Source organism: Mangifera indica, chromosome 8 (genome assembly GCF_011075055.1).
Source record: "Mangifera indica cultivar Alphonso chromosome 8, CATAS_Mindica_2.1, whole genome shotgun sequence".
Classification (NCBI taxonomy): domain Eukaryota; kingdom Viridiplantae; phylum Streptophyta; class Magnoliopsida; order Sapindales; family Anacardiaceae; genus Mangifera; species Mangifera indica.
Genome location: NC_058144.1, coordinates 7,296,310 through 7,418,319, shown reverse-complemented (window position 1 = coordinate 7,418,319; position 122,010 = coordinate 7,296,310). Strand labels below are relative to the sequence as shown.

Sequence of the window (122,010 nt, the reverse complement as noted above, 5' to 3'; positions counted from 1 at the left end):
ATTTATGTTTATAGTTTTATGTAAAATATAATTTTATTGTGATTTTATGTTGTTTATATTGTTTAATGTTGTGATTTCATGTTGTAATATTGTTTAATTTTGTTATAATGTAATTAGAGTAAAACTAGAAATAAGTTGACGAAGATTTAGGTTTTGATAAAAAACAGAGAAAGAATAGGTTGACGTCAACGCCAACCTCTTTGATTTCACATAAAAGCTACATCTTGACTTTAACGCCTAGAGTTTCATGTTTCAACACAAGTGTTTTTTATGTTTTAGGTTTATTTTAAGTTAAGATTTCACACCAAGGCCTTCAGGTTGTACGCTCTTCATGGGTGGCAGAGGCTTCAATTATTAGATTATTTTTCCACATGTTGTTTCAATGTTGGATTAAAGCTAACCAAAATTTAGGAAGATAAGAACAAATGAGTTTAAAAAATTATTTAGATTTAAATTTAAACTATTTAAACTTTGAAAGTTTAAATTCAAATGTAATTTAATCTAAAAAATTTAAACTCAAAATTTTTTAAGTTCATTTGATCTTATCAACACATATATATAAATTTTATTTCAAATATTGATACCATCAATCTACACATCTTTTCTCTCTGTAATGCATAAAGAGAATAGTATTATCTTGTCTAGTTTTTCAATATTAAAAATAAAGGTAGTTTAGGTATTCTAACATATAAAGTGGTAGAAATATTTAGAGTGAGAAAAATGTGGTATAAATATATAAGTTGGCCCAAATTAGGGCAAAAAATTTAATATCCCTATTATTAATTTCTTTCAAAAGATGACTCATAAATTGAAGGGGAAAATGGGGCCAAAGGACTTATTCTCACCCAAGGATTGCTCATTTCTCAAGTTCTTACCTTTTAACTTTAAAAAACCTTTTTGTCCACTCATAAATAGTTGAATTTAACCAAATTCATTAGTTTTAAAATTTTATCTCATTTCCCCCTTAAACCCTAACAAGTAATTATTTCCCCTAGGCTAAAATTTAAAAAACAACATTTTCTCCCATAGAGTTTACTCTTCAATCTCTGATCGCTCTTCTGGCACCATCTTGGCGGTCTCTCCCTCCCAACACATTCTTCATTGCAGTGGTCTCTCCCTCCTCCGATTGACGATTCAAGTTGGAAAGATGAAAAAATTCATTTTTTTGACAAAACACTTCATCTTCCTAACTTCAATCGTCAACCGAAGGAGGGATAGACTATCGGAGGGAGAGAACGCATCCAAAGAGAAAGATCGTCAGAGATTGAAGAGTAAACCTTTTAGGGGAAAATATCATTTTTTAAACTTTCACCTATAGGGAAATTTTTATTTTTTAGGGTTTAAGAGAAAAATGAGATAAAATTTTAGTTTATTTTTAATATTATAGATAAAATAATGATTTTATTCTTAAAACTAATATACTTAATAATGCATGGGTGGGTAAAATGGTTTTTTAATGTTAAACAATAAAAACTTAAAAAATGAATAATCTTTTGGTGGTAATAAGTGATTTGACCCCAAAAAATAGAATATTGCCAATTTGTCAAAGGTGATGGGTTTCGGTTATTAATTGCTGTTTCCCACCTAAAGATTTGACAAAATCGTAAGTTTTCATACATCATCTTCCTTAATTACAAATACTAAAGAATTTTACAAAAGTTAAATAGTCTGGTTTCTTTCTAACACTTCATCAAGAATTCCCTTTTATTAACAAATTTAGATTTTGGGTAAAAATATGATTTAGAAATTAAAGGGTAGAAACTAGTTTTTCCAAGAAATAACCATTTACTCTTCTTCTCCGAATCTTTTCAAGAAAAATCGCTCTCACTAAAAAATGACATAAGATAATGTCTTGTGGTCTATAAGCTATCGTACAATTCTGCGGGCGATGCTTCGGTAATGTTTACAAGGATAGTTGAGTTTTCAATAAGGGATAAGACCCAAGATAAATCATAATATGTGGGCTCCTACTTCTTTTTCCTTTTTCTTCATAGCTCTGCGAAATCGAGAGTAGAGAAGAGAAAACCCCAGTTGCTAACTTAAAAGGCCATACTACAAAGAAAACCCCAGTTATTAATTCTCCATTTGCCGTTTTAATTGACACTGCAGAATCACCATCACCATCTAAATGGAACCTAGGGCTGTTTCTAATAAGAGCAACGGAAATGGAATTGGAAATCATCAACATGGCGAGTTTGACATAATCACTTGGTTCGACGACGTATCAGGGAACGCCGGATTTGTTCAGAGGGAGACACTTCGCCAGATTCTTCTTCAGAACTGTGATGTGGAATATTTGAAGAAATGGTTTGGAGACATCAAAGTTCAAGAGATGGATGCATGTGCATTGGAATCTCTTTTTACCTCTTTGGTACCTCTTGTCTCCCATGCAGATTTAGATCCTTATATCCAGAGAATTGCAGATGGGGACACAACTCCTGTACTCACCAAAGAACCTATAACAACTCTCTCCTTAAGGTGGGTAACGTACCCTTGTTTTTTAATTTCATATTTTATTATTTTGGTTGCTTTAAAATTTATAATAAAAAGTCATCTTTTAGAATTATCATGTGAGTTAAAGAATCAGAGTGGAGAATATCGGCTATGGACTTCATAGTTATGGATGGCTGTTTCTCATCTTCCAGATTTCCTCTTTCAGATCTCAAGGGCTAAGTCAGAGTTCTTCTGGCTACCTAGCTTGAAGACTAAAGTGATATAAAAGCTTATTAAAGCACTGTACTTGTAGCAGCTTTTTAGGTTAATTTCAACGAAATCCACTGGCTTTTGTTTCCCAGTGTAAAGAACGTTTTTCAGATTTATTTCCCCTTTTTCTTGATGATTTTATGTTGTTACAGCTCCGGAACCACAGAAGGAAGACAGAAATACGTTCCTTTTACTCGCCATAGCTCGCAGACCACTCTTGAGATTTTCAGGTTGGCAGCAGCTTACAGATCAAGGTTTAATCTCTTCTCTCTTCTCAATTAACTTAGACTGACTTGGAGTATTTGGTAATATTCTTCTATATATGATATCTTTATCTTTTACTATAGACCTTTATCATATTGGTCTAACAAAGTTCCTTGTCTTTATACCTTTTTTGGAAGTCGTTTTAGTAGTTATTTGATGGGTTTCTTTTTGTTTCGTTTGCATGGTGGCTTATAGGGTTTTTCCAATAAGGGAAGGTGGGAGGATCCTAGAGTTAATTTACAGTAGCAAACAGTTTAAAACTAAAGGAGGGTTAACAGCAGGAACCGCCACAACGCACTACTATGCAAGTGAAGAGTTCAAAATCAAACAAGAGAAGACAAAGTCCTTCACGTGCAGCCCAGACGAAGTCATTTCTGGTGGAGACTACAAGCAATCCAATTATTGTCATCTCCTCCTTGGTCTCTTCTTCAGTGATGAAGTTGAGTTCATAACCTCCACTTTTGCCTATAGCTTAGTTCAGGCTCTTATAGTATTTGAAGACCTCTGGAAAGACATTTGCGATGACATTAGAGAAGGAAAACTTAGCTCAAGAATCAATCTACCAAAAATGCGAAAAGCTGTTTTGGAAATTATTTCTCCAAAACCTTGCTTGGCTTCACAAATTGAAGGGAACTGCAACAAGTTGCAAAGCGTAGACTGGTTTGGTCTAATTCCTAAGCTGTGGCCAAATGCTAAGTATGTCTACTCTATAATGACCGGTTCAATGCAACCCTACTTGAGAAAGTTAAGGCACTACGCTGCGGATTTGCCCCTAGTGAGTGCTGATTATGGATCTACTGAGAGCTGGATAGGGGTGAATATGGATCCTTTTTTGCCTCCTGAGAATGTTACTTTTGCAGTAATACCCACTTTTTCTTACTTCGAGTTTATACCAATTTATCGACAGAAAGATTTTTCTTCAGCAATCGATGACTTCATAGAAGATGAACCCGTGCCACTCTCTCAAGTCAAGGTTGGACAAGAGTATGAGATTGTCCTCACTACATTTACAGGTATGTTTTGTTTTCATTCAAAGTAAAATTCACACTTCTAAATCTTTTCTCCATTGATTGAATTTCAACTAGAAAGGAAATTCAAGATAGAGCTAGATCCTCTCAATCTTACTGAATAGTTATTCTAGGCATGACTGATTATATTTTTGCTGACATAAATAAAACTATCTTCTTTGTGAAAACAGTGGCCTATATATATTCATGCATGGCATGTGCCTCATTCGAGCATCGATTTGACATATATGTTGATTTCAAGGATTGGTTTTTCTTATTTTCTTAGTGGTATATGAATTTTCTTGAATAAATACACTTACTTCTAGGGTGTTATTTTTTCAGGGCTTTATAGGTACAGGCTCGGAGATGTGGTGGAAGTTGCTGATTTTCATAAAGGGACACCAAAACTGAACTTCGTATGCAGGAGAAAGCTTATATTGTCTATAAATATTGACAAGAACACTGAAAAGGATCTTCAATTAGTGGTAGAAAAAGGGTCACAGCTTCTGAGCAAGAGGGGAGCTGAGCTAGTGGATTTTACGAGCCATGCCAACATGGGAAGCCAACCAGGACACTACATAATATACTGGGAGATTAATGGAGAAGTGGAGGAGACGGTTCTTCAAGAATGTTGCAGCCAGATGGATGCTTCGTTCGTTGATCATGGTTATGTTGTCTCCAGAAGAACTAATTCAATTGGAGCTTTAGAGCTTTGTATTGTGAAGAGTGGAACTTTCAGAAAGATTTTGGATCAATTCATAGGAAACGGGGCTGCACTCAGCCAATTCAAGACCCCAAGGTGCACCCAAAACCAAGTCCTTCTCAGAATTCTCAATGATTGGACAATTAAGAGGTTCCATAGCACAGCATATTGTTGAAAATGAATACAACACTCGGTAGATATGCTTGTTATACATGCATGGCGAAGGTGTTATATTCATATACACATTTCTCGGGAGAGAAGCCATCCTTTGAAGGCAGGCACGGGCACGGGGGCAAGTGGCAGCATCTCTTTATTACTCTAAATTATAATAATATTTGTATCCTTCAGACTCCATGATTCATGATCGTGAGATGTATAAAAAATTCTCCCTCTTTTCTAAGTTCACTCCGTATTCTGGGGCCAGCGCCTTGGATTGAAAATTTATCAGTGTTCTAATGAAGAGAATAAATCTTTTTTTTTTATTTAAATTTATATATTGTAATATTTTAAGGGACATGAAATTTTTTGCCACAAAATTATCACATGTATAAGCACTTAAACATTTTTATCACAAATTGAAAAAATATCCAAAACATCCTCATTTGATCAACTGTTGGTAGTGGTTATATATGAACTTCAACCTCGTTACTATTTAATTACACAAAAACTTTTTTATTTTTATCATATCTCTTAAGCATCTTTTCTTCGTTCATGCAAAAATATCAAAAATAAATTTAAATAATTGATTATTGATTATTGATGGTTGAATTTTTTAATTAAATCTAAGGTTTAGTGAGTGATAATAAAAAGTCTTTAGTTGAAAACTTAAATTCTAGATTATATATCTATAAAAGAATAAATTAGTAATCCCACCGACCTATTTTTATCTAAAATTAAAAATAAATATAATTTAAATATTATACTATTTTTATAATAAAATATTTAATATCTAAAAAATATAATAAATTTATATAAATAAACTCATTTAAAGATAAAAATTTGAATATCCCAATATTTAATCTGTAAAAATTTTACAAAAAATCTAATTTTATTAAAAAATAAAGGATTGAAGAGCGTGAATATTATTTTTTATTGAAATATTAAAAAATAACAATCATCAAAGTTGTCATATTGCAAAAATAATAATAATAATAATAATAATAATAGTAATTTGGCCGAATTCGTACAAAACAGATGTCATCCAGTAAATACACCTAACTAAACAAAAGTACAGTGTCGGTGCCGTGAAAAAGATAGGTTGCTAACCGTTGGACTAACTGGGGATGGTAATTAATTTTTTTTTAACTTTTACCCCGGGGAATCTGATATTAGGTTAGGATGGGGTGCCTTTCGTTGAAATATGAGGCTGCTTTAATCTTTTCATGCTGGTCCTCTGTTCCCAATTAATGATAATGGTTCCATTTTTAATCATTCACTTAATAAATCAACAGGATGGGCTGTGTATTATTCTACTCTATTATTATTATAGGCCATCGTTATCAAAGTAGTTAATCAATATTATAATAATTAAATCAAATAAATTAAAATTTTAATTTTAATATATTATAATATCAAAATTAAATTTATATTTTTTATATATAAAATATTTTTTATCATTTAAACTATTATTTTAAAGATGCCTTCCTCGTATTAGCTTGTCGCCAAAATATGGGCAAGAATTGGATATTGTTAATTATTCAACACTCACCAGTTAGAGGGCAGGTCTATCAGAATTTGTAGGTGTACGGTCACAAACTTGAACGAAAATTATGACCCTTCCTCTTCCTCCCAATTTATCAGTCAGCCTCACCCCTGTCCACAGGCTGAACAAAAAAAAAAAAGCTGCTTCTGAGCCTACTCTACAGTAGCCTTATGGTGGTGGCCAGTTCCACCATGTCTCTGAAAGAACCGAGAAACTGATCAACATTATTAGATATGACAATAAATTTATCACGTTCTGTATAATCATCAGGTACGAAGACTGCCAACGTTCATTGGCCTTTCAGCTTAATTAATTTCACCAAAACTAAGCCCTGAGAGTGGTTTGTCTGATAATGAGGAAGTTTCTTGTACGATAATTAGGGTTTAATCTGCTTTGCTGATATCTTATTTAATTTATTTGATATAATAATTAAAAAATTAATTATTTTATTTGAAATTTTAATTATCTAAAATTTTAGATATTTAATATATGTTATGTTATCTTTATCAGAAAATTAATGACTTTCTAATACACCTAGCCACGGTTCGTGAACCACCAGTTTCAATTCGAAACCATCGATTTACGGTTTGAAAACATAAGGACCATAAACCAAAACCGTAATAGGACGGTTCGTCCACGGTTCGGAACCGACGGTTCCAGTTTATGGCCCCGGTTCGGAACCGACGGTTTCGGTTCGAAACTGATATTGAACCGTTAATTTTAATACATGATCTTGATTTAATTTTTAAATTATTAATTATAATAATTAAAAATTAAAAGAAAGGCTTAGACTTAATTTTTCAATTAAATTTCCTACGTATCTTCTTAGGGTCTATAAGTTGATTTTCATTCACATTTGATATATGTAAATATTGACCAAATCTCTTATTACCGGAAGAATTTTCATTACTTGCCATTTTTTGATAATAAATAAAATTAATTATATAAATAAATTATTTGATTAATTATAAAAGATAATCAAAAAGTAAATAAAATTAATTATATAAATAAATTATATAATTAATTAGGAAAGATAATACAAAAATAATAAATAAAATTAATTATAGAAATAAATTCTATAATTAATTATGAATTGTATAATAAAAATAGAAATTAGAATTAATAAAAAATTAAGAAAGAATTTAATTAAATTTAAGAGAATTTGATTGAATTGAAATATTGAGAGAGTATTAAGAGTTGAAAGAATGAGAATGAGAGTTTGAAGGATTGAGAGTGAGAGTAGTAGAGCGATTGAAATTTGAGAGAATGAAATTTGAATTGGTATATGTATAGAAAAAAAAATTTTTGGAAAAATTAAAAAATAGGGGGGTAAAATAATTTAAGAAATTGCAGGGGACTCTATGAAAAATTTGCAGGGGACTTGGTTCCCTGCAATTTCGCTGAAAATTGTCCCCTGCAGTTTTTCTTCAAACTTCAGCAAGCCACCGATTCAAGGGAACCATTGGCTGTTTAAGTAAAATTAAAAAAAATTCAAAAAAAAATTCAAATTTTTTTCGGTTTAGCACAGTAAACTGCCGGTTCATAAACCGGTGTGAACCGGCGGTTTCACGGTTCCAATTTATGTAAACCAGAACCAGCCCGGTTTCGGTTCCGATTCATTCCGGTTCCTGGTTTGTCGGTTCCGGTTCCGGTTTTATCCGGGCCGGTTTCGGTCCAGTTCACGGGCCAAACCAGCCCGTGGCCAGGTCTACTTTCTAACGTGTGTTTTGGTCATGAGAGATTATAATTACGGTGATATAAGACGGTTAAAAGATTTATTTTTATTTAAAGTTTAATATATTTTTAAATTTTTATTTATAAAATTTTAAATATTTATTATTATATTAAAATTATTTATTAGGATTAAAAATAAAAATATTATTTAATTAAAAATATTTAAAAAATTAAAATTTTATTATATTTTAACATTTTAGTTTAAAATTTTAATAATTTTTTTAATCTAAAATTTGAAAATACATAATTTCTTTTTTAGAATTTTTTTCCTTTTCTCCAATAACCACTTGGTATTGCTTGATATCTACCTTTATTGTATCTCTCTCTTCAAATGTCGATTTTTATATTTTTTAAATAAAAATGAATCTTTTTTGTTCAATGAAGAGACAAAATTGTTATCATCTTTTTTGGCCGTTTAAACATTGGGTGGGAATAAGTCTTTTGGCCAGATAATAACATTAGGCAAACGGAGTCAAGCCATGACATGGCTGTAATCTTGGTCTATTCAAACGCATACAATTAGTCTGCAACGTAGTCAAGAAATTTGGAACAGATAGAAGCCATGCATATATATAGAGAGAGAGAGAGAGAGTACAAACATATTTTAAAGAAATCTGTACTGTAGAATAGCCCCCCCTTTCATTGATTTTCTCAGCATAAATGTTTTACTAATATAATTAGCATGAGAAATTTCAATTTATTTAACTATTAAGTACTTGTAATTAACAGTGTTTCAATCACGGGGAGGAAAATGGCATGTCAACATTATTGAAGAAAACAAACAAGTTCAGTGATTTTGAGTGAAAATGATAATAGCATGATGGGTGCAATGTTCGTGTAGTAAAATTTGACGTACAATTAAAGTTGGTTGTAATATCAACGAAAAGGACCGATAGAACCAACAAAATCTATCATGTTTCTGGGCAGTTTATCTCGCTGTCCGTGACTTTTGGGAAATACATGAAAAGGCATTTGTGGAACAGCTAGCTGCGCCTCATATTCTTCTTTCAATTCTTGTATTATCTGAAAGTTCACCTAATCTATTATAATCTGCCTTCTCTTACACAACTAATTAATTGAACCGAGTGTTCAAACAAAATCAGTCATACTGTTGTGTGGCGAACACTCCTTGATCAATACCTTCGTTCATGACATAATCACTTCTGCAGCCACAAACCAGAAAATAAGAACCAAATATATGTCATGAATTTTGTAATCTACTGACCATTCAATGAATGCTTCCAATTGTCAAAAAGTCACTTCTCTTAGTTAGGACAAACATAATTAAAATATAATTACTCTTCTACCATTTTAGGATTACGATGAGTACCCATTAAACTATCAGTTTTTACATTATATAAGACAATTATACGTGTAATATTAACCTTAATTAACTACTATAAATTTTTTAAGTAGGAAATTGATATAAGACCGATATGAAGACACATATATGCATATCTTAGAATCTCACGTTATTTCAACATTACTTAAGTAATAACACTACGTGGATGTAGACATTGTTGTGTTTTTTATATTTTTTCTATCTAAATCCACTCAGATTTAATGTAGATTTCATTGATATAAACGGTCACACCAATAATGATAAAAGATTTGAAATATTTTTTTTTGTCTTCTTTCAAAAGGGTTAAATTAATCTCTGATAATTTTTTTTTATCTTTGATGAAAATAAAACTGAATCAAAAACCAATAATGGGAGCCCTTTTGTTCTATAGCGTTTGGCGAAGTGAGATACTTGCAACAACCATGGATATTAATATACAACTACATATGAGTGAGCTTTCTTTTGTTCTATAGCAAAGGTTGAAGTTGATAAGATACTTTCTTTATATTGTAATGTTGAATATGTGTGAGCTTTTTAGCACAACTGCCCAGCTGATTCATTTCTGTCTAAAGCTTCTTTTCGAAAAATCTGCATACCCTCAGTCTGTCAGTCATGCATCTCACGTCTAAACTTAAATATTTTTCACGATTTTGTGTAAAGTTACATTTATATTGCAGAAATTTTTAAATTAGATTTGAAGTCAGACCTATTAAAAATTTGCACGGCCTGTACACATCACTAATGATATTCTCTGGTATGACTGACTTTATTGTATTGCATTTGCTACTATCAATTCCCTCTTCCCGTTTCTCAAAGTGAGCATTTACAGCACCAATAATTGCTTCTGGTGCAATAATATTTGATGGAGAAAGTAAGTGTTCATGAGAGAGAGTGCATTCTCTTCCTTGAAAAACCCAACGGGCTGCAGTTTTCAGCAAGCTAGCTACGCCCTGCTTCATTCAATGAAATACGCGTGGCATTCTAATTACCTTCCCTATGCATACATTATAATAACTTTGAATTTGAAGTTCCAAGTTTGGCTCTTCTGATATTGAAAAGCCCACAGTATTCCCCAAACCTGACCAAAAATAGGACAATGCAAGCATCGATCATATAAACCAAAACAATTCAACAAGAAAATCTTAGATATATCAGCTCCCTCTTCTCAACCACCTCGTCCATGACAAATTAGATTTCTCTAGTGATCTCCAACCACTTCTATATCTTCATCTGCCCTTCACACTAAACAATTCCCTCACCTTCACACACAAACAACACCCACCTCCATGGGATCCCTTTCCTCCCAGCTCCCTTCTCCTTCCCCCGCTCATCCTTCTTCCACAACTACTCATAAAATTTACGCCTCCTTTTGCACAGCCATAATCTCCAACTGGATTGAATGTTACAATCCATCAGTTAATGTATGGCACCGAGTCACCACCATCCCTGGCCTTATCGAAAACCAGGTTTTAAAGGGTTTTTCCATGGTCTCCATTGGTCACTTTATTTACATTATCGGTGGCAGACTCTGTCAGAAATTGTCAGGCCATGAACCTGACGAAATCTTTGAGGTTGATCTTGAAGTGCTTCCACGGGTTCTACGTTACGATGCGGTTAATGATGTTTGGTCAAAATGTGCTCCCTTACGTGTCCCCAGGTTTGACTTTGCTTGCACTGTGTGTGATGACAAAATCTACGTGGCTGGAGGACAATCAAAGTTGTCAGGGGCATGTGGAACTTCTTCTGCTGAGGTGTACGACCCGGGCCTTGACGAATGGAAACTTTTGCCTAACATGAACATGTTGAGATACAAATGTGTGGCGGTGACGTGGCAAGGAAAGATCCACGTGGTAGGTGGGTTTGCAGAGAAGAGAGATGTGGATAGAAAAATTCCATCGTGGGGAATGATGGAGAGGAGCTCAGCTGAAGTGTACGACTGGGAAAATGCCAAGTGGGATGTGATTAGAGGGATGTGGCAATTAGATATCCCGCCAAATCAGATCGTCGCCGTTGATGACAAACTTTTTAGCTCCGGTGATTGCTTAAATGCATGGAAAGGACACATAGAAGCATTTGATGGGAAACTGAACATATGGAACGAGGTAGATGGGTCACATTTAGAAACACTATCATCTCCAGTATCAACATCAGTAGCAAATTGGCCACCAATCAAAAGACTATACCTTACGATGGCTCCAATAGGGACACAGTTATACTTCTTGGCAGGTTACAGGATGCCGGGGGAGATATCGAGATCCATGTGTAATGTGCACGTGTTTGACACATCAGCAAATGGTGATGGGTGGACTAGCTTGGAGCCAATAGACGAGGAAGGAGAGAAAGAGCTTTGCAGCCACTGCTGTGTCCTCAGGCAACCGCAGATGTAGACACAGCATCAAGGAAAAACCATTATCATTCACCATATTATTTATGACACTTTATTAATGGTAATAGTAATAGAATCGTTGTAACATATCGACAAGTATTGCAATAATAGGGGAGTTGGGATCATTACCAATCACAAGTTTTCCATTAAATAAGATCCATCTTCAACCTATGGTCCTAACTTTCATATGTGATTTCCTTTATCACAGAATTTTCCTTGTAATATCCTTCTAATCTGAATCAAGAAGAGCATTACTGCTTTTCATTCTCGAATAGGCACTGTTAATCAAACAATATTAAGCATATCTTAATTTTAACGTATTTTTTATCTTCATTGTGTTCATCCAAGTAAATATATGGGCACATAAGAAACTCTTGCTATCATTTTTAACCCATAATAATAAATAACCCATCAACAAAATCTTTTTTTGTTTGTTTGAAATTTTCAGTTTTCTTTACTCTAAAATAAAAATATAGTGAAAATAAATATCTAAATAATTGATCAATCAGTTGATCTTTTGGCGGTATTTCTTTTAAATTACTATTTAATAGAAAATTGAATTATACAAACAACCCGACCCATGAACTGGGCCCCGCTTAAGAAATTTTCCTAAAATTAAAAAAAAAAAAAAAAAAGGGGGTCCATTTTGGCAGAGCCCAGGCTACAACTCGTGTCAACTTAGCATCAAAAGGAGAGAAAGATGTGGATGCGCATGTGCATATGCATGCGCATCTGCATCGGTGCAGCGCATAAGATGATGTCAAAAGGAGTCCAAAACTAGCACGAGCCCTCTGTGATCTAATTCAATACCAGACTTGTTTCTGTGTTCATTACTGCCGCGTCTCGAATGGACGGTACTGATTGGTCCCCCAGCCATGATCTCAAGCTCCAATTTGGCCACGTAGCTGTTACTTGACATCATAAAATCAGAAAATAAACTGCGATTAATTATTTAATTAAATTAATTTAGATTGTTTATGGAATAATTTCATAAAATATGTAAAGGTAAATCTGCTTTTGAGGTTTAACCACTTGACTAACCTTTATACAATCTCGTCTCTAAGTACATAAAACAACTCGTCATGCTGGAAGCTCTCTTTTCAACCACCCATCTCTCGCTCCCTGTCTCTCTCTCAAACACACACATTCATCTTTCTCTTCCTCGGCAACGAAAAACAGGCACCACCTTTCCTAACATCATAAACATAAACCCTTTCTGAGAAGCCTCTCTTTCAACTAATTTAGTTTGTACGGTTTGGGAAACTTCACGCTGCACAATGCATGCGTTGCTCTGTAATTTTTCTACTGCTTCGTATTAGTTTGTACGGTTGGTAATGAGAAAATTAAGAAGTTTGGTTGCTTTGTTTTAAGTAAGGGGTTTAATGGGTGGTGAAGATCATAGCAGCTGGGTGATGGTACCGCCACCAACGTTAGCTCCATTGAATATGGAGAGGGAAGAGCACTGGAGGCATTTTGATAACTCGGTGAATGCTGTGTCGTTTGGCTTCGTAGCCACTGCTATTCTCATATCAATGTTCCTCGTTATGGCTATTTTCGAGCGATTTCTTCGGCCGAGATCATTGCCATCTGGTTCCGACTCTCATACTGATCTCGAGGCTCAGATGGTGTTCAACGGCAAGCTTAATTACCCTTCTCCCAAAGTATGCTCTCTCAATTATCTCATAATTCTCTTCTTTAATTAACCTTTTGTGGTTCTCAATTATAAATTCTAATTATAACTTAGACTAAAGGCACCGATTTTCTTTCCTTCTCACTCTCTCTCTTTCTACTGAATTTTCTATTTGAAATTGCTAATTCCTGCAGTTTGACTATGCAAACTGCATTACTACTGCCCATGAATGTTATATTAAATGACTTGCAGCTGATAATATAAAAGCTTTTTTGTATTATTTAGCCTGAAAACAACAACACTTCAATCAACCCTCTAATTATTCATTCCAATCAAATTAATGCCAAGTAGTTATGTGTTCCATAATTGATGCCTCAATTCTCTCTTTCTAATTTTTGTTTTTTCTAGCAACAGATTTGTGTACTTTTTCTTCTCTTTTAGTATTTCTTTCTCCGTTTCTTTTCTGTTTTTCAAAAAGATTAGAAAAAGAAAAAAGAGAAAAGATACCATTGGACTGCAAGACTGATAGTAGGGACCCATTTATTCTAAATGTATTCACAACATTGAATTGATAGGCTCTGATGGACTGCCCATGTTGGCATGTCTCCAGGGTTTTTCATATCAGACATTTACTGCCATTCATGTATCAGTTTCATCTTTCCTCTAAAAGAAAACCAATTAAAGAAAACAGTCATTAATTAGATATTTTCATCAAATATAAGTTCAACATAATTAATCAAACTGGAATGTTCTGTCTTTAATTATTTTTTTCTCCATATCCATTTATTTATTTTTGTCTCCCTAGCATGTTCGAATTCATATCTCTGCTAGAGGTTTAAATTTCTGAGGCATGATTACTAGGGGCCAGTATAATCCGTGGGTTGTGATTGTACATTAATCATGGGAGGATAACAGGGATTAAATTGCTAATGGTTTTGTATTTCTACAGTGGAATGCCTTATGTATTTTGCATCTGTTTAAACATGTTTCTGTACACAAGCAACACTTCTGTAGATATTGATATTGTGTATTAAAGTAGTTTCCCCATGCCGGTTTTTTAATGGTTATCTTAATAACATTAACAAGTCAGGGGAGACATTAGAAAGATGAAGTGCCTACTGTAACCATAGTTTCGGGGCTAATGGGACCTGCATATATCACCAGCATATGGGCTTTGTCTCTTGAAATGTCACAACAAGCCAAACTACAAGTTTTGTCAAACTTTCTTTGCAAATGAAAAGTCAATCCTTCAGGAATGGTTGTAGTTCAAGGTGTTGTAATTTTTTTTTAATTCAAAATCATCTTCTATTAATAAGTGTCGTTGACAATCTCCTTTTTGTGCCATTCCAAACTATGACCCACGCCATTAAACTCATGCAGACATGCCTTGACAGAGTGGCTTTCATGCCTGAATTGTTGGCCAACAGCATTAACTAATGTGGCCAAATATCATCACCTCAGTCAGGATTGAGCTGTTGCTAAATGCTACAATAAGGTCTAATAAATTTTTCAAACTGATTGATATTTACGTTTGAGTGGTGTAAAGTTTGAATATGTGTAGTATATTAACATAAATTATCTGGGTTCATTCATCATTGAATTTTACCAATTCTCCATAATATAAGCTTCGAGATTTACACCCCTGATTTATGGAAAGAGTTACCAGATCTACAGACAGTTTTATTATTGTACTGCTATATTCTAATGCTTGATAAGGTTAACTCCAGTCCATGCCTCATGCTTTCAACTCAAGAATGATCATAAGATTTCATTTTTGTCTTCTTTGTGTGGAAGCTAGCTCTTTTCAACTTCACTGTCAGTTAAAATAATGAAATCACATGCACAAACTATGTTTGTTTAGAGTCTCTCACTTCTAAAGTTCAAAAATTTGTCCTCTTCACAACATATAACTTTTGGGATACTCCGTTAGTTTGACAAATATGAAAAAGCATGTGTGATTGCAGAATTATGTCAGTGTTAGCTATCAATCTTTGACTAATGTTGTTTAGCTAGGTGATGAGAGCTACTGACTTCTGTTGTGATAAATGTATTCTTTGAATTGCATTTTTTGTATTAATTTATGCTTAATTTTTCAGATGACAGTGTATACTAAAGGGATATCAGTGTTGATGCCTGGTGAGCAAATTCCTACCTTCATTGCACATCCAGCTCCACCACCTTGCCATCAAGAGCGCTTCTTACTGCCTCTCAATCACCATAACCATTGCTTCAATTCTATCTCAACCTCAATCACTACTTTAAATTCAACTTCAGTTGAAAACAATTGAAAAAACTAATGGGTTGCTTTGGTTCCAATCCAAAAAGATTTTTCAATATTATGTCACAGTTTGAAGATTTGGGATACAATATTTAGAAAAGAAAACATCTTACTTCTATGGTTTTCCAGATTTTTAAACTCACTCTTGATTTTTTTAGATTGGATTAAAACAAATGTTTCAGAAAACACTGCTGATTAATATGTTTTCTTCAGACTGTATTGTATCCCTGCTTTAAAAAACAGAAGGTTGTATCTAGATAGAGAACCAACCTTCCAAGTTTTTTATAAGGTATTTTCTGATTCAGTTAATTTAGTACAGTGAATGTCATATGTTAAAAAGGTTAGAAGGCCATTGAGTAAAAGAGAAACCGAGGCTGAATTTAAGTGCAATTTGTCACAAACAGCCTCAGGCTTGCTCTATATTCTCATCTCTCCTCGTTTTAGTTGAAAATACTGTCATATGTAATGCAGGCTGGAAACCATTTTGTATTTTTAATAAAAAATAGTGAAATTTTGTTTCTTTCCATAAAAAAATATGAAAATTAGATTCTTTCGAACAAAAAAATGTAATAATTAGTAAATACGAGAACATGAAGGATAATAATTAGTTTTGCTTCTTTGATGCATAATAAGAGTGCTCCATTCAATTCCTAGAACCATTTAGTTTCCAAATCCCATTGCCAAGTATTTATTCTTTTACAACAAAACAAAAAGATAAAATATTTATTTAAAAAAAAAAAAAACCTCGACCACTCCTTGTGCTTGCAAATATCACAGCCACCGAATTATGCAAGCCCGCCCACTCTTGCTTTTTCTAAGCAAAGCAACAGCCCAAGACAACACAGAATCAAGAAAACTGCTTTTAAGGCGTTTTTGTTTCCCAAAACAAATTAAAATTCACAGAAAAATAAAGCATTCCAACGAAACATGAGGATTGTCAACAGACTCCATGTTATTATTATTCTCCAAAGCGTCGTCGTTTACCTCTTTCTGAACTTCCTTCTCTTCTTTTGACTTGTCAGTACGAACGCCTGCTCTTGCACCCACCTTTCCCGAACTCCTTCCCACTCCCGTCACCGTTCTAGTCGTCGGTGAACTCGACCTCACATTACATGGCATGGTCCTCCCTTGAGCTGACCTTGACACCTCCGCTCTTGTCGCCGTAGATTTCACCCCACGCGAGTTTTCTCCGGTGTAAGGACGCTTTTTGGATACCTTAGCTGGAGATCTGCGAGTGGAGGACTTGCTGATTGCTTCATCTTCTCTTGTCTCTGTTACAGTTGTTGTTGTTGTTGCATTTGAGAAGCTCTCGGTGATGCTGCATATTTCAGACGCTTGAGAAATTTCTATTTCTTGTTCGTTTTTGTTGGTCGAAATCAAATCTCTGGCTTCCGTGTTGGGTTCGTGAATTACGGGTATGTGGATGTGGTGGAGGGTGTGAGTTTCAGGTTCAGTCTCATTTGGAGAGGGCGATTCTGGTTTAGGCAAGCGAGTTTCAGAAAGAACAACTTCTTTTACAGTTTCTTCTTCAGGACAAAGAGGAGGAGCTCTGTTGTCGAGATGGGTTTTGTCGGAGTGAGCAGGGTTTGATGGAAAATGGTGGTGATTTGGTGAATCATTTGTGTTGTTGGAGCTAATGCAGCAACCCATTTTGTAGGAATAATGTTAGCGATGGCGGTGAGAGCGTCGCATGATTTGAGTTTGAACCTTTTTTTTTTTTTTTTTTTTTTTTTTGGTCTAGGATGAAGAAGTATTATATTTATAGCGAAAAATGGAATGGTAGGCTTTGTGAGATGGTGTTCAGAGAATGAGAATGCGGCATTGCTGTCAGTTGTAGAGACTTTTTTCGGGAAATAATTAGAGATGGAGGGGCAGCAATGAGGACAGATTGGATGCAATTATATTGAGGGGAATGCATGAGAAGGGGCTCTTAAAGACAACAAGGTGGATTGATGGATAATTCGGAGATGAACAGTACGGAAGATATTGGAAGCTGTGATGAACATAGTGAGGTTTCCACTTTACAGGGTGGGATTGGAGCCTCATGTTCTTAACTTATACCTAACTTAAAAATAATAGAAGGGTGTAGGGCTTTAACCTTGGACCCAACATCTTGAGGCTTATATTTCAGCATTGGACAGAAATTTTGTCCATCCCAAACAAAAAATCGACAAACTAGATGGTCAAGTGCAAGTGCATGTTGGTGTCCTCTTCTTCTGAGGCATTCCATGGGTCCAATAATCAAGTTTTTGCTAGTAATAGCATTGCACATTTCAACCATAAATTGTCTGCTGAACTTTTAAAACTTTTGACTCTTAACTTGCGGGAACCCAAGTATAAATTGGCAATTTCTCACTTTTCAGATAGCGGCAGCTAATTGCACCTCACAGACTGAAATTTGAGAAGCAAACATCGGAAAGTGTCTGAGATCTTGAACATGATCTCACAATTATCTAAAAGCGAAGGAGTAAAACACAAAGGAAAAGGGAACAAAAATTCTAATAACACAACAAATCGGATTTAAAAGAATCAGAATCTGAACATTCTTAAAATTAAACAACATGACAGGTGGGCAGTCACGCTCATGCAACCTATGTACAAGCCAAACAGGATCTTTTCTGGTCATGACCTTTTCATTTTCATGCATAATCAATCTGCTAAAGACTTGTCCTAAAGCTCATTGGTCTTATACCAGAGAAATTACCATTCGAACAATAAACAGTTTAATGGTTTCATGTTTTGTATAGATGAAAAAAAACGAAGGATCACAAAGGCAGCTGTGGCAAAGATGAAGCCCGATCAGATTCTATCATAGATTTGATGTAGAATTCACCCGCCTTGTATGATGACCTCACCATGGGACCAGATGCCACATAACGAAATCCCTGTTCCACAAAAGTACAAATTTATAACAAATTTTGCAACCAATACTGCTGAAATAATGTATGAACACTTAAAAAACATAAATAAGAAAAAGCAAGTGGCATTGATTGCCACATGTCACATGATTAGAAAAAGTAATAATTAGTACAACCTTTTACAGCAGACAGTATAAACAAGTACCCTGAAGTATTTACAGGACCAAGTTCAAACAATTGGTAAAATTCAGATAGACATATTAGATGGAGGACCAAGTCAACCAAAACATGGAGAGAAGCCAAGGCAAGTGCATAGAAAGCAACCAATGCAAGAGAGGAAGAAAGCATAAAAAAGAGGAATTCAAAGGAACAGAGCAAGAAAAAGTCAGCTGAAAGTTCGGGGACAAAATCTGCTCACCACGGCACAGCCGCAAAAGGCACAACTTGGACACTCATTGCCACACGATTCCAACCAAGTATTTCAGGTTTCGTAAGGATTCATGAGTCCTAATGTATTTCAAGGTTCTAATGTGGTTGGAAAGATGTTTCAGGAGTTCTAATTAGTTTCAGAAGTTGCGTTATAGAACCCGGGTCTTATATAAAGCTAGTTCCTAAAAGATGGGTTTCCTAGAGTCTTAGTTTTAGTCAAATTGCAGTTTTCTATTTCTAGTAGAGTTAGTTTTCTTTAATAGTTATCAATGTCCATTTTAGGAATCAATTTTCTATTTTAACTAAGAGAATTAAATGCATATATAAAGAGACTATCATATCTAATGAATCATTCAATAATTCAATTTCAAAATTTAATTTAGTTATCATGAAAGTGTCAAAACCAAACCAGCTTGGTTCGAATTGGCGTACGGTTCGATTTGAGTCGAATTTAAGCTTAAGTTTTAGTTCGATAGTTCAACTTGAAATATTATTTGTCCTATTGGTGACATTATTCATCCCATCAGTGAGCTCGAACTTGAGCTCAAACTGACCATATAAGATTCAAGTCAAACTTAAGCTAGACCATGTTTAGGCTCGGCTTGGCTTAGTAAATACAACCAGAGGCATAATGTTCTCAACAAGTTTTAAATTGGCATTTGTTTATGGAATATAATAAAGACAGACAAGATCAATGCAAAGTGATGATGTTCCATGGATTTGTTTAAAAAATATCACATGCAACAGAGTAAAAGCATACAGCAGGAAGCATAAAGCACCCCATTCCAGAGTATTTTCAGCATAGGAAAGAAACTGAAAAAACTAGTGCTTCAGGTATGGTGTGGTAGTACCCTAAGCGGATTGCGTGAGGCCATGAATACAATAGTAAAAAATGGTAAATTTCGTTGATTGTTGACATTGGAATTGTATGTAAGAGAAGGATCACTGCAAAAATGACTAAAGGTTGAATGGAGAGTTTTATGAGAAAAAAACTCAAAGAAGGTATTGCTAGAGGGGTTGAGCTGTGCCACGTTACATCCTCTAGTATAAGTTTTAGACTTTAGAAGACATTAACTCAAATAAGGAAGAGTTTGTGAGAATAAAAGTTGACTGAAGTAACATTTCACTTTTCTTATGCAAGGTTTACATATTGTTCAATCCTTTTGTTTCTTCTTTTCACCTTTATTGTACTGTAGTCTTAATTTCATCTTCTATATAAAGCTTTACTAACTTTCTTTCTTGTTGAAACCTTTCATAAAACCTTAACATTTTCAAATCTATTAGGACTAGGTCTCTAGGCATCATTACAGCTTAGAGTATCAATCACTATCATATAAGCAAATGTAACAAACCATTCAAACTTGCAGAACAACATATCATGCTATGTGAGCCAAATAGCCATTATAAGGATACAAAACATACCAATGACTCAATTTGCAAACACCAAATCAAGTACAAATGAAAAAAGCAACCACCAAAATAAAACTATTTATTATAGAAAGAAAATAGCATACCATATCCATGCCAAGTACTCGATACTTCTCAAAGGCCTCAGGAGTAATATATTCAGATACTGGCATATGGCGCTTTGATGGCCTCATATATTGACCAAATGTCATCACATCAACACCTGCTGCTCTCACCTTTTCCATCGTAGTTACAATTTGATCAGGTGTTTCCCCACAGCCTAACATTATTGAGGTCTTGGTGAGTGTTCCAGCAGGAGCACATTCCTTGGCCATCATTAGAACATCCAAAGATTGCTTAAAATTGGCACGGTGATCCCTCACAACACTTTGAAGCTCTTCAACAGTCTCAATATTGTGTGCAAAGACATCCAACCCTGACTTTGCAACTTTCTCCACACATCCATGGTGTCCACGAAAATCAGGAACTGCACCATCAATACAACACATGCAACATTAGTCACAAACAAATGAACAAAGACATGCTCAGAAACTTAAACATCCAAATTACCATAAAGAGTCCTTATTTTAAATCAACTAATGCCTTCTTTAAACCCACTAGATATACGTGTGAACTTAACCTTTTAAAGCATAAGCAAAGGTAAAGAAACTCATGTGCTACAAGAAACAGGAGTTCATACCCAAGGCTTCTACAAGCATATTTGGTTTCAATTCCTTCAATTTCAAAACCGTCTGAGCAAAATGACCACTTCCTTGATCGGGCAAATCATCACGATCAACACTAGTTATCACAACATAATCCAAACCCCATGATGCAATTGCCTCAGCGACATTGGTAGGTTCATTCGGGTCAGGAGGAGGAGGTGTCCGAGATGTCTTGACATTGCAGAACCTGAAATTTCAAACAATCAAATTAGTCAACATAAACACAAAAGCACCAGTACACTGAAACACAAACACCAAAGTATATATTCCTACAAAAAACCAAACACACCACCATATAAATTCCTCAATCAAACTAACACAATGTCCAATATAAACAAATAAAAAAAAAATCAAACCAAGCTCTAAATTTCTAAATTCTAGTCCGTTTCATTTCTCATTGTTTAAAACAGATATGAAAATCACCTGCAACCGCGAGTGCAGGTATCGCCCAAGATCATAATCGTGGCCGTTGCTGTCCCAGTTTCACCGCCAGACCAACATTCACCCAAATTAGGACACTTAGCCTCTTCACAAACGGTATGAAGCTTCAAGTCCCTCAGCTTTTTCTTGATCTGAACATACTTATCCCCTCCAGGAATGGATTCTTTCATCCATTTGGGCTTGGGCAATGGCTTCTTCTTCGTTCCAACTTCGACGGAGTAAGTATTGCTAGATTGAAGATCGAAAAAATCGGAGAGGGACGGTGACTCAGAGGCCAGACGAGCCCGGAGGCCCGCTAGGCTATGAGGGAATTGAGAAGAAGATGGGTTTGGAGTTTGGGTGGAAGAGGAAAACGCCCTTGTAGTGTTGAGGGCGCGAAACACAGTTGTGGTGAAGCGAGATTTCATGATTGCTCTCTAACGTTATCTGAGGGGAGGATAAAACAGAGAGAAACCAAAATCTCAATTCTCTCAACAATATGTTTGGCGGAAAAACAGAAAGCTGAAGATGAAAATTGGGTTGTTTTGGTTGGTTGGTGGGTGATGGTGAGCTTGTCAGATTGTGCGATTCAGGTTGGCGTTTCGTCATTGGAATTGAAGATAAAGGGGCTTTCGGGCCTGGCTGAAGAGTGAGGCTTTTCGTGATTCGACCTTTTTGGGCCTGCTGGGTTTGTGCTTTTTAATTTGCCTTGCTATATGAATCTAAAGGCCTTGATTTTCATGGCATTTTTACATTTTTATTTAGGCCAAGGGATTATTCCCACACGGAGTTTGTTACACTCTCAAATTAATACCAGTTAAGTATTAAAATCTAAACACCTAGTCATAGATAGTTAAAATTAATGAAATCAATTAAGTCTCAGAAGTAAAATCATCATTTAACTAATAATATATTAAAAATAAAAAAATATTATTTATTTATCTCTTAATTTTATAAAACTAACAAATTTCTCCTATATTAAATTTTAAAATATTACATTTTTTCCTCCTAAAGTTTTTTCTCTTTTCTCTCTCCCCTTTTTAGTTGTGACCGGCCGACTTCCCTCTCTCTCCCTTTTTCTTCCCGAAATCCGACATCTTCTCTTAACGAAGACAACATCTTTATCATTGAATAAAAACAAAATGTTTTTATCCAAACACAAAGACGTCGTCTTTGTTATTAGACGAAGGTGATTCGTCTTTTTCACTGGACAAAGACATCATCTTTGTCTTTAGACAACGCCAAAAAATGGAGGAAAATGGGAGGGAGAGAGAAGCCGACCGGTGATAGCATAATAGAAAATGGGGAAGAAGAAAAGGAAATGACTTTAAAGGAAAAATATAACATTTCAAAATTTAATCATAGATAAAATTATTGGGTTTCTAAATCTATAAAAGAAATAGATAACATTAATTGGTTTCATTAATTTTAACAATCCATTGGTAAGTGTTTGAGTTTTTAATAATTAATAGGTATTAACTTGGGAATGCAATAACCTTTGAGTGGGAATAAGTCCTTTGGCCTTCTATTTATTCATAATTTAAACACAATAGTAATAAAAAAAATAAAATTACGTGAAACTCATCTATACAAATTTAGATGACAGATTATAATTATCTGATATTCTTATTTATATTTTTTCTCACTTTAAAATTATTAAATTAGAGACTATCATATTAAATTATATGAATAAATTTGTTTAATCTATCTGTACATATAGTATTACTCGAAAGGTAATCATTTCCTTTTTTATAGTGTGATGAAAATCACCGCCACAATAGTTGGATGTCTTGTTTCATCAACTCATTTAGACAATAATTATGACCCAAGATCATTAATCATTCTTTTTCCTTCAATTCCCCCCTCATCAATGCCATAATCATATAAATTTTAGGCAAATTGCAACCATATATAAAAATTGTACCAAGGATCAATTTTATTTTAGAATAATTATGGACCACTTTTACTCGACACGACAACAACAATCAATTGGACCTTTTGAAAAATTCACATCGAATAAAGTTAAATTTTAAAGGAATGAAGTGTTGGCATCTACCAACCCACATTTGCTTTTATAAGGGATAGAGGATAGAGCAGTAGAGTAAAATACAAAGCTGTATATTTGGTTATTATTGGACCTTTTCAACTATATTAAATTTAAAAACACGTGTCATTATCTGATTGGAATTTCATTTGTCTTTTTCTCGAGCAACAAACATTTACAATTTTTTTCTTTCCATGAAGACCGACTTAACTATGTCAATCTGAAATTAGATTTCGTTATCATAGAATAATCAAATGTCTTTGATAGTTAGCCATGTACAAATGGAACAAGGCCAAAATAATATAATACATAAATACAAACATGCTTTAATTATTATTTTTCAAATTAATCACATTTTCAACGTGCGTTATCTCTTTATCACACTTGAGTTGTAATTCTCATCTCAGTTATAACCTCCTAATTTTTTTTATTTTTTTTTCAAATAAACACGTAGTTAGTGTGGATCTCTAGGCTGCATTTTCAAATATTGAATATGATGCAATTTTTATTTTTGCTTTTGCGCTGTATCTCACGTATTATATCTTATATGATATGAATTATAAAATAGCGATATTATATATATTTATTTTAAATAAATCAATAAATATATATTTATATATTATTATATGATTAAATATTATTTTATTTTTAATTCAAAATTATTCTATCATATGATGATATATATAAATATATATATATTTATGTGCTTAAAATATGTATATATAATTTTATTGATTATATAATTCACTAAGATTGTTTTGTTTTCTTTCATAAGACAATACCATATGGGGCGATTGGTTATAGACAAAAAAAATTACTTTGATACTCTATTTTTTATTATTGAGATTATTTTGCTTGTTTTGTAAGTAATAAAATATTACGGTTATCTTCTATTACTAGTGGTGATATAACAAATAATATAAGAGTTAATTTTATTATCAACTTTATTTTAGGTATTAAAAAATTATCAAGGTAATATTGAATTTGTTATAATTCTATGTTTATTTATTAATTTTTATAAAACAAAAATACTCTCATTTTCAATTAATATAACAATAATATGAATAATATTTTAGAATAATTATATTAAAAAACATTTAAGTAAAATAATATATTAATATTATTTTATTACATTTAATTAAACACAATAATTATTTATATATATCCATATTTATCAAATATAATAATAATTTATATTTAATAATATATTAAATAATTTATCTTTCCAATAATTTTTTTATTTTTAATAATAAAATATTACTCAAATCAAATATCTAATAAGTTATCTCCAACTTTCTATCCATATAAATTATTATTATACTTAAGAATTATTTCAAAGTGATCTATCAATTATCATAGTATTTACATATAAATTTTGGATAACTTAAATTAAATGTGGAATGTTTATAGGTTCCGCCTTGATTTGTTTCTAATTTTATTTAGTTTATACAAATCCTAAGGTGTTAACTATAATCTAAATTAAGATTAAAAAGAAAAAAGAAAATAAAATTATAATAAGTGTTGTGCCCTAGAGTCTCACATCGTTCTCGTTCTGTCTATTGAGCTTGTATATAAGCAGGGGCTAGAAACCCTTAACTCAATAGACGCGTAAGAAACCCTTGAGGCCCTGAAGTGCCAAAGAGGACAATATCTATCAAGTGGCCCATGCAGGTCCTGAACCTGCGGGGGTTGAGCCTGAAGCCTCCCCCATCTTGTATAGACGCGTAACAAAACTGTGCGGGCTTGAAGCCCAAAGTAGACAATATCTGTTAGGCTGTTTATAACACGTTATCAGCACGATAGCGATGGGGGGGGGGGTGTGTTGTGACCTGAAGTCTCACATCGCTCTCGTTCTGTCTACTGAGCTTGTATATAAGCAGGGGCCAGAAACCCTTAACTCAATAGACGCGTAAGAAAACCTTGAGGCCTTGAAGTGCCAAAGAGGACAATATGTATCAAGTGGCCCATGCAGGTCCTGAACCTGCGGGGGTTGAGCCTGAAGCCTCCCCCGCTTGTATAGACGCGTAACAAAACCGTGCGAGCCTGAAGCCTAAAACGGACAATATTTATTAGGTTGTTTATAACACGTTATCAGCATGATAGCGATGGGGGGGTGTGTTGTGACCTGAAGTCCCACATCGCTCTCGTTCTGTCTACTTAGCTTGTATATAAGCATGAGCCAGAAACCCTTAACTCAATAGACGTGTAAGAAAACCTTAAGACCCTGAAGTGCCAAAGAGGACAATATCTATCAAGTGGCCCATGCAGGTCCTGAACCTGCGGGGGTTGCGCTTGAAGCCTCCCCCCCCCCCCCCCCCCCCTCCTTGTATAGACGCATGACAAAACCGTGCGGGCCTGAAGCCCAAAACGGACAATATTTGTTGAGTTGTTTATAACAATAAGCATTTTTTTCAAAAAATAAAATAAAATTATAAATGACAAATTAATATGTTGCCGATTTGTAATAGACCAAAAAAATTACCTTGGTATTTTTATTTTTATTATTGAGATTATTTTGTTTGCTTTGTAACTAAATAAACTAAATACATAATTTTAAATTATAAATAACAAATTAAGTGTAAATAATACCATTTAAAAATGAACTGTGCTAAAAAATAAAAATAACAAAGTTTATGGAATTTATCTTCAAAGGATAATTTGAATAGTAAAATATGAGACTTCACTCTCTTATAATATATTAAAATTAAATTTTTGACTTATTTAATTCAATGATTATGAAATTGTTTATTAGATCAAAGATTTATTTTATTCAATATGATTGATTTAATTTTAAAAATAATAATTCAATTTGAATAAAAATTGTCATTATCAAAAAAAGAAAAAGAAAAAAAAGTTTATGGGACTTTTTAAAAATGAAAATGGATGGCGGAGCATAAGATGGGATAAATCGATGAGATGAGAGTAACATTCTCACTTGCTTCTAATAATATCTCTCATCAAGATATTGCCTTGGTTGTCATCACGTGCAATCAACCTATGCTTTATCATTTCAATTCAATGATGGATGGCTGAAAACAAATTATCATTTCAATTCAATGATGGATGGCTGACAACAAAGTCACGGGCTTTATGTATAATTTTTACTCGTCCTACAAATCACAAATCACAATTTAGGCATGCAAACCTAACTGGGAATGTGAATTGGTTTGTTATTGTTTATCAAATTATTAGTAGGGATGTGGTTGTTCATGTTCTTGAGATTATGTTGTCAAGCTCGTCTGTTCACCAGAATTCTTCTTATTGGACTTTAAATTTTGGAGACATTACATTATTTGTCACCTTTATACCGTCCGTCAACCGAATGTCGCATCTTTCCTAGGCAAGTAGGACATTCCCTTCATCCATCTCACTTCTCAAGTATCACAATTGCACAAATTATTAGTTGCATATAAAATTTAAAAAGGATGTATGTTTATTGAAAGTCCATTTTCTTTAACTCTCTATTGACAATTTGATGAGCGATCGAGACGTTTCAATCTCATGAAGAAAAAAATAAGAGTAAATTACGAAAAAAAATAAATAAAAATATCAACGAAAAGAGTTAAAGACAAAAGAGAAAATAAGTAGATGACATGATAATATATTTGACGTGTCAAGACAAAGTGATGTAGTGTGTTTATATGATACAAAGAGATATGTTTATGTGACAATTTATGCAGAGACAAGTTTTCATAATCTAGTTTAGTTAATTAAATATTCCATTAATATTATTTTTCTTAATAATTTTAAAGATTTTATTTTGAATGTCAGAATATTTGAGTTTTAAGAATTGCTATATAAATATTGTATTAAATTCTTCTTTATACCTTCACTTGTTGAAAATTTTTAACTTTTTAATCGACTTTTTAAATAATATCGTAACCTTGTCAATATTTTATTATAATTAATATCTCAAATTAAATGATAAAATTAAAAATAAAATAAGTCATACATTCACAGGTTTAACCAAAAGTTGGTTATCATCATAAATGCTTTTTAACTGAGAATTTGGCTATTATAGTCGAAATCATCGATTTTGTTCCACCCGTTGCATGCAAAAATACCTAGAAAAGCCACAAGAACCGACGCACTCATGCCTCTCCAATATTGGAAGTTTCATTTGTCTTTTCCTTGAGCAACATTACCAATTTACCATCGCTTCCTACACAACCCATTAAAATTAAAGGTATCAATGAAGACAAACCCTAACTTAACCTTTCTATAGGTCAAATGAGAAATTTGAAAAATCGATTTCTCATTTATCACTAATTTATGTTAATTTATTATATATTATTTTATCATAAATTTTTGTTTTATTATTTATTAATATAATGACCAAAAAAATTTTTAATGTTTGATACAAATTCTAATTATGAATATATTTTTCATTTTATTAGAATTACAAAAATTCTTGCGTAAATAGAGGGATTTTATTTGACCAATTTATCCTATAGTAATATTTAATTTACCCATTTAACCTTAAATAATTATAATTTATTATTTTATATCAAAAAATAATTTTTTAATTTCTCTTTTCCCACCGTCTTCAATAATTCACTATTAATTGTCAATAAACCTTTTCTTCTAATCATCTTCACAACCAGTGATCATTCTCCTCCCGTCTTCCTTATCATCATTGGTCTATTTTTCAATTCTCTAGTAAAATCTCCCAATAATTTTAAATTTATATTTATTTACACTGAAAAATAAATTATTAAATAAAAAAGAAATAAATTGGCATTTATCAAAAAAAGGGTCAAAAAAAGAAGACTGCAGAATGATAACAAAGAACATGAGCGGGATAGAAAAGATGAGAGAGATTGAAAATAGTCATGTGGCCCTGCCATATTTACACATCTTTACCAAAGCGAGAGGAGGAAAGGAACATTTTATTGTGCCCCAGCTTGAGAAAATGTATAAATGTATGGAACTATAAGTAGTGACTATATACTAAGAAATTAATATAAAATATATATACAAGAGGGTGACTTGACTTCACATCTTATTTATTAATAGCTTTCTTTATCACAAAGCGCCCTTTTCAATGTCAATGTAAAAACTTGATTTGTGTTGCATTCAAGAAGCCATGGTATTTGAAATTCAGACTAGCCATTATGAGAATTTTCCCCGTGTCTACGTCTCTTGATTTCACTATTCTCTATGTTTATCCACCGCAACTTTGTTTGATTTAAGTATGAAGTGACCAAATCAGACAGAAAGACAATAATAAAAATAGCACAGTTTCATAAATTCTGGCTGTCCCAGTCAGAATCCTAGATGCCTTATACTATGCTAATAATATTAGTAGTATCAAGATTATATTAATATTTGAATACTAACAAAATGGGGGGTTGATTGGTTGGCAACCAGGAATAGGAAGAGTAATTTGGTGGGTGGGGCAAAGGCATTGATACAGAAGAATGACAGGACAGGTAGAGAGGGATTAATTTAAATAATGGATAAAAGATTAAACACCAATTACCTTGTTTCTGTCCGTTGAAAGGGATTAAAGAAATTTGCTTTTGCAAAAGTGGCTTTTCTTGCTTGCAATTTTTATCTTCCGTCTACCTACGTGATGACAATACCCTGCAACGGTCATTTCGCCCAATGGGCTCTTCTCTCTTTTTTGTCATTTAAAAATACTAAATATTGAAATTAATTTTAATATAAACATAGCCGAATAATTATGCATATCAAGAACGATTTTAAAATAAAATGAAGCTATATTATTTAATAAAAATTAAAAAACCAGCAAATTTGATAGAATTGCTTACTATAAAACCAATCATTCGACAAAGCACGTGGACTGTCTGTCTGTACGCAGAAACTGGCGGTGTCCTATTACCAATTTACCCTTGTTAATTTACAAGTTTTAAACTAATTTCTATCCTGCTTTTCAACACCACCCCACGCGCACGACACTCCCGACTCACTGTTTTTTGTTTTAATTTTCTCCCATTTATCACGTATTAAATTTCAACCTCATTTTGAAATTGAATCGCATGACCATGTTCATAAGATGTTACTCCTAGATCGTATATTTACTAATATTCACTAATATAATTTAATAATATTATTATAATAATATTATATATATTTATTTTAAATATATAAATATACATATATTTATAAATATAATCATATGATAAAGTATTATTTTATTTTTAATTTAAAATCGTTTAATTATATGATGATATATATTAATATGTACATATTTATGTATTTAAAATAAGTATACATAATTTTATTAATACCATTATTATATATGTGTATTATTTATATGATATTTTTCTATGTAGAATTAAAAAAAACTAAACTAAATGATAGAAAAACATAAAAATCTTTTTAACTTCCCAATAATTTGTAAAAATAAAAATTAAAAATACTGTTTGCATCAGATTACACCAAATGAGGTTTGATCAATAAAATCACACTTTGTTTGGTGTGATTTAGGCCGGTTTTGACTAGAATGACACCTAATTTTATGTAATCTAATATTGATTAATTATATATTTTTTAAAAATTTGAAAAATTTAATTAACTTTAATTATTTTTCACTGTTATTTTTTAATAAATTGTAATTTGATTAAGAATTTATAATTTAAGAAGGAAAAGAGTAAAAACTAACTATTTCCTCAAATGATGGGAACTCATAATTTGTTCAAACCTTCTTGAAAATTGACTGTAAGAAATAATTTATGTGTAAATTCTTTTCACCATGCCCATTTTTGTGGTGGTCATGTGAAAAGGATGATCTACACGCAAGGTAAGAGCGCGTGGAGACAATAAATAAAACTCTGTATGGCGTGCACGCAGTCTTTTACTGTAACTTCACCGAAAGAGAAACAAAACTAAATTAGGAACTAAAACCGAAACAAAAAATAATTAAAAGAGAGAGAAACAGTGGAAAGAAAGATAGAACGCAAAAAATAAAGAAAAGAGTTCCATTAGCTCAGGCGACTTAGCTCTCGCCTTCTTTCTCTCTCTCTCTCTCTGTACCTTTTTGCTCTACATTTTCTTAGCCTTTTTCTCTTCTTTATGTTTTTTAATTTTGTTCCAGTTCTTTCCACAGCAGGTTCAGTTTCTCCTCTTTTAATTCTTAATATTATGATCATTTTTATGCATTATGATGCATTAATACTTGGCTTACGTCAGTATCTCTTCTTTGGCGTAATTCATTGAATCTTAGCGTTTAAGTTTTTCTTATTTTGTTTTTAAATCTTCACTTTCGAAAAGTCTTTTACTTTTTCTCCTTACTGGGTTTGTTTACTTCAAATTTGCTTAGCATTTCCTCTATTTACAGCTCTTCTACTTCTTCTTTGTAAGTCCATTTTTATTTTTTTGTTATTTGAATATCTTTGTGTTCTACAAAAATATTTTTATTTTGTCTTTGTTTTGTTTTGTTTTGGTTTCTTGGAAGGGGCTTAGCTTCAACTCTTGTGAATTTATAAGATCACTTCCAAGTATAGATCACTGATATGAACTTCTGTTGGGTTTAGTTTTCAGATTGGAGAGTGTAGATTCAGCTAATGTTCTAGAACACGAAATTTTGTAATCAATGGGGATGGAGAGATCTAACGTAGAGTGTATAAATTGGAAGATCTATGTAGAGGCCTTTGTTGGGTTTATGCTGATCTGGGCAGCTGGAATTTCGGTTGCTCTCACTAATCCTGGTGATGGTAAGCTTAGTTTTTGGCTTTTTAGCCTTTTCTTTTCTCTGTTTTTGTGCTAAGAAGATGAAAATGACATTGTAGTCTTGATGATATTTTCTCATAAAGTTTTATGGTGTTTTGAAATCAAAACCTCAGCTCAATTGTGCACTGGTTTTTTTTATATTTCGATGTTTCCTTTCTCATTTGACTTGTGCTGAAATCTTCAGCCTTAAATGCATAATTGAATGATATGTGCTTGGTTATTTACAGTTGTTTAGAGAGTTATAGTATGCTAAATGGAGTTTGGAATCTGATTTGTTTGCATTTTTTGATTGAATCAGTTGCGGCGATCAATAATTTATATGTTGCACTCGGTTCCCCTCAACTTCCTGGGTGGTCTGCAACTGGGGGAGACCCATGTGGTGAAAAGTGGCAAGGTGTTACTTGTAATGTTTCAGATATTACGAAGATGTATGGCAAATCTCTTCTGTACTCATTGCATTTGAAAAATCTCTTGGCAATGGAAATACTAATCTCTTACATTTTTTTTTTTTCTTTCTAATCTTGTAGAGTACTTAATGGTGCTAATTTAGGGGGAGGACTGGGTGATAACTTGGATGCCTTTGCTTCTATCAAAGCAATGTAAGTGGGAGTCTTTCTGTGTATGTTTCTGTTCCCACCACCACTGCTAAAAAGGGAAAAGGGTCCGGTCAATGTTTCAGTGGCATTTTTCAGTCCTTTGAATGTTTAATTTTTAGGAGAATTTTTTAAGACAAATGGATAATTTTGGAATGCATTCTGGCAGTTGTCCGTGGCAAGAGGCAAGCAAAATGATACATTTGTATTGGTTTAGATATATAGGACCTCTTAGGGAAGACAGGCATTCTTTTGACTTTAGACTTTGAAGTTAGTTAATTGATTTCCTTGATAAATAGTTAAAATTCTGGTGCACTAGTTGGCTGGGTGATGTATACCTTTCATTTAATTTTCCAAACATTTTGATGGTATGATTTGGATTTTTCACAACTGACCAACTCAATGTGAAGTGCAGTGAGGGTGGGTGTTTTTGTTCATGGTTTATATTAAATAATAATATACTGCACATAAAATGTATGATAAGTGACAACATTTCTGGTGATATATATGAAGATGTTGTCCCTAATTCTTGTTTCATTTGTCTTATCAGAGATCTAAGCAACAACCGTATTGGGGGCAGTATCCCATCCAATTTGCCTGTTTCCATGCAAAACTTGTATGTTTTTCCCATCTTTGGAATAACATGTTTTACCATATCTATTCAACCCACTTTATTCACCTTCTTATGCAAAAGTTATAATAATTGTTGCCTTTTGTCAGTTTTCTTTCAGCTAATCAATTCTCTGGTAGCATACCGAGTTCTCTTGCATCTTTGACGCTACTGACAGCCATGTAGTTTTTCCTACTCTTTTATTATTCAGATGCGTAGTGGGAAATGCTTTCAGCTTCAAGTTCATTCCTAATCCTTATCTCTTTATTCCTTTCAGGTCTCTAAACAACAATCTTTTAAGTGGAGAAATACCAGATTCGTTTGAAGCCCTTACAGGATTGATCAATCTGTAGGTTCATTGAAATCGACAAACTTTATGTTTCCAGATTTAAATTTTCTTGCTATATATGATTGATGGAGCCACTTATCTTTATGCAGAGATTTATCTAGTAACAATTTGAGTGGGCAACTGCCTCCATCTATGGGAAATTTGTCACAGCTGACAACTCTGTGAGTCTCTTTGACAAGTTTATTTATATTCCATCTATTATATCTTTATGGTCATAGCTAATTTCTCAATTGGCAGACATTTGCAGACCAATCGGCTGTCTGGAACCCTTGATGTTTTACAAGATCTTCCATTAAGAGATTTGTACCCTTCTCAACCCTGTATTATCTGATTGTTAGAATAAATTGCTAATTTGTTTAGTTGTTTACAATCTCAAGAACCATATTCTAGGGTATTGAGAATTGTTTGGATGTTTTCCAGCTTATATCTGTCTCCCTTTCCACAGGAATGTTGAGAATAACCTGTTCAATGGGCCCATACCTGATAAGTTGCTTCTGATCCCCAATTTCAGGTGAGAGTCACAAGTGTTTTGGTTTTTGTATGCGACTTGTGCTGTTAAATATGATGTCCAATGGAGAAAAATGTAATTTTAATCATGTCTCTGGCTGTGCCAACTCATGAATTATGTATATTGCTGCTTTATTCAACTATCATTAAGAGCTCCCCTAAAGGTCATCGAATTAGTAATTATAGTTGGAACAACTAAATGCAATCTCGTGTTTCTCAATCTGGCCTCATATGTGGAACAACTAAGCAGAAATGAATCCAGAGAATGAATGTTCCTGTACCCCATTTTACTTTTCTTTCTCCATGTAATCTGAAAAACAATTAATTTTAATTGCAAAGGTGGTTTATTGGATCCTTAGTTCTATTAAAATATGTGTACGTCATGATCTCATAGAAATGAAGATGATTAGATATATAAACCTTGAACTAATGTACTCTTGGTAGACCAGAATTCATTCTAGTAAATAGTGATGCTGATATCAAAAGTCAATTCAAGAAAACTTGCTGGCTGGGATAATTTCGAGTTTCTACTGCTGCACTATAGACATGTCACCTAATCTGGTTTCTGAAGCAGCCATTATAGTGCTTAATGCTATTGTCTGTGCTCTTGTTAGTTTAAGCTTTGGGTCTTGTGATTTCTTAAAATAGCATATCGTAGATAATTGTCTCATTCTATGTATTGATTACATTTGAAGTGCTTTTGGCAGAGCTTATCATGACTGTTTGAGTTTATGAACTACATAGTTAACAATATACACCATTAATGTTCAGACAGTGCAAAATTTGTAAGGATATGTAGTATGTTATGTATTCCTCATACTGTTTTTTTTTTTTTCAAGTTTTATTATATATTAATATTATTAATGGAATGAATGGCAAAATTTTTTGTAGTTTGAAAATTTTTGATATTACTATATGGTTTATGCTTTCGTTCCTAACTTTGAGATACACTGTGCAGAAAAGATGGGAATCCATTTAATTCTACTGTTGCTCCGCTACCTCCACCAACATCCTCAGTAACTCCACCACCAGTTTCTGGGGCACCACCGGTCTCTGGGGCACCACCTTCTCAACACACACCTGGAAAACAGTCTGAGGGGCCATCTTCTTCAGAAGAATCAAAATCTGGACAGAAAAAATTTTTAACAACTAAAAGGGTTGTTTGGATATCAATTGCAGGAGTTATGCTGTTTATAATTTTGGCATTAGCATTTTTGCTTTTAATGCCAAAGTGTAGCAGAAGAAGGGAGGAAATTTTCAAGTGGCATCAAGCACAAGTAGGTAACAGAGAAGAACCTAGAGATAATCACCCATTGCCACAACCCACCAATCAAATGGAGAAAGGCAAATAACCTTGCTTTTAGTCTGACATTCCATTTACTATGAATTATTTGTTGCAATTGTCAGGTTTTAATATATTTTCTAAGTAAACTTGTGGAAAATTTTGTGAACAGCTCCCAAGGAAGTAGTTGTGAAGCCAAAGGATGATCATCAATTAGAGATGGGACGAAGGGGAGCAATTGCAAAATCACAGAATGAACAGGAAAGTAATGGCCGAAGGCTCGGAGCAATACCAAAACAGGATGATTATGAGATAGATGTGAGGCTTATGCCTCCTCCTCCTCCACCTCCCTCTCCACCTCCTCCTCCTCCTCCTCCTCCTCCACCACCTGTTGTTGAGAAGGTCATTGCTAAACCAATTGTTACTGCTGAAGTAACTACAACCAAGACTCCCACTAAAATGGCAAATCTTTCCACTATTGCTAGATCATATACCATCGCATCCCTTCAACAATATACTAACAGTTTTTCTCAAGAAAACCTTATAGGTTCTGGTATGCTGGGGAGTGTTTATAGGGCACAACTTCCTAATGGAAAGGTATGATTTCAATTTAATATTGGTTAATTTGTTCCATCTTCTTTGTGAGCATTATTTGTTTAACCTATCTGGGCTCTCATACCTTGGAAACTCAGCAACTGTTTCCTACATCAGTTTTGTTCTATTCTCTCTCTGGATTGCTCTCACTAGTCTTTTTGCAGATCTTTTTATTTTTACACAAAAACGGTGGAAATTTCCATTCAATTTTCACTAGTTACTCACTCCCAACAAATCCTCGACCGAAAGTTGTGATTTGTGTTTGTAGGTAGCAGCTTGTTTTTTTTTTTTTGGAATCTTATAAACCTGCTTCTCTTTCATATGGCTTCTCTTTTATTATTATGAGCATTTCATTCCATGTTATATGCAAATAGACGGGCTTTTGTTCAGATGTGTGATCTTTTTGAATGCCATTTTTAGTTACTTGCTGTCAAAAAACTGGACAAGAGGACCTCAAGCCAGCAGAAGGATGACGAATTCCTTGAACTGGTAAACGATATTGACCGAATCCGACATGCTAATGTTGTTGAGCTCAAGGGTTTCTGTGCAGAGCATGGACAAAGGCTTCTGATCTATGAGTATTGCAGCAATGGGACACTGCAGGATTTGCTACACTCTGATTATGAAGTGAAAAGAAACCTTTCTTGGAACTCCCGTATTGGGATGGCACTAGGAGCTGCTAGAGCATTAGAGTAAGTCTAAAAACTGTAAGCTGGCAGTTTCTGCACCTACCTGTTAACTTATCTGCTTGATTGGGTTAATTTCCTGGATTTTCAACTCCTTGGGAATTTCACTTAAATTTCAGTTTGAAACTATAACAAATATATATTAAAGATAGAATGAAAATTGAGATTCTGTAAACCAAAAGTCGTATTCTTTCAATATTTTAGTAATCTAATTAGGGAAGTATTATTACTATTATTTGAAAATATAGTGTTACTTAGTTTTAGTTCTTTACTTTTGGTAAGATTTATCTTATTTATTTGACAAGACTTGTATATATTCTAGGTTTGGTTTCTCTATAAATAAAGTTAATGTTTTTAGGCAGATAATAGATGAAATATTAAAATGGTTGTTTTTCTCTCTGCTGTATCTACCTTTCTATCTTCTTCTATTTCTCCCCGTAAATATATTCTATGACGTAGATAACATCAGTTTACTGTAAGCTTAAAAAAATAATAAAAATTCAAAATGAACCTTTTCTATGAGTTATTCTAGACTGAATAAATATGATCTGGGGTTGTGAAGAATTTAAATTATATATGTAGTTGTGAGATCTGTACATTGGTCGTTAAAAGTAAGTCTCCCAAACCTTCTAATTGTGAAAACATTTTGGGAACCTTACCTTTAACCTCTTAATGTAGGCAAGATCCCATGGAGAGGGATTTGTGGGTTTTATTCTTATCTTTATCTTTGCGCTTTTATTGAAGTATGCACCCTTTCAATTGGTGATTGTGTTTAGTTGTTTTATTCGTCCAGATATTTGCATGAGGTTTGTCAACCACCTATTGTACACCGAAATTTCAAGTCACTCAACATTCTACTCAATGATGATCTTTCTGTGCGCCTCTCTGATTGTGGTTTGGCTCCTCTTATCTCATCTGGTGCTGTGAGTCAGGTGAGACAGTACAATGGAGAATTTGTAATTAAGCTTTAGTAGTGTTTTAGGAATTATTTTGTTGAAGGAATTCAAATATATATTTTTTAAACTTTTAACTGATAGTAGAGGAAGGGTTGCTTAAAAAATGAGCCTCGGATCTCATTAGATCGCAATTTGATTTAAATCTCCCTAAAGCAAACATGCATAAGTTTGAATGTTGTAGCTGTCAAGTTCTTCTTGTGAGATGATTTTTCTTCTGTTCTTTCAGTTTGCTCTTTCAACTATTAGTCCTATTTTTTTCACTCCTCAAGGACAAAAGATATGTGAAGTTTCAAGTGTCAATCGATTTAAAGTTTTAAGCACCTCTAGTGTGGCACTCATTTTGAGGACATATTCTTGTTCTCTACACCTTTGTGCATGATTTCTTGTGTTTTTACTACCTTTGGATGGAAGCAATCTTCTAATAAAAAGTCTTATTCTTGATGGAGAGCCATGCCCAAATTATTACTTCCTAAAAGAATGAATTGATTTAGAGAAACTTTTGGTTTTTTTATCTATCACCATTGATGGTTCATATTGTTGATCTAACACTTTGCTTCTTCCACACTTTGGGAAGTGGCTACTGGCTTCTTTTGTGAAGATTCCAAAGAATTATCAGGATATATCCTTACAAGCATTAGTTGTGTATATTGCTTTGATATTTTGTTAGTTGTCAATTTTTTGCTGTGATGGAAACCGCAGAAGTCAATTGCTATCAACAAAATGAATTTCTTTTACTTCATTAAATGAAGCTGAGTTTGTTTCTAGCGATTAAGCTTTATCATGTCTGAAACTATTTCACTTCAGTTGTCAGGACATCTGCTGACAGCTTATGGTTATGGAGCTCCAGAATTCGATATGGGAATTTATACTTGTCAGAGTGATGTTTATAGCTTTGGGGTTGTTATGTTAGAACTCTTAACTGGCCGGCAATCATATGACAGGTAAGAGGTTGAACCTTATTCTGTTTATGATTGTATGTCATTATTTCTGACATATTAGTTTACCGTCTTACATTGAATTTCGGTTTCTTAACAGTTAATTGAATTTTCTTCTTATGTTTTGTAGGACACGAAATCGGGGGGAGCAATTTCTTGTTCGATGGGCAATTCCCCAGCTTCATGACATTGATGCATTATCTAATATGGTTGATCCTTCTCTTAATGGAAAATACCCAGCAAAATCATTATCAAACTTTGCCGACATTATTTCTAGATGTGTTCAGGTGAGTATTTCATTCTTAATATGGGTTTCCGATTGGTACTTTTATTATCTTGGTTGGAACATGTATTGCCTGTAACTTCGTTCCAGGGTTATACTTGTTGGTTAGGCTCCGATAAGAGTCAGCACACAGTTGTGTGAACACAAGAAGCCTGAAATTTCTGGTCTTCTGCTTTATTATTGTTCTTTTGGCTTTAAATTTAAAAGCATAATATTACTTGTATAACACAAAAGTAGAAACACATAAACTGTGAAGGAAATAGCATGTAAATTAGAGTTGTTTTTTTTTTTCTCTCTGCCTAACGTCAAAATGCATTTTTCAGTCTGAACCAGAATTCAGGCCTCCGATGTCAGAAGTTGTCCAGGATCTAGTAGAAATGATTCGGAGAGAGCGCCGCAGCAATGAATCAGTCGGAGACTGACCTAAATTTGGAAAGAAAACTTGTGGTTTCAGCTTGTGAATCATGGTGAAGTTGAATAGATTTTGATCTGCCAGATTCACAATCCAGACCAAACACCCCCCCCCCCCCCCCCCCCCCCCCCCCCCTTTCAAAAAAAAAAATCATCTACTGCAAAGAGGCTACAACCGATGCCCTGACTAACACATCCACAGTTCACATCACACCTTTTTTACCATCACTTGTATTCGGAGTTTACAGATTAAATTATCTACGGAAAACTTGTCTCTGGGACCCCAACAGTGAGACTGTTGAGGTCAGTTTGTGATGATTCAGTTGCTGATTGAAGTATGCATATAGTGTCTTTATTATCTCAGGGATGTACTGATCCTTTTGTTTCATACTGTCATTTACTACCAATTCTTGATGTTCAAATTTGTTTGTGGTGTATCGTAAACCATTGTAATGCTTATGTTTTGGTGTATCATAATTTACATATCTCTTTCTTTGGTTATTCCAATCTTTATTATTTATACATTTGGCAAAAATGCTGTGTGATACAGTCCTTTCCAACTGCTTCTTTTCATACCAAAGGTGCGTGAGATGGAGACGTTTATATTTAATTAGAATAATCATGTTTCAAATTTCTTGCTGCGGTGTCGTTGATATTTTTGAAATCACGAGGACTACTCTGTGTAGGACAGTTTTCTAAAATGTTTGCCTCATTAGTCACATATCAGAGCATAGTTAGTAGTATTTTATGATGTATGATTTGTATTTTATGATATGATATGATGTAAATAAAAAATAGTGTGTATTATACAGTTTGATACATATTTTATTATATGAGATATATTATTAATACGGAATAATGTACTTTTTTTTAAAATAATGATATAATAGAAGTATATATGAAAAATTTTAAATTTTTAAAAATATTTATGAAATTTTTTAAATGATGTTATATTAATTAATTTTTTTATTATTATTATTTTTTTTAAGATTATATTATATAATATAATACGATATTTAATATATGATATAAAAAATTAAAATTTTAATATATAATATGAAATGTGATTTAACTATTATAAACTAAAGGAGATTTTGGTTGGAGTTAATATTTGATTCTTTTGATAATTTATAATAAATAATTCTAATAACCTAATGTTAGAATGTGATATGATGCGAAATATAGGGGTCATTATCAACATTTTTAAAGATTATAAAAATAATTTTAATTTTATTACAAATTTATTTTTATTTACCAAAATTTTATAATAAAAATATTTATGTTTTCAATTATAATGGTAAATCATATATTGAATATTAAAAAAAAAATATTGATAATAAACCGACTTGAGAAATTAATTTAATTAATTATTTTATAATTTTACTGTATAAAAGAATATATTATAGATAAAAAAAATATCTTAAAACATAAATAAAGTCATGTTTTAAGTAAAAATATTGTATTATTCTTTTATTATAATATATCAAATAGAATAATAATTTTTCAATAAAATTGTGTATATAATACACAAAATAGGCATAAAGATATTGTATTATTATGTGATTAAATGATTTTAAATTAAAAATAAAATAATATACAATCATATCATAATATATTATTTATATACTTTTTCTTGTGTACTTAAAATATGTGTATAAAAAAAATATTACCCATAATTTATACTGATAGGTTTTCGTTTTTATTAATAAAAGACGATTCAAGCACATGTGATTAAAAAATAATAGTAATTAAGTTTTACTGACTAATAGTAGTACATTTATATAATCTCATCTAGAAATTTAATGCTTATATTTCGTAACAAAAAAATAAAATAAAAAAGTTTTGTTTAAAAATAGTCAGTCATAATACAATAACATCCAATCCATGCATCACGCGCCAACACTATTCCCTTTTCCTTTCTATTTTCGTTTGAATGAAACAAACTTCTTCTCTGTTACAATTTACCTGCATTCTGTCATTTACAATTCTTCTTTAGATCTTCTATCACTTTCCTCTACTTTTGAGTTTTCTGATCTCCTCTCATGAGTTCCCACGACAGCTCTTACGACGATGGAATCAATCCTTTTGCGGTAACTTTTATACTTTTTGTTTTCTAAATACAATTTGTAATGTGAATTATTTCTTCTTATTTTTCTTATTCTGGATACTGTTTTCTTTTGGATTTCAATGTTTTTTTTTTTCTCAATTGTTAGATCTGTTCCGTTCCGTGTATTTGACGCTTCATTGTTTTAGAGTTGTGTTCGTTTGTTTTGGATGTGTCAATGTCGTGATCAGTTTGGTTGCTGAGAACAGGGCGGAAAATGAAAAAAAAATATTTAAGTTTCATTTTGCGATTTAGATAACGTAACGTGAAAGTCGAGAATCTACAGTTCTTTCTAAGTCTTACCGTAATAAACTTGACGCAACGTTTCACTACAAATACAATAAAATTATATGTAGCAATGCTGTGTGCTTATTATTAATATTAGGTTATTTTTAATTTAAAATTAATCAATTATATAATAATATATTAATGTTTTTGTATAAAATTATATACATTATTTTTACACATATTATTACTTAAATACAATAAAAATCATTGTATAAATAATATATACACATTTATATATAAACAATAGTGTGCCTTAAAACATAGCATTACACTTACAAATATATGATTACTTATTTTATTGTGACCGTATTAAAACTTCCATCGTACCAGACTCGACCAAAACTTAATCAGTTGAGTTCTCCCCGATAAGTTTTAATTGATGAAATATAGCTATGCATTATATATTTGAAACACGCAATTAACAAAACCAATTAGCAATATATTATATAAAATATAGTTATTGGACATAGTTTAGATGTTTGGTTGATACGTTGAACGGTGGGGAGGCTTATTATTTTTCATGACAATCTACTTAAACTCTGTTCATTCACCCCATTGCAATGATATGAAGGATTTGTTTATAGTGCTGAAAGAATTTGTATGCCAGGACCCAGCGCCTGGGAAAGGATCAGGCAGTCAAATTATGGTGGTGTCGCTTTTAATATAACTTTAACTCCTAGATTCATAAGGTTGTTTCTACTTTTTGTTGTAGGATTACATTTGAGAAATGCCAAACAATTGATAGGCAGTGAGTCCAGACACCTTGTTGCTTTTCATTATGGACATCTGTTGGTTGCTCTAGTTGCGTGTGGATTTTTGAAACTTATGCAAATGCTGGTTGTGTGATGGTATTGATAGTTACAATTTTTGGCTTGTTGATGGCAATGGGATTCTGTTTATTGGGGCTCTCAATGGTGGTAATGGTAGGATGAGGAAGTAAATTGTCGTGCGGAAACGTGGTATTTGAGGCAGTGTAAGTGTTGGTTGTCAAGGATTTTGTATTGACGAGTTGGCAGTGGTGGTGGTGCTAGTGTTAACAACAAGCTATTGATAATGACTGCAGTAACCAAACTATCTGGGGATGGATTGGTAATTCTTCCTCTAATCACCATATTCCTTTTCTTCGCTTTGAGGTAGAATTTCCATGAAGTTATAATTTTTATTTTATTTGTACAAAACTATCAATGGGTTATAGTGGCTGCACCTCAATCGTAGATTTGGAATTTGGTTCTCTATTTCTTTACAATATGAATAAACAAGGACCTGTAGACTATGAATGCAAAACACGAAAGCAAACTTATACCAGCTTAATTGGAGGTACAATATTAGGACAAGCTGAGATCTTTCTTGAGAGTGGATTTTTGGCCCTCGTTTCGCATATTTCTCTACCTGTACGGTTGTCTGTACTTTATGTGAAGGTAGGCTGCTTAATTATAGTTTGGCATCGAATTATTTAACAGTTCTCTGAGCCAAATTCATATTAAAGTCTCTTTTCATTTGTTTGTTTAGCTTGTTTGCTTTATTGGACTGCTCTGTGGAAGCAGGCTCATTAAAGGTTGTAAAAGTGTCTACTGTTTAAGTTTAGTTTGCCTGGTATTTTATGCATCTTTAGTTGTGTGCTGGTGTTTGTTCGATTTACCAATGTTAGATACGTGCTTATACAGTATCTTTCCCTGCTTATATTTTTGTTGAATTTCCAGAACGGAGTCACCCCTGCAGACTCAACGCTTACACCCCTGCCTCCTGAACCCTATGATCGTGGTGCAACAGTTGATATTCCTCTTGACACTGGAAAGGTATTAATCACATTAAAGATGTTGATATGCTTTTTACAATTTTCCATCAGAATGTGATATTAGAGGTTTTTTTTTTTTTTTTTAATCTTCTATTTAACTCCAGGATCTAGAAGCAAAGGAGAAGGAACTTCAAGCTAAAGAGGCAGAACTGAATAAGAGGGAACAGGTGATTTTTTTTGCACCTTTTCATTTGGCAAGAGATAAACATCAGTTGTACGGAACTGTATTGTTTGCTGGCTTTCAGGATCATATGAAGCATATGCTTTCTTGAGGAATTGTAGAAGAGTGTTTCTAATCATAATTGTCTGAAACTGAGGAATAATGTTTAGCCACTCATTGACTTTATTTCTGCTTGCCTCACAGATTTTCAGAATCAAAATTGACTTTTCAAAATGTTTTTCTATGATGTTGTTTTAACCTTATTTCACTTTCTTTAGTAGTATTCGGATATTGAAGGTTGTCTTTGCAGTCTTTATATTGTTTTGGCACATTACCCGAACTCACATAAATCTTTCCAATGTTATTCAGGAACTAAAACGGCGAGAAGAAGCAATAGCACGTGGTATACCATATATATTGTTTTTGCTTATGCGCTGGTCCACACACACATCTCTCTCTATACATATATATATGGAGATGAGGTTATGCATTGCCTTGTTGGTAACCATAATTGTTCTTCCTTTTTGTTTTGGCAGCCGGAGTTGTAATAGAAGAGAAAAATTGGCCACCATTTTTTCCTCTTATCCATCATGATATTGGGAATGAAATACCAATCCATCTACAAAAGACACTGTATGTTGCATTCACGACATTTTTGGGTATGTTCCTTTTAATTCCTAATATTTTAGAAGTTTCAATAAATTTGGTGGGTTGCTTGTAGTTCTTCCTCTTTTACGTGTTATACCTTTTTATTTTTCATTTTGTTTGAGGTTTTGTTTTGATAAGATAGATCTTGTAGCTGCAATGGTTTGTAAGACAAGTTCTTCTCGAATTGGGCTGTGCTTCTATCTCTTGCTTATGTGGAGAAATCTTTCAATGTGCTGTATCCTGACATCAGTTCTTAAATTTAATCTGATGTAGGTTTGGCTGGATGTCTCCTGTGGAATTTTATTGCTATTACAATAGCCTGGATTAAAGGGGGAGGTTGTTTCCATACTTTGTATTTTATTATTTGCTATCCAATGTAGTTACCGTAACATCATCTACTAATTTTCTCTTTAACTTTCTTCTATGTAGATCCAATAATTTGGTTTCTTGCTGTCATCTACTGCCTAACGGGAATTCCTGGATCATACTTGCTGTGGTATCGCCCTCTTTATCGTGCTATGAGGTATTACCTTCGGTTCATTTCCAAGTTTATCTCATTTTCTTTCTCAGCTGCTAGATATTGGATATCATTTGAAGCTTACACTATAAAACAACCGCTGCCGAAAGTTCAAGTGGTTCCATGGTTTAAATTCTTATTGCTTTCAGTAACTTTAAGGCTGGTTTTAGGAATTGTACAACTGTCTGAATCTCAATTTATCGATTTCCTTTAGCTTGGGCATTGTTGATTGAACTTATATAGAAGATTATGAATGCTTTGTCACGATCGCAGACATCATCACCAAAGAATGCCATGTAATCATGATATTGGTAACTACTGAGTGTTGATGTTCTGTGTCTGAGCCCAGTGAAAAGCTTCATTTTCTGATATGCAATGTGTGACTGGATTTATATTACTTTGATTCTTTTTTATGTTGAAATCATATGTTCTTTAAACCCGGTTTACCTATAAGAATTCGTTACGTAAAATATGATTTTGCTATGCCGTTTATGATAAACATTAGTATTCGGATCAACTTCTTGGCTATTAGTTATCCTAGAATCACGGAGGTAGATATATTTCTGCTGTGAGTTAGACTCCTGTTTTTTTTAATTTAAGCATAGGGTCAATTATATAACTGCATAGGAACTGCTTTTACAGGACCGATAGTGCTCTGAAGTTCGGGTGGTTTTTCATCTTCTACAGTGTAAGCTTATAAACAATAAATCATTTTCAGCGCAAATAGAATATGTCATGAAAAATGGCTTAAGCATATTTCCTCCTTTATCCATGCAGGTGCACGTTGCATTTTGTGTCTTTGCTTCAGTAGCTCCTCCAATTATTTTCAGGGGAAATTCTCTTACGTAAGTCATCTTTTATTCTTTGCATATAAGAGAATATTGGTTTGGTAAAAGATATGACACCTTTAGCGTGAAGTTCAGGTAATCAGTTTAAGTGAATTATTCTTCCCCTAGTATGAGGCAGACTTTATTTTTGTCCTCTTGTTTAACGTGAAAAGAAATTCGACAATATGCTTTTCTGCCTTTACTAAAACTGACATTATTTTACCACCTCTTCTTTAACATAAAGAATTTTTTTTTTTTTTCATATTTCCTTCTGAGCATTCGTATGCGAGGGACATTTCTACAAGGATGGGTATTTCCTTTTAGTTCTGCAACTAATTTTTGTATTATTTCATCCTGTGGACAGAGGTATTTTGCCTGCAATAGAGGTTTTGGCAGAAAAGGGGTTTGTTGGGGTAAGTCAGTTGGCAATGATATGCAATAAACCCGAAAATTATTAACAAATGAATTTAAACAAACATGCACATGGATTTACGTGAAAAAACCCAAATCGGGAAAAAATCACATACAAAGAAATAGAAAATTTCATTAGATCTGAAAACAAATGGATCGGTTTGTAAAGAAAGATCAATACCCCTACCTCTCCCCTACTGCAGCAAATCTTCTTGAAAGTTTGGTTTACAAAATTATGCACAAATGAATACATATCACTCATATAACATAAATAGTGTAACTTGGCAAATAGTCAGGTCCAAGAACAGCTAGAAATGATGTGTTAGATCTTTATGTTGATGGCCACCTCTAGAAGGCTTACACTATTGACTCAAAACTGCAGGTTTTCTACTTTATTGGCTTTGCATTCTTCGCCATTGAATCACTGATCAGTATCTGGGTTATTCAGGTTTGATAATCCGACTTGCTTTGGTTATTGAACTTATTGATTAGTCTTCTGAGCCCGTCTCTCTGTCTCCTCTTTTGTATTTTGGGGTGGGAATGTGCAGCAAGTCTACATGTACTTCCGAGGCACCGGCAAAGCTGCAGAGATCAAGCGTGAGGCTACAGCAAGGACAATGATGTCAGCTCTATGAGAAACACTGCCTCTCTCGTCTAACAGAACTAAACTTGACTGGTTAAAAATATTTTATTACTTAAGAATCAATTTATATACAACTTTTTCTTATGTTTACTGTGCGGAGACTCAAGGTCAAGGATCTCCAGCCCTTACTTCTCCACTGGCTTTATTTAGAATCTAATGTTTGAATAATTGGATAGGCTACTAGATTATTTTTGGTATTATATAATATTTACAAGTGTTCAGATAAAATATAATATTTCTGTTTTTCATTAACCTCCAAATCTTCAAGGCATTGCTCCATCGGCCCACTGCTCTATTCACATTTGCTAGAAGAACATAAGTGATTGTCAGGTTCCAGTTCCATCAAAGTCTCAGCTCCTTCTAATAACCCAACACGGTCAAGGAGATAAACCATGCAATTGTAATGCTCAACTCCAGGTTTAATTCCATATTCCTCAGTCATTAAGAAAATATATTTCCGCCCTTCATTTACCAAACCCGTATGACTACAAGCAGAAAGAGCACCATTAAAACTTATATAATCAGGCTCAATCCCCTCCTTAAACATCTCATCAAATATTCCCAGAGCTTCTCCACCTCTTCCATTCAGAGCAAACCCACAAATCATTGAGTTCCAAGTGATCAAATTTCTAACTGAAATGTGCACACATTTTGCATATACATCAACTAAAGCTGATTCTACAATTACATCTATCCAACCATCCCTTTTCTCTTTCTGACAGTGTACCTCCTTTCCTAATTTACAGCTGCATCGTCCAGTTTCTTTGCGTTAGAGTTGCGTAAGCGTACACCGTCTTTGCTGTGCCAAATTTATTAAGCTTTTAAGTGCTCTCCTTCAATTTACTATGGGGTGTACTACATGCCATCTTCAATGTGACAACAACTATTTTTAATTTAAAAAATGAACTAAAAATTGTTATTTGACTAAAGTGAAATTACTTTCTTAAGAAACTTTCACTCATGAAGTTATTGTCCAAAATAAATGAAGTGCAGCAAATTAGACTTTTCCAGCAAAGTTAGACATCTCTCATTTTCTTTCATTGAGACTTTTTTGGTACGCGTTCCTTGCCATCATTATTTTTCCAACCTCTAATTAAAACGAAGGCTAAAGGACTATCTCTCACCCAAGTTTTAATGTGAAAATAAATATATATTTATAAAATTTTAAAAAATTAAAAACTTATCCATAAATTAATATTGATTAAAAATTTTTATTAAAGATAAGAGTATTACTTCTTATATTAAAAAATATATAACTAATCTTATTTTTCTCTCTAGTTTTAAAAAATAACATTTTATAACTCTAGACTTTAGAAAAGTGATATTTCATCTACACAAACCCTTGGTTTTCTTCTCTTTGACAATGGTAATTGCACGATGATGGAGACAACACCATTCTCCTCTCTTCTCTCTTTGCCACAACTGACATGTCCAATGACAGACAAAGATCAGTTAACAACGAAAATCCAAGATGAAACCTCAATTCTCTAACAACAGAAATATTGGTGCCACTAAGCCTCAATACTCCAACATCAACTTCGTTTTTCATCGATTCAGCTTTAGACAAAGATGAATTACATGATAAAAGCTTCGTTTGAAGCTAATTCGACTGAAAATACGATAGATCTGAGAATTGGCTGAGGTTTCTTCGTCTTCGATTTTTGTCATCGACTAGTATGTCTATTGTGGGACGTCATTGATTGTGGTAGAGAGAGAATAGATGAGAATGGTGATTGTCTCTATCGTTGTTGCTAGAGATAAGAAAACCAAAGGTTTGTGTGGGTGAAATCTCACTTTTTCAAAGTTTAAAATTAGGATGAAATGTTATTTTTTAAAATTTCATAAGCAAAATGAAATTAATTATATATTTTTAATATAAAAAATAAAATAATAATTTTATTCTTATTACTAATAAAATTTTTTTTAATAAATATTAACCTATGGATGAATGATTATACATTTGTTTTTTAATTAAAAGTTAGGTGGGAAATAACTCTTCGGCGTTAAAACGAACTGTTTGCTTAATATCCACCTGACCCAAATTCAACACCTACACCAAACAGCTGCCACCCACATTCCCCACTTCGCAAAAAATTAAAAAAAAATAAATTAGGTCCGTATTTGGTGGACCATGGCCACGTGTACACCCCAGATTCGACCTTCATACTTACCATCACTCGCTTCTATACTTGTAAATCCAACTATACCCTACACGTGGCACAAAACCTCCGACAACTTCCCTTACTAATTTGTCAATCAACGGTGTAGCTCAAATTACTTCAACAGAAGATATTCGACCTTTACCTCCCTTAGGCATATACATAAACAACGCTGCTGCTCCTTCTCTTCAAAATTAGAAATTTTCAAGGAGAGAAGTAATCCGAAACATTCAAAATAGAAGCCGAGTCGATATGGTGTGCTTTTGCTTTCTGGTTGATCAAACACGTAAAGTGAGTAGAAGCAAGCCAGCAGCAGGGTTTTGCTCGAGGTGTGGCGGTGGAGCTAGCGTAGCGGACATGAAAACAGCCACAAGATTCTGCCACATTCCATTTTATTGGAAATCTTGGAGAGCTATCATCTGTACTTTCTGTGGAGCCATTCTACGATCTTACCGATAATTTTGGGCTCGCATTTCAAATTTATATCTTATTAAACCCCCAGAGTCTCGGCCGAGACTCTCTATCTTGGCGGGGGTTTCTGAATCCGGCCGCTAGAGTTTTTATCACGACCTGTAAGTGCTAATATATAACTCCAATTTATGATGTAAAGTTTGAAGTTATTTCTAGCTATAATACTAATTTTCCTTAGAGGATGGAATTTCTTGGTTTTATTTACATGTATGCAAAGTTTGGTTTGCTATGTTGCTTCTTGTTTTTGAAAGAGCTAAGAATATGGAAATGTAATTTTTAAGAAAGAATCACTCGGCTTTTTCATTTGAATTGAAGTTGGAGTTAAAACCATTAATTGATAAGGTGAATAAGGGTAACCAGAACCAGATCACTTTCAGAACAATAAATATGTTGTCTTTAGACAAAGTTTTAGCAGTGCTGTATTATGACTGCTGTAGATATTGAATATGATCCATGTGAAACGCAACAGGAAATAGAGGCAATGTTTCCTATTTCTTGTTTTGAAAGAATTGTCAGCAACAGCTTGCAACGTCAAGGACGAGTTTGTATTATACATGTTCTTGCTTTCTTTGATGTGGAAAGGAAGACAACCACAATCGTCCAACTTAAATGACAGTACGGCCTTCAGCTTTCAACATTTAGAATTAATTGCAGGGGGCAGGTGTGACGGTAATGAGACTTTTTTTGTTCAAAGGGTTGCCTTGCCCCTGCTTAAGGTTATTAAAGTTAGGTTTCCATTTTAAATTCACGCATTTAACTGGGATTAGTGGCAGCAGAACATTTAGTTCATGGTGGGGCTTAGGGTTAAGATGAAAGGAAATAAATTAATGATTTAATATGACTCCAATATTTTATCTTTTCACTACCAAGCCTGAAGAACAAGCTTTCTCGTGTCTAAATTCGATGAAGTTGATTATTTTAATTTGGCCAAGAGGGTACCACGAAGGTATAGTGGTATTCTAAAGTGATTTTTTTCTAATATTTTAAAATTTAAACATCTATATAGGAGTAAAATTTTATTAAAAAATTTAATTAAAATTAAAAGTAAAATTGTTGTTTAATAAAAAAATTTTAAAAACATAATCTTCCTATTCACTTCGGCCATCATTTTTTATGCTTTCAACCTTAATTTATAAAGAAAAGTCTTGTTATCTCTCCTTAGACGATGTCTTTGTTGTCTAGATGAAACATCAATGAGTGACTATTCGTCTAGACAACGATGAGTCCAAATAAAAATCATCTAGATTTTTAGACAATTTTCGTTGATCCATGGCCAAAAGGAGAGGGAGAGAGGTCGAGAGGGAAAAATAAAACGGGAGGGAGGACAACCTATGGGTGTAGATAATGAATTGTCACTAGAGAAAAAAGAAAAAAAATTTAGAAAAAAATTATCATTTTTTCAAATTTAAAAGAAAAATTTGAGAGGAAAATTGTGAGATTTTCAATTTGAGGAAAAAAATATGATAAAAGTTTAAGTTTTTTATTTTTTTGTTGAATGATAATTTTACCTTTAATATTAACTAAAACTTTTAATAAAAATTATCGTATATACAGATGTTTAAATTTTTAATTTTTAAAAGACTAGATTTTGGGATTTTACATATCCTCGTATGGGAATAAGTCTTTCGGCCTTTTAATTTTGTATTGCTTTATTTTATAAGACAAGTTGAGCAGCAATGCATTTATTGTTTGAAGAAAAGTCGACTGGACCAATTGGTATTCATTCAATGGCTCGGTGCAATTTAAGAATGTTCTTTCAGATTTTTCACGATGTTTTTATTATTCATGTGCGAGGGCTGCCTTCAAAATTCATGCATCCGAGACGAGTTTGTGTCATGTATTTAAGATTCATTCATGTCCATTAATATGAGTTGACCTTTCAACTTGTGGAATAAACATGTTGCATGTAACAATACGCAGAGTTCATTGCATTAGGCAATTGACATCACAACGTTATATATAATTTATAAATTTATAACAAGTATATTTGTCATCCCAACTTGAGAGGCATTATCTTGCATGACATGACAACATGTGACTTGGTTCTCGACTATGGTTTAGTGTAAGGATAATCTTTTTGTGTTGATAGCAACTTCTTTGGTAACTTGATGAACACCATGTTCTTGACCTTTTAAAGGGTATCTCAAGTTTTCCTAAGCACATTCTTTAATACACCGGATTGCCACTTCTTTGTTATTGTCAAAATATCAGGTTCGCTTGTTATATACCCTTAGGCAATGTCATGAATAAATCTGACTTGGATTGAAGCGATACTTTAAGAGTTAGCAACATTATACTTATGTTTTCCTATTTTAGAATGATTATTGTGTTGATAAATGAGATCGATACCGTCTTTACTTTGTCCATAAACTCCATTCCAAACACTATCATAGAGTTGTCCAATGCCATGACTAAAAGATTTAATTTGCCCGATCATTAACCTAGGTAAACTCACACTCCTTGTACAATGCCAAAACTTGCCTTTGGATCTCCCCATTCACTTCCTTTACTAAACCATCGCAATGTCATCTATGTACAAGTTAGCATGATCAATTTTGTTGGCATCACCCTCGATGCCAACAACTTGAAAATATAACTCCACACTCCACAAGAAGTTATCAATCTCCTTGGCATTCTTTCCCTTTTTGTATAGTTTTGGTTTTATAAAACATTGACAGAGTGTGACGTTGAGGCTGCCTTTTATAAATCGATGACCTTATGTCTAAGGGCATTAAAATCAATATACAAATAATCATTTAGCTCCTTACCTTACTTTAGGCATGATTTGGTCATAATATTCAATGCGTCTTACATCTCCTTGTGTAGCTTCTCCTAGTTGCTCTCAAGTTTCTCAATACAATTGACCAACTCTCTTAACTTACCAACTTTGTTAGCCATTTCAAGCTCTAACCCCACAAGTCTTGTGTTCATGTATGCCATCAAGTCTATCAACTTCTCTTTTTGCTATCTTTTGCTCTCTAAAGCCTTTCACTTTCGTTCCCTTCCTTTGTGCACGATAATTTCACCAAAACTTGCCATCTTGTTGCTAGCAATGTTTAAAACCCAAACTTAATCTTTGTTGCAAAATTAATTTCTACTAGAACATCCTAACCCCCTTTCATGAACTCTGATATCAATTATTATAAGTTGATTGTTTCTACAACTTTCCCACACAACACTTAACTAAAAGTCAAAACTAAGTCTTGTAAACCCACATGTGCAACAAAAATGAAAATGATAACAAGTTGGATCAAAAGATGTAAGGGAAAAACATCCAACAAAGAACACATTAAGTGTTGAAAGTTGTGAAAAAGAGTGCTAAGGTTGCCGGGAAATGTTGTGTTTGATGTTTTTGAGTTGTACAATTGATGAATATTTATAAGCACAAGTGTTGGAAATATTCAGCTGAAAATATCTTGAGAAAAACCTTCTAAATATTCTAAAATTATCTAGACATGACATTGTACAGGATATTACCAATCCAAAAAAAATATACATATATGTGAGAAAAATCTTTCTACAGTGTCCTACAAAAATATCTTACCCAGCCAGCCTTGATTTCCCTAGAATCTTCCCTGGAAATGTCTGGTTTGTCTTCCAAAATTTGGGCTAGCTTGCTGCAACCATTATGTGGGTTGGACACCGCTAAAATTGAGATTGAACATTAGATTGTTGTGTGTGTGGGCTGTGCTGGGAGAACCCATTGCCCTGCTCAAAATTGTTGGGTCGTGATAATAAACATGCAACACCTAATAATGGAATAGTAAGTAGAAGGGATTTATATGTGTGACATGGTAATCAATTAAAGGCCAAATGGACAATTTCCCACCCAAGGTTTAATGAAAGGACAAATTCCCACCGATTAATTTTTAAAAACCAAATACCCACCAATTTACTGTTATGAATAGGGTAAAATTGTCATTTAACTAACAATATTAAAAAATAAATACTATCATGTTTTCCCCCACTCAAGTTTGAAAAATTGCCATTTGCCCCCTAGGTTTCATTCCTTCTCTGACGACATTCTCTAGCTGACCTTCCATTTATCAGTGCTCCCTCTAACTTCCATGACAAAGACACAGTCATGAAAAGGCCACTAAGATTACAATTGGAAGCGACGTCGTCAAAGATCCGTCGCGCAATGGATATTTTGGAAGCAACGTCTAACGCCAACGATCTTCGACCAAGATTTAGGGTTTTAAACTAGGAGAAAGAGAGAAGTTGGAAGGGAGAGAAAACACGACCGGAGACGGGGAACTTCGTCATCTCTGATGATAGTTTCAAAACCTTAGGGAAAAAAGGTGATTTTTCAAACCTTCATAGAAGGAAATTAGATTTATAAACTTAGGGGGAAATAAATTATTTTTCATGAAATGACAATTTTACCCATATTCATAATAGTAAACGAGTAGATATTTAAGTTTTTAAAAGTTAACGGATGAGAATTTATCCTTTCATTAAACCTTGAATGGGAAATTGTCCTTTGACTCAATTAAAATAAAATTATATGTACAAATTATTTATATAAACTTAAGTAATAGATTATAATTGGGTAATATAATTATTTACCCTTTTTTAACTTTAAAATCAACCAATTAAATGATGTTATGTTAATTTATATATAAAAGCTTGTACAAATCATTATGATTATTAGAGAACACAAAATATCAAATACAGAAATAATGTCTTATATATATGTGTGACCTGTTAGCAGGCTTCTGTTGAAACATTGTTTTAACCTTTCGTGAGGGCCCATCCCACTCCGGCCCATTATCAGTAAATCGCTGTCGTTTCATTCTTAAGCCGATCCATGTGTTGTTTCTATGTTTTAATTTCCAAACGGTACTCAAGTCTCCAATGCTAGGGTTTAAGAACCAAACTTACCAAAGAAAAGCATCCCCAAACGAAACCCTCTTTACCGTTAATAGTTTAAATCCCTTAAAGCTGCCTCCTCCTTTCTCGCAACTATGAAACTTCAATCCACTCTTTACTACCAACCGTATTTCAACGTTAATCAAAATCCAATTCTCTGCCTTTTAAGCGATGGAAGGGTTTATCTCTGAGCCTACCATTGAAGACAAAAACATTAGTCCAGCTTCAGAGCTCAAAAATTTGAAGGACCCATTTGACATTTATAACTCCAAAATCAGCGACTTGTCTTTCGTCGACTCATTTCTCGATTTTGATTCCATAAAGGAGTTTTTTGAAGATAGCCATCCAGCGAGGATAACCTTAGAGAATATTGGATTTGAGGATTTTGAGAAGAGTGTAAAGATGAGTGAAGAAGGAAAAACCAATTTTGGGGACCGGATTGTCCACGGGCCTGACCCAATTTTGGGTGGGTCTGGTAGTGTGGTGAAGGTTGAGGCATTGGAAGATGAGAAAGAGAAGGATTTGAGTTGTTGTATAGAGGAAGTGATGAGTAAAGTTAGTTTGGTCGGTGAGAAGAGTGAAACTGTGAGCGATGTGGATGGAAGTGGGAAAGTTCGTTTGGCTGTTGGGTCAGATTCGAATGCTGTTGATGGGAGTGGTGTGAAGACTGGAATAACAAGCGATGAGAAAGAGATTGAAAGTGCTTCTGAGTCTGAGGATGAAAGTTCAGCTTCATCATCATCTTCTTCTAGTAGTAGTAGTAGTGATGATGAGGATGAGGAAGAAGATGAAGATGAGGAAGAGAAAGAGGAAATGAGGTTTCCATTAAAAAGAGATATGGTTGTGGCTAGTGATCTTGAAGAAGGCGAGATAGAGGTTGTTAATGGGGAGGAGATGGTTGGTCAGACTGACGATGACAGTGATGAGGAGGAAATTGAAAAGGATGTAATTGGTGGGAGTGATATTGAATCTGATGATGTTGGTGTGGATGAAATTAGTGGAGGTACTATAGGAGGATCTATTAAGTCGAAGAATGAGCTGCAGGTAGGTAATTGTGCTTTTGATGGAATTCTGTATCAAAATTACTTTACCTTGTCTGTTACTCATTGTTTAAGATGCGAGGATGAGGAATGTTTAGTTGGTAATTTTTGCATTGTATAACTTACTAGCAATCTTATGCATATCTTACTGATAAAGGCAAAGTAAAAAGGGTTTCTGAAGTGCTTAATATCATGTGGATATCCTTTTCCATCTCTAACATATGAAACGTGTAATTTGGCCTTGGTGAAAATGGTATTATTCTGAGTCAGATTTTTGGCATGCTAAACTGATAAAGGCAAAGTAAAAACGGTTTCTGGAGTACTTTACCTAGGCAGACTCACATTAGTTGTGGAAAATATATCAATGAAGAATTAGAACCTATAATTTATGAGAAATTTAAAGTGGAAAGGTTGTAAGTTGTACTCTTTAACATTGAACATTGCTAGGTGTCAATGATTGATATAGATTACTTCTGAAGGCTCAGTACAACTGTTATAGAATTCTTCTTCTTTACAGTCTTGAAGGTTAATGCTCTTTTTCTATTTATTGTGCCATTGAGCTTTATGCCAAAAAATAAATAAATAAATAAAATTAAGCATTGGTGAAGTAGTCCAAGAAACTAGGAGGATTTAGTATTCAGGAAAATTGTGTTGCAATGCACAACAGTTAAGCTCATATAATGTCAAAAACTATTAGCAATCTGCTGCATATATAACATGTCTATCAAAATTCAAATCATCTCTACCTTTTCTGTCTGTCCCAAAGAAAAGACTTTTGTATGCACAAAATGACTGGAATCATGGCCCCATGAAATGTGATGAGCATTGATTGATGTGTGGAAAATAATTAGTATGTCCTGAGCTGGATTTCTTCATAAGAGAAGCTATAATTAATCCCGGTGACTCTAGGGATAACCCTTATAGACATGTTTGCTGTTCTCATTTTATTGATATAGTTAATCTATTGAGGCGCTTATTAGTTTGTGAAGTTTGTGAATAATGTTTATGGAATGTTGTAGGTTCTCCCTCCTGTTCCTCAAGTGAATGTTACCTTGCAACCACATCATCAGATGCAGCCTGTTGGAGTTGTTCTTTCGGTAAGCTTAGAAAGAACACAAGATACAGCCTTAATTATCTTTGAGTTAGTTGTTCATAGTCCTGTTCCATTTTAACAACATATATATATATATATTTTGCTAAACCTTTGTGTCACAAGGTTTTTTTTTAACCAATACAAATAGTTGTATGATTTTTCTTGCAATATTACAGGTTATAGGTGTCCAAGTCATTGTAGAAGGGGCAGAGAAGCATAGCCCTCTAAATGAGGGTTCTATCCTCTGGATAACTGAAAGCAGATCCCTTTTGGGGTTGATTGATGAGATCTTTGGACCTGTAAAAAACCCTTACTATGTGATACGATACAATTCAGAAAGTGAAATTCCTGCTGGTGTCTGTGTAGGCTCTTTAGTCTCTTTCGTTCAAGAGTTTGCCAATCATGTGCTTGATTACAAGAATCTTTATAAGAAAGGGTATGATGCATCTGGTGACAATGATGAAGAGTTATCAGATGAAGCAGAGTTTTCAGATGATGAGAAAGAAGCTGAGTATAAGAGAAAGCTAAAGATGGAAAAGAGGGGCATGAGTGACCAGAAACCTGGTAACAGGAAAAACAATCGGAAAAAGGGCAAAAATACATGGAAAAACGATCGGCATTCAATTCCGCAAATGGCTGAAGTTTGCCAGCCAATATTTAATCAAAACCAACATCAGATTCCTGTTCCAGCATCCTACGGTCCTGGTAATTTCCCTCCTTCTTCCGCCATTGTACAGGGCTGTTTTGGTGGAATTGGTTCAGTCCCACAATTTCCACCGATTGCACAGACTGCTGGTTTCACATCTTCAAATGGAGTTTGGACCAATGAGATGCAATCCCAGCAACCACAGAATGCTTTTTTCCCTGGTACATTTTCAACTAATAGCATGTCATGGCCTTACCCGAATTATCAGCAGCATCCATTTCAGCCTATGATGAACAATGCTGCCCTTCTGCAGCAGTATAATCCTAGTCAGACATTATCAGCTGCACAGCCTAATGCCTTTGCAGGGCCGGGCTACACACCTTGGCCTGGGTTTATGGGGCAAAATGTCATAAGCCAAATGGTTGGGGTGGGTTTACCTTGCCAACCTGCTCCCCCATCTATAAATGCCAGGGAGGTGATTCCTCCCAATGGACCAGACAGACAACAGGACAATATCCAAGCAAGTGATGGTCCTTTGGCTGGCAATGAAGCTTCCAAACAGTTTAACATAGGTGCAGGTGCATCTTCAAATCGTGGAAGGAAACCGTATCGTAGAGGGGGTAGACGTTTTGCTGGAGCGAGAGGTCGCCAGTAGTCCAGATAAAATCATGTATTGTGTTCGTTTTGAACTCTAGAAAAATGAATGAGCTTATGCTAGATTGTGTCCCTTTGTTTTAGAGTTGCAGGAGCCATGTGGGGGCTTCCATTTACTTCAGTGGTGGTGGTTACATGCCCCGCATTTGCTTTCTCCAACTCAATGCAGAAGATGTTTTCATTTCTTTTCTTATTATTATTTTTTTCACCATAGATTTCATAAACAGTTGGGCTGAGGAGAGAGATTATATTTTGTAGTTGTAGATGTCTCATTTGAGTAAAAGTGTTTTGACTGTATTGCATAATGGACAAGTTGATAATTGTAGTTGGCTATCCTTGCAGCGCCGGTGATGCAATCAATTACTAATAATGATTTTGCATCGATTGATCATTGAAATATATTAAAAGGCCTCTTATATCATTTGACTATTTGATTTTGAACGTTCACGAAATATAGTAGATTGATAATTGTAAAACCGATCTCTTCTCTTCCAGATCAACACTCAATCTAGAATTTAATAAGAATCCTAATATTCATTGCAATTTTATGAGTCACATGCAAGCAATTTCTACAGTTCCCCAGGTCAATTTATTTTTCATGAACCTTAAAATTCATTGCAATTTTTCATCAACAATCTTGCACAACCCCAGGTCAATTTAGCTTTCTTAACCTCTAAACATAACAGATTACACAAACAAACAAAAAGGCACCATGTGAACACATGCAAAACATAAATGAAGATAATAAATTACTCGATAAAAGTTGTTGAACCAGTCAGTGAGAGCGCTGAATACCCAGAGACTGGAAAATGCAAGTCAAACATAAGCAAGGAAACAACCCAAGGCTTCTACTAAATGTGGGGATGGGCTTTAATGAATCAATAACGGTCAAAAATCACCCACTGGAAAAGAAAAAAAAAGAGGAATACCAGCCCCAACAAGGGGATAGCACCAGATTTTCAAGTTTTAGCATTCCTTGTAAAGTCGATGCAAATCTGGCAGCTGCATTCAGAGAAACGACATATATCGCAACCAAAGCAAACACAGGAAGTGCAACCCTTGCACGTTGGAGAACGAATACATCCCCTGTACACTCTGCGACTTGCTCGTTCTTCTTCATCTTCACAAGTTATCCTGTAGAAATCAAACATCCAAAATTTTCATTTCTTAAAGTTCAGCAAGTCAAAAACCACAATATATTATTTTCAGGCAACCACAAGTGTATCTGCACATATACTGACTCTGCATGCAGAATCACACATTTCCACATGCATTCCATCTCCAAGATGTGCCAACAAAGTCAAACTTTGTAGATCAATTAAGAGAACAAGACAAGATAATTTAAACTACCAAGAAATTTTCATTGTTTAGAGATGCTCCTTAAAACATCATTTCAAGGCTAAAAATAAAATAAAATCAAATAACTTACACAGGTTACTCCTTCAAGTAATAGGTACACTTGATTCCTAGGACTAAAGCAAATAATTGCAGCAGCCATAATGAATCATTCTAACATCCTAACTTAAAAGAATGTAAAAATTTTACAATTCCGCAAAACCTACAATGATCAAACTTCAGACAATCTAATTTCTAGTCAACTAGTTACCATGAAAATATTCATAGAGAAAGAAGCGCCTAATGGAAACAATATTAATAAAAACACAAGTCCCAAAGAAAACTGGCAAGTCAATATAAATAAGATTAATTTTTTCCTTACAGATCAGTTGTTTTCGACAGCAACTGAAAACAAGCATCTATTTCTTCCCTAAAAGTAAACAAGATACCAGGTGAAGCTATCTTATGGATTGCATCCAAAATCACTTTCAGTACTCTAGTGAATCCAATTACCACAGTGCAATCATTTCCTGAAGCAAGGTCCATTCAGTGTAGGCAAAAAATAACAGCATCCAAATTCTATTCAAAAGTTCCATGACGATGAATTCTATTACCAAGGAATAAATTATGGAATATTGATGAGGAAAACACTAAGCTTAGAACCTGTACATCCATCAACCATATCTAAAAACATTGAAACACTTAAATAACAATGTATGCCATCCCTCTCACAGCTACCAAAATTTGCTCAAAACCCTGAATCTATTTCTGGACACAGCTTCTTTCTGTCTTACTAATCAATTATAGTCTATCACACATCTTCATCGAAGGTCAATTTGAATGCTAAATAATATAATGAAAAAGCATAATCTATCCACATGTTTCTTTCTCACAATTTGCCTCATTTACTTGGCTGCTTGTATTCACCAAACATATATCTTAACTTCACATCTGCTCGTGCAGGTATATTATATTGACTTTATATTTTTATGATATCTCCCATAAGTTCCTCTGTTATTAATTAAACTTTTCTTGACTAAAATAAGCTTAAGCGACCTGCTGCAGCAATTAGTGTGATAACACAATACTCCAATAAGCATAGCTATTTTACATATCCTCCAAAGAACATACATCCTACTATTTTCTTGCAAAACAATATAAATAAGTCAAAGAAGCACAAGCTGCACATTCTAACAAAAACCTCAAATAATTACTGAGTGGCATCAACATGTAGCAACCCTTACACATCCATGAATATTGCTACTGCTGGCATGCCTTTTAAAAGGATGATCAAGCCATTCTCGTTTGTTTCCAGCAGCTTTTGCCAAAGATGCACAAACACCACATATAAAGGAAAAGATCTGATGTTAAAGCATGTGTGTGAATGTGATGACTAATTATTCAGCGGTTTTAGTAAACTGAATAAAAAAATAACAATTTGAAGGTTCATAATTGGAATTTTTAACCTCATGTCTAACTATTAAGATTAGACAACTAAATGGTAGAAAAACTCTGTTTTCCAATTACAGAAAACCCTAAAAGGATGAAATCTCAGAGATATTGGATCACTCTAATACATCACTCAATTATTTACTTGGTATCCTTCTATTCAAACATGTTCTTCAGTATTCACAAATTTGGCATGTAAAAGATATTAAGCAAATGGGTACAACCATCTACTCAGTGCAAGTCAGAATTCAAAATTTTGCCACAGTATGCAAGTTTGGTTGCATTTCATCTTGAAAGACATAACAATAAAAAGAAGGTAGCATGCTTCTTTAGTCTTCACTCAGCAAATAAAAATAGCATTCCATGACAATATGAGTTAATAAATCTTATTTGTACATTTAGAAGCCAGGGTTTCCACAGATGATACATGTTGGAGAATCTTGAAGTAATGATGAGTTCCCTTCAAGTTCCGATGATATAACTAAATCCAAAAAACTAGCCTGCATGCATTTTCCAGCTTAATTAAAGAATGCAAATGCCCAAGTTCCCATTGCACAATGTTGCTTCAACTCAATTGAGCAAACATTACCTTTGAAATCAGTTAGGAAAAAATCATGACCACTAAACGAAGTCAGGCTACAAGAAACGTTAGTTATCATGAAGTATGAAATGTATAGTTCATTGAACACTGCCCCTATTACCCTAAATCCACACACAGCAAAAATATGAAAAAGGCCACCATCATCCAATATTTTCTTCAATGAGCATTTAATCTAAGTGAAACATACTTGTCATAGGGCAGATCAGCACACTTCCAGTTCTTATCAGCTAAAGCATTATGATGAACCAGACATTCCTCTTTGGTCCGCAATCGAAACCTACGCTCCTTGTTACACACAGTACAACGAACAAATTCATCACGATGACAAGCTCGTCCATTGTGGGATCTATGGGATCCATTTCCATTTTTTGATGCTTGGCTGTAGTATTTGAGCAAGACTGTCTTTGACAATGAAACCTTCTCCCCATTAACTATGACCCAAACATTGTTTTTCCATTTCCTAGCTGTCTCTCTTCCAGAATGCTTCTCAAATGCAGCTGGAGTCAACTTGTCTGGTCAAGGAAATCACCACCAGAACAGTTAATAATGCTTAACATCAACTAGGAAAGTAAAAAAAAAAAAAAAAAAAAGGGAAAAGAAAAAGAAAGATATGATATCAGTGCAACAAATAGCATGGTCTGGATAAAGAAGACGAAACAAACCCCGAAAAGGATGTTACTAAACGCTAATATGCTTTAATCACATGCAATAAATAATTGAAAGATCCCAGCAAGGAGTTAAGGCAGTAAAAGAAGAAGATAGAGGTCCATCATATCAGTGCAACACATAACATGATTAGAAAGAAACAAAAATCGTTTGTCGAGGCTGTTGAAAAAGCTCATACTGAAGGGAACGAGGGCCTTAACTGGTTTACATAGACATTATACTTACTGCATATTATGAGCATCCACAAGATCATGACCGATAGTACAAAGAATTCTATTAATAATAGAACCAAGCGAATCAAAGCTCCAAAGTGGGTCCGGAAGATGGTGGTTTCACTGTTAAAGTTTGGAGAAGTGGATCACCTGCCCGCTCTCTCACTCTGACACAACTAGTCCCCCTATAACATTCTCCCCTATCATATGGCCAAGTTTCCTACGAAAATAATCTAATCGGAAAAACACTTTGCCCTAGATGTCAAATATTAAGATCAACACTCGACTTGAAAATATGAGCTCATCAAACTGCACTCCCCAACTGACGTTGAAAAATTATATTATCCAAAGATGCTCATCAAACTGCACTCCCCAACAGACGTTTAAAAGTTCTACAATCTCAAGATGCTCATCAAACTGCACACCCCAACAAATGTTGAAAACTTCTATTATCTCAAAATATTCACTGATGTCTGCGTATTAATTTTGAAAAAATTCTTTGAAGATGGCAACTTGTTTCAATAGCAGAACGGAAGCATATGATCGAAGTAAAGGATCATTGATTCTAGTAGTCAGAAGAGGGTACACAAATACATACAATGTACTTCGGTATTAACAAACGGAAAGACAAGCATGAGAAAAATCACATAAAACACATCCATCGAAGAGACAACTTTGCACGTTTGATCGTAGTGGCCAGAAGTTGTTCATGGCATGAAGACATTAGTTCACCTATAACTTAAAATTGTAACCGAGTTAACCTACCATATTTTTGCCGACATATCGCCAAATAACAACATAGTCAAAACCAATCTACTAAAACAAAGCAAACAACGCTGCATGCTATGCTTGAATATAAAACTTTACTCTGTCTACACGGAAGAAAAGAACTCTTCTGGTCTCAGAAAGGTCAAAATAGAAACTTCAAATTCCAATAACAATGACAATGGCAATGTAGGTTTCGTTATGAAACTACACCGTTAAAACGAAGTTCTTGAATCAACAAAGAACCAGTGGTTTATTGACAAAAAATACATTCATCGCGTGGTACGAAACGAAGGAGAGATGAGTCACTGAGACAATACAGCATACACATAAACTGTATAACAATATGAAACCACCGAACAACTTACAAAACACTTCTCCATCGGATAAACAACAAAAAGGCGACCACCCATCAACGTCAATACATACGCATTAAACATGCAAAAAGAAAAATCGAAACCCATTTTACTAAAGACACAAGAAAGAGAGACTGGAGAGAGAGAGGGAGTGGAGAGAGCGACACCTTCATTGCAACCTGGGGTGCATTCACAGGTGATCTCTAGGTCACCATTAGAGAAAACCCTAAGTTTCCCAACAGCGTCTCCATATCTATGGCTGGTACACCCACAAATAACTTCGATATAATCTCCACCTCTCTTAACCCCGCTTATCTCTCTCAACTCCTCATCGCTAAACATCATCAACCCACTTTCCTTCTCCACCCCATTAGCCATTTTCACGCACAAAGTCAATATCTCTCCTCTCTGTTAATGGTGAACTTGTTTATTGTATATAAAAAAACGCAACACAGAAAAACCCACTCGACAAATCAAATGAAAGAATCAAGATATGGGCAATGTTGAATAAAGATTGCTTTTTTGGGTATAAAAGGAAAAACCCAAAATAAAAATAAAAACAAAAAACCAAAATCAGTGGTAAATAGGAAGACTTAAAAAAACACGCATCTTATTAAGTTACTCCGAGAGATCTGGTGGAGAAAACGTTGAAAGAGTAATAGACAGATGGAAAGAGAAAGTGAAATAAGTTTGCCGGGGGTGTTGTCGTAGAGTTGCAATTGTGTCTGCGTGTTGCAGTTTGATTGGAGAGGAAGAGAGACAGAGGGGTTTGGTTTTGGTGCGACTGAAGAGAAATGAGCTGGCCAAAGAGAGAAAAGAAGAAACAAAATATGTCGTGGGGTGAATGGAGTTAAAGCTTTAAGTGTGCTAGTTGCATGATATGACATGAGCAACATGAATAAATAAAATTAAAATTCATTCATTAATAACACAGGGAGGAAGAGAGGTTCTGGGGTCAGGAGACCTTTTGGTTTGTGGGAAAATCCCTCCTCTCATGGGAATTAGACGAGGTTTATTGAGAACTGTTCTGTCTCATCTTTTTTTCTTCTTTATACAGGTGGTTCACTGTTTCCATGGTGGCCTTTACAAGTTAATTCTACGTTGTGTTAAACTATTTTACGGTGGGTAAAAGCCACATGAAACAGAGACAATTGTGATAAGGCTGCGTCACTCAATTTTATAAATCAATAAATAAACACCATCTTGCTCCACTTTTTTATGATGAATGCACTGCTCCTTGTCAAAATTATTATTCTACAATTACAACATTTATTGGTTGAGGAAGAATTAGAGAATGCGTAATTGAAAAGCTGTTGCTAGCTTTATACAGAAATAGGCTGATGAGATGATAGTTTTTACCAAGACAAACAACAATAATTTTGGTTTGGTCTGACAGAAGACAGTAATCAAATGATTATGACTGGACTGTACTTAAACATGTTAATTAGATTTAATTACTTTGCTTCTGCTTTCTTGGGTATCATGGGTTGACACTGTCATGGTGACTATGGAAAAGATCTCATGACACCTTCAAACTCATCATAATATTGTTTAATTACTACATATATAATTAATAAAGTCAATAGATTATATTCTTCGATGCTTTGAGTGCTGATATTGATATAAATATGCACTGTTTGTGTGTGCTGGAAAAGATGCTATACATATTATATGCTTCTTTTCTTCAAAATATGCACAGAGATAACAAATGGGCTCTCTTTTTTGTGTATATGTTTGTGAATCCGCTATTCCTTTTGATTATTTCTTTCCCCAATGATTCAGAGTAATATTAAAATATAAATGCATGGCAATGTTGAGGCATTATGAACAGAATGATTACGCATGAAAATAAATCCCACGCGATCTTCATATATATTTTTGAGCTAGCCACCACCGCCAAGTATTTGCTTTTAAAGGGACCTTTTCCAGGTTTACAGTCATCAAACTATTTGCGTCGGCACAGAATGTTGCCAGGAATATTTGAAACGTGATGTTGAATATAGATGGATCATGCCCTGTACATGTACAAAAGTATATGGTAATGAATAAAAGATAGTTTAAATTCATCAACTATGCTGCGTTCTCATCAATTTCAACCAGCCCACAATGTTTTATACCCTGAAAATCGATTTGAAGGAGTCATCATTTTTACAGTAAAATCCCTCTGCGGCGGTGGAATTTTGATTCTTGAACCCAGCCATAAAGCCGCGAACTAAACAGGAAGCAACTTAAACTAGTGTTGAAGTCAGAATATTATCCCACTTGAACTGCTTACGAAAACCATTACTATTTTAACTAGTAAAATTTTCATTCAATATTATGAAATAGTCTCACTTTTTCCATCTTAGTTACGGCTCCATGCTATCAGACCTCAAAGATGCTTGGTACACAGAAGTGATTGATTCAATTAACTGGCCAAAACATCTCTTATTAATTCAGTCGGAAAAGTCAATCAAGGAGTTGATGAAGTTTGAAATCTAATGAAAAAATTTGCGTCGTTGGAAGCTAGAGTTGTTGGACTCTGCAGTACTGGTGGCTGCTGTTACATAATGTGTATGAAACCGAATGTTAATTCTCCGGTACATTACTGATTAGGAGTAATCTTTCTCTTTATCTTTTCATGTGCTGGTAATGTATCCAACGGGTAGTACTATTTAATAGAATAAGCTGAAAAGGAAGCATGCTTATGCAATGTTTCTGTTTGTACTAGTAGAGGGAGTGTAGGCTATAGCTGCAGCTGGATTGGGTTGTACTAAAATACCTGATTGTTTACCTTTCTTTTTTTTAACAGAAGAGTGTCATTCGTCAATGGAATAGCATGGGAGCCTCATGATTTTGTATAGTGCACCATTTTTATTTTCAACAAATAAAAAGTAGGAAATGATCAAGTTCAGATGCTTCAGTTTCTACAATACATTGACAAAGCAGGCCAAGATTCTCTCAATCATTTGTTATATATAACTTGACCTAACTTCTTCCCATTTATGTTTAAAAGAGAGTAATTTGTAATTAACTAATCAAGCCTTTTAATTATAGCCTTCCATCGTCAATGGCTTTTGGCGCATGAAAAGATGTCATTGTGTAGTCTTTCGGCTTGAGCTAGGAAGTAGCCAAGCCGTGAGTTTGCATTGGATTCTTAAGAAAATCTCATGGATAATTCTAGCTTGTTGTATGGTTGGTGGCTTGGTTACTTTTCCAAGTATAATTTTGCTTAGTGGCCACCAACTCAACCTTGTCTTAACTGTAATATTTTCCTTTTCATAGAATCCCATGATTAGCTCCAATGTTAAAGCACTCTAAAACTGCAATTTTAACCGATAAATTAGAAACAAAAACAGGAATCAGAAATAGTCAGTTGTGCCTCAAAATTAATGAAAAGCTAGCAACGACCCACCACCTCGCCTCCCCTTTGAAAGAGACCCCTAATAATCCAAGAATTAATAGCTGCAATCTTACTACAACTGTGTTAGGTCAATTAGAAAACACGTTAGGCAAGTTTAAATATCAAGATACTTTGCACCGGCTGCAAATTTTGGTGGTGTTGTGCCTAAATTTAGAATTTTCGGTCACAGTTGAAACCGCATTACATCTTGCCTTCACACACTAGCGCAAACACGCAACAACTACAGGGGTATGTGTTGTGTGTTGATGATGGGATATAAATCATTCCCCGTAAAAAACCACACACACACACACTTTATATTCTGGGTGCGCACATTGTGTTTGTCATCTTGTCGGTGTAAACTGAGCTAATGCCACCCACCAATTCAATGCGATCAATCATATTATTTCACCCACAATCCGGTTTGTCGTTTACAGTATCAAAATTGAACAAATGGGTTTGTAACCCAATGGCCCAAAATGACAAAATAGGTTGGGGGGATTAAAATATTGGAATAAATAGTGTGTATTCTGTTCTGTCACATTTGAGGTTACTGTCACCTGGTTACTCTTTACTTACCCTCCTATCAGTTTGTAAGATATATTGTTATTTTCTAGTTTTCATCCGTAAGTGTTTGGTTAGGTTAATTGCATCTTGATATTATGTTAAATCTGGCTGAGTGCTTACATAAGATGTCGACTACCTAGCATTGATTTGAAGGCCGCCCTGTAAATACCTCATATTAAGGCCCAAAACCAAAATTAGGCTTGCTAATGAAAAGCAAAAAGGTCGCTTAAAAGAAGTAAATATATACAAGCATTTCTTGAAGAGTAACGCTATCAGAATTTACTTTTGAATGCAGAAATGAGTGTGTGTGTGTATAAAATATGATATTTTATGATTAGGTGTTATTTTATTTTTAATTTAAAATTATTCAATTACTTAATGACACATATTAAAGATGTATCTATTTGCATATTCAAAATAGTTACGCATAATTTTATTATTTTGTGAATACTACATAAGTAGAATATCTTTATGAAATCCATGAAGGTAAATTGGACCAACAAAGTCTCTTCTACTGATATATCAAAATTAAACTCTTAATTTATTTGATTAAGTAATTATGAGATCAATCATTATATTGGAAATTTATCTTATTTATTGTGATTGATTCGATTTTAATATAAGATCCAGTTCGAATGGGTTTATATATATATATTGGATGGACATTCACTCTCTAACCATTTATGTCACAAATATCTTTACAAAATCCATAAAGGTAAATTAGACTGATTAAATCTTTTCTGTCAATATATTAAGATCAAACTCTTGACTTACCTAATTCAGTGATTATGAAATTAGTCAAAATTTAAAATTTATCTTACTCAATCTAATTTATTCGAATCTAATATAGTCATCTAATTTGAATAGGGTTTTATATATCAACAAAACTATATGTATCTATTTTTGGTACATAATTTATGTACACAGATAAGGTGTTATCATATGATTAAATGTTTCTTTATTATATAATGATACATATTTTAAAATTATCTAATTACATAATAACACATCACTACATATATAAATTATGTATAAAAAATAGATACACATAATATTACTCTTTATATATATATATATATATATATATATAAAATGTGTGGATTTATTGGACGGACATTCACTGTCAAACCATTTATGTCACGAATATTGGGCCCAAGAATTAAAAGTCCTGAATTGGTCCACAACATCTACAAACATCCCAACTTCAGATTTTGTTGGACATCGCCACGTGTGCAAAATCAATTAGTTGGTAGCTAGGCCCCATCTGACAAACACGGCCGAGAAAGACGCCGTAAATAGACACAACAATATTCAAATACTAAAATTGAAGCTTTAACTTACGTTAAATTATTTGTTTTCTCTGATTTAGCTGTAACCCACGCGCCATAGGGAACCCTATTTCTTTCTTATCTATCTTTCTTAAGAGTCTCTTATCCTATTTCTAGAATAAAATGAAATTTAAGTGGTTAAAGGGAGGCAGACTTTCTCTGTCGCTTCTTAATAATAGCTAATATCTACATCAAATATTTGTTTTGTATGCATTTATTTTCACTTTCTTCGACATTTTTTCGGTCATATTTTTGTTTAGAAACTCGGTAAGTTCCGCTTACAAATCTCTTGTATCTGAAGCTTCCACTTTAACTGTTATTATTTTACTTTCTGCTTCTACTTCGAACAACTTTCTGTGAGTTAACCGCAAGTAGATCTGGTTCAGTGTTGAGTAAAAGCCGCTTTCTAGATATTGCATGCGAATCTATTTCTGTTTATACGGTACGGACTTAAAATTTTGTCCTTTAATCATATGTAAATACATATGCCATTCTTCGTTTTTTCATAATGCCATTTTTTTGTTCTTCTCTAGCTTGTGTTCCTGCTCGTCATTATTTGAAAGTCAAAAACTTTTTGCCTGAAATTCTTGTTTTATTTTCACAAAACAAAGCGGGTCTCTGCTTAAATGTTGTTGGTATATTTGTAAAGGGCTTCGGTATGTTGCAGAATTCCTTTTAGTCGATTTTTTTTTTCTTTTTCTAATTTTTCAGGGTTTTCAGCTAATTTTTAAGTCATTGTAAGTTTCTGCTTTGCACAGATGAGAAAATTATATAGGAAATTGGTATTGATTAAGAACCCTTTAATGGGTATGAGAAAAAATGGCCATTCTCACTCAGGGAGGATGTTCAGTGATAGAAAATGGATTTTTCCATTTTTTGCAAGCTTACTTATTTCCATTACTCTCTTTTTGTCTGCTACTTTTGGGTTTTTAAGCTCTTCTTATAGCGGAGATCAGTTGCCATTTGATATCATTTCAGTTGCAAAATCAGACGATTCAAGTGGGTATTTTGTAGAATCAGATTTGAAGAAATCATTTGATCCAAATGGTGAAATGAAAATAGAAGCACCTAGATTAGCTTATCTTATTTCGGGAACAAAGGGAGATAGTCATAGAATGATGAGGACTTTGCAAGCAGTTTATCATCCGACAAATCAGTATATTTTGCATCTGGATCTTGAGGCTCCACCCCGCGAAAGATTAGACTTGACACTTTCTGTGAAGAGCGACCCAATTTTTTTTGAAGTGGATAATGTGCGTGTCATGGCACAATCCAATTTGGTGACATATAAGGGTCCTACAATGATTGCTTGCACACTCCAAGCAATTGCAATTTTGTTAAAGGAGAGCTTGGAATGGGACTGGTTTATAAACCTCAGTGCGTCAGACTATCCTCTTGTGACACAAGATGGTAAGTATCACAGTTTGCTTTGTCATATGTTTTTGAAAGAATGGTCGTTGCTTTCATTTCAGTCCTGAATGCATAAATTACTGCCATTGTTGTAATAAAGATTCTTCGGTTTGACCTCATTAAGGAACCCAAATATAATTGTTGCTTGACTTTACGCTGTTTTCACTCATGTATGATCCTAAAAGTTCTTAAGTTTTTTGTCCAACTTATCTTAATCTTTTGTGAACTGCATCGTGATAGATAAATTTCTCTGGGTGTTTACTCTGCTGGAATTAAGCAAACTCTTTCTGTTGTTCCTGGACATTTATATGACTATTGTAATTCACTTTTCACTTCTTGAAAATCTTAAAGAGAACCATTTTATTACTGGAAAGTGTTCATATTATGTGGACTTCTTCTTTGCAACGCTAAGTCAGACCTTTTAGTTGCACTGAGGGTCTTAAGAAGGCTAGTACATGTTTAATTTTGTGGTCTTGAACTGAGGAATAGTTCTATCTCATTTGAGCTAGCGATATGCTTATATGCCTTAAGTTTGGTAAAGTTCAACACTCTGCCTTCATTACTTTGGGAATGTGTCTATCTAGGCCATAAATTGATGGAATTTTGAAGACCAAAGCCATTTCTTGGATTGGATTGAAATGGGCAGTTTCCTCTTGGGTGTCAAAAATGTTCCTTAGCCTTTGTCATAAATTCACATACAGGTGACATTTATGAATATCTTCCTGGTGAACTTTTGGTAGTTCAAGGTCTTGACTATATCCTTATGAGATCCTTGATACCAGCCATGATGGGAATCTTATTATTACATTAGTCTAAGCTGTTTGTGGTACTCTTTTAAAGTTCTCATAGTTTTGCATTGTTTATATATGTATCCTTTGACTTTGTTTGTGAAAGTAACTCTGATATGATTTCTGTGCAGATATGCTATATGTTTTCTCAAACATGTCTAAAAATCTAAATTTTATTGAACATACTCAGATTGCTGGTTGGAAACTGTAAGTATTAAGTAAATAGTATTTCACTACTTTATTCCACTTCCTTCGACTGCACCAACATGACATACTGATGGCATACTTTATGTACTTTTTAATTGTGTTTGTAGAAACCAGAGAGCAAAACCAATCATTGTTGATCCAGGCCTTTACCTGTCAAAGAAATCTGATATTGCATGGACCACTCAACGGCGATCGCTTCCTACGGCTTTCAAGTTGTTCACAGGTGAGTTATAATTTTTTTTCATTTATTTATCAAGTGAGCTATTGTTAACTATTGGCCTAGTGAAGTTACGAAATTCCTTTATGAACCTTGACCTTGAAGTTTTAAAAAGGTAGTGGGCTTTTAGTTCAACTAATGATATCACAAACAATGTTGACAAACTGCTGGGTGATAAGCCATGAGGGAGTTCTCATCGATGATATGCCCAAGTTTTCTTCGCTACTCCATGCTTTTGTTCAACCTTGGGCTATTGGAGAACCTGTTTTCCATTGCAAATTAATTTTGTGCAGTAAGAAAAATTGATTTTCACTATAGTATAATAATTGTCAGATTGCATTAGAGTTATAATCCTGAAAAATATATATAGGGTACTAACTTAGGATACCTCTTTGTTTCTTTGGCCGAAATAATGTTTGTTACCTAGCAGACTTTAGAAGTTTCATCTAAGGTGGAAAGACTGATTTACAGGATCTTGTTGATGGATTTGGCTATCTTGCTGGTTAAGGATCCAAGGTGGAGAAAATTGTCACTTAATGCCTTTCTTGGGGTTGAAAGATTATAGCTATGAAAAATCTGAATCTGGTTGTTTCAGGAAGTTTTAATTTAAACAAGAATCAGATTTCCTAATTTTTTGTTCTTATTTAGTAGTTTTTAAATTGCTTATTCAAGCAGATTTATGTTTCCTACAAATGGCCACTGAATACACAAGTTTGTTGTTTTCAGTTTTATGCAAAACTCTCACATTATAAAAGTAAAAAATCAGGTTTCTTCCTCTGATTCTTCTATTTCATCTCATTTGTTTTCTCCTTCTGTTCTCACTTATTTTCTATCTTACCAGTTCTACGGCTCTGGTATACTTAGTTCTGTAGCTTTAAGTTGCCTTAGGCCAGAAAGTATTTATCTGAAAAGGAGGTCTTCATCAACTGTTATTAAAACCTCTGTTTTGTTCCATTTTCTTATGTAGATGAAAATTTGAATCAGGTTATCCCTGTGCATAACCAATTTCAAACACATTTTTCGTCGTCATGTATATAGGTTCAGCATGGGTAATGCTCACTCGGACATTTCTTGAGTACTGCATACAGGGATGGGATAACCTTCCTCGAACTCTTCTAATGTACTATACGAATTTTATCTCATCTCCAGAAGGGTATTTTCAGACGGTTATCTGCAACACGGAAGAATTCCATAACACAGCAATAGGCCATGATCTTCACTATATTGCCTGGGACAGTCCTCCCAAGCAGCACCCTATCTCTCTGTCAATGAAAGACTTTGATAAAATGGTTAAAAGCAATGCTCCATTTGCTCGCAAATTTGCCAAAGATGATCCTGTCTTGGACAAAATTGATAAAGAACTTCTAGGCCGCACAAGCCGTTTTGCACGTGGTGCTTGGTGTATTGGGAGCTCAGATGGTGGAGCTGACCCATGCTCTGTGCGCGGTAATTATTCTGTATTTAGACCCGGCCCTGGTGCTGAGAGACTGCAAGAGCTGCTTCAGACATTGTTGTCTAAAGAGTTTCGAAAAAAGCAATGTTCATGATCAAAGGTGAGTTTTTCAGATTTTGATAACCGGAAGTGTACATTAGTCATAGATCATAGAGTTTATGTAAAACAAGCTAATTTTACCTTAATATAGGAATTGAGCATTCAAGATATAAGCAGTGTTAATGTCTGTTTTACCGAGGGTTCAAAGATTGTTTCAGTCTCTGTAAATTGTTAAGGTAATTATTGAATAATTATGACCTGGGTTATGAATTGAATGAATATACGAAATGTTGAATAATTTATAGTATTATAACACTATCTAAAAAAGAATCTTAATCCTAAAAAATAGAAAAAATAATATACATTAAATTGGAATGATGTCGAATAAGATAATTGAGGAACAGAGTGGGTTGAACTGATAGTATCAGTAAGTGGTCCATCCTCAGAATCCCCACCAGGGAACTAAGCCCACCTTTTGCAGCTTCGGCGGTCCACCCCCCTGAGCACTCACCATTCGGGCTGTCAGACGAGAAGAGGTAACATCTGTGGACATGATGTTGTACAATTAAATGCAACCCATTGAAGAGCTCCAATCATTGGTACACCTCTGGCCCGAGACACTTATTTGGGGCCTTCATTGGGCCCTGCGGGGAGACTTCTAGGCCTTGTCTAAACTGCCCATTGGTTACCCATAAAGTTGGCCGCATAGTAAGCAATCTCTCGCCTGATGCTGTCAAGGGCCCTTGCCTGTTGGGTGTGTGCCGGTATTAAAAATGGCGCAGGCACGGTGATAATTATATAATCAATAAAATTAGGCGAATTCACTTTTCAGTGTATTGATTGATATAATATTTAACATGTATTATTATATTTAAATTAAAAATAAAATAACATACATAAAATAAAAATTTGTTATAAATAGTCATAAATCAATGTTGCGAGAAACAGAGTAACACGAAATCTTTGCTAATATCTGCTCAACTGCTTTGGCAAACAGCTTCATCCAAAGATATCCCCGAGCGAGTGAATGGAAAACAATGTCATCAAAAACGCCAATTCAAGGGTTGACAGCAGAGTGCAACTCAAGCAGCCTCAAACGTGGCCAACACAGTTGCAGCAACCAAGCAACAGCTTCAACATTTTTCTCCTCATTGCTGCTCGCCACGAGCTGCATGAAAAGTGATATTGAGCTAATCAAACAGCATTATCAGGAACATTTGCGGCCAAGAGTTTTAAGGAGACCACAGTATGGCATATGTTATGAGACAAGTCTCAAGCAACCTCCTATAAGTAAAAGGTAGCACTCAAGATCTGCACAGTTTAGCACATAAAACAGAAATCTAGGTGTAGATTGAGCAGTCAACTGCAGTCAAATCTATATCATGCTAGAAGTAAATCACACACCGATATAAGCCATAGAAAATCTAACAAAAGCAGCCAACTAAGAAACTTTTAGGCTGTTAAACTCTCCTCAAAATGGTGTGAAGCTGACCCTATATGCATTTGGTTACAAAGATATTCCAAATCTAAATCTCTTCCAGCTTTAAAAAGAACTTGAATTTCAACATTTAAACTTGAGGAGGCCAGATCTGTTTGAAACTTGAATCAAAATTAATTAGTTTTAGACCTTAGAACTGAATCACATATCCCATTCTCATTGACAACTACATTAAAGGTTGTTCTTCTGAAAGACGTTACGATATCGTCTTTAAATTCATCTAGTGTAACTTTTGTATCTGCATATGCAAGAATTTCACGCCAATTCACTAACTCTTTCATTTCATCATGCTAACACACCACAATAGCAACAAACAGGGAGCTAGGAGTTGAAGATGTCTTCAATGGAATTGTCAGATTGTTCGAGAGTACATTGAAAAAAAAAATTCAGTACGAAAAGTAATAACAACAAAGAAACTAATCTTACTTTGAAATTATTCCGTTTTGTAACTGAATAAGGAGAGATTGTGATTGCATGCAACAACCCGGTTGTGAGAAAGCCTCTCAGAAACTGGGTAGTGGGTGACTTAAGTTTATATCCTGGTGATGTTGTGTATCTCTCACTCGTGCTTTCATTTCCTGAAATTTAGCTATGCAATGTTAATTGAATAATTGGCTGGGATTGAGGAAAGTAATCGGTTGAGATTGAGAGAATTTATTAACATACCCATCAAAATATTTGTATCTTGAAAATGTGTCTAAATCTCAGTAAACTTGGGTTGCTTGCAAGCCTTGCTGTATCTTTCATGTGAGAGATTTGCAAGTGCGTTTTTCATAATTTGAGGATTATATTAAACGGCAGGCATCATTGACAAATTCCCATCCCTATCTAAGCGGTTTAATTCTTCTAGATTTGTCTTCGACACATGGGTTCCCTTGTAGGTGAATCAAACTCAGAAGTTTTCATTTTTTTTCAATTAATGCAGTATTAGCTTCGAAACCATGAATGTATGAGGAGGGTTTCAACAAAAGGTTAAGGTTTGTCTAGTAATTTACTACATTCTCTCTCAAGTTTCAACAACAGCAGGGGCATTAAAGTAAATGAGTATAAAATACTTGGAACTTGTGAAAAATGTCAACTAGTGGCCAGAATCAGCGGCGGGAAACATTTGCTACATACTTCTTCACCTTTTAAACTCCGCCCATTGAAGTAGTTGCATGGTTCTTTTTACATGACAAGCAACCCTCACACACTCTGCCTTAATATATACACTATTTCTTTTCTCTTTGTTTGGCCTCAGAAGAAAGATGGGTGTGGGTGGATCTCACAAAGCAATGAGCAGCAGTAGCAACAGAGGAAGACCGTATGGGTTGATGTTGCTTTTGGCATTTGGAGCTGCATTGCTCGGAGTAATGGTACTGCACAAGCTCCGGGAGAGACGCATCTTCACCCTCCTGGTCAAAGAAAAGGACCATCAACTCATCTCCCTTCAGCTTCTCTTGCAGGTTCTCTATCTCATCTTTGCCAATGCCATCCCTTACATGCATCTTTACTTTTTTGTAGTTTTACTACGTGTCAGTCTATTTGCATGCCATCTATGAACCCTCATGCAACAATTTGTTTACATGCGTATTTATCTGCCGGATATATTTTTCTGATTTGCTGAACTAGATCCGAATTATCCATAGGATTCTCAATCTTGGTTGATTTTTTGGTTATTTTCTACTGAGAGGGTTTGATGAGGAGAGCAAATTCTCAAATCTCAATGCCGGAGGAGAAATCTCATTCAGTAATTACACGCAAAGGGTGAATTGGGTTTCTCAATCTGAGGGCAGAAAAATAAAATTCAACAATTAAAAGTATAAAGTTTTTCTTTCTGTTTGTTTGCCTGAACAAGTAGAATCACAAGATTTAGCAGTATTTTAATTTGCTAACGCTTGTCATCATATTTGGTTCACACAGAAGGAAAAGGAATATAACAAAGATTTGAAGAACAAAAATGAAGAGATTAAAGCAAAGATGTACACCCTCAGTACCCAAAAGATGGAGCTTGACAGAAGGCTTCTCGAGATGCAGTCTACAGTTGATTCCCTAAAAGATGAACAGAAAACCTTGGAGTCTGCATTGGAGGAGATGAAGAATGAGATCAAAATGCGGAGAGAAGCTGAAATAGCTTCAGCTAAAGAAAACTCTCAATTGACAGCTCTAAAAGAAAGCTTGAAGCAAAAGGAAGCTGAAATTGAGGATTTGAAGCGCGCTGTTGGATTCCTCATAGAAGCGCCTGCAAATTTGACTGATTTGAGTAGAGAAAAGGACGGACAGTCAAGTAATTACATTGATGTAATGCATGTTGAGAACTCAACAAGAGTTGAAGATGGAAGTATTAAGGGGTTGACAGTTACTAATATCAGGGAAATGACAGTTGAACAGTTGCCTGAGGTTGAGATTTCTCAAGAAGATGATTTTAAGAATAGTGTTGTCAGAGAAAGCGTCCATGAAGGTGGTTCTGATGTAGGAAAGCAAATGAACATCAATAATTTGATGGAGGCAAATGTTAATGCTGATGAAAACGTTTCAAAACTAGGAGAGAAAAATAGCAATGGAGATTACCGTAATGAAACTGAAATTACCGAACACAGGGTGCTAAGGAAAGCAGAAAATTCTCAAGATGAGAGCCAAGAAGTTCAAACGAATTCTAAAGGTGGGAAGAAGTTAGAGATTCTAGATTCCAGGATTGATGCAGGTTCAAGATTGAGAGGGAAACATAGCCATGTAGGTAGAACAAAGGGAAAGAGATGGAGAATGCTTGCTAGAAGAAGAGATCCTGAATACGATAGACTACTGCCAAGCATGAACCGAAGGTTTCATAGACTTGATCGAAATATATTAAAGAGCAAGAGAGAAAGTCGAATTTCTAATGACAGAATTGGGAAAGGAGAGACGAGAGCAATGGATGAAAAACCTGAGGAAGTAAGAAAGGCAGTGGATTCTGAAGATCCGGAAAACAGAGACGAGGGGGCTGAACCACAGAAATTGCTGGTGGAGCAAGAAAATGAAATGTTGAAGTCCCATGATTCTACAGACATGAAATTGCAGAGGAATACAACTGTTAATGATGAACTCACTAAAACTGTAAGTTATGCTGAGAAACAGAAAGCGGGTAAATTCAGGCATCCAGAAGAAGATGAAGAGGGCAATGGCACTGTACAAGAGGTGAGTAGCGGGAACAACCATGAAGAAGAAAACATAGGTAAACAAGTAAAAGATGACAACAAACATGAATTAACCGATGACATGCAGGTTGAAGATATTCAAGCAAAAGAGGCTGAATCAATTGATGGTGATTCTGTCAGGGAATCTAATTCCGATCCGGAGGAGGATAAAGAACAGTACAAGGAGGAAATAGACGAGTCCGAATTTTAGTTAAATACTAAATCTTAAAATGTTTTTTCTCTTTTTCTTTTTTCCATTCCAGTGTGCCTGCAGTGTTAATGGTAGATAAAACTAAATATCTGTTTTCTTAGCAATCAAATTGCATCCCTGACAGACATTTATAAAAATAAGTACATTCCGTTAAAATTTTTATGAAGGTACTTACAATTGCTAGTTGAGTTTCAAGCAGGAGAAAGTAAGAACTTCCAAATAGGCTCATAAAAGATACCTAGATTTCGAAGACTTGCATTAATCAAATTAAATAAGGATAAATAAAAAGTTAAAATGAGAACAAATTAAAATTGCAAAAATTCCTGAAGTAAAAACGAAATCCCCCAACACTTTCCTAATCAAATCATTTGTTAATGTGACAGACGGGCTTATCACGTTCAGCTCTCAACATATCTTTTCTTCTTGAACTCGCAGCACCTGCCTTACTTTGTTATTTACCACTACAATACTCCTGTTAACTCTTCTTTTGATAAGAAAACAAACAAAAAAAGAAAAGGTGAGAACAAGTTATCCGAGCTAAAGTACCAAATGCAGCTGCAGCTGGATGGACGGGACTGAAATTAGAAAGAGGCTGCAACCAAAAGATTTCTCATCTTTTCTTGTATGTTTCTGAACATTGTGTTTATGCACTCCTATTAAATAACATGTTTCTTTTTTTGTTTTTTGTTTTTTTGTTTTTGGCCATTTAGTGGAGTAAGAGAACTAGGTGAATAACTAACGAGCACCATGTACATCAACATTCTGATGAAAGGAACAGTAATGCAATGCAACCATGCCAATGGAAAGTCAAATAAAACCTCCTTTACTCAATGAACTTATGCTGTAACTCTAGTTTGTCTACTCTTGGCACTGGCACCAAACAAACAAGTCAACATATGTCAAAATGAATATCTAGCCATACAGACTTTATTACAGCAAAATGGATAAAATGAAATTTGACATGGTACTTAGTGCTCCTCAGTCAGTCCTACATGGTTGAATTTATGGATTAACACACAAAACTGTGTGGGGCATCATGTTTAAATAGTAACAAATTATTTTTTTAAAGAAACAACTATCTGGTCATCACTTCAAATAGCAAGGTCTGTCAATTGTTTTTCCATGTAATGCATGTATGATCACAGTTAATGAAGGATCAGAAAAAAATCAGAAAAAAAAAAAGTCTGGATATCCTGTGGGAATGATTTAGAAGATCCAAAACAAAAAATAGTGGTACTTGCTAGCAACAACATAATAGAGGCAGTCAGTCAATGTAGATTGATCTGAATTCGGATTCACATCCAATATAGCACATCTAGCATCAGAACTTATAAAAGTCTGCAAAATCAGATATAGGCAATAATTAAAAAGGTTGTGCCATTCTCATTATTAGAACAAAATATTACTTAACGTTACTTGGAAATGATAAGCAAATGAAATAGTTGAATTGTCTCCAACAAAGCAATCACCCTTCAAGTTTGATCATCTTCAATCTCCAAGAAGAAAATCATACTGGGTAGCAGTGTGGACAAAAGAAAGAAGACCAGAAGAGATTAAAGCTCCAATCAATGCACATTATTACCAAGAATTTTGCTCCAAAACTCAGTGTGCTGCCTCAACCTGTTTCTGTCAATAGACAATAAAATAAGAATAAGTTATAGTCCTAAGGTACCACAGCAATACAAATGTTGCTTATTATATGAGAGTCCTTGGCCACTCAGTTTGGCCATTTCAATATTTCAAAATTCTCTCTACATATTAATGTACATCCAAGTTAAAAATTGGATTGTCCAAAACATTATTTCAATCACTTTTAAGTGTCTTAAAGCATATTTAGGTGGGATGTTGTTTCATATACACATATCTGACCTACAACTGTAAGAGACCTAAGTTGAAATCCGGTGAACCACATAGAAATAGATATGAGTATCATTGCATTTAATTTCTCTATCACATTTGCATATACTATTAGGAACTGGAAAGATTGTGAGAATTTTGACTATGTATGATCATATTTGACATAATTGGATATTTATGATGTTATCAGGCCAAGGTAGGACATTACTCTCTAAAATATTGTGTGTCAATTTATTGCCATGACATATATTGTCTACATGCAGACTGGTACTTAGGTAGCATGGTAAATGATGGAATCGGATACAAAAACCATTCAAAAGAAAAATCTTTAACATTTTATATTTGCCGATGCTAGGCCGGATCATGCAAGTTTGCAGTTAAAATGATACAAATTACCTCTCCTTTTTTGCCTCGGTTTAAATATTTGTATCCTCCATAGAAGACTAAGCTCCAACCAGATAATGAGACAATTACAAACTGCAAAAAAAAAAAAAAAGAAAAAAAGAGCCTATGCTGTTATTTTTCCAACATATATGCCTCCTATACTTCTCTGTGAAACTCTACATTTATGATTAACAAAAAGAGCATTTGGTACCTTTTTCTATATCATCTTCAGTTTCCGCATCCAAAAAATAAGCCCAGAAATATACAAATTTTACTGTCTAAAAGATAATGAACTATCTTATTTGTTTATGAAATGCATTTTCATTGTTTTTGTTCTCATCTTTATTTTTTAAAATTAGGTTATCAAAACTAATTTTGCAAAACGATACCAACAACCCTATATTCCGCCTAAAACCTACGAATGTGTATACACACACAAATACAGAAAAAAAGAAAAAACTTACATGATGTTCCTTCCACTTAGACGGGCTCATTGGGTCCTGCCAGCAATTAATCTTCGGTGGGCCATGGTGATCTGGGATTATTCGATAAAAGGAAAATCATGAACCATAACGCCGTGTATTTCACTTTCGTTGTAAACAAATTAGATCGGTATTCGAATTAATGTTAACCCACAACAGAAATATATATTACGCATAAATCTATACCAACAACGACGTGTTTGACTAATAGCTATTACCAGCAGCGCCGGCAAGGCCGCGCCGTTGAATAAGAGAAGCGGCTTGAGTAGATGTTCCGGAAGCGGAAATTCGAGCTACTGCCGATGCGGCTTGACGAAATGCTATTGTAGCCATGGCTCCGAGCTTTTCGACTGCTGCTAGGTGAAGATCCAAGAGATTATGGAAATTCGAAAGGAAAGGGAAAATATGGAGATTATAAATATAATGGCTTCAAGACGCTGTCGTATAGTCCTCGTTCGATTTTGGTCAGGTTGGTCAACATATGAAGAGGCTAAAACGGTGAATACAACACTTTTTGGAGGATATAAAACGGCTAAAAGTTTTGCGTTTTAGTGTGTCCTTTCGATATTTATTGATGGGCTATTAAAATTATTTTGCCAATTTGAGGTGATCTATGATGACCATTTGGGCCTTATTTTAAGGTTTTGCTCTACACCAATCTCGTTGAAGGGAGGGTTTTCTGATGAAAATATGAATAGAGATGAAAATGAGACAGAAAAGAAAAATCATTACAATTAAAGATTGGGATATATATATCTTCTTCTTGCCCTTTCTCTAAATTTAATATATAATATATTTTAAATAATTTAAAGTTATTACAAAATTATTCCAAATCTAATATATATTTATTAAAAAAATACATTTAATAGTTTTTATTATAAAATTATTATTCATCTTTTATTTTATCTATTAAAAAATAAAAAAGATAAAATTTATATTTGTGGGCACAAAAAAGAAAATTTTCATTAAATGATAATTTTTTTTCTTTTAAAGTTGGAGAAAGGATAAAGAAGGAATAGGAAAAAAAAAATTTCTCAATGATAGGGATAAAGATTTTTTGTTATTTTCATAACAAAAGTAGGTTGAGAAGAGAGATTAAAATCTTTTATTGAGATGAAGATAGAAATTGATGTCCTCTATCTGTCTTTTTTGGATTGTCATTCCTAACATAAATTGGGTTATACATATAAAATGGAGTTTTTTTTCCTACCAATAATATCAAAACAATAAATAATCATTTTTAAATTGAAAGACGACAAATTTTCTTATTTTAACCAAAATTTTTTGTCAAATTTTCTTTTTATTATCTATTTTTAATTTTTCCGTTATCTCTATGGTTATATTATAACAACAAAGTCAATGAAATCAACGATAGCGAGGGAAGAGATGATAGAAGTAATGGTAATTAAAAAAGAGCCGATAGAAGCAACAACGACAAGAGTAAAGTTGAAAGCAGCAACAAAAGTGAGAACAAAATAGACAAAAGCAACGTTAGACTTAACAAAAACAATATATATACAACTAAGTTATGAGGATTTATTTTCTCTTTATAATCGAGAACCTCACTAAATCCCTTCACTCCTTCACCCTTTTATAACCACGACGGCTCTCTCTCTCTCTCTCTCTCTCTCTCTCTCTCTCTCTCTCTCTCTCTCTCTCTCTCTCTCTGCACTCATAGACTTCGTTAGATCTTTTATTTTTTATTTTTTTCATTTTTTCTTCACCATTTCAAACCATCTTCTTTGCTTCTTCTTTCATTTCACACTTGAGCGATGGATTTCTAAAGAAGGGAACATTGCCACCATTAAATTTTTTTGCGTTTAAATAATTCAAGGCCTGGGATTTCTCATGGAAGGGTAGGACATAAGTATATCCATTTTCTATTTCATTTGCAGATTCATTTTTTGAACAAACAAAAACAACTTTTCTAAGCATAGAATGAAATTCCAAAAGATTAAAGAAGAGAACTTCTCTATGAAACAACCTTGCAGGAAGAATCAGAAAACAGGAAACTGTTTTTGTTCTTGAAGACAAACCATGGCCAAAGGTGACATTGGCACCAACACAGCACTACATCTTGTGGAGTAAAATCTGGAATAAAATTGGAAAAAGTAAAACAACAATCAGAACAGCAACCAACATTATGGCAATGCAAGTCCATTTTCTGTTATTTTGTCGGATCTCCTTGGCAACCTCCAGCTGTTCGGTCCCTCTCCTCACAAACGAATTCGCATGCGCCACGTGGCTCTCAATGTCATTGAGTTGGTGTCCTTGTGCCTCTACCAGTGCAAACATGTCCAGAAAAACCTGGTGAAGTTCAATTAAATTCTTTTCAATCTCCTTTACCGCATCATGCCTCTCTTGAATCTCAGAAATGGTGTCCATAATTTGCCCACGACCCTGTTCTTGAATTGCCTTTTGAAGAAAATTTTCACTTTCACCACTTGATATTAAGTTTTCAATCATTTCTTCGTCTGCTTTCTCTCCAGTTATAGTAAAATACCTTCTCTCAACTGTTTCCTTGTATTCAGCTGTCATTTTAGCCCTAAATTTTTGAAAATCATCCATCGAATCCTTAAGCTTCTTCCCTAAACCAGCAACAACAGAAGTCCTGGTTCTATCTGCTGATGAGCCTGGACCACAGCCTGGAAGTTTTCTTTGTTCTGCATTAGAATTTTCAAGTGCCTGTAGCTTAGCTTTAATCACTTTGACTCGTTTGAGGACTTGCTCAACGTCTGAATCCATTCGTGATCGAACTTCTTTAATGGTTTTTGCATTGTGGGCATTTTTGCTTTCTTCATTTGATTCCTGTAATCTCTTGTACAGCTTCTCTATAATTTTCATGTCATCTTTGACATTCTCTACATCTTCAAAGAACTTATCAAGATTCGTTGTCTCTTTCCCAGCCTCGCCTCCAGCCTCCAGGTCTAAAGAAGCCTGGCGCCTGAACGAACTTGAAATAAGATCGTTCATTTTTTTTTTTTTTGGTTTTTCCTATGAAAAAACAATGTATTTAATTAGAGGGAAACTGAATTCCCCCGGAGTGGTGTTGCTGGTTATTTGTTGTTGCTCTGCTTCTTCTCTTGATTTATGTACTAATGGGTTGTGGGGCTCTTCTCCATGGAAAGTTGGAGGGAGAAGCTGAGAAGGTGTCAAAAGCAAAGCCTTCATCAAGAGAAGCAATGGCTTCACGTTGGGCAGGTATGGAAATAATTGAGGCTTGGACTGGTTACCGGTTAGAGGCTTACACTGATTATTTCATTTTGACCGGCCAAATTAGCCTACGGACGGTCGTCAAATGAGGAGAAATTTCCCATGGCAGCTCATCCTTGGTTTAGAATTAAATTTGACCTGGTCTTTGCAATCTTCTTAATCATATAATTTTAAGGTTCTTGTTATGACTATAAATGAATGTTTAAGGAAGACGTGCCGAGCCCTTGATCGATCAATGATCTCCCCTCGATACGCCAATTCTTTGTAGCAGAGATTTAGAGTAAATAACTTTTATTAATTGGTCAGCTAAGCTTGCACAAAGGCACGTTTGTTTCACATATAAAATTAAGCAAGAAACTTTACCACTGTTTATTTACTTGATTTTTCTGTTCAATTAGCCAACTGAAAAACTCAATTTTCTTTTATCACCTACTTTATTTCCGTCGGCTTCCTCACTGTTAATGTAGCCAATTTTTATAATTTTTATTTAAATTATGGTTTTGTTTTTAATAAATTATTTTGTTTAACTTAATTTTATTACAATTATATTAGATAGATACAAATAAATAAATAATGGATAAAAATGATTGTCTCCCATTTTAACTCAAACTCTTGTCAAATATGCATAAAAGAAAAGAGAGGGGGCCGAGAAGAGGAACGCCATCGAGGTTGAAGTGAAGATTTATTCAAGTGTTTTTTTTTTTTATTCTCTTTTCACTTATAAATTTTCTATTTATCATTCAATTAAATTTATCTTTTTAAATATTTTGATATAGTTTGTTACTTTAAATATTTGAGATTATTTTAATTGATTTTTTATTGATATTAAAAGTTTGATGTTAATGTTTTTAAATACTTGATCACTATTTAATTGATTTGTGATGATAAAAAAATATTAAAAGGAAAATTTTACAATTAGACTTAGCATTAAACTCAATAAGAAAATAGTTTGGATCAAAAGTCATATAACTTGACTTGTGTAATTAAATTGAATAATCATAAAACTTAATGAATTAATCAAAATTTAATATTGTTATTAAAAATAAAATAATATTTTTTATTAATATATTTGATATAACTTGGAAAAAAAAAATCAATAAAATTAGAGATGTTCAACCATAATATGAATAATTAAAATATGATTGTTAATGAAATAATTTGAATATAATTAGTGCAAGTGAAATCTAAATACCAATTTATTAATAACTATATAATTTTTTGTGTTAATTTTTTAAATTATTTTTAGATTTAATTTTCTATTAAAAAAATTGTAGATTCTTATTAGTTTAAATAATAATAGGGGTAAAACAATCTTGATATTTAGTAAACAATCCTTGTGAGAACGTTGTTTAACTCACTACTTTATTACTTGAGTGATTTCGTGCTCCTGCGAATTTTGCTATCAGTAGTTTTGTAAATCCATCACCAGAAGCTATAAAGGGGTCTCTTCTTCTTGATGCTGCTGTAGATGTTGACATGATTTCAATTGAATAATACAACATTTCACACTCCTCTCTTCCATCTGTGCATATATAATCACAAGGAATATTTTATTAAAAGCTTCCAACCAGTTTATCAAATTCCCAAACAGGAAAATTAATGGCTTATGATATACAAATAAAGAATACAAATCTTATGAAGATTCTGTTTATTACCTCTAGCAGAGCTATGCTCCTAGAAAGCTCAATGCATTCCTCCATGAGCAACCTCTCTTGTGCAACTGTGTCAGCCAATTCTGAGAGTAATGAAATGGTCTTCCCCGCCTGTAAACGAAACAGCTTGAAGGTAAGTTAAGCACAAACAGTACTCAAGTGATTGTTCTGTGTGTTATATATAAACAACTTACTGATGGTGGAAAGTTAGCTAATATTGACTTGATGGAAGCTGCAAGATCTAATGCATGTCGAATCGCGGTGGAAGCAGATTGGGGATCCACCTGCAAGGTTAGTTTTCTTAGTCACAAAACAATTTACGGGGCACCAATGATCACAACTGCTCACCAATTAAAGTTCTCGTTGGCCTACCTTGGCTCCTTCAGTTAGAGGGATTTTGCAAACAACCGAATGCAGGCATTCTTTCATCATGGAAACTGCTGATAAGTGTTGTCTTTCCATATCGCCCCAGGATTCCAATGGTTTAATCTACAGAAGTGACACAAAATGCATAATAAATTTTTTTGTGCAATTATCACATCTAAATGAGAGGATACATAGTCTTAGTAAATTTGTCAACAAAAAGAGTTTGTTACTGACTTGAGACATGAGGATAAAGTCTAGCTTCATTTTAAGCTTTTCCTTTTGAAGCCTTAACTTCTTCTGCAGCACTGAATGCTCCAACTTTGCAACACCATCCCAAGCACACAACAAATTGTTCTGTAAAACCATGACAGAGTAATTTGTAAACCATATAGATAATGTAACAATGCTATCTCATTAACGTATCCCTCAAAGTCTGTTGATCTGTTGATCAGATCATTTAAGCTGTTGAATGAGTTTCTTGTGTTGAGGGTTACATTAGATTTAATAATGGCTTAACTCTACAAGCAATCGGGTTGAAGTCCCATCTCCCTAGAGCACTAAATATTACTTGGCAAAAACTGATCATACTGATACCTTCACTTGATTAGTCATCTTTTCTTTGACTGCATCAGCTCTAGCGTTGGCATACCGCCACTGCGTCAACCGATTTTGAAGCATTCTCAGTTGATGTACAGTCTCCACGTCTTCATACCCCAGTGGTGATGACGAAGTTTTCTTGCTCTTAAACAAGTCTAGCCCCATATTCAGCAATTTCTCCATACCTGTGGCCTTTGAAGAACTACTTGGAGGCTTCAAACTAGAGAATGACATTGGCCTCTGCTTACTCTCTACAGACATAGGAGGTGAACCTGAACGTCCTGGCGACAAGGCCCATTGTGACGTTGCACTTCCATACCCAGTTAACGAATTAGCCCTCTTGATTGCATTTTTTAGTGTAAATTTCTTCAACCTTGGAGAACTGTCGAATGATACAGGCATCTGTATATTCGAATCTGAGTTCAATCTTCTGGGTCTATTAGGTACATCAATACCAGATTTTCTCGAGTCAGAGGAACCTTTGCCCATCCCTGGAGAGCTAATATCTGTGGCTGAACATGTGTCACTACACTTTGATAGTGACTCAAGATTGTCCATAAAGGGATCTGATCTTCGTCTATGTGATTTTCTATACAGAGTATTTTCATCAACAGACATTCTTCCAGGAACGATCCCTGTAGGAAGATAAGAATAATATATTTTGTTCTTCATGTAATATTATTCCTAAATCTATTTCAACATATTAGTTTAAAATAAATCTCATATGGCTACAAAGTTCTTTATTTTTTTCAGTTTGGCGATTCAAATTAAGCTCTAGCAATACCTGAATTATTTGACAAAGAATTGGTTGAAGAAGATGAGGAGGAAGATTTTCCTGGAAACTTTAATTTTCCTGTGTACCTCATGGACCCTCCAAGGAGTGGTTTATGATTCTCTTTAGCACCTCCTTTCCCTTTCTCTTTCTCTTTCCCATTATCAAATCTACTGAACTCACTGCAACTTCTTTGTCTACCAAGCGAGAAAACGTGAGTATACTTGGCTTTCTCATTTGTTTTGCGGTCAAGATAGTCTCTTAATCTCTCATTTCCAAGATGATCAGCAAGGGTGCTAAAATTTTTGTTGGATGATGACTGAGAAGTAGTAGTGGAAGAAGGCCAAAGGCCTCGAATGAAACCCCCGTCCTGATCAAGGCTTCGATGCTTTCGATTATCAGGTGGCGTTGATGGTTTTACCGGTGAGAGAGCTTGGTTTGGAGATGGCATCCCCATATCACGCGATAGTGTTGAGCTTGGAGAGAGAAATCTCGAGCTCACTTCCCATGATTTTGGCTTTCTTGGCTTGTGGGATCGATCGGTAAGTAGTGTTTCATTATCACCTTTCATTGTCTCTTTCAGAAACAGAGACACAGAAAGAGAAAGAGAAAGAGACTTATATTAGAGGTTCTGTTTAGTTTGAACTTTGAGAAGGGATGAGAAGAAAAACAAACATTTGAAAGTGGCGGCAAAGTAGATAGATACGTAGTTGGCCGGCGAAATACTCGGGATAAAATTGGTTGATTTGGAATTACTCATGTATCCTCGTATTAAAGCTTTTTTAACTTTGAAATTCAGTATGAGAGGTAGGGGTACAGCTGGAAAAGAAGGTCTGTGTTTGAGTAGAGGATGTTGTATGGTTGGACCTGTTCTTAGACATTGGGCAGTAAAGGACGACTGAAACAGTTGCATTGTAAAAGGATTCCGCCGGCATTTCGATGTTCCCAATGGGGTTCGTCGAATTTGCCACGTGGCTAATATATAATTCTTAACAATTGGCAACGGCAATATTTAACCAGGACCCAATTTAGCCAAAGCTCCATATTCCGATTAACATCCATTATTTTGGACCGGTGATGAAAGATTGATCAATTTGCAGCTAATTAATTACAAAATATTAGAGAAAATCAGAGGGAGCAGAACAATAAGAAAAATCAGAAAAGATTGAAGCCCAGTCCACATGAAAATTTAAAAATAGAAGCGCCGTTCCCCGGGATCTAAACCGGGTCGCCTAAGTGTAAACAGGACTACCTACCCCACTGCTACAATCCCGTCCTGTAAACGTCTCATATTTAACTTAGATACTATTCATTAAATCCCAGAACTGTGCTCGGCGGTCCAGAAGACAGAAAATGCATGTTAAATCGTAAAATGCGTGTAGGTGAAGGAGGAACCATACAAATAAACATACATAAATCCTACAATCATGAAATGAGCTGTCCTGAAAGCAAATCTAACAGATGACTTAAAAAATGTGAATTGAAGCCTTTAATAATGTTTACAACTCAATCTAAAATACTGACCAAAAAATTTTAGTTACTGAAACTGATATAACAAGCTATACTAGCACTACTACGGTCAAGAGGAACATCCATAACTGCTCCATGTTACAGCTAACAGCCATGCTTGATTCTTGTACAAACTAGTACAAGCATTCTTGATCACAAAATCTAATTCTTCTCACTCAAAAAATTTGTTGTGGAAAAGATGATATGAACTTGTCCAAAATCAATGGAAGTTGCATTGCTGTAACAGACGATGGTTATAATCAACATACTTGTCCCACAAGGGCTTGTACTTCTCCATTCCAATTTTCAACCATGGCTTCGCATTTCCATTGTAGTGCAACACAGCTCCCTTCTCAATCAACTGAGGATCAACATTTGTATAGCCCAACCCTAGTACATGCCAAGAAGGACTCAATGGTTCTGTCAAGCCATAAAATGTCAAAAGTCCGGGTGGCAAAGTACCCAGTTTCCACAATGTCCGGTCTATATTCTTTTCTTGCCAATAATGGTAGATACCAGTTACATTCCTTTTCCTCCATTCAACCAGATCAAATATGTTCATCCCAAATGCCCATCCACAAGCATCAGGATCAAAATGTTCTCGTATAAGAGGATGAGAATAATTCAAGTATTTATGGTATCTATGAAATGTCTCCATGCATGTCTCAACAGCTCCATTCACATTACCATTCAAATTAATGGAAAACAAACCAGACAGGTCTTTCTGAACAACAACATCATCATCTAGAAAAACCACCTTCTTCAGTGCAGGGAAAACTTCTGGCATATAAAACCTCAGGTGATTAAGCATAGACAGATATTTAGGGTTCCGAAACTTGATTGGAGTCCTACCATCACCACTACTGCCAGAAAAATAATAGCTCTGCGTTTCAGCATCTTGAAGCTGCTTAAGTACCGGAACATAAGAAGCATTCAACCATGTGAAGTCCTCAAACTTCTGAACTTCAACAGTTACTCCTTCAAATCTGTTAAGAGAAAACCAGGCCTTCATTGCAGCAAAATTTATTTCATCAGTTACAAGATGAAAGACAACCATATCTGGATTCTTTGAGTTTAAAGCAGTAGAATTGACCACAACCGATGTTGCAAGAATGTTGTCAGAAAAAACACAGAAATGATAGAGACTGTTATCTATAAGTTTCACTTCCATCTGCTTCCTCTCAAAATTCCTCTGCAAATTTAAATTTCCAAACCATTCAGTTGTTAACCTAACACCAAGACAGTAAAGACTTTTTGGGACTTCTTCGGCAGCAATTTGTCCATACTTTGAACTCTTCTCATTCACATTGCTCATCTGTTCTTCGAGAGCTTGAATTTTGGCTTTCAATCTCATTATCATAGTTGCACTGTCATAATGAAGTTGCTGAGCTTGGTAGAGTAAAAGTGCCATATCACGGACAGCAGTTTCTGATTCTCTGGTTGTCAAAGGCATTCGTCTTGTAGCAGCATTAGAAAGAAGGGATTGTGAATTACGGATCTGGGCACTTAATTCCCAAGCAAATTGAAGATTGTTGCTTTCTTTTGCAATCACAACAAATGCTTTGGCAAGAGAAATCTGGTCAGTAAGTTGCCGGGTAACTGAGTTAGCATCCAACATTTCATCAGTGATGTTCAGACTTTCCATTATCCTCTCATGCCTATCAGATCTCTGAAAAGAACATATAGCACAAATGTCCTTAAATTTTTGCAATGATCTAGTAAATTTAAAGGTATAACAGTTACAATTCTCAGTACAAGAGATAGCAAAATTCAACATAATTTATAAGATGCGATAGGACAATGCTAACATCACCAAACAGCGGGATCCCAAAAATTTAGTATCCAGACCACATAATTAAAATCATAAATAATTTGATAAAGCCTGTGCTATTCAGTAGCACAAACAAATTATTTTATTCTATTTTTCATTATTACCTGTAAAGCATAGCAATAAACACTACTGACTTTCAATTTGGCAATCATTTTCTGTCAAAAAGACAATTAAACTTGAAGATCATCACATCAAAAAGATTAAAAATGACATGGTCACAGCATAAAAGCTCCAATGAAAGTAGGAACAAAATAATTTGAAAAAAAAAGGCAGCAGGCACATTTGCAAATCTCCCATTATATTTTCTATATGAGCTTACCATTACCTTGCTACCATCATATCAACAAAAGATCCAGATCAGTTGTAGCATATATTTTTCAGGCACATGATGCAGCCACTTTGGTTTTTTCATTAAATAAAAATCCAACATTGAGCATTGAAAATAACATATTAGGAGTATTAAGGGAGGACAAGAATATTATTGTGCAACCAACTTATGGTTCACATCTTCTCCTTTAAGATTTTGACTGTAAGTTACCCAACCTTAAGGGCCTAAAAAATGTTTGCAAATATCGAAAGAGATCAAGAAGTTTCAGGAATTTTACACAATTCACAGATACATGTAATATAAATCCTGCATTCCTAATAGTAATGTTTCCTCATCCTAAAAGATTAGACCTTTCCAACAACTGATCTGGGGTCTGAACTATATCTTCCAAACTTTTTGTTCACAATGTACAGTATACCATATTGCACTTATCAGTTCTCCTCTGTATACAGATTACAGTTATCTACAGTTTCCTACCCTCTAAATATAACTTACTATGAGTGAATATATACAAACACTTGACCCAAAATTATGGATCACCTAAATAATAAGAAAATTAGCACTGTATCTGGCGACTATCATTAAATTTGAAAGGCAATAACTGATTCATCAAAAATGAATGAATAACCAAACATTGTTCCTCAACCAAGAACAATATTTTTTTTTAAAGGAAAAAAGGAATATCCATTAGATACTTAAAAATCCATAACTAATGAAACTTAAACTGAAATCTGATTAGGACCAAAAAAAAGAAAACTTATACTAGTCTATTTATGCGCGTGGCTTAGACCAATATAACAATTAATCAGCTACAAAAATGGCACATAAAATGCTCCATCAAATAGAAATTCATGTATCACATAAGCTTTATATTCGATTAATCCCTGAAAGTTATACTGCATAACCCCAATAATAATAGTAAGTCTGAATCCAGTATAGCATAATGCTTTATCCAAAGTTCCAAACTAAAAATCCTAATTCCTCTATTTGCCTACACTTTCTCAGGAACCTAACAGAACCCAGAATCTGAATTATAAAAAAAGAAAGAAAGAAAAGCTGTCTACCTTAGGAAAAGTGGGCCGGGATTCAATCTTAGTCTCTTTGCTCAAAATAACAATGATAATTAAAACAAAAATCCCACACAATGTCCCCCACACCACATTTGAGATCCTCCTCCTAACTGGCCTTCTGAAATCCGCTGTTCTTCTCCTCATCTCAACTGCCAAACCTCAATTAACCTCTATAGTTCCGAAGAAAATTTAAATAATTTCCCATGAAAAATTGAAACAGTTAGGTGGCTTCAGCAGAGATGATGGCTGGGGATCTGAAAGAGATTAGGGTTTTGGGTATGAGTGAGAGAAGTTTAAGAGTTTCTGCAATTGAATTTGATTGATGCACTTGTGAATCGATCGAAAGTAAAGCAAAGAGCACTTTTTGTTTTCTTTTTTTCTATTTATTTCATTTGACAAAGACCCATAAGAGTTAGGATTTACAAATGGTTGTTGATAAATGAATTTTCAGACTTAGTTTATTTTTAAATTTTCGAAGGAGCAGAGACAGCAGTAACCGAATTGAACTCATCGGTTGGTCATTATCACTAGGAAAGTGACTGAACGGTTGTGATCTTGCCACATCATTAACCTACTTATTAAAGGACATTTGGAGATCGAATTTCCCGAATCATTGTAAAATTTGTAACTCGAACGGTAATAATTGAGCTAAATTGCCGAACCGGTGTGATCAAACCTCAGCTACTAAATCGAGCTCCTGGTGTCAAAAATATTTATTTATATTAATAGTACGTGTAATTTATTTTAAATTATAAAACTAGATTAAATTATTTAAAAATTATGATTTAATTTATAAAATAATTTAATTTAAATTGAATAATTTAAAAAATAATAATTTTTAATTTAAATTATGATTTAAGCCATTTTTAAATTAAATTAAATCATAAATTATATTTTTTATAAATATATAATGTAATTATATTTGATTAAATTTTTTAATAAATAATTAAATATATAACTAATTTTTTTACATATAAATTTGTTTATATATATATTTTATATTTATATTATATTCTATAAAATTATAATTTAATTAAATTTTTACCCATCCACCTTATCTACTTTAACTTTCATATTGGTTAGGAGAAATATCCACGGTCACCTGGCTTGTTATAAAAGTCTTTATCATTTTATTTTTCGTTATTGTCCAACTTTTTTTTCCATCTTATCTAAAGAAAACATTAAATTTATTTTTTATGAATACATTTATTTTAAGTTTAGCCTTTCAAATCAAGTTTAGTTTTGCTCTATGAAAAATTGCCAAGCTCTCTTAAGCAAAGTTGAACCACTATTCAAATTTGATTTAATTTGAATCTACACTTAAATATTTTAATCACTGTTTGTGTTTTAACCCAACCAAAAAGGAAAATGAAAAATTATTTGACGAGTTGGCTGAATTTTTTTTATAGTTTTATAATAAAACTATGTACATTTATGTTAAGTACAGATAATATATATAAATATATATTTATTTATATACTCAAATTGGATACACACGATACTGTTAAATCTTTTGTCATTTGCACTGGGACCAGGATGTTTTAACTGTGTTAATGAAATTACAACTGTAATGCCTAAAATTTTGTCTGTTTTTCCTAATTAGTTTTGGTGCATGAAAATTTTGAAGCTTTCTCAACAGCAATGTCGGATCTGTTTAGATTTGATGCCTGAGCTTGAGCAAGATGACATCCTCCAGCTAATACGATTATTGTAGCCACAACACAAGAAGGAGAGACTGAGATTTCACAACATAATCAACACTTTTAAAGTTTGATATTTATGATGTTTCAGTGACTTTCCCGGTGGGGCTGTAAAGTTATTAGGTGTTCAGTAACTTATCCCATCGCAAAATTGATGAAAGAAAAAGAGAGATTAAAAAACCAAGAACAGACTTTAATCCACAACAAAAAGGATTACTTTAGAAAATATTATGCAACATATTTAAATTCTTAAAATAAATTACAGAGAATAGGCTGTTGATTTTAAAATAGTTTCTCAGATTATACTACTACATCCTTCATTCATAGACTCAACCATAATCTTCTTCCAAAAACATGCCCATCATCAAGTGAAATCGGAAGGAAGTAAGGCCATTCCTTATTCTTCACTACGCCAACATATGCAAAATAGCAGCATACCAATGTGAACCGGCTTGGAAACCTTGTAATGGCTCCTGGAACAAAATAAATCAAATTTTCCAAAAGCTCATAGTGTTTCTGTAAAGGGTTGGAGATAAAATCCAACATCAGATATCTGCAAAGCTACTAAGTAGGGTATAAATGCTAAAGTCCTCCACCAGCATTCTCGTTTCTCAGTTATAACTGGTAGGTGAAAACCAAACACATCCCTTGCTGCTACTTTATGGGGTCTCGGAGACATGCTACGCCTTGGTAAAATAAAGTTTGTGTGTGACACCACGCCTTGGTCCCTGCCTAAAAAGGGGCTAGATGTTGAAGAAATTTGAGAGACTGGATTTCCTGTCAATTAATAATTGTAACAAAAAATCAAGTGTCATAAAAAATTTCAATGATCCACAGCATTCATTTCCATCTCAGGCGAAAAAAGACATCCCAATGCTTGATAATGTGATGTTCAGTTATCTAACTTAGGTTGGAACGGTTGAAATAGTGGCAGGCTTAACAATAATAACCTTCAATTCTTATTATGTCAGGAGGGTTCAAACATAAAAGCTGAAGCATAACACAACACTACAATACTGCACAATTTGCAAGTTTAAAATTCTTTTCTACATATAGAGTGCTTCATCGGTCTATACCAGTAGGTGTAAGTGTGTCTCCAAAAAAAAAAATATATATATATATTCTACTTTTATACTTACATTACCCATTTGATCCAACAGAAAACCAAGGAAAAGAAGCACTTCAATGCAGCCAAAGAAAAGTGTACATCCTGGTAATTACATTTACAACAGATACAATGCAAAACAAATAATATAAAAATGCAAAGGCACATAAAACTCGTATTTTGTGGCAACTGGCAGGAACAGAGCAAGGAAAAAAAAGCAGAGGAAGTGTCTTCATATTCAAGGCCACTTCACTTCCAAGAATCATTCTACTAATTCATAGACAAGTATCACAAACAATGTAATAGTTCAACAACAAAATTTTAGAATGTGTTCCTATATTTCGACCCAAATAGCTCCATGAATGATAATCATTACTTTTTCGAGGTGCAAGAAGAAAATGGATAACTGTGAGTATACCTGTAGACAACAAGTGATCTTTTGGGGATCCCTGTGAACTTCTGCTATTTAACAGAATGGGGTAATCCGACACAATTGAATTGTGTGCTACAAGTGAGCGTTTATAAGACCTCAAGGTCTGGGAAACTCTTTCTCCAATCACATTTTTATACCTGCAATAAGACCAAAGATGAAAATGAAGAATCAGTCCCTTGTTTTCTGTTTTTCAATATCTATTCTCTAAAGATTTCATGAAGTTAGTAACAAGATTTATAAAACAAACATTAACACACATATGAAGTATTACTTACAATACCCAAATAAAAAGCCGACAAGCCAATTATACTTGAGCAGCAAACCAAGTATTCAAACACTAGAACCCAAATCATTGTCAAATGCAATGCACAATGAGCATATTCTTGTGAACCTCACAACAATTTTAAGGCCAAAAGTTGGCAAAGAAATATGCAGCAACTAATATCAAAGCTGTACAAATTTTTCTTTCCCATTGAAGGTACTAGACTTAATCTCACAAAAGGGAGTCTTGGTACAACAGCACCAATTTGATTTTAGAGAGTTTTGACTCTTATTCTTTGGGTTGAAACAAAGGACACTAATTATAACAGTTAAAATAGGGAAGGACAAAAGCACTTGGATTTTAGCTTTTATTAGTGGCTTGTTAGAATTTGATTCGTCATCTAGAAACAAGACTTACAACAATTAAGAGTTCAAATGCAGTTTCACATACAATTGTGCAGATATATCGTGTGAAAAAGGATTTTATCAATTATTTTTGCACTTCACACTACTTTTTAAGAATATATATTGAATTTTTTTCCATAGCTTCCAACTAATTGCACATGCTTTTTATATATCTTGTATAAATATTTTTAGGACTAATGTTATGGAAACCAAAGAAAAACAAACAACAAAATGCAAAAAAACTCAACACAAAATACAAATATTGACATGGAATTTGAATAAAAAATGTTATAAAATTAAGAGAAAGTATATGTATTCTTCTCGTAAAAGCACTTAATCTTAGTTTACTCAAATTTATAACACATGCTCTTTTTATCCATAACGTGTATTTATTGGTCGCATTTTCAATACTACATTAATTATATCATTCACTTTATTCAGATAGATTAACAAATAGACAGCGTTCTAATTATTGCATTTACTTAAGAGTATTAGGAAATATTCATACAAGGGACAAAGCCTCCTCACCCCATAGGGCTCGGTCATGGTGGCCCTACGACCACAATCACAATGAAATTTCACCTTTCCGATCCACATTTTTTTGAATTCAGCTAACCCCATACCACCTTGCAACAACTAATAAATTAAGTCTACAAGGTACCTCAAGGCCAAAGAAAACAAACAATGCAAAAAATCAATAAAAACACCAAAGGCATGTACAAACACACCCAAACATAACCCGTGGAACAATGGGAAAAGGCGAGATCAAAACAATGGAAAATTAAAGATAAGCAAGGGGAAAAAATGAAAGAAAGAAAGCAAAAACTCCAAGTTGATCAAAGTCTAACTAGAATGTCAAACCATTCCAAAACTGTATACACATAAAAATTCAGAACTTTGATATCTATGAATAATCGAACATAACTCATAATCCTTCAACTCTGATAAAACAAAGAGCCAAAACCAAATTGAATTAAAAAAAAAAAAATGAAAAGAAAAACGTATCAATAGAAGCGCTTAGTGCTTACATAGAAGAGCTGTTTGCGGCAAGTGTCACAGGAGGGAGGACGGGAGAAGGCTTGAGAACGATACCGCAGCTCTGGGCGGAGACCCTAACCGCAACACCATTGGCCATTTGCGTGTTATCAACAACAAAAGAAGCAGATTACTTTCCATGCAAGAAAGCTTGCATTGGGGCCGGTTTAATTCGAATCTTTCTGGACTCATGATATTGTTCTTAACCACAGACTTATTGGGTGGTGTTGCTTTGGGCCCGATATAATATGGGCAACACGACAATCAGGAAAAAATAGGATTGGTAATGGGCTGGACCCAGGAAAGTGTCTTCATCTAAACAGGCTAGTAAATCCCACTCCCACAATTGCTCCCCAGTATTCTCTAGTCCTTTGGAAATGGCAGTGTTTCTTTTGTAATTCCAAATCCAAAGATGATGCTTTCAACCGTTTTCTCCTCTCCCCACCAAACCCTTAAACCCTCTTTCCTACCTCACCTCAAAACCAATTCATTTTCTCGATCCGCTCTTCAAAACCATGACCAAATTGTTCCATGTCCTTCTTGTTCAACCAAAATTCGTTCTCATGAACCATCACTTAGCTCTAGTTTCCTTGGATTTTCCCGAATCAAAAGATTCGGTTTGTCATATAGCAGACAGTGGAGTTTTTCAGTGAAGTCAGGGAAGGGAGACGGAGGGGAGAGTAAGAACAGTAATGGAAGTTCCGAAGAAGCTGAAAATTTGGCTAGAGGCGAGAGTACAATGCCTGAACGGTTCAGGTACTTGACCAAACAAGCACCTGATCGACCTTTGAGGTGGCCTTGGTTTGTTGGTAAGTGTATTTGACGCTGACCTAGGAATTGTGATTGAATTTTTTTAATCTAAAGTTTGTAATATATTATGCTATTTGTTCTTTGTTCCATTTATAGAGATGCTATATGTAAGAAAGATAAACGATAGTTAGAACTTTCGTGAGAAAGCTTTTTGGCCGTAATTTACCTCCATGAATTTTTCTCATTTCCTTGTGAGGAACTATATGATTGGACATGTGAGGTTTTGATATAAGTTTTCTATTGAATCTGGTGGTATGAGTTTTTTATTTTTTGCTGTAGGCATTGGTCAGTGCTCACTCATTGTTGCTATGTTTAGGGTATTTTCGCTGTAAAGCCTCTACTGTTAATCCAAAGTTTCTATTCCTCATAGTAATGTAATTACAAATATAGCTGTCTAATATGCACTTTCTGTGTTAGAGGAAACTCAAAAAGTATAAATAAAGATGAGGGAGGGGGAGGGCTTGGATTTTCTGAACTTCATGAATCCGGAAGTGAGAAAGTTAGGTGTGTGTTATGACTCTTTGAAATTCGTTATTGACACGGGTTGTAGTTATTATATTATGAACTTCAATTATGGTTCCACCGGATAAAGCTCTTATGTCTTGCATCTTCAACTTTTCCATCAACTTTTATGTTTGATCTTTTTTGATGTATCTGTAGTACTTGTCTCTTAGAGTTGCAACAATAGCTTTTATGTATCTAATATTAGCTGAACAATATCTATCTGCAAACTCATCAGTTATGTCTCTTGATGTGATAATCAAAGAATTGCAGGATGCCTCAACTAGAACAAAAGCTTGTATCTATTCAAAGTTTATAGTGATCAAAGCTGGCAGGATTTTGAGAGTTTGATTGTTGTTATTGTCTTTGTTCTTTTCTATTTTGGTCAGTACCTAAGTTTTTGGCTTAGATTTTATAATTTTTTCACAGATTAAAGGAACAGAAGAAGGAACTTTTGCCCAAAACATTGTGGTGATGCTGACTAAGCTATTTTTCATTTTATAATCAATGTGCAGCACTTGCATTTCTTACATATACATGGAGGGCAGTTCTGTTCGAACTGGGTAATTGGAGAAAGACTGCACTGAGTGTTGCTCAATTTGTTGGATACCTCCTGAGATTCATCTTAGCTCGTATCTTCCATTTCATAGGAGATCCACTTACTTTCCTGATCAGATGTGTAGAAACTGCTATCTATAGCATCCGAGCATTCTACTCCAGGATTTTGGCATATGCTCCTATCCCTGAATTGACTGTGATTATCATACTTGCATCAGCCGTTCTTGCCATTGCAGAAGCTGCTGTTCCAGATGCTGTCAGCAGCCAGCCACATCTTCTTACATTAGCTGGCCTAATTGGCTATGCTGCTGTAAGAAGCTACATCTCCGAGCCATTCCTCTGGACACTTCTGCTGGGAATGTATGGTTACTCACGATTAATTAAAAAGAAGGATGATGTTACATCTGCATTACCTGTTGCAGCTGTTTTAGCTGCCATTGGCGAGCCATGGATTAGAATTGTGGTGGTGGCTCTGTACATAGCTCTAGCTATTTCTCACCATTACAAGAAGCTTTCAGAAGGAAAGGAGGAAGTTGAAGTATTAGCAACTGACAGGAAGGTTCCATTGCCATTGCTAGGTGCTGCCTTGGCCATTGGAATCCGTGTTGCTGCTAAGTGGGCAGGGTATCGGCACTTGACGTGGATGACAGTATGAGGACGAAGAACTGCTCCCCTTACTCTTTTTTCCATTGCTGAAGACAATGATTTTTCTGAAAGACTCAACAGGGAAATACCTGTAGTGGCAATCTAATTTTCTGCTGTTGTTTTTTTTATTTAATGTGATGATCTTTTTGTTTTAATTTTATACTTGGCGGCATTTCGTGATGTACACAAAGTAATGGACAGTCAATAATTTTAGGTTACTTGGAGAATAGAAGTATGATTATTTGGCCAATTTTCATAGCTGTATCTTCTGAACTTGGGTTCTTACTTGGTTTTTTGGTTAATTCGGTTAACAAACTATGCCAAAAAGGAAATTCTGTCAATGAAATCATTTTTCGTTTTAAGGTCACAAATTTTAAATTATTATAAAAATATTAATTTATATTTGATTGATTGGTTTAAACTTCAAACTTTTGATAAATCTATATACAGTATTAATTTGGATACCGTAATGATCATGGTATTCAAATTTGTACTCATGCGTCATTGTTTTTAGACTTTAAACAGATTGAACGGGTCTATCCAACCCATGCTTTTACTTTGGGCCTTTTCAATTTGAGTTTTGGACCAAACGTATTGCATGACCCGACCCATTTGTTTTCTCCACTAGGGTTTTTAGGGTTTCGAAACTTCTTTATAAACACAGCACAAGGTCCTTAAACAAGAAGTCGGCAATCTCCGTCACTCCAAAGTGCCTTCTGGTTGTAGGGTTTGCCTTTTTCCATTTTTATGTGAATTAGTTTGGTTTCTCTGCACGATGCTACCCCGGGCTTCTCTGAAGCTCAGTGAAGAAGAAAGCCCCAAAGCTTGTGCTAGATCGACGCCGTTAAGTGTTGCAGTTTAGCCCCTTCTCCCACGGCTGATCTGTGTCAAATCAACGGCAATATGCTTATACATACATGTATGCTATGTTATGTGCCTCTCCACACCTTTAGCTGGTTTTCGATAGAATTAATCCTCCGAAAATTAGGCTAGTCATAGAGGCAAATACGTAATCCGGCGGTGCTACACGTGGGGGTATATCTTTTCAATAGTTTTGCCTCTAAAATCATCCGCTATATTTTCATTCACTGTTGTTCGCGTCTATGGCGATGATTAAACATTTATTCGCGCTTCTGAGAGTAATCTATGAAGCAGAAGAATAAATAAATGGTTGAATTTCTTAATATGAGCCACCCAAATTTATGCATTTTTCGGTTTAAAATGAATGTTTGTTGAATTGATTATTTGTGAATATGATTGGCTATGAGGATTAAAATTCAGCTTTAAATGCCAGTTCTGCTTCAGAAAATTCTTGATTGATAAAGCTGTTGTATATTCTGAGCCTATATTTTAACAAATTTATATTTTAAAAGTATTGAAATTTCTGGGTTTGGTCATTCCGAAGAGGTTGTTGAATTGCCGGGGATGATATAATCCAATTTATTTGAGGTGTAGTGGAGCCAAGCCCTGTTTTACAGGGGAACCTACTTGGCAGAAGCTACAATGCATTGATATTACTGGATTTAACTGAGGCAGCATGTTTGTGTTGAGTTTACAAATAGCTCTTTGATGACTAATTCTAATTCTGAAATTGATATGGTGACTATTGTGTTTGAACTTTGAATTGAGTTTTAACTATATCCGATACCCTTTATAGTGGGTGTAGGGTCTGAAAAACTCAGATATGGATGTGTTGTCTATCAGCTTCTTCTTTTGTACACCCATGAGATTGGAGTTAAATAACAGCACGATAATTATATAAATTTAAACAATTTCTTGTTTAATAAAAATTTTCTAACTCAAGATTTTGATATTGAATAACTGCATTCAGCAAAGGTATAGATGATTCTGTACATTACTACCGTACCTTGTAGGAAGTTTAGCTCTGATATTTCTTGAACAAGTCTCACTAGCTGGATAGTATCATCCGTCTCAGCAAACGACCCTGCAGAATTAAGATAACAAGCTGAATTGATGGATCCACATGACCTGACCTCAATAAATCCATGAGAACCTGAGTAGAGAGTTCGATATCCGTTCTCCCATGGGCAGCCACCAGAAGACATTCATACCCACCGGAATGGTAGATGTTTTTGTCTTGCAAGGATAGCAATAATCTGAAAGCAACATAAGGACTTCCAGCTCTGCACATCTTATCAATGTATGCAACACAAATTCCCTTGCAGACTTTGGATCATGTTCAACTATGGCAAGAATTTGATTCAAGGCTTCCTCTGTTACCTCTTCTCCATCTGCAGAGGCCCGGGTTGCAAGTGACTTATAATTTCCAATAAATTTACTGACACTTGCTTCGACTTACGATTCCGCATTATAATGCCATCTCCAAATGTGAGGAGAATTGAAGCAGAGTTGGAATTAAGGGTGGCGGATAAATTTATCTTGGGTGAAGATGGGCTGACAGCTTCTTAAAGCAATTAACATTCTTGTTTGGGTAAACCTCGGATTACAATTTCATTCCAATAATTGGCATTTTATGTTTTGTAGGGTTTAGTGATGACGATAAGAGGGGAGAGATCTGGAGTTTGGTCAGTACAGTTTTATTTGGGTAATTAATTAAAATAAGCAAAATTTTAAGCGTTTATACGTTTTTAGGCCACCCTAGAAAAGTTTTACCAAAATAAGCAAACCGTATTTTTTTTACCCTTATGTTGAAAAACCAAGTAAAAATATTTTTTCTTAGAATGTGCGTCGGTTTATGGCGGTTACGATGGTGGCTAGGGATTTTACACTGAAACCCTAAATATGTCGAATTATGTATATGGAAGTTTTTGAATGTTTCGAACGCTTAAAATGATGTAGTTTCAATGTTAATGGATGTCTGGAAGTGTAGCCGTTGAGAGACAAAAGCACGCAAATTTACAGTGTTACGCAAACTGCGCAAATTTACAGTGCTGCGCAAATTGCGCAAATCGCGCAAATACTGTTTACACCGCGCAAACCTGTTCACATCGCGCAAACATTGTTTACATCGCGCAAAAGTAGATATCATAGTCTGTGAACAGTATTTTTTGCGCGATTTTGCAAGCAGTTTGCGCGATGTGAAGAGTATTTGCGTGGTTTGCGCAGTTTGCGTGACACTGTTTACAGTTTGCGTGACACTGTTCACAGTTTGCGTGACACTGTTCACAGTTTGCGCGCACTGTTCACTTTTTGCGTGACACTGTTCACAGTTTGCGTTTTTGTCTCTCAACAGCTACACTTTTAGACATCCATTAACATCGAAACTACATCATTTTAAGCGTTCGAAACATTCAAAAACATCTATATACATTTGACATTTTTAGGGTTTCACTGTAAAATCCGTAGCTACCATCGTAACCGCCATAAACCGACGCACATTCTCAGAAAAAATATTTTTACTTGGTTTTTCAACATAAGGGTAAAAAGGGTAAAAAAAATACGGTTTGCTTATTTTGGTAAAACTTTTTTAGGGTGGCCTAAAAACGTATAAACGCTTAAAATTTTGCTTATTTTAATTAATTACCCGTTTTATTTCATCACAATTTCAAACTTTCAAACCTTCTTCCAACAAGGTTGCTTAGAGCATTGCAAATAGCATACATTTTCTAGCCTAGAGGTTGGAAGAAGTTTTTGCAAAATCACTGTCACCCAACTTAACTACTGTAACAACAAAAGAATCACATGATTCTAGAAAACAAATTGCAATTTAATACCAAATTCAAAATGAAGTTTCCTCAATTGTTTTCACCACTATTCTGCAATAAACCTCATCATTCTTTCTTCTCTGTCCAGTTTTGATTTTATTTATAGCACATCATAAGCTCCCTTTCTTTCGGCCAACAAAACAAAGCCCGCTTTTGACCCTTGGAAAGGCATGTGAGATTTGGCAATCAATTATGATTTAACACTAAAACGGTATAACCCTACCATGTAATTTAGGATCTTAAATTGGTAAACATCATGCAAGTTGATTACTAGATCATAAGAGTAAGACAAAAATTAAGTCTAATAAAATGAATACTGTACAATTAATTATAATATGATATTTTCTGTTCATTGTGTTGAAATCTACCAACAAAACGCATGGAAGATGAGAAAAGGCTAAAAGCATAATTTATTTGATTTAAAAATGCAAGTTAGGGCCTGCCTCGTATAAATAAATTGAATTGCTTGATTGACAGTTGGTTTCTTGTTTGCCTAATAAGTTTTCGAGTTTATGGTTCTACAACTATGTAATGCAAACTTAACTATAGAGATGAAGAGAAAAATGCTCATCCTGTTCGAGCATAACAGAGACATCACATGCTTCTCCGAGAAACTGTTTCGTGAACGCAGAATTTGAACAAAATAAGATGTAACAATCAAATGCAGCCTAACATTACAGAATCACTAGTTCAAAATAAGAACTTAAAGGATCCAAAAAGTAAACTTATATCAAAGTAATGTAATTATCATCAGAAAGCAAGAGCAAAGCTTGTCATTATCACATTATTGCATAACAGAGCTACTGAGGCTTAATAAAAGAAGAAAATTATACCCCACTTCACAGAAAGCAAAAGAAAACCATCCCAATACCATAACAATAGTTATGGCTAACAATCATGGTTGAAACTAATCTTACAAAAAGAATGTTAAAATTCCTCAAAGCCATTTTCATCAAAACTCAAAGTCTGACAAACAGAACCCTCCTCCTCTGTCTCTTCCTCATTAGCAGCAAAAAAGTAAGATTTCCTCCCAGCCAATTCAGCCACTCTTTTGGCTGCCCCAGAATCCCTTGAACTCTGATCAACACATTGAATGGTTTTGATCTTTGGCAATTCATCACCTATTTTCGAAATGGATGGAGGAGACGATCCCTTATAAACCACCACCTCACTAGGAATTTCCCATTTCTTCTTCTCTCTACGCGAAAGGTACCGCTTATCACACCCATTACTCTCTTCTTCTTTATCATTCTCTAATGACCTTTTACGAGAATCATTTGTTATCTGATTGTAACGGCTAGCAACTATTCTTCCAGGTTTCATTGGCTTCTTACTTGCAGCTGATTTTTCTCCATCTCTGAAAAGCTCCTTAGGCTGAATAAGCGAAAGCATTCCACTGTCTCTCTTCACATTCTTTTTAGACCCTAAAGTTGACATAGCTTGTTTTGGAGGCAGAATCTTGGCCGCTGCCGTTTTGCGCGATTTTGGGCTAAGACTTGAGCTCTTTCCTCTCTCTTTTGTCACCCTTAATTCATCGATCTCTTGCAACTTCCAGAAACAAGATTTGCGGCGACTCTGTGTTGATTGAACAGGAGTGATAATATTTGGCTTGCCCAAAGATTGTCTTGATTTAGCTGCAGAGAAAATCTCAGCCGGCCCTAAACTGACTCCTCTTCGATTAAACTTTGATTTGGCGCTTGAAAGTAAGTCTTCATCACTCTTTTTCATTGTCTCTAGATTCTTGAAACCCTGTTGCTTCTCCATGAATTTTGCAGGCACGATTCTTCCACGCTTTTCAATAGCCTTCGATTTTAACTCAATCTTTTCAAGCCGAAGAACGTGGAGTCTTGATGATAAGCGACTGATCTCCTTTTCAATCTCCTCAATTTCCATATCAATCTTTTTCTCATCGCGCTTTTCCTCTTCTTCTTCTTGTTCTTCAACTCCATTCTTTGATCCCATCATTTTAGAAACGGTCTTCACTGGCTTCGTTTGCGAGTTTTTGATAGAAGTATTCATTTGAAGAGGCTTAAAGAGCCCGAATGATTTAAGAGACGAAGAAACAGGAGATTTCGCCAAACCAGGACTCAGATTCTCTTTGCTAAAATCCGACTCAAGAGACTGATTCACGTATACTGATTGCAAATTAGACCAAGAACCCTTAATTGCTTTGGAGTCTTCAGATTCTCCATTGTCAAAGGCCGCATTGTTCCATATATGAAGCTCTTGCCCATCAAGCGTGTCTGGGTATTGAAGAACACTCATTTTTGTGCGCTAATTCAAACAAATTTAAGAATCAGTTTCTTCTATTATAGAAAGAATTAGTGAAGGCTTCTTGAGGTAAGGGAAGAGAACATGAGAGAAATCTTTTTAGCAGATAATATTTGAATGTAACAATTATATGACCGTTGGGAGAAGTTGACGTTAGGGTATTAATAAAATCTTGGCCGTTTATTGCCAAACGGCTCTTGTAGACGCTCCGATTTCATTTAATGGTTAGATGGTGAAAATACTTTTGGCCTAAAATCGGTAGGCGTGTTGTTATTAAGGGATGGGGTCCGTGTAGGGAGCCTTGTACAGGTTGATATGGGCTTCAGCCTTCAGACCCAGCCCATAATCAAAACAATAAAAAGAAGAAATCAATTATTCAACAAAAATGATTTTGTGCAATTGTTATATTCAAAAAAAAAACCTCTAAAAAATATATCCTGTGAATTTAAAATTAAATTTAATAATAAATATGATGAAAAAATTAAATTAGCATTAATAAGCTCCAGTAATAATTTTCATTTGATAACCCCCTATTAAAGAAACAAATAAATGGAATTGGTAGACAGCACAACACCATAGCATATTCTTACCCAGGCCACTAACTAGCACTATTATTATATTCAAAATTTGTGGTAAAAAAAATTACCAAGATTTGTTGATACTTTCAGAAGTAAGCGGATGCATTACTATTTTAAATTTTTAATTAGGCAAAAAAGAATGTTTCCACCAAGATTTGTTGTAAACCCAAATGGATACTTAATAACTATTAAAAATTCGAACCTCTATTAGAGGGAGACAAGATGGGAGAAAATTCTCAGGAAATAGAAATTTAATTTAAAAAAATGTGATTTGTTAAAATTTAATTATAAAAAAATTATTAATTTTTTAAATTAAATACAAAAATAAATAATATTTTATTATCGCTGGAGAGAGATAAGGTCACCTAAGAGAGAGAGAGAGAGAGAGAGAGAGAGAGTTGAAGAAAACTTGCTAAAAAATATAAATCTAATAACGGAAAATTTTAATTTTTTTAAATTTAATTTTATAAAAAAATTATTAGTTTTTAAAATCTAATAAAAAATAATATTTTATTATTTTTAATATATTATTAATTAAATAATAATTTTATCTTTTAAACTAATTATTTTTATTAATTAACAAATTTTTAATTTTTAATATTTAACCGGTGTTACTTGGCTTTGCAACAAATCTTGGCTGGCAACATTTCTTTTGGCCTCTTTATTAAAAGATCATATAATGAACGGTGCGTTTCGTGGATGAAGTTAAACGACTACCGTTTTGGCAGTTTACTAGAAAATTCAATAAACCTTTGTAAAATAACTGTTTTGGCAAATTTTCCCGGTTGATCACCAGTCGGGCTAAAGTATTTATTTTTCTGTGCAAGTGCAGCTGTGACTATGATTGCATTTTGAATTTCGACTGTTTTGTTATCTAAATTTGATAGGCGAATTGAATATGGATCATATGAGGCAAGTTTTCTCGGTGGATGTTCTTGAAAGATACGCGGCCAAGGGGCAAGGTGACATTACATGTATGTCAGCTGGTTGCGATGTGATTGTATTGGGAACTAGTAAAGGATGGCTCATTAGATACAATTTCGGAGCCGGTGAATCTTATGGTATCTACTTTTACCTATTTTCTTTTTCTAATTTCTACCTCCGATTTCGCAGTCGAACTGTGTGTTAATTGGAATTCCTTTTTGCAAAATTTGAAGTAGTTTATGTAGTGATAGAAGACCGATTTATGTAAGTTCATATGGTAAAAAATGAATGAGAGCTACTATAATTTCCTGATGTGACATTGCAGTGCGTTCAATAGAGTTTTTAAGTGTAAAATCCTCTTCCGAATGTGAACCGTGCTGAATGCTGATCATGTGTTTGGCACTCTAATTCTGAGCTTGATCTTTACTCATCTGTTAATATGGAAAAAATACAATGAAAATTTTGAGTTTTTGGGAGTACTTAATTTGATTAAATTAAGAACAGTTCGAAGCGTGATCAACTAAAAGGGTAGTTTGGTACAGACGCAACTATCAATGTTTCAGTTAGGTTCGAGCTAATTTAAATTTAATGTGGCTTTGAGTTTCTATCGAGTTCAATTTGCCAACTCTTAGAATTTGCTGGACTTGAACTGATTGTGCTTGCATAAGATGACAACTTGTCTGATTTCTTCTTGTACATTTGAATATAGATATTGATCTTTCTGTTGGCCGACCTGGGGAGCAATCTATCCACAGAGTTTTTGTAGATGCTGGAGGCAGTCACTGTATTGCCACTATCCTTTTTAGTGGTGGAGCTGCAACTTTCTACACTCATGCAAAGTGGAGCAAGCCTCGTACTTTAAACTAATTGAAAGGTCTTACTGTAAATGCTGTTGCCTGGAACAGGCAACAGATAACTGAAGGTAATTCAGTAATCTTTTGAAAAATTGTTATTTATTTATTTTGACTTAAGGTTTGTGTATCATATTTGGTCTTGTTAATGTGTTTAATTTCTTCAATATTCAGCTTCTACGAAGGAAATCATTCTTGGTACAGAAAATGTTCAACTTCATGAGGTGGCTGTGGATGAGAAGGACATGAGAGAAAAGTATATAAAATTTCTATTTGAGTTAACTGAGCTTCCAGAAGCTATTATGGCCTTGCAGGTATTCTGTCTCGTTTCTTGTTATTTAATTTTCTGAAATGACCTCTGAATTGCTGCTTGGTTCTTCTTCCTCAGCCTTCATTGCACTAGCATAGATTTCCAAATTACACGTTTAGATACCAAGGCAGCAACTGTAATTCTTCTTTAAAAGGTCTTATTGTAAAATGTGATATGTTTTTGTCTATTCTCCAAGCATGTGTGTCATGTATCCATTTGAATTGTCCATTGGCCTCTGGTTTCTTCAGATGATCTCATCTGCTAGTATAGATTAGTTGAAAGTGTTTAATCTTGTTGTGTTAATTTATGCAGGCCCTCTTGATTATTCATTTTTTAAGAAATTTATAATATTAAGAAGAAACACCTGTTGATTAACACTGTAATAACAATCAGGAAATTAAAATTTCACCTAATTTTATTTCTTCTAGAAACTGAAACTATGATGTTGTTCTTGCATAACGTTAATATATTTACATCCATAGTTAATGTGTCACCATCTTTATCTTATTCTTGTCTACAGATGGAAACAGCTAGCTTAAGCAGTGGTACCAGATATTATGTGATGGCTGTTACTCCAACATAGCTTTATTCTTTCGCTGGATTTGGATCACTCGATGTAAGTTTTGCTCTATTATCTTTTAGCTCTGGATCACTGGATTTGAATCACTCAACATGCTTACTGATTTATTGCATGCCTAGACTGTATTTGCTAGCTGCTTAGAATGTGTTGTGCATTTCATGGAACTTCCAGGCGAAATACCAAACAGGCAAGTGCTTTTCTTCATGTTAACTTTTTCTGATACTTTAGTTATTTACTAAATGAACACAAACGATTTGGAGGTTGAAAAATAATTTATTATGTAAACCTTTTATCCTCTTTTTATATGATTAATCATTTCTGCTTTGGTAATGGCTATTTATAATCTTTCTGAGTGCAAGGTTTTCCCTGTTATTTTGGTCTTCCCCTTCAGTGAGTTGCATTTTTTTATCAAGCAAAGAAGAGCTGTGCATTTTGCATGGCTTTCTGGAGCAGGTATCTATCATGGTGGCTTAAACTTTGGAGAACAGCATAGGTAAAGGATGCCATTCTTGACCTTTTCTTCCTGCTTGTCGATGGAACAAAAAATTATGTTGATTTTTTTTGTTGAAATTCAATGTTGCGATATCTTTTGGTCTCTTTTTAAAATATAATTTATTATATGTTCTTGGTGAATATAATGTACCGGTTATTCATGTCTATCATGAAATCTTTTCTAACTTAATTTGTTTGAAATATTTGGGTAGTTCTCCAAATGGTGACGAAAATTTTGTGGAGAACAAGGCTCTTTTGAACTACTCAAAATTGTCTGAAGGTACTGAAGCAGTTAAACCCAGTTCGATGGCATTGTCTGAATTTCATTTCCTGCTGCTTCTTGGGAATAAGGTTAAGGTGTGTTGCAGTGAATGCCAACTGTGTACCTTTAACTTTGATTATATCCTTTGTTTATGGGTTTTGGTTAAGACCATAGTTGGTTTTGAGAGTGAGGCACCTAAACTTCGTTGGCCCCCTTTTAGTTAATGCTTGTTAGTGTTTAGAGTTTATGTAAGATGTCCTTTGTAATTCAGGTTCCCAGTTTTAAATTAACAACTTTTAACTTGCATGCTGTGCTCTTTAAATTTATGTAGGTTGCAAATAGAATCAGTGAGCAAATCATGGAGGAACTTCAGTTTGACCAAACATCTGAGTCAATGTGAAAGGGTATCATTGGATTATGTAGTGATGCAGCTGCAGGAATTTTCTATGCATATGACCAAAACTCTATCTTTCAGGTTTGCTTCTGTGAGAACTTCATCTTCCCTGATTTTAATGCTTATTTCTCATCTTATTGATTTGTTTACTGTCGTTGGGGGGTATGAGACATATTCTAGGTTTCTGTCAATGATGAAGGGCAAGATATGTTGAAGGTTTATTTGGATATGAATGAGTATGCTGGAGCTTTGGCAAACTGTCGTGACCCACTCCAAAGGGACCGAGTATACTTGGTTCAGGTATGTCTAATACTCTAATTGGCTGCATTGTCACAAACTGAATGGCTATTTTGAGACATTAATATTGCTTCTTTTTCACAATATTATATTAATTTTCACCTTATACCATGTACTTCTGTGTAGATAAATTGTATTATGTTGAAAGTGAATAACTAGAGTAATATATGCCGCAGGCTGAAGCTGCATTCACCACAAAGGATTTTCTCAGAGCGGCTTCTTTCTACACAAAAGTGAGACCCCTATTTCTTGCTTTATTATGTCTGTGTATTAGTTCTTATGTACCTTTTAGCATTCCTGTTTTTTCTGTTATCCTTGTTAGATTTCTTATGGATGTTGTTGATATTGCTGAAATCACCCTGAAACATTTTGGGATATGGTCGTATGTTTTTAAGACATAGAGGTTTAAGAATCTTTTGACACAGTTATGATTCTTAAAGAAGTTCCAAACTCCTGATCATCTCCATTTGAGAAATAAATGCCTGGGATCTGCCAGAATCACATATGGTTTGAGTTGTACCAGAGGGGGCACTCAAATGTGCAAATGCATAACCGCATGACCCCGTTGGTGGTGTATGATCTTAACCTATGATTTGGCCTATTGAATCACATCTTATATGATTTTGTGTGACTTTTGTATATTCTCTCCCACTAAGACTTGATTATCATAGAGCATGAAATTTTTCTTCCTTTGCCCCTTATCTGCAAATATGTTGTTGATTATTGGTGTTAGTCTCTAATGGAGAACAATATGCTTCCCCGGGCACTCTTATCACTGCTTCATCTGTCTGTATTCCATCAAATGCTCAGATGTCTTTAGGTAAACTGTTGGACTGTTTTTTTAACAGATCAGGCTACTGCTTGAAGCTTTTTCCAAGGAGGTCTGATCATGTTACAGAGTGGAGTTATCTTCTGCTTATAATAAAGTGGCATCTTTTACCTTTTCAGTTGTTTTTGAAGTTTATCTATAATTATAAGAAATTACATTACCCATGAATAACTACTAACTATTAATTTTGCAATGATACTGTTAGGTCTCGGGTTTACATTCCACGTAAAAAGAAGGCCCAAATAAACAACAAAGAGGGAGCTAAAGAAATGAGTACAATTGATAATGTGGAACTCAAGCAGGGAGCAAGTTTACAGGAATCAGTGCAGCCAATCACAGTGAAGGAGCAGGACACCTTTGTGAGAGAGTTGGTAGCTGGGAGCAACAAAAGGGAGAAAAGACAGACTGAAGGGACGGAGAAAAAGTAAGAAAGAAAGATAGCGCAGGTTAGGAGGGAGAAAGGGCCTCTCGAAGTGCCTAGGAGTCTTTTTGTAGGTTATTTTGTTATATAACAGTGTATCTGAAATTCTTCTGAAAAACGATTACTGTGCAACTGTAATCTTTTGAAGCCTCTATATTCAATGATTCAGTGATCAAAATGTATACACATGTAACTTTTGGAATTATGATAATGGAATGAAGCTTTTGTTGATGTGTGCTTGTATTCACTTATGTATCTGATTTGGAATGTTGAAATGAGTTGAGGTGAATGGAATAATCAAACCTGTTACAGAATATCCCATATAAGAGCAGGTTCTTATTGCAGGGAAATAGTGTGCGTTGATCTGGAATTTCATCACACATATTGGGATTCACCAGCTTTCAAGGGGAGCTGCTGCTGGAACTTACTCAGGTACCTATCAGATACCTTTAAAACTCAGAGCCATTATTTGTTGACAAGTGTGTTTTTGTGATTGTGTATGCATGTGAGTACAAATTCAGGGTAATTTCAGACAAAAAGAAAGTTGGTTTCGTTTTTCTATCAAGACAAGAGCATAACCATGTAACTAATGGGAATGTGTTTTGCAGATCAACTATATCCTATCCTTTGAGGAGATCACTCTGAAGTTTATTAGCGTAAGCGAACAGGTAATTACAGTTGCAGTCCTGTTTTTAACCTTTTGAATATGTAGTACAAATATATCAAGTTGACTTCTATCCATTATGCATTATCTCAGCTTTTCTACAACTAATTGTCTATGCCTCTTCTGTCTTGAGCCCATTTGTTTGTTAGTTTTGGCTTATACTCATGCCATTTCTGGATTGAAGTTAGAGTAGGATTTGGAAATGGTGTCAGCCTGCCATTGTATGATCTTTGTTAGGTCCTTTATTACATTATCTTTATTCTTATCAGAAATTAAATAAATACATAATAAAATTTAGTCTATTAACATCCTTGACTTAGTTTACATATTTTTTTCATTGCTCACTAATAGCATTATTGGAATATAGATGCAGAATTTACTCTTGAATTTAGAGTAATTTTCACAAGTATATAAAACTCAAAATAGTTCATGTAGATCTTGATTCAAGAAAGAGTAGATCTGTGCTTATGTTTTATTTGAATTCCTAGTGTACATGTCATGCATTGCTTTTGGCCTCCTAAAGAATTGGAATTGAATTATACATTTGGGAACTTTGACTAAACTTTTTTTTTGAGTACTGACACATACAATTACAAACTTGAGCAGTACTTTGCTTGCTTGCAGGATGCTTTGAGAACTTTCTTATTACGGAAGCTTGATAATCTTGCAAAAGATGACAAATGCCAAATAACAATTATTGCCACATGGGCAACTGAATTGTACTTGGAGAAGGTTTTTGCTTTTGTGCATTCATAGCTCTCGGATGAATAACCTGCTACCTCTTGTTGAATGTTTTTCTGCGTCTTCTTTATTCCCCCTTTTTTCTTACTATCATGCAAAGATGAAGTAAACTCCCCTGAATAACTTAAATGAAGAGGGGTGGGGTGTGGTGAGGAAAATAATGGAGCATAAGTATTAAATCTTCTTTTAAATGTCATTCTACTGTTGAGTATCATTTTTTTTTTTAATACTATTGTGAGATCAGAAACAGTTATCTGAAAAATTTTATTCTGACCACAAGAATGAACAAGTATTTTTTATGATAAAGGCGTTTGGTTCGGATAATGTTTTATTATTAAAATAGAAAGATTATCTTGATGATAAATTACTTAAAAGATTATTGAGTATAAATGATTACTATATTTGATAAAATTTGATAGGTATAAATAATTATTGTGTTTGGTTAAAGGTAATAAAATATTACTATTAATTTTTTTTACTTAAATGCCCTTGAATATAATTATTTTTAAATATTTTTCATATTATTTGTCATATTAATTAAAAATAAATTTATTTTTGTCTTAAAAAATTAATAAATACTAATATAATTATAATAAAATCAAGATTACCTTGGTAATTTTTAAATACCTAAGATGAATGTGTTACCACCTATATTATCTGTCATATCAGTATAGATAATAGAAGATTATTGTAATATTTTATTACTGATAAACTAAACAAAGGAATAAAAGATAGGTAATCAAGATAATTTTTAAAACCCATAACCAAACGGCTCAAAGAGTTTTGCTGGAAACAGGGAACTACGCATGTCCCAATACTTTTTGTTGGCTGCATATGTATTCTATTATCTGACAAATTTATGCATTTTTTTGCTGAAGCTATAAGGCAATGGTAAATATGTCAATTACATTAATGTTTGGTTTATATTTGAATCTTTTAGATAAATTGGCTACTCTTAGAAGATGGCACTGCTTTGGAGAATCGTAATTCAGAATACCAATCAATTATTGAAGAGTTTCGTGCCTTCCTTAGTGACTGCAAGGATGTATTGGATGAGGCAACCACAGTGAAACTTCTAGAAAGGTAATTATGCTGTAGTATGATAGTGTTCACCATATATTGTTTGCCTCTGGACCACAATGCTGACAGTTCGCATTTTAGGAACTTTTCAAATGAATCTCTGGACATTTTCCAATTCTAAGTATCTGTAACTGGTTTCTGACCTAACAAAATAGATCCAATTTTGCTTATTTTAACACATGAATTTTGTGAGTTTTCGCTTTATTAATGCATCCAACAATTTGCAATATATGTCAATTTGAGTTTTATTCATTTTCTAACCACTTTCAGTATTATCACCTTCTATTGCATATTCCGAGAGATTTATATTGCAATCCTATGCGTGGCAGTGTACTTTATTTCTTTTGTCGATTAAAGAGTAATCAAAATTTGTTTTTTATTTGGGTAATTTCGTGTAGCTATGGTAGAGTTGAAGAACTGGTATATTTTGCTAGTTCAAAAGGGCAGTATGAAATTGTAGTTCGTTGTTATATCCTGGTGCTTTGCATTTTCTTTTTATTTTTCTTTTATGTGTGTGTGTGTGTGTGTGTGTGTACATATATATATATATATATATATATATATATGTTTCCTTCAGCAAGGGGAAGCAAAGAATGCTTTGGAAGTGCTTAGAAAACTGATGTTCCAATAGATCTCCAGGTACAAATCAAGCTCTGCAGTTTGAAATATAGAACCTTTTACCCATTGCATTCGGCATGCTGGTTGCCATTCAGTTTCATCCACCATCTTCATATCATCTTATTTATCTTCATCCTTATAGTATAATCAGCTGACCTATCGGTTGGCCATTCATTGCAACCTATTATTTTTAGTCTTTTATTCTTGGAAGGTGATTAATCATAATTTGCTTAACCTGCAGTACGAGTTTGCTCCAGATCTTATTATGCTTGATGCATATGAAACTGTGGAGTCATGGATGACCACTACCAACCTAAACCCAAGGAAACTGATTCCTGCTATGATGCGCTATTCAAGCGAACCTCATGCAAGGTAATCTTTATTTTATTTTTGTGTGGTTAATCAGTTATATGTCAATGTCTCGTATAACGTTCCATTCATGGTTAAATGTTTTCTTTAAAGATTTAAAAAAAAAGAAAAGTTTATATGTTTCATAACATAAATAAGAGTGTAGGACTAGGGACCTTTTTTAACACTTAATTGATTTCGGTTCCATTCCACATTTAATATTGTTCTATAGACATGATTTATACATTTACTTGTATATATAGTATAGAAATCATAAATTATAGATATATCATTATATCATTATATCATTATATTATTATTATTTAATTTTAAGAATCATTATACCACTTAACATATAGGTTAAGAGTATTAATTAATAATATACACAATTTTATTGATTAATACTCTTAAACTGTAGTTAAGAGATCCGGCAATTGGCCAGAATCCTGCAAGCTACACTTTTATCACAAAAATGATCCTCTTTGAACTATCTATCTAAATCATACATCTTTTGAATGTAATAAAATTATCTGTTTTCAAGTTACTATTCTTGCACTGTCAGGCAGAAAGCTACATATTAGGAATTTCTTCTTGTTTTATCTTTTTAATTATTTTTTTGCAACTGATATAAAATTGCAGGAATGAAACCCATGAAGTCATTAAATATCTAGAGTTCTGCATCCATCAAATGCAAAATGAGGATCCCGGGGTTCACAACTTGCTGCTTTGTATGTCAAGCAGGTTAAGATGCTTACTTTTAGTATTTTGGATTCTCTCTTTCTGTACTTTTTTGGTGGATCCTTCTCTCTTTGTAGAATACTATGCATGATATATTTATTCTGAATTTCTTTCCAACGGTCAGTCAATTGTTTGTCATGGATGCAATATGAAACATGACAACTTGTGTACTATACCATGGTTTTGAATGCTTAACTATTAGAACATCCAGAAGTAATTTGATTGTTTCAACGAGGACTTCCCAAATATATTTGGTTTTTTTATGTGACATGAGTGCATAAGTGTTTTCATAATCATTACTCTAGAAGTCATTTTATCTTGACCTGAGCTTTATAATGATGCAGTGCTATGTAACATATATTTTGTTTGTGTTTGGTGGGGTTTTAAATTCTTTAATTTATCATGGACCAAATATTAAATTGCCTTATTACAATTAGGAAGATGACAGGCCCTTTTGCGTTTCCTACAATGCCAATTTGGAAAAGGATGAGAAAATGGACCAGAGTTCTTCTATGATCCTATGTATGCCCTGCACCTTTGCCTGAAGGAAAAGCGAACGCATGCCTGTGTTCATATATACAGCATGATGTCTATGCATGAAGAAGCAGTTGCACCTGCTCTACAGGTGACAATTTTTATTCTAATGTTTCTCTTGTTCCACTATGTTTTGTTTGTATTCATAGACTTCAGTTTGCTGGTAGTTGTTTTATATTGGCTATTTTATAGCATGTATCATTTGCTTGTATCTCATGTAATCAATGTAGGAATTTTCATTTAAAACCACACAGCCATTTGACTTTTTCAAATCATATACATCCAGTTCCAGATAGATATTCAGGAAATTTTGCCCATCTGTTAATTTCAGTTTTTATGCTTTGAAGGCTTCTCTCTGTCTTTTAATTTCTCACCATTGAGGATAGGAAGGGAGTGGGGGATGAACTGGGAAAAAAATTCCCCAGGAACTTCTCGGGGCAGTTTCCCTGTGGTTGTTTGGGTCATTTTTGTGGTGAATACCTAAAATATGTTTGACAATTATACAATTTAAAATTTTAAAAATATCAAATTCATTGGTGTTAGAATTAATCTACTTCAACTATACAAGAGCTTTTTCGAAGTGGATCTTTGGAAAAACTATTCAAAATTTTCTGCTATAGAAGTCTTACACTTATTTTGATTTACAAGGTTGACCCTGAGCTCGCAATGGCTGAAGCTGAAAAGGTTGAAGATGATGAAGAATTGAGAAAGAAACTTTGGCTGATGGTCGCGAAGCATGTGGTTGAACAGGAAGAGGGAGCCAAAAGGGAGAATATACAGAAGGCAATAGCATTTCTCAAGGAAACTGACGGTCTTTTAAAGATCGAGGACATATTACCATTCTTTCCAGACTTTGCCTTGATTGTTGACTTCAAAGTAGGATCGTATTATTTTGGATTTTCTTTTACTGTTCAGTAATCTTGTAATTATTGTAAGTATGCAAATACCAGACACTCTTATTGGTATTCTTTTCATGCTCAGAAATCTTTTAGAAAATAAACAATAGGAGACTATAAATGATACAAAACTAAGTCAATAAGCAGGAGGAAATTTATGGAGCTTTTTCATTAATTAAGTCTTACTGTTGTACAAATTATTCAAACTTTTGAACAACTTTTAGATCTGTGGCTCTGCTGGCTGTGCGATTACTGGTTTCATTGTATATGTATACAGATTTTAATGCTAGCATGAATTGGAATCAAATTTATTCACTTTATCAAGGAAATCAGTTTTAAAATTTTATTTTAAAGTTTTCCCCTCCGTTAAATTGTGTATATTAACATTCTTATGTTTATGTAGGAAGCAATTTGCTCATCACTAGAGGACTACGACAAGCAAATTGAACAGCTCAAACAGGAGATGAATGATGCAACACATGGAGCTGACAACATTAGAAATGATATCAGTGCTCTTGCCCAAAGATATGCTGTGATTGATTGTGACGAGGATTGCAGGGTTTTCACCATCCTGATATTTTGTTCCCATTTGATTTGCTTAGTAAAAATGCTCTGCTTCCTCTTCGGGTTAAAACATTTGCTTTTATCAGGGTTCAAATGGATCTAAATAAATATTATGCTTGTTATGTTCACCTTTGAGATTGCTCCATTTAGTTTCCTTAAACTATTGGAGTTTCAAATTTAGCCTGTTTGATCTTTTTGTTTAACTATGGAGCTATGATTCACATCCCTATTAATTTGAGTTCTAATAAGTTTCGTCTGTGTTTTTCCAATATTATAAATGAACTATTTTGCTTCTCATTGGAATTTAATTGTTCTTTCTATGCATTGTCAGCTGATCAAATTGAAATTAGCCTGTCTGATTTTGCCTTTTTACTGTGAATCTATCTTTTTCTTCCCTATTAATTTGACTCCTAATTTTTCACTTTTGTTTTTTCAATGTAGTAAATGAAACTCTTATTGCTTTCTTTTTTGGAAATTTATTGTTCTTTCTGTGTTCATGCCAAGAGGCAAGATCTAGATTATGATGTCTTAATCCTCTAAGTCCTCAGATTTGTAGGCATAACATCTTGACCATGGGTGGAGATTACCAAATGGCTCGAGGTTACATGTCAGTAGAACCAATGGCTCCTTTCTATGTGTTTCCATGTAGACGTGTCTTCCATGCATACTGCCTAATTGCACACGTAACACATTCCACCAATGAAACTCAAGTAAGTAATGGTGGTAACTCTTTTTTATTATAGATTTTAATTTTACTATAGATTGCAAAGTGGAAGTGCTCTGGCTGGAACATCCTTGCTTTTTTAATTTTTTAATTCTTTATGCTCTTTAGCCTTATTAACAGTTGTGGTAACATTTCAACTTAAAAAGAAATTATCAATTAATAGTTCCAAATGGAGGTAGTGTCGTTTTGAGCTAATAATTTCAATGTATTTTTGTTAGTTAAAATAAAAAATATATATATCTTAAAGTTCTCAATTTGATAATGCTCATACATTGAGAATAAATATGATCTTTATGCAGGCGGAGTATATACTGGATTTGCAGAAGCAGTTAACTCTACTGGGCAGCGAATCCAGGAAGGATTCAAATGGCGTTTCAACTGAGGATTCCATTACTAGCATGACCTCAACAGAAAAGGTAGTTTTTTTTTTTTTTCCTCTGGTTTGTAACTTAGCAAACACGTAATGTTAAATGTGAAAAGTTGAACCACTTGGAGATGAAATTATTTGATTGCTCTACGTTGCATTATCTTGATATTTATGGCTTTGTGATGAGTTCCACCCCACAGCTGACAAATCACCTTATTAGGCCCGCAGGATTACTACTGATCTCTTTGTGCTATTAATGAATGAAATTCACTAATTCAATCTATTGGATTGATGGGCAGCTCCGATCACATTTAGATGATGCAGTAGCCAGTGAATGTCCCGTCTGCGGTGACTTGATGATCCGTGAAGTCTCTTTGCCTTTCATGGCTGCCCAGGAAGCACATCAGGTTTCTTCATGGCAGACTTGCAAACCAGAGGAGCTTTCTTTACCTGCATGATCAAATTCCTCTTGTGCCCCCTTGAGTTCTGCAGAATTGTGTGTCGAATGCAAGCTGTTTTCGGTCCTATTTTGTAGCTTTCATTTTTTTTCTTGTCTATAAAGTTTCAATGTTTGTTGTAAATTATGCACTTTTTTTCTCTTTTATTTAACCGTTTTACAACTATCAACTACTGAAATATATTTGGTAGGAGGGTTGGTATATCTTTCTTTTTCTCGGTTTCTTCTTGTATTCTGTGTTGCAACTGGCCACCGGAATGCATTGGATTGGATGCATATCAGTATTATTATTGGGTAAACAGGTATAATTGATAACATGAGTTTCTAAAGTTTCCTCACATACTTCTCTTAATCATGGGCTTGTTGACAAATTAAATAGTAAGTTTTTTCTTTAATTTTTATTTTGGTTTCTCCATTATGCTGTCAATTCAATGACAAAGGATTGTAAACTGAAAAGAGAAATGCAAGAGATAAAAATCTGACATCGTTATAATTTGATAGTCAGATATAATTACACATAATTTTTATCAACCCTTTCAATTCAATTACATATGTAATCTTCTAACATCTCAACAAGGACTTCAACTGTTCCCACTCAGTAACTAACTCCGAGTCAAGCTCTCTCTAGTCTTCTCTTAAACTCGTCCAGCAAGTTGACTATACATCCTTGGCAAGCGTTTACTTCAAATACTTTAACGTTTACTCAACCTTCATCCATCAACCCTGGCCCCAGCAGTTGAAGTACATGACTTTCCGGAGAGACTCGTCGTGTTGCGATTCACGACTACCAACAACTCCCGAGATGTCAGATCCGATCATACCGGAAAGTGGACGGAGATCTGAAGAGTCGCTGGCAGAAACTAACCTTCTCTTCATGTGATGAAGAGACGTAAGGCCAGGCTTCATTTTGAAACCTTGATCAGTGTGGCCGTGAACCACTGCGGCGGAGGCAGCCATGCATAGCCGATTCAGGTAATCCATGTTTGACGAAATTTCTGATTAAAGTAGTAGATTATAAGATATAAAGTCTTAATCTTCCGAGTGGAATTTCACTGTGAAAAGAGAGTGGATTTATAGAGGGAAAAAGGCAGAGAAAGTGCGAGAAACCAGTAGTGTTTTGGTGGGCGAGATTGTCGAGGTCTTCTTTTGGGCCCTTTGTCACTCGTAATTGGAGGTACGTATTCTATTCGCGCGAGTTTATGACGAGTTTCCGAGGTCGCATTTTATATGCCTCTTTGAATAATTTGATTTTTATATATAAATCACTTTCCGTCCATTTCTTCTCTGAAAGACGTCTTTTCACCTCCTGCTTTGGGAACAACCTTGCATTGCATTAGGTTCCATTTAATTTTAGGACAAAATATTAAAAAAAGGAAAATATCTTGATATTTAAGTTAAAGTTTATATGTATATTCTACTTAAATTATTTTTAATAAAATCATGCCTATTTATTTTAAATAGATAAATAGGTATATATTTAATGTATATCATCAAGTAATAATAACTAATCACATGATAATATATCGTATATGTATTTATTTATATATTCAAATATGTGTATACATAATATTACTCAATTGTTTATACATCACATCATAAAATTAAAATAATAAAAAAATTTCAATAAAGTTATATTATATATAATATATATGGCCAAAAGACTTATTCCCACATAAGGTTTGATATAATTTTAAACTCTCACCTATTAACTTTCTGAAACTTAAAAGTCAACTCATAAATTGTTAAAGTTAATTAAATTTATTAGTTCTAAAAATTTATATTATTTTCACCCCTAAACACTAAAAAGTAACAATTTTTCTTCAAGATTAAACTTTAAAAGGTTGCATTTTCTCTCATAGGGTTTCAAATTTTCAGACACACTTTTTTGACAATCAATCGGTGTCTCCAACACCTCTATCCTACCTAGCAGTGTCCCTTCCTCTCCAATACCCTCAATGCACGTTTGGAATCAACAAAGGTGAGTTTGTCGACCCCAAATGTGCGTCGAGGGTTTGTCAGAGAGGGAGGGACATTGTTGAATGGGAAAAAGGCGACAAAGAAGTCGATCAATTGCTAGAAAAATGTGTCTAAAAATTTGAAACCCTAGGAGGGGAAAATACAATATTTCAAAGTTTAATCTTTGAAGAAATTGTTAAGGGTGAAAAATAATATAAATTTTATATATTTTTTAAAATTATTGATTAAGTGACGATTTTACCTTTAGAACTAATATATTTTGTTAACTTTAGTAACTCATAAATAGGATTTTGAATTTTAAAAAATTAATAGATGAGAGTTTAAAATTATATCAAGCCTTGATAGAAATAAGTTTTTTGGCCATTATATATGAATATTAATTTATCTATTAAAGATAATATATTAATATATAATTAGATATTATTTTATATTTTAGTTAATTTTAATGAAACTCTCTTATTCACTCAGTTTTCCTTATTGCATCCCTGCACAACAACATTTGTCGTGCGCCTTTTATTTTTCCAAGTGTTTTAAACTGTTGGGAAGACAATCGTAGAAGGAAGCCCATCATTACACCCTTCTTAAAGATTGATTCGAAATTTTCAGAAAAAAACCTCAATCTAGGTATCATTCTATAAAATTACAAATTGCTAATGAAAGCCTCTTGGAAATCAAAACTTATAAACAAGGCTGAATAAATTAGCCATTCAAAATCAGAATCATAGGTTACTCGATGTTTGGTTTCAGTTTCTATTCAAAACCAAAGAAAATAGGATATATTTCGAGACTAGTTTCAGTTTTGATTCCTTGCTATTAGGAACTAGAATCGATTCAATTAATGAATTAAGGCCAAACGATTATTTCCCACCCAAGTTTTGATGTTTTTTCAAATATCCTCCTTTTAACTATGAAAATATCAAACACTCACTCATGGTCGGTTAAATTTAACAAAATCCTAACGCCTGAAAATTTTATCTCTTTTTGCCCTCCTAAACTTTAAAAACTAAAATTTTCTCTCAACCTAAGTTTTAAAAAATGACAGTTTCACCCTAGGGTTTCGTTTTGAAATCTTCGACGACATTTTCGGCTCCATTACCGACGACCTCTCCTTCCCGAAGCATCCTCTCCTTTCAGCGATCTCTTTCCTCCTATTTGAAGGCTTGATCGACGTCAGAAATACTTTGGGAGACGGAGAACTTTGTCGGGGAAAATGAAGTTCTTCGTTTTTTCAGACGAAGACGAAGTCGTTGTCTTCGTCTGGGAAGACGATTGTCTTCCCAAAAGAAGACCTCTGGGAAGACGACCATCTTCCCAGATGAAGACGATGGCTTCGTCTCTTTCCCGACGAAGTTCTTCGTTTTCCCTAACGAAGTTCTTCGTCTCCCAAGGTTTCTCTCACGTCGATCGGGCCTTCAAATGAGAGAAAAGAGATCGTCAGAAGGAGAGGATGTCTCAGGAAGAAGAGGTTGTCGACAATGTAGTTGGAGATTTCTTCAGAGATTTCAAAACGAAACCCTAGGGTGAAACTGTCATTTTTTAAAACTTAGGCTGGGAAAAAATTTTAGTTTTCAAAGTTTAGGGGGCAAAAAAAGATTATATTTTAGTTTATTTTTGGCCAAACGACTATTTCCCACCCAAGGTTTAGCGTTTTCTCAAAAGTCCCCCCTTTAACTATGGAAACACCAAACACTCACCCATGGCCGGTTAGATTTAACCAAACCCTAATGGTGGTAGGGGTAAAATCGTCATTTTGGCTATAATATTAAAAATAAACTAAAATAGAATCTAATTTTGCCCCCCTAAACTTTAAAAACTAAAAATTTCCCCCACCCTAAGTTTTAAAAAATCACAGTTTCACCCTAGAGTTTGGTTTTGAAATCTCCGGCGACCTCTCCGGCTCCGTTGCCAACGGCCGCTCCCTCCCGAAGCAACCTCTCCTTCCGGCGATCTCTTTCCTCCCATTTGGAGGTCCGATCGGCGTCCGGAGACGTCGTGGGAGACGAAGACTTCGTCGGGAAGACGAAGTTCTTCGTCTTCCCAGACGAAGCCTACGCCGTCGTCTTCGTCTGGGAAGACGATCGTCTTCCCAGAAGGAGACCTCTGGGAAGACGACCGTCTTCCCAGACGAGGATGACGGCGTCTGCTTCGTCTGGGAAGACGAAGAACTTCGTCTTCCCGACGAAGTCTTCGTCTCCCACGGCGTCTTCGGGGGCCGATCGAACCTCCAAATGGGAGGAAAGAGATAACCGAAAGGAGAGGTTGCTTCTGGAGGGAGCGGCGGTCGGCAACGGAGCCTGAGAGGTCGCCGGAGATTTCAAAACCAAACCCTAGGGTGAAACTGCCATTTTTTAAAACTTAGGCGGGGGAAAATTTCAGTTTTTAAAGTTTAGGGGGGC

At 34.3% G+C, this 122,010-nt stretch overlaps 18 protein-coding genes, 5 non-coding genes and 1 pseudogene across 28 annotated transcripts; 16 read left to right on the top strand and 8 right to left on the bottom strand.

The window, feature by feature from the left end:
• The first annotated feature begins 1,878 nt into the window (after positions 1–1,878).
• On the top strand, positions 1,879–5,114 carry LOC123223157 (indole-3-acetic acid-amido synthetase GH3.10-like). Its single transcript, XM_044646254.1, has 4 exons — positions 1,879–2,478; positions 2,856–2,957; positions 3,163–3,980; positions 4,317–5,114. The coding sequence occupies exons 1-4, from the start codon at positions 2,129–2,131 to the stop codon at positions 4,850–4,852; spliced, it is 1,806 nt and encodes a 601-aa protein (XP_044502189.1). The 5' UTR covers positions 1,879–2,128; the 3' UTR covers positions 4,853–5,114.
• Positions 5,115–10,596: 5,482 nt separating this feature from the next.
• On the top strand, positions 10,597–12,103 carry LOC123224502 (kelch-like protein 8). The gene has a single exon (XM_044648187.1). It carries the CDS (start codon positions 10,742–10,744, stop codon positions 11,840–11,842), a length of 1,101 nt encoding a protein of 366 aa, XP_044504122.1. The 5' UTR covers positions 10,597–10,741; the 3' UTR covers positions 11,843–12,103.
• An 812-nt stretch (positions 12,104–12,915) lies between these two features.
• Positions 12,916–16,169, top strand: LOC123223174. Its single transcript, XM_044646273.1, has 2 exons — positions 12,916–13,502; positions 15,568–16,169. Exons 1-2 carry the CDS (start codon positions 13,224–13,226, stop codon positions 15,757–15,759), a joined length of 471 nt encoding a protein of 156 aa, XP_044502208.1. The 5' UTR covers positions 12,916–13,223; the 3' UTR covers positions 15,760–16,169.
• Positions 16,170–16,646: 477 nt separating this feature from the next.
• Positions 16,647–17,399, bottom strand: LOC123223474. Its single transcript, XM_044646638.1, has one exon. The coding sequence runs from the start codon at positions 17,397–17,399 to the stop codon at positions 16,647–16,649; it is 753 nt and encodes a 250-aa protein (XP_044502573.1).
• An 846-nt stretch (positions 17,400–18,245) lies between these two features.
• LOC123223887 (lipoyl synthase, mitochondrial) lies at positions 18,246–22,181 on the bottom strand. The gene is made up of 4 exons (XM_044647351.1): positions 21,592–22,181; positions 21,144–21,355; positions 20,551–20,930; positions 18,246–18,634 (listed from the first exon to the last, which is right to left on the bottom strand). The coding sequence occupies exons 1-4, from the start codon at positions 22,014–22,016 to the stop codon at positions 18,515–18,517; spliced, it is 1,137 nt and encodes a 378-aa protein (XP_044503286.1). The 5' UTR covers positions 22,017–22,181; the 3' UTR covers positions 18,246–18,514.
• An 8,362-nt stretch (positions 22,182–30,543) lies between these two features.
• LOC123223856 (protein STRUBBELIG-RECEPTOR FAMILY 3-like) lies at positions 30,544–39,034 on the top strand. 3 transcript variants are annotated; one of them, XM_044647280.1, is made up of 17 exons: positions 30,544–30,707; positions 31,139–31,311; positions 31,626–31,755; positions 31,855–31,926; positions 32,471–32,536; positions 32,641–32,712; positions 32,808–32,879; positions 32,969–33,040; positions 33,117–33,182; positions 33,325–33,390; positions 34,345–34,730; positions 34,841–35,265; positions 35,683–35,954; positions 36,742–36,880; positions 37,709–37,845; positions 37,970–38,126; positions 38,446–39,034. In XM_044647280.1, the coding sequence occupies exons 2-17, from the start codon at positions 31,191–31,193 to the stop codon at positions 38,542–38,544; spliced, it is 2,352 nt and encodes a 783-aa protein (XP_044503215.1). In that variant the 5' UTR covers positions 30,544–30,707; positions 31,139–31,190; the 3' UTR covers positions 38,545–39,034. The 3 variants fall into 3 exon arrangements, with proteins under 3 accessions (XP_044503215.1, XP_044503213.1, XP_044503214.1); XM_044647278.1 differs by having other exon boundaries at positions 31,132–31,311; XM_044647279.1 differs by lacking the exon at positions 30,544–30,707 and adding an exon at positions 30,771–30,953 and having other exon boundaries at positions 31,132–31,311.
• A 1,399-nt stretch (positions 39,035–40,433) lies between these two features.
• Positions 40,434–46,174, top strand: LOC123223158 (secretory carrier-associated membrane protein 1-like). 2 transcript variants are annotated; one of them, XM_044646256.1, is made up of 13 exons: positions 40,434–40,623; positions 41,638–42,014; positions 42,626–42,721; positions 42,825–42,887; positions 43,250–43,283; positions 43,417–43,539; positions 43,802–43,864; positions 43,958–44,051; positions 44,688–44,733; positions 44,823–44,890; positions 45,237–45,285; positions 45,666–45,731; positions 45,832–46,174. In XM_044646256.1, the coding sequence occupies exons 2-13, from the start codon at positions 41,979–41,981 to the stop codon at positions 45,916–45,918; spliced, it is 825 nt and encodes a 274-aa protein (XP_044502191.1). In that variant the 5' UTR covers positions 40,434–40,623; positions 41,638–41,978; the 3' UTR covers positions 45,919–46,174. The 2 variants fall into 2 exon arrangements, with proteins under 2 accessions (XP_044502191.1, XP_044502190.1); XM_044646255.1 differs by lacking the exon at positions 41,638–42,014 and having other exon boundaries at positions 40,435–40,623.
• A 2,033-nt stretch (positions 46,175–48,207) lies between these two features.
• Positions 48,208–48,785, top strand: LOC123223010. The gene has a single exon (XM_044646059.1). The coding sequence runs from the start codon at positions 48,338–48,340 to the stop codon at positions 48,542–48,544; it is 207 nt and encodes a 68-aa protein (XP_044501994.1). The 5' UTR covers positions 48,208–48,337; the 3' UTR covers positions 48,545–48,785.
• Positions 48,786–53,386: 4,601 nt separating this feature from the next.
• Positions 53,387–57,194, top strand: LOC123224132. The gene is made up of 3 exons (XM_044647677.1): positions 53,387–54,472; positions 55,488–55,565; positions 55,738–57,194. The coding sequence occupies exons 1-3, from the start codon at positions 53,600–53,602 to the stop codon at positions 56,860–56,862; spliced, it is 2,076 nt and encodes a 691-aa protein (XP_044503612.1). The 5' UTR covers positions 53,387–53,599; the 3' UTR covers positions 56,863–57,194.
• A 394-nt stretch (positions 57,195–57,588) lies between these two features.
• Positions 57,589–63,222, bottom strand: LOC123224363 (protein ULTRAPETALA 1-like). The gene is made up of 3 exons (XM_044648003.1): positions 62,413–63,222; positions 60,434–60,758; positions 57,589–57,995 (listed from the first exon to the last, which is right to left on the bottom strand). Exons 1-3 carry the CDS (start codon positions 62,621–62,623, stop codon positions 57,821–57,823), a joined length of 711 nt encoding a protein of 236 aa, XP_044503938.1. The 5' UTR covers positions 62,624–63,222; the 3' UTR covers positions 57,589–57,820.
• A 4,425-nt stretch (positions 63,223–67,647) lies between these two features.
• LOC123222624 (beta-glucuronosyltransferase GlcAT14A-like) lies at positions 67,648–71,934 on the top strand. 3 transcript variants are annotated; one of them, XM_044645482.1, is made up of 5 exons: positions 67,650–67,964; positions 68,501–68,932; positions 69,852–69,927; positions 70,035–70,150; positions 71,183–71,934. In XM_044645482.1, exons 1-5 carry the CDS (start codon positions 67,940–67,942, stop codon positions 71,689–71,691), a joined length of 1,158 nt encoding a protein of 385 aa, XP_044501417.1. In that variant the 5' UTR covers positions 67,650–67,939; the 3' UTR covers positions 71,692–71,934. The 3 variants fall into 3 exon arrangements, with proteins under 3 accessions (XP_044501416.1, XP_044501417.1, XP_044501418.1); XM_044645483.1 differs by having other exon boundaries at positions 67,653–67,964; positions 68,457–68,932; XM_044645481.1 differs by having other exon boundaries at positions 67,648–68,932.
• A 2,306-nt stretch (positions 71,935–74,240) lies between these two features.
• LOC123224419 lies at positions 74,241–76,653 on the top strand. The gene is made up of 2 exons (XM_044648072.1): positions 74,241–74,579; positions 75,037–76,653. Exons 1-2 carry the CDS (start codon positions 74,382–74,384, stop codon positions 76,495–76,497), a joined length of 1,659 nt encoding a protein of 552 aa, XP_044504007.1. The 5' UTR covers positions 74,241–74,381; the 3' UTR covers positions 76,498–76,653.
• Positions 76,654–81,159: 4,506 nt separating this feature from the next.
• LOC123224420 (syntaxin-124-like) lies at positions 81,160–82,436 on the bottom strand. Its single transcript, XM_044648073.1, has one exon. It carries the CDS (start codon positions 82,191–82,193, stop codon positions 81,291–81,293), a length of 903 nt encoding a protein of 300 aa, XP_044504008.1. The 5' UTR covers positions 82,194–82,436; the 3' UTR covers positions 81,160–81,290.
• Positions 82,437–83,736: 1,300 nt separating this feature from the next.
• On the bottom strand, positions 83,737–86,391 carry LOC123223473 (QWRF motif-containing protein 3-like). The gene is made up of 7 exons (XM_044646637.1): positions 85,833–86,391; positions 85,046–85,683; positions 84,686–84,805; positions 84,458–84,574; positions 84,280–84,369; positions 84,089–84,196; positions 83,737–83,955 (listed from the first exon to the last, which is right to left on the bottom strand). Exons 1-7 carry the CDS (start codon positions 86,389–86,391, stop codon positions 83,866–83,868), a joined length of 1,722 nt encoding a protein of 573 aa, XP_044502572.1. The 3' UTR covers positions 83,737–83,865.
• An 891-nt stretch (positions 86,392–87,282) lies between these two features.
• LOC123224458 (probable galacturonosyltransferase 10) lies at positions 87,283–91,001 on the bottom strand. Its single transcript, XM_044648115.1, has 2 exons — positions 90,553–91,001; positions 87,283–88,998 (listed from the first exon to the last, which is right to left on the bottom strand). The coding sequence occupies exons 1-2, from the start codon at positions 90,700–90,702 to the stop codon at positions 87,550–87,552; spliced, it is 1,599 nt and encodes a 532-aa protein (XP_044504050.1). The 5' UTR covers positions 90,703–91,001; the 3' UTR covers positions 87,283–87,549.
• A 1,429-nt stretch (positions 91,002–92,430) lies between these two features.
• On the bottom strand, positions 92,431–95,661 carry LOC123224227 (protein TIC 20-I, chloroplastic-like). The gene is made up of 3 exons (XM_044647829.1): positions 95,491–95,661; positions 93,782–93,933; positions 92,431–93,035 (listed from the first exon to the last, which is right to left on the bottom strand). Exons 1-3 carry the CDS (start codon positions 95,595–95,597, stop codon positions 92,764–92,766), a joined length of 531 nt encoding a protein of 176 aa, XP_044503764.1. The 5' UTR covers positions 95,598–95,661; the 3' UTR covers positions 92,431–92,763.
• Positions 95,662–95,838: 177 nt separating this feature from the next.
• Positions 95,839–98,261, top strand: LOC123222414. The gene is made up of 2 exons (XM_044645174.1): positions 95,839–96,306; positions 97,324–98,261. Exons 1-2 carry the CDS (start codon positions 95,910–95,912, stop codon positions 98,019–98,021), a joined length of 1,095 nt encoding a protein of 364 aa, XP_044501109.1. The 5' UTR covers positions 95,839–95,909; the 3' UTR covers positions 98,022–98,261.
• Positions 98,262–98,779: 518 nt separating this feature from the next.
• LOC123224627 lies at positions 98,780–98,918 on the top strand. The gene has a single exon (XR_006504034.1). It is a non-coding gene; the product is annotated as a small nucleolar RNA snoR134 (small nucleolar RNA).
• Positions 98,919–99,115: 197 nt separating this feature from the next.
• On the top strand, positions 99,116–99,204 carry LOC123224626. Its single transcript, XR_006504033.1, has one exon. It is a non-coding gene; the product is annotated as a small nucleolar RNA U36a (small nucleolar RNA).
• Positions 99,205–99,266: 62 nt separating this feature from the next.
• On the top strand, positions 99,267–99,359 carry LOC123224597. Its single transcript, XR_006504006.1, has one exon. It is a non-coding gene; the product is annotated as a small nucleolar RNA Z223 (small nucleolar RNA).
• A 70-nt stretch (positions 99,360–99,429) lies between these two features.
• Positions 99,430–99,545, top strand: LOC123224599. The gene has a single exon (XR_006504008.1). It is a non-coding gene; the product is annotated as a small nucleolar RNA Z278 (small nucleolar RNA).
• Positions 99,546–99,659: 114 nt separating this feature from the next.
• LOC123224618 lies at positions 99,660–99,767 on the top strand. The gene has a single exon (XR_006504026.1). It is a non-coding gene; the product is annotated as a small nucleolar RNA snoR97 (small nucleolar RNA).
• Positions 99,768–102,441: 2,674 nt separating this feature from the next.
• On the bottom strand, positions 102,442–104,056 carry LOC123223161. The gene has a single exon (XM_044646258.1). The coding sequence runs from the start codon at positions 103,960–103,962 to the stop codon at positions 102,625–102,627; it is 1,338 nt and encodes a 445-aa protein (XP_044502193.1). The 5' UTR covers positions 103,963–104,056; the 3' UTR covers positions 102,442–102,624.
• A 1,248-nt stretch (positions 104,057–105,304) lies between these two features.
• On the top strand, positions 105,305–118,637 carry LOC123223634 (annotated as a pseudogene).
• Positions 118,638–122,010: the final 3,373 nt, after the last annotated feature.

What these genes read in the sequence shown, in the direction of transcription:
- LOC123223157 (XM_044646254.1), top strand. Translation starts at nt 2,129, where the DNA reads ATGGAACCTAGGGCTGTTTCTAATAAGAGCAACGGAAATGGAATTGGA. An exon ending in ATAACAACTCTCTCCTTAAG is followed by an intron (nt 2,479 to 2,855) that starts GTGGGTAACGTA and finishes ATGTTGTTACAG; the next exon opens with CTCCGGAACCACAGAAGGAA. An exon ending in GCAGCAGCTTACAGATCAAG is followed by an intron (nt 2,958 to 3,162) that starts GTTTAATCTCTT and finishes GGTGGCTTATAG; the next exon opens with GGTTTTTCCAATAAGGGAAG.
- LOC123224502 (XM_044648187.1), top strand. Translation starts at nt 10,742, where the DNA reads ATGGGATCCCTTTCCTCCCAGCTCCCTTCTCCTTCCCCCGCTCATCCT.
- LOC123223174 (XM_044646273.1), top strand. Translation starts at nt 13,224, where the DNA reads ATGGGTGGTGAAGATCATAGCAGCTGGGTGATGGTACCGCCACCAACG. An exon ending in TTAATTACCCTTCTCCCAAA is followed by an intron (nt 13,503 to 15,567) that starts GTATGCTCTCTC and finishes TTAATTTTTCAG; the next exon opens with ATGACAGTGTATACTAAAGG.
- LOC123223474 (XM_044646638.1), bottom strand. Translation starts at nt 17,399, where the DNA reads ATGGGTTGCTGCATTAGCTCCAACAACACAAATGATTCACCAAATCAC.
- LOC123223887 (XM_044647351.1), bottom strand. Translation starts at nt 22,016, where the DNA reads ATGAAATCTCGCTTCACCACAACTGTGTTTCGCGCCCTCAACACTACA. An exon ending in TATGCTTGTAGAAGCCTTGG is followed by an intron (nt 20,931 to 21,143) that starts GTATGAACTCCT and finishes TTGATGGTGCAG; the next exon opens with TTCCTGATTTTCGTGGACAC. An exon ending in GAGTACTTGGCATGGATATG is followed by an intron (nt 18,635 to 20,550) that starts GTATGCTATTTT and finishes TTTGTGGAACAG; the next exon opens with GGATTTCGTTATGTGGCATC.
- LOC123223856 (XM_044647280.1), top strand. Translation starts at nt 31,191, where the DNA reads ATGGGGATGGAGAGATCTAACGTAGAGTGTATAAATTGGAAGATCTAT. An exon ending in TCTCACTAATCCTGGTGATG is followed by an intron (nt 31,312 to 31,625) that starts GTAAGCTTAGTT and finishes TGATTGAATCAG; the next exon opens with TTGCGGCGATCAATAATTTA. An exon ending in TTGTCACAGCTGACAACTCT is followed by an intron (nt 33,041 to 33,116) that starts GTGAGTCTCTTT and finishes CTCAATTGGCAG; the next exon opens with ACATTTGCAGACCAATCGGC.
- LOC123223158 (XM_044646255.1), top strand. Translation starts at nt 40,576, where the DNA reads ATGAGTTCCCACGACAGCTCTTACGACGATGGAATCAATCCTTTTGCG. An exon ending in ATGGAATCAATCCTTTTGCG is followed by an intron (nt 40,624 to 42,625) that starts GTAACTTTTATA and finishes TTGAATTTCCAG; the next exon opens with AACGGAGTCACCCCTGCAGA. An exon ending in CCTCTTTATCGTGCTATGAG is followed by an intron (nt 44,052 to 44,687) that starts GTATTACCTTCG and finishes CTGCTTTTACAG; the next exon opens with GACCGATAGTGCTCTGAAGT.
- LOC123223010 (XM_044646059.1), top strand. Translation starts at nt 48,338, where the DNA reads ATGGTGTGCTTTTGCTTTCTGGTTGATCAAACACGTAAAGTGAGTAGA.
- LOC123224132 (XM_044647677.1), top strand. Translation starts at nt 53,600, where the DNA reads ATGGAAGGGTTTATCTCTGAGCCTACCATTGAAGACAAAAACATTAGT. An exon ending in AGTCGAAGAATGAGCTGCAG is followed by an intron (nt 54,473 to 55,487) that starts GTAGGTAATTGT and finishes GGAATGTTGTAG; the next exon opens with GTTCTCCCTCCTGTTCCTCA. An exon ending in CTGTTGGAGTTGTTCTTTCG is followed by an intron (nt 55,566 to 55,737) that starts GTAAGCTTAGAA and finishes GCAATATTACAG; the next exon opens with GTTATAGGTGTCCAAGTCAT.
- LOC123224363 (XM_044648003.1), bottom strand. Translation starts at nt 62,623, where the DNA reads ATGGCTAATGGGGTGGAGAAGGAAAGTGGGTTGATGATGTTTAGCGAT. An exon ending in CACCCCAGGTTGCAATGAAG is followed by an intron (nt 60,759 to 62,412) that starts GTGTCGCTCTCT and finishes TTCCTTGACCAG; the next exon opens with ACAAGTTGACTCCAGCTGCA. An exon ending in GCTGATCTGCCCTATGACAA is followed by an intron (nt 57,996 to 60,433) that starts GTATGTTTCACT and finishes TGATTTCTACAG; the next exon opens with GATAACTTGTGAAGATGAAG.
- LOC123222624 (XM_044645481.1), top strand. Translation starts at nt 68,281, where the DNA reads ATGAGAAAATTATATAGGAAATTGGTATTGATTAAGAACCCTTTAATG. An exon ending in TCCTCTTGTGACACAAGATG is followed by an intron (nt 68,933 to 69,851) that starts GTAAGTATCACA and finishes ATTTCTGTGCAG; the next exon opens with ATATGCTATATGTTTTCTCA. An exon ending in CAGATTGCTGGTTGGAAACT is followed by an intron (nt 69,928 to 70,034) that starts GTAAGTATTAAG and finishes TTGTGTTTGTAG; the next exon opens with AAACCAGAGAGCAAAACCAA.
- LOC123224419 (XM_044648072.1), top strand. Translation starts at nt 74,382, where the DNA reads ATGGGTGTGGGTGGATCTCACAAAGCAATGAGCAGCAGTAGCAACAGA. An exon ending in CCCTTCAGCTTCTCTTGCAG is followed by an intron (nt 74,580 to 75,036) that starts GTTCTCTATCTC and finishes TGGTTCACACAG; the next exon opens with AAGGAAAAGGAATATAACAA.
- LOC123224420 (XM_044648073.1), bottom strand. Translation starts at nt 82,193, where the DNA reads ATGAACGATCTTATTTCAAGTTCGTTCAGGCGCCAGGCTTCTTTAGAC.
- LOC123223473 (XM_044646637.1), bottom strand. Translation starts at nt 86,391, where the DNA reads ATGAAAGGTGATAATGAAACACTACTTACCGATCGATCCCACAAGCCA. An exon ending in TTCTTTGTCAAATAATTCAG is followed by an intron (nt 85,684 to 85,832) that starts GTATTGCTAGAG and finishes ATCTTCCTACAG; the next exon opens with GGATCGTTCCTGGAAGAATG. An exon ending in AGATGACTAATCAAGTGAAG is followed by an intron (nt 84,806 to 85,045) that starts GTATCAGTATGA and finishes ATGGTTTTACAG; the next exon opens with AACAATTTGTTGTGTGCTTG.
- LOC123224458 (XM_044648115.1), bottom strand. Translation starts at nt 90,702, where the DNA reads ATGAGGAGAAGAACAGCGGATTTCAGAAGGCCAGTTAGGAGGAGGATC. An exon ending in CCCGGCCCACTTTTCCTAAG is followed by an intron (nt 88,999 to 90,552) that starts GTAGACAGCTTT and finishes TGTTCTTTTCAG; the next exon opens with AGATCTGATAGGCATGAGAG.
- LOC123224227 (XM_044647829.1), bottom strand. Translation starts at nt 95,597, where the DNA reads ATGGCCAATGGTGTTGCGGTTAGGGTCTCCGCCCAGAGCTGCGGTATC. An exon ending in GCCGCAAACAGCTCTTCTAT is followed by an intron (nt 93,934 to 95,490) that starts GTAAGCACTAAG and finishes GTCTTATTGCAG; the next exon opens with GTATAAAAATGTGATTGGAG. An exon ending in AGATCACTTGTTGTCTACAG is followed by an intron (nt 93,036 to 93,781) that starts GTATACTCACAG and finishes ATTAATTGACAG; the next exon opens with GAAATCCAGTCTCTCAAATT.
- LOC123222414 (XM_044645174.1), top strand. Translation starts at nt 95,910, where the DNA reads ATGATGCTTTCAACCGTTTTCTCCTCTCCCCACCAAACCCTTAAACCC. An exon ending in GAGGTGGCCTTGGTTTGTTG is followed by an intron (nt 96,307 to 97,323) that starts GTAAGTGTATTT and finishes ATCAATGTGCAG; the next exon opens with CACTTGCATTTCTTACATAT.
- LOC123223161 (XM_044646258.1), bottom strand. Translation starts at nt 103,962, where the DNA reads ATGAGTGTTCTTCAATACCCAGACACGCTTGATGGGCAAGAGCTTCAT.